This window comes from Leuresthes tenuis, unplaced genomic scaffold (genome assembly GCF_036924035.1).
Source record: "Leuresthes tenuis unplaced genomic scaffold, fLeuTen1.0.hap1 SCAF_15, whole genome shotgun sequence".
NCBI classification, from domain to species: domain Eukaryota; kingdom Metazoa; phylum Chordata; class Actinopteri; order Atheriniformes; family Atherinopsidae; genus Leuresthes; species Leuresthes tenuis.
This window is the reverse complement of record NW_027325369.1, coordinates 24,593,916-24,723,610: the sequence shown is the minus strand read 5'-3', so window position 1 is coordinate 24,723,610 and position 129,695 is coordinate 24,593,916. Positions and strand designations below refer to the sequence as shown.

The 129,695-nt window shown below is 40.2% G+C and overlaps 1 protein-coding gene across 1 annotated transcript; it reads left to right on the top strand.

Moving 5' to 3' along the window:
• The first annotated feature begins 8,229 nt into the window (after window positions 1-8,229).
• LOC140270717 (ryanodine receptor 3-like) lies at window positions 8,230-113,157 on the top strand. Its single transcript, XM_072365913.1, has 104 exons — window positions 8,230-8,390; window positions 29,040-29,159; window positions 33,361-33,465; window positions 37,894-37,968; window positions 38,129-38,207; window positions 39,169-39,281; window positions 40,418-40,517; window positions 41,287-41,380; window positions 42,221-42,295; window positions 43,244-43,400; window positions 44,026-44,190; window positions 44,616-44,737; window positions 45,596-45,776; window positions 47,586-47,721; window positions 49,848-49,943; window positions 50,186-50,304; window positions 52,017-52,150; window positions 53,001-53,242; window positions 53,505-53,697; window positions 56,736-56,952; window positions 57,025-57,129; window positions 59,341-59,444; window positions 60,655-60,738; window positions 61,114-61,273; window positions 62,367-62,514; window positions 62,793-62,995; window positions 63,082-63,256; window positions 63,625-63,833; window positions 63,922-64,121; window positions 64,340-64,406; window positions 64,493-64,653; window positions 64,751-64,916; window positions 66,205-66,291; window positions 66,744-66,970; window positions 67,683-68,487; window positions 68,880-69,080; window positions 71,543-71,645; window positions 73,039-73,170; window positions 77,146-77,419; window positions 77,576-77,690; window positions 78,088-78,220; window positions 78,807-78,910; window positions 79,060-79,195; window positions 79,445-79,631; window positions 79,767-79,875; window positions 79,961-80,081; window positions 80,622-80,791; window positions 81,928-82,148; window positions 82,404-82,494; window positions 83,256-83,396; window positions 83,976-84,139; window positions 84,288-84,366; window positions 84,650-84,739; window positions 84,843-84,989; window positions 85,229-85,291; window positions 85,454-85,529; window positions 85,805-85,928; window positions 86,081-86,196; window positions 86,276-86,343; window positions 86,430-86,551; window positions 86,723-86,772; window positions 87,341-87,401; window positions 88,250-88,488; window positions 89,172-89,253; window positions 89,332-89,462; window positions 89,606-89,929; window positions 90,112-90,352; window positions 90,476-90,563; window positions 90,648-90,740; window positions 91,384-91,398; window positions 92,220-92,390; window positions 93,883-93,942; window positions 94,053-94,187; window positions 94,655-94,767; window positions 95,475-95,574; window positions 97,908-98,017; window positions 98,304-98,355; window positions 98,432-98,488; window positions 98,587-98,686; window positions 98,769-98,848; window positions 98,926-99,002; window positions 99,378-99,451; window positions 100,440-100,457; window positions 101,047-101,127; window positions 101,278-101,366; window positions 101,450-101,578; window positions 101,713-101,817; window positions 102,995-103,076; window positions 103,212-104,527; window positions 104,611-104,669; window positions 104,822-104,996; window positions 105,672-105,758; window positions 105,857-106,060; window positions 106,311-106,441; window positions 106,555-106,597; window positions 106,716-106,843; window positions 106,952-107,012; window positions 107,146-107,292; window positions 108,755-108,889; window positions 108,980-109,136; window positions 109,342-109,406; window positions 109,927-110,027; window positions 110,703-110,754; window positions 112,149-113,157. The coding sequence occupies exons 1-104, from the start codon at window positions 8,343-8,345 to the stop codon at window positions 112,242-112,244; spliced, it is 14,673 nt and encodes a 4,890-aa protein (XP_072222014.1). The 5' UTR covers window positions 8,230-8,342; the 3' UTR covers window positions 112,245-113,157.
• The last annotated feature ends 16,538 nt before the right edge of the window (window positions 113,158-129,695 follow it).

Here is a 129,695-nt window from a genome sequence, read left to right as displayed (position 1 = left end):
GTTGCATATGACCTTGTTGGAACATATTAGGTAATCTGATTATGGTATTGGCTGCCACTTGTCAGGCAATAATAAGCAGGGAGTTGAGTAAGGGGTTAATGGAGAATGCAAGATGGAGTTATGCTGCATTCAGTGAACATCAGCAACCTGGAATTTCTGATCTCCAACTAAAATTCAGAAAGAAAATAAATAAATAAATAATAAATCAGATTATCAGCTCAGTCACTTGGTAAGGTTTCTCAACCCTAATTTCTATTAAATAAATAGAAAATCTTTTTGTTATTCCTGATGAAATTAAACATTACACAATGTATCCTTTGCTCTACTGTAGCTCTCCTCACATTAAAAGCAAGCTGCATGTTATTTTTATTACTATTATTTTTGCTTGTAGAACAAGGCAAATGCTGAATAATCCTAAAGTTTGAACACCAGTTAGTGAGCAATAATAGCGGATTTAAGAGTGTTTACAGTCTGTTATTGGTATTTAGGCTTATTGTTGTCACCATAATGCTTAGGTTTTCCATTATGCAAAGTGTAGCTTGAGAGTATTTGTGCATGAAGTAAACAAGAGAATTTGTCATTTTAAAAACACCATTAGCACCTGCATGATCGCACTCATTAATAAACACTGAGCTTCAATTAGAGAGCCCAGATAAAAGAGCCCGGACCATAATTAATTCAACCTTTGCAAACCATGACGTGCCGGGCTTCAAACTGACCCACTTAGCCCTTTTGGCTGGGCCCTGTGATGTTCATTTATCTTAGTTAACATTTGAAGTGTATTCAATTATCAAGCAACACAAGGGCAATCTACTAAACAGCTAAGCAAAACTGAGATGGAATTTGTTTAAGATTAAACAGCTTAAGCCTTCACTCTGGGGATTTTGCAGCATGTAGTATGAAGACAGCATCATACTGGAGACGACACTGGGTATCTGCAGGCTCATAATCAAGAAACAAAGAACAGCAGCGGAGTTTAATTTCACAGAATGCGGATGATTTGTGTGGCATCTGTGTGCATGCCTGGAAAAGGACATGCAGAGACAAGAGTCCTTTCAGAGGGCACTGATCCAAATCTTCTCCTCATGAGTAAATCTGAACCATATTTTCCCAAACCCATCAATTAGCTTAGGTCCATACAGCTCAGCACTCCTCTATCAAATGAGTTGAGGATTGCTGGATGTGTCGGCTGGGCGGGTACATGTTGGGCTATGGTGTAACAACTGAAATACCAAACCAAACCAAATGCATTATTGCTTTTTAAAATAAGGGTACCATTGTTTAAACGGACATGACAAATGTCCTGTTATTATTTGCCATAAATTAGTAAGTATTATGAATATTATAAACAAGTGTCATTCAACAGAATGCTGTGCGTTTGCAGTTCCAAACTGAAGGAGTTATTAAGGAGGAGTTATGAGATGAAGATCTACTTTATATAGGGTGCTGTCCTGGTCAGAGTTATGGGAAACACTGAATGGTATGGTCAGAATTTAGGATATCATGAGAAATGTATGCTAAATTAGCAGCTCAAACAAAATTAAAAACAATTAAGGCTCACATAATTTCATTTTCACTCCTGACATGATCTGAATTAACTGACGAAGGAGAAGGGGTCTGACTGTTTCCAGTTTCACTTTCACAGTGATGAATACGAGAGGGCTGTTGCAAATCATAAAATGCCATCATCAAAAAACATCACTTCAAAGACAACAACTTAATTGTCAAATGCCTTTAAATGCCTGCTTCAACACTTCATGTCATCGAGAGATTTCACAGTCATCAAACTGATAAGATGCTTCAATGACGTGGCAGAAAGGAGAAACCCAGTGTGAAATTTGTGGAAACATGCCACAAAAGGGACTCAAGAGCTTCACGCTGAATCAAACTGGATTTCACAGACCAGGATTTCACAGTCCTTATAAGGACATCACTGTTGAAAAACACAAACTGCACAAAGAATGGCGTTTCTACAGTTAAATATTTTGTTTTATCATTCAGTTTTATCATGATCTGAAGCAGCAGTAAAACTCCTCCAGCTAGTTTAAAAGAGCGAGAACACATAATAACGAAACAATAGCAGAAACAGATGGGTACAAGAAGCCTCTAGATGAATTAAAGAAATATTAAGAGGGTTATCTAGACTGTAGCTAATGCTCAATTGAAGCCATATCAGCTTGGATTGTATAGCTGGTAATGAATCAAGCAAAGGTGCAGTAACTCCAGACTGACACAGAAATCTACTGATCAAAAAGGCAAGAGGTCACAGAAAGGCATGACCAAGTGAGCTAAATACAAGCTGGGAAAGAAAATACGAGTCTGGTGGCTGATTAGTGATGAAAAATCTTACTGACATCTCTAAACCAGGCTTATACCATGACGGGAGTTTTACAAAGTTATGTAGAGTACAATTGCGAGAGCTTAAGTCACAGATTTACATGCACCAGGTGAGATTACAATAAACAAATATAATGATTGATGAGGAAATTACAATCCTTTTTTCTCTAGTTTTGGTGTCTTTTTTACTGTGAAACAGGTGGTGGTGGTGGTGGTGGTGGTGGTGGTGGTGGGGGGGGGGGGTGTACTGCAGATCTCAGAGAGTTTAAACTGGCAATGCTTCAGTTCACGACTTTGCTCATGAGAACTCTTGTCAGGTTGAACTCTGTGTCAACTTTATTCCTTTGATCTGGGACATCCCACTAATCTGTGCTTTCCCTGGAGTGCTGAGTGAGTTAAAATGGGTCACCAGCAACATCCTTCTCAGGCTCTGCTTGCCCCTTGCTCAACTCTGTTGGGGAGTTTTTAATTTGTGGTCACATGTGTTATCAAAAACCACAGAAGTGACAAACTAACACAGACTTTGGAGACCCGCCCTCATTTGTTGGACAAAGCAGTTTATTAGAAATCAGCTGGAGTGAAAAACTAATACTTCACTTGTGGAAAATGTTTGTCAATTAGTGCTGCAGAGTAGTTGTTGGAGCATTTCAACAAAAACTCAAGCGCTGAGTCTGACGCAAACAAGCACACGCACAACTGAATCTCTTTCAAGCATTTCTTTTCTTGTTCTGTTCTTTGAAATCCTGCATCAGAGATCAGATAAAGGGCATATTCTAACAAACGTTTCGTGCTGCTGACACAATAAAAGGACTGATGTCTTCTCTCACATCGAGGTAGGGAGTTTGATCATGACTTTGTGTGTTTAAAGTGTGATTTTTAACGGCTCACCTGTCGTTGTGGAGTTACTAGAGGAGTTCCACTTGGGGTTGCTCGGCCGTCTGCTGAGGTCCAGATCCAGATGAGTGACAGTTCGCTTGTTGCCATTCTTGTCGATGACCTCAGTGAAGATTTTGGGTTCATCTGTGTTACTGGAGCTGTCTAGATCGGGCTCTACGTCCTTATCTGAAAGCAGTACGATGCGGTGGTTGAGTTGTGGGCTCACTTGCTTCGAAGATAGAGGGGACAGCACTGGGGACATGCTCTGGAGGCTGTTTGAAGTTGGGAAAGAGGTGTTGAAGACCCCTGCGAGAGAGGGTGAAGAGGGGCTCTTTGAGTGGGATCTGGCTGGGGCTGAGGGCTCTGTAGTGTGGGACAGGGGCAGCCGTAGTCCCTCAGAGAGTTTGTTAAAAGTGTTTTCTTTACTGACTCCCAGCAGGTGGTCTCTGTTTGACTCAATATTCTCTCCGTTTTCTTGCTGGCAACTACTATTCCCTGGATGTGGCTGAGCTCTGTCTGGACTTGTGTGGCTGACGTGGTGCACTTTACCTTCCACATCCTGCACTTTGGCAACTACCCTGACCCCCGTGTTCCTTTGGTTGATTTCACTGTACAGTTGTTGAGCTGACTTACTTGTCGATGCATTTCCAGCAAACGTCTCACCCACAGGATTAAACCTTTTAACTGGGCGAAGGTTGCTTCCACTTTCTCGTCTGTTTAGACCATCAATCAGACTGCAAGAGGATGACCCATAGCCCAGCTCTTCGTCACACTCTGAGAAGTCATTACAGAAATCCATGTCAGGGTCAAATGTGCGATTGTTCTCCACGAAGTCCCAGTTCTCACGGGCAATCTGGAAGGGTTCGTCCATCGGCAGGATGGAATCACTGACAGCGCTGACATAAGAGCCGGTCACCGGGCTGTCAGATACATGGTCAGTTTCTGTTATCCTTGGGATCGGATTTGCTTTTGAAGCTTCAGATGTGGACACCTTGCTCTCATGTGGAAGCTCCACATGCGAATGTCCTTTGGTAAATTTCTTTTTCATCTTACTGTGCAGAAAATCCTCAGCACTGTCAAGTTTCTTTCCTCCCAGCTTCTTCAGCTTTTTGCTCTTGGATGCACCCCTCTTATGCTCAGCGTGGGAGGATTTACAGGTGCTGCTGAGAACTTGACCCCCTGAATGAACTTCCTGACCCTCCACATAATCCTGGAGTTTCCCATCCTGGTTACCCATCCTGACTTTGGTAGCGCAGTCCCGACACAGCGACAACAGATCCACCAGAAGCTGGTGGTGCTCAGCCGTCAGCCAACACAGCTCTGCAACTGCTTCTTTTGTTGCTTGCTGGGAGTTAAAGAGTTTCACCAAGGAGTCAGAAGACTGGATTCTTTGTGTGGACGTTGCAAGATCCTCCTTCCCCCAGTCATGTTCATTACCAGCGCTTTCTGAATGAGAGGCGCGGGTCTTGTATTTGAAGCTTGGGGCCCGCCTCTTGGGGAAGTAGAGGCTGATGCTGCTTAGCTCACGAATGGGTGTATACAGAAGCAAGACGGTGTGTGTGCCCTGCATGATGGGTACCATGTTAATCCCTCACCGAGTAAGTGGTCAGGCTGCAGACAGAGTGAGCGGGCCTGGGCTATTCATTGCCTGACCCAATCCTGTCAAAGAGAAAGTAGTACAGATAGATATCATATCAGATAGATATCAGAGAAATCTGATTCAAATCAAGCTAAATTAATGCATCTATTAAACGAAAACAACAACAACACTTTTTTGTGGTGTTATGAAAGTTAAAGCTTTAATCTAAAGATCATGTTTTAATTCTCTCACTGCATATTGTTTCTGTCCTGCCACAACACAGGGCCCTCCGGATCCTACTGTCTAATATGTTGTTGAATCCTAGAGAAAACGTATTAAACCGGCCTGCACTTCTATACACTCATACCTTCTAAAACCTATTTCATCATCCTCCTCCTCTACGACATCTCTCTATAAAGGCACATGAAACATTTCTAAACCGCATTTCATAAACATTTCACAAGCTGCCGCAGCCACAGTCCCACAAGGTGACGACACAAGCAGAGCCCCACGCAGGGCTGCCATCAAACATGTTCACAAGCATAAGAGCCATATATTTCATACGTGCTTCAAATGTTAACCCTAATGTCCCTCAGCTGATTGTATCATAACATAATCCCGCGGGTTACTGTCACCTTGCAACAACCACGAGTGTATTTGTCAGTGTTAAGATGGCAGCTGAGTTACATTATCTTTCAAGCTTTCGGGGCTCTGACTCCCAAACTTAAATCGACGAAAACCTTGCTGAATTTATGATAATCAAAAATCTCATATATTTAAAACTACAAAACATCCACTTGTGAGCGCCAAGTTAATGCACTGCGTTCTTTATCAGAGGCTGACAGTGAGTCGCAGCCAGCTGCTCCTGCAGCAGGTAAAAACACTTAATAAAAGATAAACAGTTACTTACCCGTTTTGGTGGCAAAGCGAAATATTTCCTCTCATCTCTGTACTGCAGCCATCCAAGGCTCACCGCTGTTCCACTGAGCTCCTCCGTCGTGATCAACGGGAGTTTGGTCCAATGGGGAACCTCGCCGTTCACTCCCAGCTCTCTGATTGGTTGTTTAGAATTCAAGCACAGCCCACAGTTTGAGTCAGTGCAGCTGCAGCTTGCAGGTGGGATATGTGATGGGTTTCAGTCGGTCCCAAGTACACCGGGGAAAGAAATGTGGGGTACTTGAAAGCTGATGTAATGATCGAATCAACTGCTGTCAATTTCCCAGGTGAACCTTTGCAAAAAGTAAAGACTTGTTAAAGGCTGACGTGTTTTCGTATTTTGGGAAAGAGAAACACCTAGTGGCTAACGTGTGTTACAGCCGATGACTGGAAACCAATAAGATAATTGCATATAGTTGTTGTATAATATTATTAATGTATTTATTTGTGTCTGTCAGAGGGACTTTAACTCAAACCCAGTTGTCCTTGACCAAATGACCGAAAACCAAAACCGTCAAAATAATTAAATAATATTTTCATTTAACGACCTGTTAAAGTAAAATTGCAAATCTGATCAAAATAAAGCAACATTTGAGAAACAGCATAGCAATATTTGATTGGGGGGGAGAGAGAGAGAGAAGCACGAAACCAGTAAACAATACAAATTTTCAGAATACACTTAAAAGACAATAGAATTGTAAATTTATCGTTGGAGTTCTTACATGTATTGAATACAACCCACCATGAAGCATTAAGGTTAATCAAAACTGGCATTTTTCTTGGAAAATGCCTGGGGAATAGTTTAGTCAGTGATCAGTCCTTTGGAAAAGAGTTTTTCTAAATAAAAGACTTTCTGTTTTTTGGTTAAGTAATGCTGAATAGAAAAATATACCACATTATTTTAAAAAACTACGTATTCTACTTTTAACAAAACAGAACAAACAACAACTACAAACATACTATAAATGTTTTGTTTTATAAAATATGTTTTGTGTTTTGTTGTGATTTCTAGAAATGCTGTTTTTTTTCAAAATACATTTTTGAATGTTTTTTTTACTCTTTTTTCTTGTTTTGTATTTGGTTGTGTAGTGTTTTATACCTCAGGACCACCTGTAGTACAGGGAACATGGGAGGGAAGCATAAATTGATATAAACATACGCATCAACACAGGCTCATACTTCATAGGAATCTCAGGTAAATTTTACAGAAAGGAGGGTTTAGAGAATAACAGACGTCAAAATCTGAGTATGCAGTTTCACTATATGTGCACACTCTGGAGGAGATCTTATTGAACTGAACTGGAATATGAGAATGTGCCACTTGCAGCCATCTCCAGATGCCATCTCGTATATAATGTTTTAAGTTAGAAATTATCTTTTGTCAATGATATAACCAAAAGAGCAGTGAGTGAGGCACAACTAGGTAGGCACAGTAAAAGATTAAAAAATTTTAATTTTCAGCCATTTTCAGCAAATTTGACATAAAGAACACATTGTATACTTGAATTTCAGAGAAATGAGGATACATGACATGAGTGGAGAAGAGCTGGGAAGGGTTAAGATAAGACTGAGAAAGGGATCAAGGAAGAATACTTTCACGGATCTGATCTCAGCAGTTCACAGCACGAACATTAGAGGGTAGCATTGGATCAAGATAAGGGAGCATTCAGTGAATGTATATTTACTGTAGCTGTGGAAATGGGTGAGCTTTCTGGTGCTTGGGCAATGTGAGCAACCTTTGTAAACAGTGGTTAGAGCAGGGTGATCTGCACTGTCACAGAGGAAGAAAGCCTTACTTTGCTTTCATTAATGTTTAACTGAGGTTAATCGCATTTGATTAATAATTCAGTGGTGTCTCATCCAATCCAAATCTTTCAAATAGAACAATAATGTGTCAGTTTTGCGGGATGGCTTTTTAATGGGCTCTTTTTTAGGATGACACGCAGCTCAAATTAGTCTGTGGGACTTTCACTAGCATTTTTTCGCTGCATATCTACATCTTGTCAACGTTGTGTTTCATAGGAACATGGGTCATTGAAAATGTTACAATTTGTGTTCGTTCCAGCAGGAGAAATGATGCATCAAGCTGCCCGGAGATGTGCGGACAGTCATGCAATCAATAGTCAGTCCTGTTGCTGGTCTTCATAAAACGTAAAGAAACAACCACACAAACAAGCCGTGGATGCACTTTCCACAGTGGGAGCGTTTGTGCGCTGACCATGGTGCTGAAGTGAACCCACATTGGAAACAGCTCAGTAAAAACACCTTAGCGTGCTGTCTGACAGACATGGCGAGAAAAACAGCCTCACGTGGCAGTGCTTGTCTCTATTCAGCGCAATAATTGTTTGAATATTCGCGCTTTCATGTCTGTATTAATAAGCTCTGTCGGTTACGTCGAAGATAGAGACCCCGCTGCTGTGTCTGTGCTTCAGCACTTCACACCATTCCCAGTTGCTCCAGCCCACACTCCTCCTCCGGCGAGCGGGGCGTGAGCACAGGGGCTTGACTGACACATGCTGCGGAATTCTCCCCGCTGTACGACCGTGGATTAGCTATATGCTAATATCGATAGGAGAGAGGAGCCAGTGGAGTCTGAACGGGCTCCTTTGCAGCCATGGCTGAAGGTGGAGAAGGAGAGGATGAGATTCAGTTCCTCAGGACTGTAAGTACATTTCCGGCCGCTTGCACTTGAAGAGCTGCTCCGGTGGTTGAGAAAATGTGTGTAGCTCCCTATTTCATGTATGTGAGATTCATTCTGTCGATTGCCGGCCACTTTCCTAAATTGGTTCGCTGCTTTAACAGGTAGCCTTTGATAACCCCCAGCCTTCTTGCTGATTTTACAGGCAGTGATTGTGCTCTATTGTTTTGCGCATCGCTCACTGACAGCTATTGTCTTTTCTGCAGCCTCCGTCTCAAGAAGTTAACAGCAGCAATATCCGTGCCGTGGAAAACTAACCTTTGCACTATGCTGCTTCCTTGTTATCATCATGTGTCCACAATTGGACCGAGTCTGAGAGTACACACGCTGTGATTTAACTTAAAGTAACTCACAGAATCAAACGGCTTAATTGTTGCTCTGGCATCACTTTTGTCTCTTTGAGGAAAATGGGTTCTGAACCAGCTGTGTCATATATTAAAACGTGGTAACCTTGCAGTGTAAGCAGCCTGTCCAGACAGTCACCCCAGGGCTCCTGTACACCAGCAAAAGGTCTATGCAAATGATCCAATGACAGCATTTTCTAATCGATGCAGTATGGTTGCAGACAAGCCAGACTACTCATGTTGTTTCACTTGTTGGCTGCGAAGCCTATATAGACACACTGTAATGCATGCTTATATAAAGGGGCAATAATTTAAGATTACACAGAGGCTGTACATCATTTGCTCTTCTTGGCCACAGCTGCGCTACAGTGGAAATATTTGCTGCTTCGTTGAGATGTATTTCTTTAGCTGAGGTTGAGTGTTTAAGCTTGAAAATATGTGACACTTCCCACTGTTGACAAAGATAGATGATGACATGATTGGCTCATCCATGGACAAATGCATTTAGAACCACATCACGTCTGAAAATACACACTTGTCCAGGATAGATGAAGGAGCAGAGCGCTGGAGGTCTTCTGGCAAGCCCCTGAGGACAGTAGGAGGTGTTTGGTTGCACATATCACTGGCACTACTGCTTGTGGTCTCCCTGTATTAAGCTGCTCACAGATGTGCAACCTGCTGTACACTGAGGCAACCACAGTGCTGATATTCACATTTTATAGCAGTCCTATGATACTTTTGCAGCAATTTTTTCTTAATTTTTTCTTAATAATTAGATTTAACCAAACAAAGTGAGCACAAAATTTCCTCCAGGGAATCTTGAACAACAGATTTAATAGAACCTCGACTAAGACAGTAAAAACCATGCTTGCAACCCTGGTGATGATCTTAAAATGTATCTTCTTTTTTTAACTTAGAAAAAAAGCTGAAGCCTTCTACTACTTATTTGTCCTGCAGCCCTCCCAACCTTTTAACCGCAATACAAAGAGGTCACCACATCAGCATGCCTGCCACTTCAAAATAGAGTTGACATTTCAGCACCATTTCTTCTCATTTTGGGCATTGAACTTAAATGCCACTATAGTCCTCAGTCAAGATTGTTACACACAACCCTCTCTGACAGTTGTAGTTTAGTAGATTTATATTGCCAATTTGTCAGGTGTGCGGTGGTCATTTTCCTGCACGTGTTACATAAATAGGAAATGGCTGTTATTTTAAAGGAAACTAAACAGCTTGTTGCATCACTCCATGCTGAAGCAGCTGATGATGATGATATTGGAATTGGGGTGCTTTGAGCAAGCTTGGTGTTCATAAGTGTAAAAGTGTGTGTCTGTGCACGCGCACGTGTGTGCTGAATGCAAATGCTGAGCTGGAGCTGTGTGGTGCAGTCAGGCTGCACCAGACGTGCCACAGCAGAGCACAGTGCAGAAATTATTCATCAGCCAAGCAAGACACACAGCTGAACCACTCCAGCCTAGAAGAGAAGAGCAGCTACAAGTATGAATGTATGAGAACATGTGCATATGTACAAAGACGTACATTTTTCCATGGCGCGTAGCTAGAATCAGTCCTGCAGAAACAGATGCTCAGCTACACAGTCACACAGTCCCCATCCTTGCCTTTACATTAGTATCACTTAGTGTGTGTGGGAATGTAAAGACTTATTTCTTGCTTGCATTCAAATGTTGACTGTTATTGGAGTCAAGGAGCTTGATAAAGCAGTTTGCAAACTGTCTTTTCTACAACAACACAAAGTAATTTCCCTGGAGTGGTAGCAGAAATTACCCCTGCCGGACCGCTGCCTATAAACCCAACTCAGTGGGAGGAGAGCAGAGGAGGAGAGGGAAAGAGCGAGGCTATCTCTCAGCCATGGGTAATTTGATGTCGCAGGAAGAGGAACGGTGCTGATTGTGAGTCAGGAGATGCAGAGAAAAGCTTCTCCCACAAACTGCTGTTTAATGTCATACAGCTGCACAGAGAGTTCAGTGAGCCTGCATATTCTATTTGTCCTGTTTGTAAAAGTCCTCAGATGCACCATCCCTATAATAAGAAACATAGTGAATAAGATATCAACTGATGGTTATGTTGCTCTGGGTGCTTGTTATGTAAACTTAGTTATCTAAATGACTTGCTTTTGTTATATGTGTTGTGTTGAGGAGAAGAAGAAGAAGGAATCATGACAAACTTTTGTTCTTGGCACACTCTGCTTTTCCTTTTGTTTAATTTAAAATCATCCTGACAAAAGAACACGTATTAGTAAATGCATGGTGCAGCATCCTACACACACACACACACAGCTTCTCTGTTGTGAGGATCCCTGCTAGGCGAATATCAAATTCTGGGGATCTATTAGCAGTTTGAGTGGGTGTAGCGACTTTGAAAAGGCCAGACTAAGGCTGTGACTAATGCACTGTGGCAGCACATGGCTTGTTTATGTGAAGGCACAAACCTCACTTTGCATCCAGGCGATGACTGTCGATGCAGCAACGCAGAGGAATAATGCAATGAGCCTAAACAAGCTGCTTCAGAAGAAAGACCAAGAGTGGAAGAGCAGAAAAGAGCTCATTTTGGCTGGACCTGTGCCTTCGGAGCTGGAGCTATGTACACCCTGCTGGGTGTCTCTTTTGTGCTCCTCTGTTAATGTTGTGCTTTTCTGTTCTTTTTATGCTCTCTTCTTATTTCCCTTTTGTTATAATTTGCACTCACTTGGTTCACTTGTCCTGATTTCCCGATTTATCTCATGAATGACTGTAGCTTTGTGTGCTGTGGACATTTATGAGTAATGTGTTCATCTGAACACAATGCAAGAGGTAACCTGCTATTTTAGATAGTGGTCTGAGAGCACCCGTGAAGGTGATCCAGAGGCAAGCACAGTCATCTTTAGTGAGTCAAAATTATTTTAGGACTAATTTTATTTACACAAATAAACAAAGCCATAAAAACAAACAAAATGTGCAGGTGAGATGAAGAAAACCCAGTGGGGGGTTGAAGATAAATCTCACCTCATTATATATAAAAAACAAACAAACACAAAGGTAATGTTGTCAGACAAAATAAACAAAAATACCACAGGTAGCGTAAAATGTAAATGAAACAACTCAGGAGTGGGTCACTGTTACACATACACATAAGACATAAAACCGAAACTGTCTGAAAGCACTTTATATAAATGAGTGATCATAAATGTGTTTACAAATATAGAACATCATTTGAGTACAAACATCTCCATAAAGCAAACATAAATACATACAAGACCTGAATAGTAATTAAGTTTGGCTCAACAAACATGTACCAGGCCTATATTTGAAAGTGCAGTCGGATGTGTAGTGAGTTTACTTGACTCATATAGTAATTGTGTTCACAACTGTTGATAAAATGTGCTTCACAAGACATACGAGATAAAGCAGGCAAATGTGGAATTTTGAAAATGCAAGTTTGACATTTATGAATGTTAAAAAGTTAAATAAATTCAAGCTAAATGAAGTGAGGGACTGAGTGAGCAACCCTGCAGATAATTGTAGCAATGCTGCAAAACCTCTTCTGCAAAAAATTGAGCCTACGAATGTGAGTGTGATGATAAGGTCCCCAAAACAATGTTTCAGTATGTGAGGTGCAGATGAGTTATGCCATAGTAAAAAGTTTATGAAAACCTCTGATAAACTAGACTTCAAACGTTATAACGTTGCATCATGAGGGATTGTTATTTTGTTGCAAAACCCAAATTCGGATGAAAAAATGTGTCCTGACATTTGGCTGTAGAATACTTTGGTAGACGGAGAAGTTCACGGTCAACTCAGTGACTGTAAGGCGCCCAGGTTCCACGGCTGCAAACAAGCACAAACCATCATCCCTCCACCTCCGAGCTTGACAGTTGGTATGATGCATTTGTGCTGATAGGAAGAGTTAGATTTTTATGGTGCTGTGCCTTTTGATCAAACATCTCTGCTTTGATCATTGCACTTGTAAATAATCTGATGAATGAATGAATTATGAACTTCAGATACTTTGGAAGGTGAATTATAATCCTACCCAGATGGATGGGCAGCAAGAGTTTCCTCTGTAAGTTTATTGCTGATGTTTTTCCTCCTTGACATTGTGTTATCTCATACCTGAATGCTCAGCTTTTATAGAGGTGCTCACCCTGGCTGATGATCAATTAACCAAGTGCATTTAATTGGAAACATCAGTTTGCTACTTGTCCTCTTCATTCCCACTGGAAGCAGTGACAATGTACTTATTTTTTCACACACTGGTCTTGCAATTTTGCTTAGTTTTTGTTAGATAAAGGATGACACAGTGTAATATGTTGTGTTGTTGTTAATCTGAGGTCATATTTATCAAATAAGAACCAGACGCATTTTATATCGTGCGTTAATACATAAAATCCTAGAACTTTAGGCAGTGTACTGTCTTTTTCACATGACTGTAAGTTTAAACTTGTTTGCACAGGGATTCATAGTCACTCCTCCTGTAGCTCTGTCACATGGCCTGTCTCTAATTATTTGAGATTACCATGAAATTATTCTCCCAGATGGGGATTCAGTTCAGCACATCCCTGCATTCTACTTGACACTAAGGAAGGGAACTTTAATGTCATTATGATGAGGTCTGCTGTCATTTCATGGTTGAGTTATAAAAAGTAATAGCTCAGCTTCACTAGCAACCAAAGATATTTTGAGTCTAGTGGTGCGGATTCGAAACTAAGAAATCTTCTTCTGTTAATGCAAAGCGTCGCAGGTTATATTTCCTTGCCTGGTGTTGTTTGAATATGTTTCTGCCAGCTGTTATGTTCACAAGTAATGTGTATGAAAATTAGAATTTTTAAATTTCTTTTCCTGTACAGGTTGCAATTAAACTGCAAAGATAGATCATGCATAAGACATCTCATCGATCAAATACTGTATATATTATATGTCTGTGCTGCACATGAACATGAAGTATACCACTGCCACTACACTGCAATATTGATTTTTCTCATTTTGCTTATTAGCTTGGCCTAAAACTAATTCACAGTTCTCAAAATCGCACTTTCAAAAACTCAGCTTGCAGAAAAGTGAGAGTGTGTTTGTGTGTGTGTGTGAGGTTTTAGATTGGATGTGTTGTTCAGAAGGAGGCTGTTGTGTGATGAAGATGGACAGATCAGATAGGCCTGTGATGTAGAGGGAATTAAGCCAGCACGTCTGCCCAGAGACAACCCAGTGTAAAGCTGCTGTAATGAGCTATTGATCGTGGCACTAAATGAAGAAATTTCCTCAGCAATGTCAGTGGCATGCAGTAAGCGGGCCTGATTGATGGAGTGTTTTAGAGAATGAATATTTGATAAGGCAGTGTAGGAAGCTTCCTCCTATGGAAGACCTTTCCCCTGTGGTTGAGGACCTCCAACATGCATGCCATTTTTGTTTTCAGCTACTGAATCACATGGTCTTGATGTGACAGTGCTGACTAATGCGCCTCAGATGTGTTCAGTTATGTCACTCTGCTGCGCACTTACTGTTGGATGTTATGTGGGAGAAACTTTTTCAGCATCTTAGTAGATTCAGCTTGCAATTATATGGAACAGCAGCTGCCAATCCTCTTAATATTTTAGCTCTTTTGACAGTTTAGTGGTAATCTGAACAGTCACTAAGTGGAAACATATTATTAGTTCACATTAAAAACATTGACGATAACTAGGTTGGGTGACATGTGTCAAAAATACTCCTCAAATTCCTTCCTTTTTGTGTTAGGGGGCACTTCATCATGTTTCTTCATACACAATATTCTGAGTCATCAGTGGGGGATAATGCGTAAATTGTGTCTACTCTTCCTTTCTGCCCGCCCTGTCATTTGGAAATTATGTTTCTTATTTAAAAAATTAAAAAAAAAAAAAAAAACATACTTTAAACCCCAATCAGTGTTGCTAGTGTGACCAGAAACAAAATAATTTGTCTCCATTATCTTAAAAAATACCACTTACCCTGATGCCATGGTGATGCTTGGTTTTCTTGTTGTGTATTTCAGCCACTTAATGGTTAATGATAACCATGGTTTGCTGCTTTGGACTACAACATTGTACTGTAATTAAGCCAGCAAGCGTCTCAAACACCATAAGGCTGTGTGCACTTGCCACACAGGCTGCACCACCTCCAGTCACCATCGTTAGCTGCTGCCTCCTCCAGAGCTAGCAGGTCCATCTTTGCTTCTCTTTGCTGTAGGTTCTTGGCAGTTTATGTTGGCTCTTTTCTCTGAATTTACTTTAAAAAAAAAATCTTTATCTATTTGTTCCAAAACAAAATCTATGCTCCCTGCAAATTTATCCTAGTTTGTTGTTCCCTCTCCTTTCACTTGTCTCTTTTTGAATTGCTCTGTCATAGATCAGCTGAATGCAGGTCCATTAGTGAAGGTTCATTTCACAGGTAAAAATTGTCTGGCTTTCGCCACATGACAATAACTACAGAAGCTGCTGTATTGACTGTAAATGGGTTGCAGTTGTATAACCCTCTCTAGTCTCAAAGCTCTCAACTATAAGTCACAGTCACCCATTCATACACAGATTCATATCTTTCTCTGACATGGATACAGTAATACTAATGCAACTAGTCTTAGGGAAAGTTAGCAATTATCAGAGCAAACATTACTGCCAGTATTATTAGAATGAAATGATGTGCACTTAAGTAAATGACTAAACATAATATGAACAAAACTTTAATGCATTACCTTGTCCATGAATCTAATTTCTTCCTGAGTCACAGCAGATCATTTTTCATTTACAAATGGACAATATTCTCGCCTGATGACCGCTGGGATAGGCTCCAGCCCCCCCACGACCCGACCTATGGATTAAGCGGGTATAGAAAATGGATGGATGGATGGAAATGGACAACATTTCTCCTAATCCCACACTACGGCATAACATCAAGAATATTCACCGCTTATTATATCTTTAAGTGACAGACCGCAGTAGTGGCAGAAATTATACATGTCTTACAGAATCTTAATCTTAGCAAGAAAAGCAACAGAAGCTATATGGGCATTAGTTACAGACCTAAAGATGTTCTCGTTTTTCTGTTGGAGGTGTGAGGTGTGATGAGGGGGGTCCACCAGCTCTCTCGTTTGCACAATGACCAAAACGCTTCTCCACTGGCAACCTTCCACACCCTCACATAGCCTTGTAGCAGAGTGGGTACGGAGGCCAAGGATTCTTTAGTTGATTATATAAGTCTAGTCTGCTGGACACATTGATCTATTTTTTTACTGATATTTTTCATGTTGCATGTCTATGGCCCTGACCGTGACCTTACTGTGCTGTTTATTGATTAATTCATGTACTGTCCTTGGTGCTAAAGCAGCAGTTGAATTTTTAATTGGACCCTTTTTCTTTCAGTCTCACACTTCTCAGTCAGTTTTGTCTTTGGTCCATTATTTTCCCTAACACATTTATATGACAAATCCTCAAGTTGACTATATTTTAGCCAAGTACAGAATGATGTCAGGGTCGTAGTCATCAGCAGTAATATTTAGCTACAGAGGAGGGTCACAGAAACACACTGAAGCTTGTAGTTTCTATATTGGTAAAATACATCTCAGACCACCAATATTTATAGCAAAAATAACGATGGACATTTCTCCAGATTAAGGTTTGAGAATGTGAATGTTTTGTGTAACTGGGCAGTCGAGCAGGTAATGTCACTGACCACAACATGCCTAGTTGCTACAGTAACACAATTTGAAGTTACAATTGAAATTTATGATGTGTTTTGAAAAAAAGACATAAGCAGTAGGGATGGCATGAAATCTTTTCAGTAAGAAAAGGTTTGGCTCATTTGAAACTTTTTAGAAAACAAAACCTTGATATGTTTGATATTTAGCCATGACTAAACAGTTTGCAGCCTTTTGTGAAGATACACAGTTAGATACTTGATGTTGTGTCAGTAAAGAGGGTGGGTCAAACATAGGACACTAGACAGAGAGAAAAGTCATACAATTCAATGTTTTACACCTAAACAACCACACACACTCACTCACTATTAAGGACAATTTAGAGACACCAATTAACCTAACATGCATGTTTTTGGACAGTGGGAAGAAACCCGAGTACCCAGAGAGAACCCATGCATACACGGAGAGAACATACAAATTCACAGAAACCTGGAGTTGAGCCCCAACTCCCCACAAAGTTTCTAAAATCTGGCTTTATATTTTTTTGCATAATCCTGCTAAGAAACACACACATAGGAATAAAGTGAAAATGGTTTGAGAGCTAGAGCTAGCAGAAAACAAAGGGAGTTATGTATGTGGAGAAGCTGATTAGATTACTGGTCTCTGGCGATGCGTAAATGGAAGAGAATTGAAAAAGGTTGGAAGCAAAAAAGACTTGGAAGCATGAAAGTGAGTGATTTTAGAATAAAACACCAACAGAAGCCCCAAACTGTGACACATCACATCTTGGTAAAAAGGTCACTCATTTCACTGAATAAAACCACCTTCCTGAAATGACAAACAGCACTTTTTAGGATTGTGATCTTTGTGCAACTGACATTGCTGTTACCACAGAAACAATGCCACTGCTTCTTATGGTTCCCTCAAATAAAAATCATTAAAATAACTTCTGTTGGTCGTGTATGTGAATCATTCCCCTCCTACATAAAGCAGCTTCAGTATCTAGTGCAATTATGTCTAATGTTCTGTCTCCCCACTGTGCCTCTAATAAGCCATTAGAGGAGTGTTTACTGCTTCAATCTGCTGCTGTTGAGACTCACTTTACAGGAGAAACTTTCTTTAAGCAAGCCTTGGCAATCTACAGAAATTTTAATGCTGGATTGTAATGTCACCGGTGCATGTTACTGATTGTTGGCAATTAATCTAATTGATTGACTGAGTGTGTGTAATAATTTGCTCAATCTTCACACACAATCGTTGCTTTGCTCAGAAATTCGAGCGATGTCTGGAAGGATTCAAGACTACAGTGCATGCAAGGAGACATTTTCACCCCCTTTATTGGACCTTACTGCTGCAGAGTCAACAATGTGTGTTTTGAAGTATGCTCTCACCAGCAAGCAGTGCAAGAGATTCATGAGGGTTGCATTTGCAGCAACGGTACTCTCAGTCACACACATGCTCGCTTAAACCTTCTCTCTATTGTGTTTTCAGTTTTCAACATCATTCCTTTCTAACATATATCGTCTTACTGCCTTCTACTTTCCTCTAGGAGTCTGCAGAGAGAACTTTTATAGTGTGGTTTATGTCTCACCCTGCAGGTGAGGGAACACATCAAGGAAGGGGAGCATTTTTATGCATCTGCTGGGCTGAGCTTCTCTTCAACATTGCTCAGTTTTTCTCAGCCCCCTCTCATCTTAGAGAGGTATTACTGCAGTAAAATAGCTGAGGAGCTGACACTTGAACAAGTCCCTCGCCAGGTTTTTGAGAGCCTCTTCTGAAGATGTATGACAAATCAGAGCGGTACTGGTTCATTTTGGTTGTGGGAGAAATTGCCCTTCAAGAAGCTGTCTTACAACTGTGGGCTCAGATGAGTTGAGCCATGCAGTATGTTTTTTGAGCACAAACATTTGCGTTTTCATGACACTTCTCTCAGAGGGGCATGTTCGTAGGTTAGTCACTAAGTCAGATAATCTCTTTGCTCCAATATTCCCACTCCTTCAAAGTGTGATCCTTTTCTCTGAGTCTCAGCTGTGATTTAGCTGTGATACCAGAACCCTTCACCTGGTTTTCATCACGAGTCTCTGAACAAATTGAGTTTGACACAGCGGTGCCTCAGCTGTAGTTCAGTCTCTGCTCTCGTACGTTCTGGGAGACCGTCACAACTTATGCTCAGAATCTAATGGATGAGTGTACTGAGGAATTTTTGTCAGGTTATGCATTAAAGGACTTTGGCTATTTTAAATCAAAATAAAGTGACGGCACAATCACTGTTATTGCATATATATGGAATAAGTGTACTGTTGCAATGTCAAGGTCTCTGCAGAACAGGGTAAAAGGAATGTCAGTAGTTCATTTAGAATATAAAACCATGTCTTTCCTGGCAAAAACCTTGTAGACACTGTTATCTGCACAGTTTTGGAACTGTGAAATATAATTGAGCCAATAATTATTCATACCTCATGCTAATTTCTTATTTTTAATGAGTCTTAATGTGATCAGTTGGTTTTATCTGACAGGCAACAGGGTGTTCCCTGTTTCTCAATTACTGCCCACTGGGATAGATTCCTGCCCCCTACAACCCTATAAAGTGAGCGTAGAAAATGGATGGATGGATGCATCATTTCCACTGGTATTGAAAAATATCAACAACTTGCTGATGATGGTTAGACAATGCGTTAAGGATTTGAATGATTTATGTTTTTAAATATATATTTATGAAAAATTACATCTCCAAAACTGTCCACGCTAACACAGTCAGACCTGATGTAACATGCATGCTTTTACATTTCAATTCTGATGAATGTCATGAGAGTTATTCTCAAATGAATTTATATTGATGTGATATTGGTGCCTGCCTTTGACTCTGACTGCCTCCCACTGTCCAAAAACATACAAGTCAGGTTGACTGGTGATTCTAAATTTACCCGGGGAGTGAGTGTGAGTGTGTGCCTCTGTGATGGCCCAGCGATGGACTAGAAACCAATACAGGGTGCACCCCATCTTTTGCCCAAGGGCAGCTGGGATAGGCTCCAGCCCCCCTGCAACCCTGAATTGGATTAAAAAGGTATAGAAAATGGATGGATGAACACAATGATCAGATACATACAGTTAGTGTTTTTTTTTTAAATTGCCAACAAAGTATCCCATCAAGAATCCATGGAGCGTTGATGGCAAAGAAATACAACCTCAAACATATGAATGAAGAGTGATACATAATCCCGTGGAGACATACAAGTTATTAGCAATTATACGAACTGTTTGATCGCTGTAATAGCATGAAAAGGCTTGGCAATTTATTATTTATAAACAGTTTGATAACATACAGATATGACTGTTTGCTTTCCTACCAAGCCTTTGATAATAGCTTTCATACATGAGTTGTAGTTATAATTCTACAGCCACCAGCATTGACCAGCACATACCTGGCATATTGATATGTAATATCTTACTTGTTTAATTTGTTTAAAAACTAAAGTGTGTAGGTCAACTGTGGGAGTCACTGCTCCAGCTTTGCGCATACAGTATATCAATGGTGAAGTTGCTGCTTTTGCTCATAAGTTTTTGTACAAATTGCTCTATTTCCAGTTTTTGTCAAGCTAAACTAGAAACATTTAAGCTTAGCATAACATAGCATAACTATGTTAACCTGGAAGCAGTTTAGCTTAACATAAACAATTATGTAACAATTAAGTTTTTGCTAAGCCAGCTAAACTAAGCAAACCAGCTTTGAATGGCACAACATATTTTCTGGATTAACTGCAGTCTTTGCTCATGTTGACATTCTAGGTCAGATATCCAGTACTTCCACTTCCTTGACCTGACAGCAAAGTGTAATTTCCGTTCCTGTACCAACTGGGACTTTCTCTAGCGTCACAGAGTTGAGAAAGGGAGTCAAAATCATGCTTGACTTCCTGGATACAGGAAAGATACTAATTCTTCATCTGCAAATATTGCTCCCCCTTTGGACCTCCAGGAAAGCTCTTCCCCTAAAAATACAGCACATTGCTCCTCAGGAGGTCAAAGCAGCCTGTTTTCAATTTGCTCCACTCTGCCCTAAAAAGTTTCAGTTCCCCCAATAAGCGAGGATGCTGCGTGGACAGTAAGCTATGGTGGAGAAAAGCAGTCTGCTCCTTTTGTTCTCTGGTGCAAGGCTAGTAGCTGCAGTATTGTCACATGTTGCCTCTAAGCATCCCCAGTGTCATCCTGTAGTCAGGGGTAAAGTGCAATAACAACTCCAAGCACATGGAAACAGTGCACACATCTTCACTTCCAGTGTTTTTATTATCATTTCATTTTTAAGTAGCTTGAATAGTTGAAGCCTGAAGCAAGAAATGAGGGGATGAAAACTCTTACTTAGCTTTTCACATTAAAGACAGCAATGAGGCAGAGCAGTGCTGCAAGGTACAATGAAACACTTCACAGCTGGCCTGCTTTGCTCCTTCAGCACTGATAAATGAAGCCAGGCTTAATACATCCAGACCTGGGAGGGATTTAATTTGCCTGCAGAGCTCACTCATATGCTGTCTAAACTTTCCTCTCAGGTTACCGGCTGCACATCACACCCCCATTCTTAATACTCTTTCACTTGTTTAGTATATCCATTGTATGCTGTGACATACTCTTACAGCACGAAGCCAAAAACAGCTCCAAACATTTTGTGCCAGGTAAGATGTAGCTTCACAGTGATTGCCATACCTGTCCAATCTTCAAGATGGATTGCCTTGGTCCATATGGTAGCTGCTGTTCACAGCTGTATAGTGTGTATGGTGATTGGGTAATTAGATTGCCTGCTGTGTTCAGACAGTCCAGGTCTGAAACCTAGTATGTGCCAGATGACTCTTAAGCACACTCACACACAGAGAGAATCAGCCTGAGAGCATCAACTATGGGTAGGACTATTGAAACATCTGAGATTAGATTATCTCCCTGTGTCTTGATGGTATTTTCTCATTTATTTATTCTTGGAATGTCAGCAGAGCTTGGTGTCGATGGTGGTGTAAAGCTGACTCGGGATGTGCTGTTATAGGCTTTTAACACCCGTTAAGAAATTGCATGTGGGCTATAGATAAACATGACTCACTTAGCCTGATATTGTACACCATCATTAGATCTAAAGCACACAGTTTAGAATATGTATTTATTAACTCTAACATTGTAGACCAGGGTGCAGCTGCATGCATTTTGTACCAGCATCTAGCCTCTGACACGGTTCAGTAACAAGCTATAAGGCTGTTATCCTCAGCACAGCCTTTACAGAAGGGTAGAATTTTGACGGATGTCATGATTAATTTGTTGTGTCACCTTGGCCATGGGATTTTAATGATGCATCTGTCTGTTTGTGAGGTCTTTGTGTTCTCTATGTCCCTGTTTGCTTTTTCTGTCTCTTCTTCTCTCACTCCGTCTGTGCACTGGGGTCAGCATGTTCAGTAGTTTGCCTCAAGATGAGCATTAGCACTCCCATTTACACAGCAACACTGAGCCATGAGAACAAAGCCTCTCTCCCCTAGTCCAAAGTTTTTTTTGGTTGTTCTCTTTCTCTTTGCCTCTTCACTGCTGTCACACCACAGTGTGTGAGAGCATTAGGCTGCAAACCTGTGAATCATTCTGACAGTAAACCAGCAGAGAGCTGTAATCTCTACCAGATTATTCTGGAACAAACATTCTTGCCTCAGAGTGCTTCCTCTGATACTAGAGCACTATTACAGGAAAACATAGACGCAATGTCAGACGCAATGTCTGAGATTTTATTGATGCAGATAGTTGCTATAGCATCACAAACTACAGCGTGACTGCCAGAAATTTAGCTGTGTATCCATTCTGAATGGTTTGTACTTTGGTTTTATTCAGATGGGTTTATATGAAGTTCTGCGTATTTCACAGTTAACTTTTCTAAGTCAATGATGCTTGAAAGTTAAGTCCAAGTAACATTTATGTAACACTTATTTGGGTTAGGATTCTGTGTCCACAGAAATATTTTCAGTGCGACTGTTGGTGTTGATGAAAATGAAAACATGTATTTAAAGATACAATGGTTCCTCAAACCGCCATTGTTTTTTTTGTTTTTTTTATAGTGCATCGTTAAAGACAGCAGTTCTCTTCTACCTACATTAGGTTTTTCTTCATGTTGTTGCTGTGGATATATCACAATGGTATATCTCTCAGTTCTGAAATCACAAACAAAACAACAACAACTGCTGAACGGGAAACGTTCAGAGCAAATGATAGATAAATAGAGAAATAAACAAATAGTGAAATTACTAATAAACGGCAGCAAGGCAAATCAGCTCACACAAGGACAGCATCTGGGGTATCATCAGAAACACTTATGATAAGAAACATAACCTGAAAAGAAATCTCTGTTCTATACAGTTAGAGAGAGAGTAGAATCTGTTTTGTCTTATTTCTTTTCATTTCCACTTCATTAAATCAGGGTTAAGTTGCTGCAAGAACATGGATGCATCATCTGAAAAATGCATGGGGACATTCTTTCATTCTAAAATACCAGTTTGTGTGTAGGAAAAGGTGTACATGTGTTCATCTTGTGTTTGTGTGTATGCATCTGGTCCCAGGTCTTTTCTGTGCCCATGTACTGTGTATGTGTGCTTGTGAGACATGAAAGTCAAAGGAGGACAGTGTGCTTGTAGGGGGTACAGTTGCTGTCCAGCTGTGTTTTGTTCTGCAGTGCCCAACCAGTAGAATCAATCTGTCCGGAACAAAGTCTCTGTGTGAGAGCTGGTCTCTAAACAGCATTCACTGGTATCAGGCCCTGGGTAATGGACATTTATTACCATTACACAGCAAAATAATGTCACATGGGGACAAAGGCAAGTGGAGGCAAGTGCTGCAGATTACTGTGTTGGACTGCATTGGGATAGAATATTTTTCCATAACTTCCTTTCCTTTCCTTTCCTTTCCTTTCCTTTCCTTTCACCTATGTCTAGCTGCTTTCCAGCCTCCCCTCTGGGGGCTGCTTGGTGCCCAGTTGGATCAGCTTACTGTTGATTTTTTTTGGCAAAGGATCAAGCTAAAAAAGACAGAACAAATCTGACCTCAAAGGCAGAGAGCTGCTGCAGCTGCAGGAGTGGAACCTGGATTTTATCACCACAAGTCTTAACTTTGATGGGATATACTTAGCAATGGCAATTTCCTCTTAATGGGAGGTATAATTGACTTTTCTTTATTAACTCTTTTTAGGTATTTACATGTCCTGTTGCACCAGAATGGTTTTACTCATTTACTCAGACAGTTTGTACAATAGTTTGAGTGGATGTAGTTCTTGCAGCTTAACTTGATGTAAAAGCTTAATTTATCACATTTTTTACATGGGAGGTGGTGGTGCTGACTGGAGTCAAAGAACCTTGGAAAACCTTTTTTTTATTTTTTTTATTTAATGATGAAACTACTTTTCTCACCTTGTCCTTTGGTTGTGAACTGCACTTCTAAGTTTTATTACTATTATACAGGGTTTATATGATTTCATATACTTGAGTTATTTTCTCTGTAAAATGCCTCGCATGGAATGAGAAGAGGGATTGTGATGGCACAAGTGTAAAGTTCTGTGTGTAACATATAGTGGTAAAACAAGCCTCATGGGAGACATTGGAACAAAACATGAAATACTGAAGCAGTTTATGCCCTGGCACCCTGTGTTCACAAACACCAGTGTGAGCGTTTTCTTCACTTGCTCTGGTTTATTTGCGACTTGGCCAGATATGTTATGACTTTGGCTTAACAGTGGTTATTTTAGTGCCTCCAGGATGTTCAAGCAAATACATTGCCAAATACTCTGCAGCCTTGTGTTGCACGTGATAAGGTTGTGAGAGTGTTCCATGTGCTGATGCCACAAACTGTGCTGCATTATACCTGCTAAAATATTGTAGAAATTTCTTCAACCTAAAGGCTGAGAGCTTTTTTGATTTAGTTTGCTTTTACGTGTTGTGGTACTTGAGAGGAGTAGTTTGTTTTCTGGAGGGCTGGAATATAAACCCATTTGCAGCAGTGATGAAAATGGTGATGGATGAGGAGACTGGAAAAGAGAAAAACCTGCTAAAACCTGCAAATGTCTCCACCATTGTCATTATTCCTATATGCACGTGGAGACCGTGATTTCTTGTAATGGGAAAAATAAGACACGTTGTCATCAGAGTATGCTCATTGATATGCTTTAGCATTACTCACAGGAGTCTCACCAGAGACCGGTGGAGCTTTATGCTGTTGCTGTCTTTCTTACAGACACATCTACACGGTGGAGGTGACAAAGGCATGTCTTCGCACAGAGCTTGGAAGAATGATGTGGTGGGAGAGAGGGAGTATTACAATTGAGTCAATTTAATTCCAAGGTGCCCTTGGAGGCTCAGCTCACTTCTCAGTATGTTTTAAGACGGCTGAATTAATTATGTTTTCTTTAACAGTGCCAATAATTAGCTTAAGTACTGATTTTGAATTATCTTATGTGAAATCAGTTTGTTTGGTTGTCAGTTCACATTTTAGATCAGACTGAAGTATCACAGCAGTTGTTTGATTGTCCGAGGATGAATTCTGTTAATATTTGTGATGTTCACCATGTTTATGCATTTAATTAGAAAATACTAATGCCGATTTGCTGAGGTTAACTCGATGCATGGTAAAGTCCTAATCAAATCTAATTTGACGGTACAGTGTTTATATATGTCTTGCTTTATATCACACTGAACTGAACTGTTATTTTTTAGATATATCATTCTGCAGTTTAGATGCAACTGTAAAATGAGCAAACGTGTGTGACACATCCCTTTTGGTTTTCTGCAGAATGGATGCAGAATAGTGGACAGTGCCTGCTCAGGCCACTGGAGCTGAACACTTTAAGTGTTCTCTCCCAAGCCTCTGTTTATCCATATATAAATGTAAATATGTAGACTATCACACTGCTAGCTGTTTCACAGGAACTTTAAACATCAGCATGTTGGCTCTGCTGTTATAAGAATGATTTTTGTCTTTACAAAATCACCAAGCTGCTAGCATTTATTGACCTTTTGTCTTCATTCATCAATTTATTTGAAAATCTTTACTTTAAATATGCAACTCAGTCACTGCAGCCAATTTTGTTTCTGGAAATCATGGCTTCCTTCTGAAATTTTTCAGAGACAAATGAGCCTGGTGTCACTGTCGCTTTCTCATATAGTGCCGTTTTGTGAGAAACATGCAGGAAAGACTTTTAAACAAAACATTTTTCTGACCCCAAAATATAGATGGGGGGGGGGGGGGGGGGGGGGGGGGGGTTAAAATTTTTAGCGGTTTGTATCATTACAAAAGTCGAATAATTTTTTTCTTGAAGTTTGATGTTTCATTATCTCTGATAGGACTAGAGTTACTCTTTGCCTTTCTCTATAGTGCTCTGGTGTGGTTTATCTTTTAAATTGCTTCTTTGGACACATAGACAGCTTTAGACAGCTTAAAGCAACAGAATGTCCTGAAATGAGATACTTTCTTCAGATTATGTACACCAACCCATCCCAAATTAAGGAGAGAATCCTCTTTACCTCCAGCCTCACTTGGTGCTTAGCTATTGGTATGATTAATGGCAGCAAGTGACCCAAACACCCTTCCTGTGTGAAATCAGGTTCTAAAGGGCCCAGTGGAGAGACTGACAGAGTTAGAGGTTACAATTCAAGAATCTGGGAGGTGGGGGTAACACAGAGGAAGACGGCCATTTGATGTCTAGACAGATTCAGAGACATGAAAGCTGCCTTCTATGAATAAAGAGATATGATTCTATATGTGTGTGAGTATCTTGACACTCAGATAGACAGGAATACGATCTATGGATCGATACTATCCTGATGTGGCCCAAATCAACCGTCTGCTTTCTCCCCCTGCAGGGAGACTGATGGCATGTTCTAACTCAGCCAAGTGTTGGGTTGCCATAAAGGGCTATTAATTTCAGTGTGCATCTGAGTTGAGTAACATTTTCGTATTGATTTCAGACCTTTATCATCATCCAGAGTCTTTCCTATAACATTCATGAATGGCACCTTTTATATGGGAAATTTCAGTTTCAATATTGATTTCCATAATTATGTTCCTTATTTGATTAAAAACTTATAATATATTTACTGAGAAGAGCATGAACTATTCCCATGTTTGCTTATTGGACATTTTCAGATCTTTCAGCAACATTTTTTGGCCATTATCAACTCACTTTGATCGGATCCAAACCACAATAGTGGTATTATCAATAATGAAACAACACAAGTTTACACAATTCAAGCTGAAAGTCCTCATAGGCTGAGGCTTCTGATGCGCTCAGAATTACAGTCTCACCTTGTACTGTGTGCATCAACACGAAAATAAATGTGTCATTCATGGTTGTGACGGCCCTGAGGCATGTCATAGTGATGTTCATGGCATGCTTCTATGTGCACCAACATAAAATAGTGCACCGTGTGCAACTGTAATGGAGTGCTTTACTGTTACTACTACTATTGCTGCAGTCTGCTCACAGCACAATCCCCCTTGCCTTGAATAATGGAGCTGGCAATTGTGCATAAGCTCCCGCCCCTCGCTGTCCCACAGCAGCCAATATCAGCAAATTTCTGCTTGCTCTGCTGTCGTGAAGAGTAACTACGTCCAATTCAGCGTTTACAAGGCCAACACTATAAACACAATCAACTCATTTACACAGCAGCAGCCTCAAATGTTTGTATTGAGCACTTATGCTCCCGACAGAAGGCTTATTTTGAGACGTCAGTCCCTATCAAATAAAATTTTCTTATCTGATGTACACTACCGTGCAAAAGTCTTCAGCCACCTTTGATTTCTAAATATAGTGACTGGAAATCAAAACAGGTGCAGTGATTTATCAAAACATGTAAATATAAATAGAGAAACGGTGACAAAAGAATACATCAGGAGTAGTTCTCCAGGCTTCTTGAAGGAATTCCAAAGCTCTTCTTTGGATGTTGGCTGCCTTTTGTTCAGACTATTATATATTTATATATGTTCTTTGCTAAGTTTTCTGTTACACAACAGTGGTTAATCCCTTGAGTGAGTTGCCTTTGAAATGCATGTATAATTCACATCATTCATATTTAAGAAGTTGAACAAACAAACAAAAATATGTTACTCTGAAAACGATCTGGAACAAGGACCGGACGTAAATTGAGTGACAAAGCAGCCAATGTTGACACAAGTTTAGACACATTTGTTGAGGGCCTTTTTAAAAGATTAAGAGAAAGTCTGGCCCTTTTAAGGCAACATATAAAGAACTTACTTTTGCACAGTAATGAATGTCTCTGATGCATGACATGAACACTGTGCTAAACAGTTATAAATAATGTGCAGCCAGTCATTAGCAATAATCAATGGTTACATGTCAAAGACACTCAATGTTACTGTATCAATAATTGTTTGATCATAGAGGATGCAAAATTCAAAATATAGGTTTAGATTTGGGAGAAATAGTAATACATGGGCCTAAATGCTTAGATTTATGCAGACACAATCTCATGCATAATTAGTGATGCTGCATAAAAGTAGTTTAATATCACACTTTCACACATATAAATGCATTAATTTACCTGAAAAATTATTTCCTCTTAACTCACAAAATGATCCAGACAATTTTTTCAACCTCTTTCGTACAGCCTAAAGGAGATTTGGTGGACTAATAGAAATCAGCCAAAGATGTGGTCTCTGCTGGATGATCACATTTAGTGGTGTAAACCTCCCCCAGCAGCTCCTCCCCACTCCTCCACCTCTGTAAATGCAAGGGGAAAGAAGAAAAAGGGATAAGTTATATGGAAGACATATGTTGAATTTTCAGTTTTATATTCCAATATGATATAAAGTTTGGATTTTTTCTTTAATATAGCTAACAGTCTAATATTCTGTCTATAAGGAAAAGTCACAGTAATCAACACATCTGTAAATGTGCCTGCTTGAGACATCTGGTAATGTTGAGCTGAGGTTCTTTGGCAAGATCATCACAGTGAACAAAGTGTACAGAAAAACAGCAAACCATTGGTTGTCACATTGCAGAAAAGAACGTTATGTAACTGTTGGTGTTTGCTTGTTCAAATTGGCCAAATACAGGTGCTATGGAATTGTATCTGTTTGCAATTTGAAATATCAAAAAGCATTGCATAATCAAAAGAAAACTGGGAACAATATCAGTGTCTACAGCAGCATATAAACATGTCAGTTTGAGTCTGCTACACCCCCCTTCAGAAAAAAATGCATCAACTTTGGCCCCTCATTCTTCCTCTATACCTTAAAGCCAGAAAGGTAAGGAAAACATATTGGGTCATATCTAAAACCAGTGTTTCAGGCCAACCCAAGTAGATTTGCTGAAGCTTAGGTGCCAAATTGATCAACTTAACCTGTAGGTTTTTGAAAATGAAATTACAGAGACGGCTGAACAGAGAAGGAACACTTTGTAGGCCACATTGGTCCAACAGTTTCTCTTGATCAATGGACTAAAGTGGGCATGTATGTGGCTGAATTTAGTTTCTCTCAGGACTTGACACACACACACACACACACACACACACACACACACACACACACACACACACACATACACGCATAAAAAAACTCAGTGTCTACATTCCTGCTCCCACAGAAACACAGACTGAAGTCAGTTTTGTCTTGACAGGATGATGAAGTGGTGCTCCAGTGTGTGGCCTGTATCCAGAAGGAGAATCGCAAGTTCTGCCTGGCTGCTGAGGGGCTGGGCAATCGACTGTGTTACCTGGAGCCCACATCTGAGGCAAAGGTAGGCATGCTGACCCCAGTGTTGCTCCCCTCAATTTTCTCACATCTAGAAAATCATTCAGTGGAACAGTGAGATCCATGTTACTGGCTTTAGAAGTCTCCACTTTTTGATCAAAAGTCAGCATTGTACACTTTAAATGATTTGATTTGTTTTGGTTGCAGTTATATCATCACATTTATTCTCTTCTGCATAGTCAGACACTAATGTAATGAACAAATGTCACATGAGACATTTTGAAAGAGAAAAGTGGACTGCATGAAAGGATGTACACAGCCAGATGGTAGACATCCGCTTGGTTTATTCTTGTTTAGGTCCAGCAAACAATCAGAGAAGCCAAGCTTAGATGCTCAAAGAGGAACCTCAATGCCTCATCAAAGTGAGAAGAACAGCTCACATCTATCGCAGTCTCCTTCATGAGCATCTCTTAAAAGGGTTCAGCGACGTCACATCTCTATAGGCCTGCTGTCAGATGATAATAAGCTGAAATCACGTCCCTGGATATGTTTGATGGATTGTTTCATAAGCAGCCAGGTTGTTAGCTGTTATTGCCTATTGCGTGTGTGTTTCCCAGTTTTAGCTTCTGTGTGCAAAGTTTTAGGAAATATGACTTATTTATTTTTGATCAGCTGGTTGCCACCATAGTGAATTTTTGTGTATAGAATGCAGATAACAGAGCTAATGCTCAGTCTAGTATTAAACTATTTAGTAAAAAAAATGTCAAAATAATGATTGTGTTTTGGAGACACTGACGTTTTACAGACCACTATTGCTCTGCTGGCATTCCTTTAGTAAAGCTGCAAATTAAACTACAGTTTATCGGCCTCTTCCACATTGATTGTCTTTTAATCTTAGTCAATTAATATTGTCTGAGATTAAGCTCTCTCAAACAGGCTTATACAGTGTGTGTTAACATTCAAGAGACATAGATGCTACCCAGGGAGAGAGGGACAAAATGAGAAGGCTCAGGAAATGGGAAGAGCAAACAGTGTTAATTAGAATTTACATGTGAGCAAAGATCCATGCACCAATAACATTTTATGTTCTCCCAAACAGTGCGTCTATGTTGGATGGGGATGTTAGGCTTTCGCCCGTATTGGATGGTAATTACACCTGACAGATGTGACGGATATTCTCTCAATCAGGCACTTAATCTTCATTATCAGTTGTTTTTATGAAAAGGCATTACCCCACCTTTGGGAGCAATGGCAGAGCTGTGAAAAAAACAGAGTAGGATCATTTAGAAGTGGACAACTCAATAGGAGGCCTCCTTTTCTTTGACGAACTAGTCTAGTAATCGGGCAGAGAACCAAGTGGCAGGATGAGGTTGATTTAAAGTGTGCACAGTTTAAATGGCAACATCAATCAGCCTGTGAAAAGCTGCTTGATTTTGATATACAACCAGCAGCTCCCGCCTGTCAGAGACTCAATATTATGACCACTGGAGGGATGCCCACCTGCCATTATGGTAGTGATGCTGTGTCTTTGTTGTGTGTAATATGGGAGTCCAGACCAAGCCATGTCCAACAGATCTTTGTAAATTAAACTTCTTCCTTTACCAGTTTCAGCACCCCTTACATTAGGCTGAAAACCAATTGAACCACCTCCGCAGGGTAAACGGCTTTAACATTTTTGAACCCCTCTCTGGAGACAGACAAAGATGGGATCTATTCTTGCCCACCATTCAGCTAAACTCTTTCCCTCATCACACGATTGGTCATAAACCAAATGTCTGGCATTGCCAGCCTGCTGTAAAGCTGTCTCCATTCTCTGCTATCGGAGAGAGCATCATGCCAAGGTCGGATACTTGTCATCCCCTTCTGCTCTCTTAGTCATTCATTTCACTGCCCTGGTTTCTGAAGGCAGGTCCCTCCGCACCAAATGTTACCGTATCACGACTGAGGAGAGCAGAGGTCAGCTGTTAATCACTCAGAGAGATGTGGGTAAGACCTGATTGCAGGCCCTTTATTTGATTTCTCTAGAGTGGCTGTCAGAGAGAAGGCCCGGCTAGAGGGAAAACAAACAAAAATGACACAAACAGCTGTAACACGGTTATACTGTTCACAGAGAACAGTGAATGTCAAACGTATGTCTTCATCTTTCCAGTAAATGTGAACAGTGTGACGTTTTGGAAATTGAATTTATTCTTGCCAAAATTTTGGTGAGCAAGTTCATGCTTTTCACATCTTTACTTTCGTTATATTATCTGAAATGTTATTTATTGTGTCTTTGGTTTGCTGTTGTGTTTTGTGTGACTTTGTGCATGTTATGGTTTTGCGTTTTATTATTACCACAGCTTCAGGGACAGTTAGCTATGTACAAAGGCCAGAGACAGGTGGACACAGGAAGCCTGTCCAGCCATAAGAAAAAAGAAATCTGCCTAGAAACACCTTAAAGGTAAAGCCAGACATAAAATACATCCATCTAGCATGGAATCTGTTAAAAAACAAACGCGTATTATGATTTTACAAGGGATTTGACTGTTTCTTATTTGCACTGGGAAGCTATCTGGGAGAATGCAACAAATTTAGTCAAGCTATTTCAATGCTAAGATATATGAAAAAATACCTTTTGTGTTAGTGAAATTAAGGTGTGCAATGCTTTTCTTTTTTTCTCGAGGCAGCCAGGCTGCTAGGTGTCCCCTGCTTTCAGTTTATGTTAACCTAAACTAGCGGTCTCCTGAAAAATGGACTACAAGAGCATAAGTGAGATGTTTAGGATTAAAATAGATTCCCACCATCTCTCAAAATAAAACTGCTTCTGTGAGACTATCTGGAAACATGATTGTTGAATTCCGTCTCACTGGAGTAGGCTACTTTAAAACCTTTAAATCTATCTTTTTATCCAGCTTGGTGCATTTAGATTCCACACAGTATCATACTTTTGAACCGTAGTGATTGTTATTAAACATAAATCCAATATCTTGAGCCTGAAACTGGACTGTAGGAAGTTTTCGAATGAGGTTAGAGACACCTGTGTGAATGATCCACTTTTGGAGGAGTTGGGATACTCAGGGAGGTGGCAGACAGGATGTTGAAGTTTGTATAATTTATCTTGTGGCCACAATATCCCCATCGCTACTTTCCCCATTCTGTCATTGAATTGCCTGTCCTGTCTGGTACTGCCCTGGTTTGGCAACGTCTTTGTTTTTTCTCTTTTTGTTTCCAAGACCTGGCTCATCTGAGCACAGTCTGACCTGAGAGCACTTAATGTTTATAAAGTACCTTTAAATGGATTTTGCCCACACGATTAAGACAAACTTGGTTTGAGTTTCTGCAAAAATACCACAGTCAGCACCAATTTTACTAGTGGGCATCTAATCATTAATATCTTTGTAGGTCAGGGAGCACTTTTCTTCTCCTGGCTTATGAGGATGTTTTGCCTCAGTAGCAAAAGATCTTAAGAGCGTTAAGTCAGAATAATTGTTGGCAGGATAATTTAATATTGTGAATATTTGTGTCATTTGGGGAGAACATTTTTTTTTTTTTTTTAATGACTTAGAATACTAGATTTGATCTTACTCCCATAGATACGCAGCTACCACCAACAGCTAGTTTGTAAGCTTATTACTAAAACTTTAACCTTTTTTATACAGCCTATGAGTGTAGCTAGCTGATATCTGAGTTATGTGAAGTGAACCTCTTGGCATGGGCTTCCTGTTCTGTACAATTCTGTTCAATTCCATTGAATGAAAAAAATGATCATCACGTGACAGTTGGTGGTTTTAAGTTTATTTCGGCCTCTTCTGCTCTACATGACTGTTCACTGTTGCTTTCTTGCTCAGATTTTTCCATTTTTTGGACTCCAAATGGAAACTTGGAATGGAAATGGAAACGTATCCAGTACCAAAGCTTTTGTCCTTTGCCAGTAGATTCTTCATTTTGAAATGAATGTGTCTGTTTACAGAGATAAGGCTAAGCAGAACGGAAATTTCACATCACCTATAGCCATTGACAAAAATCTTCACCAGTTGCCTGACAACATATCAACCAGTCACAGTAGAGCATCCCTCTGACTGAGCCAATCTAGCATCTCCTAGCTTTGAATTGTGCTTTTTTTCATTTATTTTTTTTTCCCTCAGGAAGCCAAACATTACAAAATAGAGACCTCAAGGAAATACCAGAAATTATACAGTAGCCTACAGAAACTCCTTAAGATCATTAGGCTGTTTTCACTTTTAACTCGAGACCCTCTTTTGTTGCAGTATGTGCCTCCAGACCTGTGCATCTGTACCTTCGTACTGGAGCAGTCACTGTCAGTGCGTGCCCTGCAGGAGATGCTGGCTAAGAGTGGACAGAACAGTGAAGGGGTGAGTGATGGAACACACAAATCCTAACACACACACTCAGACAATCTATACTTCAGCTGAATGTAAGCCATCCCTCAGTCAAGCAATGTATGTCCCACTTTGTTGGGGCTTTCCAAAGAGCCAGTTGAAGATTTTTAAATTGTTCAGTCACTGCAAAGAGGTTAATAGGGAAAATAGGTCCATTACACTGGCCAGGGCACCGTTACTACAAAGAGGTCCGAGCCACTATGAATATTGATGAGGATGAAGGGGATACCCTGGCATTACTGCAGCTTTTCCTTAATTGCAGCATGTACTTTTCGCACTTTGAATAACATCAAGGCTTGAAGAAAAACAGCACTATTGGGTCACTGTAGTTTCAAAACAAGAATCAAGTAATTCAGACATCTAGCTTAAAGTGGTTTTGGATCTCTGGATTTCTCCAGAGGAGAGGTAAAGAGGCAAAAGAAGTAAAGAGGAGAGTTGGAAATCTGCAGATGTAATCAATACCTTGTGGTTTCACTTGTTGCTAATTAGCATTTATTTACTACTGTATTCTGTGCTCCTGACATTTCGTTAGTTGTCTTCTTCAAAGTATGTTTCCTTTTCGTTCGCATTGTTTTAACAGATGTGTAATTCTTCCATCTTTATCTTCTATTCTCTGTGTATAATCTCCATCCTTCACATGATAGATACGAGGCCCGGATCGATGGGTATGTTCACCCTTCATGCCATTCCTCTCTCATCCCTTATGCACGCATAACTCAGCAGATACATTCCAACACACAATTTACTCATCTGTTCTTTTCTTATTGATCTCTTGGGGTTTCTCCCACTCAGTGTGTCACCGCTGAGTATTTGTCTTTACATCAGGAATCATGGGAAATTGTAGTTTATCACACTTCCAATGCTTTGAATGCTTTGAAATAACTGATGATCATATACGTTTTTTTGCCTACAATGTGTGAGTAGATTGTGTCTAATAGAGTTTTGTGTGGACTTCCCAATAAGGGTCTCCTCATATATCACTTCTCACTTCCACTGCTGGATAGTTTGAGTGTCTCCATTGCTGGATTAGCATCAGATTAACATTTGTCTTGTCCTCAGGGGATTGAGATGGATGTTCATTACAGTATCATTTAATTTTCTGCAGCCCACCATATTGGATAAGCCCTTATTTGTTAGTCTTTTCCTGCAATCATAGAGGCTGTATGAGACGCTATGAGAGGATGCAAATAGCTTAGCTGACACAAACATTTCTGTAACCAAACATCAAATGATCATGAGGGATGCACTTTTAAAAGCTCCAAGACTGACTCTTTAAAGCTTTTCTCTGTTTACAACTTAATGCTAGATGCCTAATTACTATGAAAATGTCTTTAAATCCTCAGCTTTTAATGCTCAAAACATGTCATGAGTGGATTTCATTTGCAGCAGAATAATGAGCTTCAAGACCATAAGTTCCACTCTTTTGTGGGGGGTGTTAGCCTTTGATGACAGAAAATGAACAGGAAGCTCTAAACAACCACTTCAGTTGCCTGTGTAAAGCTCAAAGATCTCTTTTTAGATCTCGTATATTTTTAAGACTTTGAAATAAATAAATCTGATTGAAATCAGAAACATATCTTAATTCAAAAAAGGAAAATAAATAAAAAATTCTGATTTTATCCCCATCTTTGCATAAATCTATGTAGAGAATTCTCCATCCGTCCATGTAGATGGAAACTTTAGAGCATCCTCATATTTGATCTAATCCAATCACCACCATTGAGATGGACTTTGAGCTAAAGTAATTTGGTAGCATCTGCTTGTAACGGCTACTTATTTGGTAAAATGCAGCACAGGCAAGACGATGCAAGATTTTGGGCTCTCTGTCAGACTAAAGAAAGAACTAGCTCAAAATATATCTTTAAATGTTTATTTTACAATGACTTGTCTAAAGGACGTTCATGCAAACCAGTGAATGTTTGATTAGATTCTCATTTGCACATCCAAATATAACATTTCATAACATTTACATGATGAGAAAATAATTGTCTTGAACTACTCTGGAAAGTTTTATGGGGATTTCTTAGTGGAATTATTAACCTGTAAATTGATATAAAATGTATTCTTACCCTGAAAGCTAGACTTTAGCGGCACTTACATGCACCAAATGTTTCTTTTTCATCTCAATTTGAACCATATTTTATTCCTGAAAATAGATTGTATTTTCTGGCTGTTGACAGTGTTTTCTGATATACTAAATGATAAAAGGACTCAAAATCTTTTCTGTATTTTGACCTGAATATAAAACAAGAATTTTGAACTTGGCTTAATCCAGTCTTCAGATTTCTACTCTGACAATGTTGGCAAATTAAGGAAGGAAAACTAATCAACTGTAAATGTTGTTGTGATATACTGTAGAACAACTTCATCTGTGGCGTCTCCACTTAAACAGCATAAAATGTTGCTTGCCATCACCTCTTAGACCAGTTTAAAGTTAATTTGCTCATCTCTGGTCATTTTTCTCAGCCTCTTATACTGACTTTGTAGCAAATACCTAGATATTTTGGACTTGAGATGGCATGGATTGGCCATTTTCACTGTGATACTTCTGTGCATCCTTTCCGCTCACGTTGATCTGTTTTCGATATTGTCTACCGTGTCATCATTCTTCTCCTGTGCTGAAATGTCACTGGAGGAAGCACCATTAAAGGTTGAATATGTCTCGGCTGAGGCTCTAAAATCAATACGTCTTTGAACAGATGGGCTTATCAATAGGCAGTGGCTGGAGCAAATGGTTAGTTCATGCTGTTTTTGTCGGAAGTCAGTGAGACGTGTTGAAGACCTGCAAAAACAACTTGCAAAAACTAGTGTAGATGCCAGCTTCAATTTAAATCAGTGTCCACCAGCACTGAACAGTTTTTGGAAGGGCTGACAGATCTCCTCTGATGGCTTCTGACATGCTTGAGTTTCTTTTGCTTTCTGTTCCTCTGCTCTTCCCATCCTTTGTTTACTGAGAGAAGCCACAGCACTGCGACCACGCATAAACTGCTGCAGGCCTCACACTCCAGGTGGCTGCATCCTGCTAAATGTCAAATATCTAAATTGATATGATGGTGTCTCTTGTAGTCAAAAACTCTACAAACTTGCAGTATGAGAACTGTTTTGTTCTCTTATCCCTCTGTAATTCAGAAATATTTTCCTTTTTAGTTTATTGATCCAACATTGCCACAGTTTTGCTCATTTCACAAGGAGTTTTCAGTTTTGCAGCATTGTGTTTCTGCCTTTAGAAAATTTGTTTTCCTCCCAATAACACACTGCACAGCGTTGGAAGTGAGCATGAGACTTAAAGGTATTAGTTGGGGTGATTGCGGCTCGATGTGCCTAGCTGCATTAAGCTCAGTACCTCAGCCAGCATATAACCGTAGCCAGCAGCACAGAAGAAGCCTTGAAGCCAGTACTGCAGTGCACAACACAACTGCATCAAATCACAGGTGGGCTATTGTCCCAGTAACCAATCGCAGCAAATAAAGAGGGGAAGAGAAGAAGAGACACAAGTAGATTAAACAAAGGAGAGACTGTACATGGCACAGCAATACTCACATATCTGTCAGATATTAGATGATTATAATTATGTCAAAATTCAAAAGAATTGGCATACACTTTATTTGGCAGATATAATAGTGTCCTGCAGTTTGTAGTTTCAGTTTAATTTCACATTTCTATTTTTGTTAAATGTGGCTGTTTGGCAATGATTCAGAAATAATTTCTAGACATCACAACAAGAACATTGCTTTCTAAAAAGCCAAAGCAAGTTAATCTGTTTCCCTTCACTGCTTGACTGATGTGTCAAGGAGTGACTTATTGCCAATGTGTCCAAAGTGTCCTAAAGACTCTCTTCCAAAGATCAAAATACAACAAGGGCACAGGAGAACAGTAGTTCTAATGATACTCTTTCTTACCTTAATGCATCCTAGAGGCTCATAAGGAAGGTGAGTAACATAGGAGATGCTTGCCGAAGAAAATCAACAAAAGCCCCTTTTTATCCCCTTTGCATCTCTCCCAGTAGAGATACCATTTGTCCCCCTCCCGCATCTTAACCCAACCCCAGAAGCTATGAAGTCATTCCTTGCTCGAGACTGACAGTAGTTGTGCATCCTTCCCACATTTCCGTAGTCGGGAAAGATGACCCCGTATCCGGTTTGCTCACGGATACAGGAGCCCGTAACTCCATCTTCTTGTGACGAGTCAGATTGCATGTCTTCATTGGAAATCCCTCCTGAGGAAATATGTGCCCCCTGCTTGAGGTCATCGGCGGCAGTGAGGAGGTATTCGCTGAGGTCAACATTCAGTGTCAGAGGTCGGGTGGAGGTTGGAGCAGCCGAAGGTGGACCATGGGGCTGTTTTGTGAATAGCTCACACTGACATGTGTTGTGTGTGTGTTTTTGTGAATTATCTCTATAGGCAGCGCAGAGCGGCGGACACAAGACTCTACTCTATGGACACGCCATCCTCCTGCGGCATTCCTTCAGCTCTATGGTGAGAGATCACATGTAACCACCACAGAAAAGAAAAAGTCGATGCACCAGGATTTATGAATTATTATCAATTTCTAATACATCATGAGAAAGTCACCAGCAGAGGAAAGTGTATCTGACAGCTCCTGTCTCTTATGGTTTGATGTGTGTGCCGACCACAGTACCTGGCCTGTTTGAAGACATCAAGGTCACAAACAGATAAGCTTTCCTTTGATGTTGGACTGCAGGAGGATTCAACAGGTAAAAGAGAAGCTCTGACACAGTTTCCTTTTATCCCCTTCTTTCCCATTGTTTTTTGTTTCTGTTCTTGCTGTCTCTATCTGCCTTTGTTCCATCTATATTTTGTTCTTTTACTTTCTCCAAGCTCCCCTTCCTTTATCTTTTCACTTCATTTACTCATAACTGAGTAAATTCTTTTCAGCATCTCAGCTGGAGCACTGCAGACTCGCAGTGTGCCTCTGTTACAATATGTAGCTCAGATGTAATCACTGCATCTGGGCTACATATCTGAGACAGAGACACATATTTGATAGTCTTTTTTTTTTCCTTGTTACTATGATTTAATCTACACCATGAAGTTCAGTAGATAAGCTGTCCCCTCAGTATGACTTCAAAAGAAAAGCATAACTGCCAACTCTAAACCCAAATAACCAAACAGTAAGGGTTAAGTCGACTATTACAGGGCAGCCCTTGTAGTAACAGATATCCAAGCAGAATGCGTATGGTAATTATCAAATTTTTTAAAGTTAATTTTGGGTCTCATCTACTATAAATCCTATATATCTTTGCTGTTCATGGCAATACACAGTATTGTCTAATTGCTTTGCTGCAGCATATGTTTTGTCTAAAATGTTCCGTTTGAGCTACTGTCTCTTCAAGATCAGACTCTGCTGTCGCTGGACTGCTGAATTGTAAAAAATCGTGGCCGCTCACTCTTTGTGTGCCAAACAAGTCACTTGGCAGGCGTTAAGCAATTGTCTTTCACAGTGATGTAGATAAGTAACAGAGGAAAAGTACAGACTAAAATTTGACATTTTCAGGTAGTTCAGAAGCAAGTCAAGACGTTTCACATGCACAGAAAGAACAGTTTAGTGCATTGAAAGTCAGTGAGAACCCCAAAAGGATTTGGGTTGTTTGGTCCCTTTCGATTGAAATTCATAGGCATCATGTGTAAGTGCGTGCTATGTGTTTATTTTTGTAGGTGAGGCCTGTTGGTGGACGATCCACCCTGCCTCCAAACAGAGATCAGAGGGAGAGAAAGTCCGCATTGGTGATGACCTCATTCTTGTCAGTGTGTCCTCAGAGAGATACCTTGTAAGTTTACCTTTTGCCATTTGGTCCTTGAAGTTTTGCATGAATGAATGAATTTGTGTATTGTATGTGCGTACGCATTATGGGAAGTGCTTGTAGGAGAAAATCAACTTTGCCTCCAAATGTAACAAAATTTCTGATAAGGCGGAGTTTCACTTCACGCTGTACTCACCTCGACACATCTCTCCAGGATCTCTCCTTTTTTCTCGGCATGACTGCAAGACTGCTTACAGCTACATTAAAGAAAATTTGATCTGCACTGGAAATATCTGGTTAAGAGGATTATGATTTCTTTAGACTGCTGCCAGTGCCATTTCAAATCAGCCTCTTCTGTTATCATCCTTGTCACATCCCACATCTCTCTACCATTGATGCTGATTATGTCGTATTACATTTATGAACTGCCCTTTTCAGCAAAAAGCTTATTTAAACATTATACCAACCTTGTCATGAGCTTAGCATCAAAGCACAATGCTATGATAACCCTGGAAACATGTTCACTGTGATTCATGAAGCAGATGACACCAGCCAGGCGGCATTAACCCCCCCACTGTGGCCAGGGCTCTGGCAGATGACCTCTGTCACCCATTTCAGTCTGGTAGTTTGTCCCAGCTGTAAGCCACATAGTGGTATATGGGGACATTCAGCACCTAAGGGCTACAGAGAGACTCTGGGTAGCAGGGATGATCAAGACACAGCTGCCACAAAACTTGTCATCTGAATGCGCAAATGCTGTGTTAAACATATTTATGGCATCACACCCTCCGCAGGCCAAAAACCATCAAACGCTTGAGACATCTGCCAGTCATTCTCACGATTCCCTCATCATTCAACAATAAACTGGAATTTTCTTCCACATCAGGGATTAGTGAGGGTTTAAAACTCCAGCTGAACTCATGTCATCTTCAATTTTCATGATGAATTAATTGTGTTTGACTTAAGATATTGATTTACTGTGAAATAATCATTCTGCTAATTCCTTTTATATTCAAACACTGCTAATTTATCATAAGATCTGTTTCAATTTATCCACCTTTACCCACAAACAGTCTTTGACAACTCAGTCCATGTCTTTTGTTTTGCTGTCTCTTGTGTCGCTTGCAGAAATAAGTAAGTGTTACATGTAATCTTTCCCACAGCACTTATCCATTTCCAATGGCAACATCCAGGTGGATGCTTCCTTCATGCAGACGCTGTGGAACGTCCATCCAATCTGCTCTGGGAGCAACATAGAGGAAGGTAAGATCCAATCAATTCATTTTATTTTAGAAGGGTTTCAATGCAGCTGCTACAGATTACCTCTCTGTTTGGCAGACAGAAGCACACCGAGTGGCAGACTAGAAATAAAGCCTTAAACAAACAATATAATACAAACTATAAGTTTTATTGAAAAATTTAAATGATATTGCTACTGTAAAGTAGGCCTGACATATACGGCTCAAATGATGGCTGGGTTTTCTCACTTCTTTAGGCAAAACCCCATTGTTGAGTTGAGTTCTGTCCTGGTGACTGAGTCCCACATTGCATTCGATGCGTTAATCTGTGTATGTGTGTGTGGGTGTATGATAGAGAAAAAAGTGTTCCGCAGCCTTTAATACTGTGTAGAATAAGAAGTACTATATGGATGTGTGTGTGAATGGTTGAATGTGGCTTGTATTCTCAAAGAACCTTGAGTGGTTTAAAAAAAAAAAAGCCCTTAAGCTGTCAGATGAATGTGGTTTAGAAAATGCAGTGCATCACACTAATTAGTTTCCATAAAGCCCCAGGGATTCAAAACCCCTTTCTTATATTTATTTAATTGTCGGTTATAAATGCATCTGATGATGCAAACATGCATGCTTATTGTATCTGGATGAACCAACTAATTGTGAAAGTGCTCTTTGAATTTATACCACATGGTTGTGAGCTAGATAGTCCATTTATCCAGAGTGCATCACTGAGCTGACTGACAGTGTCAACAAAACTGAAGTCCCTACATTTAAATCTTGTACTTTTCCTCCTCTAATAGGTTACCTGCTGGGTGGTCATGTGATGCGCTTGTTCCATGGTCATGATGAGGTGGTGACCATCCCAGGATCAGATCAGAGTGAAGAGCAGCAGAGGTGCGAAATGCAAAGCAGCTATAAGCTAGGAAACCCAGCAGCACGGTGGGGGCACTTCAATAGCACATATGAGAGCTGTGGGTTCGATGTTGCCTTTGCATCCCTCCCCCTTCATGAAAACCAAAGAGCAGTGTACCACTTGGCTTTTTATGGAGTCAAAATGGATGCTGATGTTAGTTTTACAATGTCTACAATGTAGCTGCAGGGTGTCACCATAGATAAGGTAGGCGGAATAAAAATGACACACAGGGCTTGAAGTGGGTCAAAAGAGTGGGCACAGCCCATACGCGTCAGCAAGACGCCAGTAGATGTGCTGCTTCCTGTTGGACACACACACACACACTCACACACTGTCTATTTTTAGAACAGAGCATGGCAAACACGGGGGCGGAACTAGATGCTAATTTTAGCTATAGCTTTTGTCCTTATGTTGCCCTTGGAATTCAGCAGAAAGCGCTTTCTTTTTAGAGGTCTTAAATTTTTCTGGGGCAGATCAAACACACTCCAAGCTGTCACCATGGGGTGATGAGTGTTTTCTTTTATCTTCGGACCCAGTCACCCATATCACTGATAGACAGTGTAGCGGTAGGTTATCAGGGCACACACGTCTCTGCTTGAGTGATGTGATGCTGTTGTCTGCAGAGTGTATACAGCCCATAGTGTGCTTCTGTGTTAAAGTCAAACATCCTGTGAGTGAATATCAGTGTGACAAATGAGAGCTGCAGTAAGAATAGGTATTCTTCTAAGACAGGAGGAATGACCTTGACAGTGTAAGTGGTGGCTAGACAGTTACAACATTCACAGATGGACCAACAACTCATGTTTTTCTGGCCTCCCCAGGATAGTCAACTATGAGACGGGTAAAGCAGGTGCCAAGGCAAGGTCCTTGTGGAGGCTGGAGCCACTTCGAATTAGGTGGGCTTTGCTATATGACTTCTCACCATTCCTATCTTTCATGCTCTCTTTAATTTAGCATGCTTACATGACACTAAAAATCTTTTACATCTTTTACGTCTTTTTGTAAAAGCAGTGTAAGTGTATGTTGATATAGCCAAATTCCCAATTAAGCTGCTTTCATTCACATAGTTTTATGTTTCCTTTGTCCCAGTATATGCATTTGTGACAAAAAGTCGGCACAACAAGATTACGTGTCAACTCGCTTCAAACACTTTCTGACTGCTGCTCTGCTCTAATAAGTATCCTGATTTTATAACCACAGCGTCATGGGACAAAATCTCCATTTAAGTAGCCTAAACTGTGCAGGAAATTCAGCTGTACTTGTGTGTATGATGAGCTCCCACAGAGAAAGTTGGAAGCAGCAGAAGGTTTTCTCACACAGTCTGAAGCGTGCAGTGTCAGAAAAACTTCAGTCATAACTTGATTCCACTCTGGGGCAAGGGCAATGGTCTAATTATTTGGCCAGGTCGAACTGTAAGACTAGCTTGACTCAACTGTGCGGGTAACTTGTTGATTTTTGAAAACATTTAAATTTCCATTCTATTTATCAGTCTATCGTCTTTTTTTTTTAAACCTATGACTTAACATGGCTTATCTTCTTCAGTCTTTCTCATTTCCCTTCATCCGTCTTCCTTTCACGTCTTTGACCCTGCTTGTTTTACACTGTCACATATGATATTTGTCACATCACTTTGTTTTGAACTTCCTAAACAGAAAAAAACATGCATAATTAGAGAAAAGTTTGAAGCTATTTGCTCTGCTTGTTTCAGTCACATCAACATTAGATAATAAACAGCTGGCAGCAATTTTAGATCAACCAATTAGCAGAAGGCATGTAAAATGCATTTTTCTCTCTTTGATTGCTTGTGTGCTCACTTTTAATGTTCTGGCGCTTTAACTCGACAGCTGGAGTGGGAGCCACATCCGCTGGGGCCAAGCCTTTCGACTACGACACCTGACCACTGGTCACTACCTGGCCCTGACTGAGGACAGGGGGCTGGTCCTCCAGGACCGTGAGAGGTCTGACACGGTCGCCACAGCCTTCTGCTTCAGAGCATCAAAGGCATGGACACCACACACAGATACAAAGGCACAAACACACACAAGGATGTGTGCACATGAGTATCCACTCTTCCTCAAGGTGACCTGTGTTACATGAGATCAGCCAGAGGCTTTCTCATTAAACTGAAAGGATCACCTTTAAACCTTTACAAAAGAACCACCCACAATCATTAGGCTGGAAAATCACCATTTCTATCAAGGACAATGAAAATTACAAGACCTATTGGTGCATTGAAAACTACACCATAGAGGTTAATAGAGTTGAATTTGCCAACTGCAACTGAACCGACCATTTAGCTGTACTTGGTGTAATGGCGTTTCTAGATATGACCACTGATTGTCAACCAATTAGTGACCCTTAAAAAGTGGATTTGAAAGCGTTCATTATACAGTATAATTGAAGTAATTTATCACTGGATTCTTCATGACCACTTTGGTATCCTAATAGCTGGACAAATACAATCCTCAGTGTGATGAGTGGAGCCATAAACAGCAGATGCAGTGGACATTTGTTTGGTGGTTTGATTTAGAACAAATTTGCATGCTGTTTGCATTTCTTTACATTGTGCTAGCATACTCTTGCACTTCATAGGACAGCTTTCTTCATTCTGTACTCCCCTGTGCAGGAGAAGCTGGAGCAGAGCCCCAAGCGGGACATTGAGGGCATGGGGATGGCGGAGATTAAATATGGGGATTCACTCTGCTTCATCATGCACGTGGCCACAGGTCTGTGGCTCTCCTACCAGGCACCTGATGTTAAATCTGCTCGTCTGGGTCCCCTAAAGAGAAGAGTGAGTGGCAACACACACAAGCACGAAACATCTTTATATGTAAAATCGAACAAACGTGAAAAACAAATTCCGTTAATAGATAAGTGAGATTCCTCAGAGCAGATAATTATATCAAGGGTAATGAGTTGATTGGGTTAGGAAGATTGTTGGTTTCTACCTCCGCCTCAAATTAATATAAACCTTGTCCCTTGTCTGCTGTTGCAGAATTGATAGAAACGTGTGTGCAGTTATGTGTTTGACAACGTGTCCTCCATGTAAACACTGCCAGATAGCCTGTAGTGTCAGCACCTGTGTTCCAGACATTGTGTCTCACTGCTAGGGATGCTGGAAACATTGTTTTCATTAAATATTTCCTCTATCTGTCTTTTACTCCCTTTTCCTATATCAACTTATCAAGTGTCTCACCTCATTCTCTCCCTCTCAAGGCGTGTCTACATTCTGAGGGTCACATGGACGATGGGTTGACCCTTCAGCGCTGTCAACATGAAGAGTCCCGCGCTGCACGAATCATCCGCAACACGACACTCCTCTTTAACCGATTCATCAGGTAAGTGACACTACGGTGTGACTCACCTCTGCGCACCGTGATATGATTGCACAAATTACCCAATTAAATCAAGTTACCATTCACATTTGTCTTTAGACACTTTACCAGGGTAATTTGCAAAATATGGGGCCATAAGTACAAGTTACATAAGATAGATATGATGAAAGCAAGTCTGTGATGCCACCACATTACCAAATTATATAGCTCAAGACTTAAAGTTGACCTTCCAAAGTGCCCCAGGCCGTCACACTGTCCAAACTGTTGTAGACTGAGTGCGACCAGTGGAGAGTCCCGCTATGGGCTTGTGAGTTTGAATGAGTGGGGTGCCAAAATACTAGACAGCTCACTCAGTGGAGCAGTCATCTGTCTCCAAATGGCAACCACTGCAGCAGCATCATGACTACGTACAGCCTGCTATGAAAAAGAGATCCGTGGCCCATGAATGGATGCTACCATTATTTGTTACCAAAGTCCCCTGGGTCAGGCTGTGGGGCACGAGTGGTGGAAACATGTGAGAGGCTGTCAGCCTCCCCTGCGGCTGTGACACATACATCTCTGCCCTCACCCTTCCCATGCATACGACAGGAGCTATTTTTAGCAGGCCAGTGGAAATCAGTATTTCAGCATGAATGAATTTGTGGGCTAAACATTGTGTTAGTCATTGCTGCCTATCCTGAAGTCAGCACAGCCTCCCAATTAGAGGGTCTTTATTAGTGGTTCATTGCATTTGTGATGAATGGGAGAATGTTAAAGCTATACCAGATGACAAATCTTTATGGAAAGTGTTTAAATAATTCTGTATATGTATATATATATACTGTTTATATATATGTTTATTTGTCTGTGTCCCCATCACAGAGACCTTGATTGCCTGAGCGTTAAGAACAGAGCACTGGTCGCCCTGCCTGTCGAGGAGGTGCTCCAGACCCTCAATGACCTCATCACCTATTTCCAGCTCCCTGATGCTGAGCTGGAACATGAAGAGAGGCAGATCAAGCTGCGCTCCCTCAAGAACAGGCAGAACCTCTTCAAACAAGAAGTGAGTGTCACCCTCACAAAGGACTGAGTAAACTAGCAGCTCATGAAATATCAATTAATAATATCACTGTCTACTCCGCAGTGCAGCAAAAGTATTACAAACCCTGAGCAAAGAGGTGTGTTTGAGGCAGTTTAGTAAGGGACTGCATGTGGGATTGAGCCCATAGCGGAGGCAAACCTGCAAAAGCAATTGATCCTTTGTGGCATGTTTCATTGCCATCCAGAATTTGGAGGCGCTGCGTATGAATGTGTCAGCAATTTTGTGTTATAAGTTTTCCCCCAAGGCGGGCACGAGTGCACTGAAGCTTCCTGCTAAGCCGCTCGGGCCTAAATTGCTTTCATCAATAATGATATGTCTGCTGCCTTACTGAGGGGCCCTGTGATGTCAACTACCTAAACCGCCCTTTATTCACTCTGGCTAAAACATCATGAATTTGTCAACAAATCTTTGAGACCTCAGATAAGTATGAATTAATAAAATGCTGTATTTGTAATTATTTTTTAACAGATATCCTAAAATATCCATTTGCAAAATTTTAACACAGTATTTAATCTATTTCTCTGTCTTAATATAACAGGCGAAAGTAGACGGCCGCTATCCCACACCTAAGATATTACATCCAGGAGGTCAATTTGTCACTGTAACCAGCTGACTCATGATTTTCCGCGGCATTACAAATCACCTGCAATTTCCATTTTGTCTTTTAACGCCATCCATTTTGCACATCTGATCACTGTAGATATTTCTCTGCAGCATAAATCACTATGACACATCCACCAAATGGTCCAGCAGAGAGCTTCGTTCAGGATGGTCAGCCGATTCAAAGTGGGAGACAGATTCCACCAATTAGGCTTTTATACGAACAAGAGTTTGTTATTAATGTGAGATGCCTCGATATATAAGATTATTACACAGCTAAACTGCAAAGTAAATTAAAAAAAATCTTTCCCCTCTCATTTGTGTGTTCTCATTTTTTGGAATAAGTGTAATAAATACAGTATTACACCAAATGACATTCAATGATATTTTTGGTCTTGCTGTAATTCCATTGACTAGTATGGCAATAACGTCCTTCTATCTATGAAGTTTTTATTTCAGTTTCTTGTTCTGTTGCAGCAACCACAGCTTCCCGCCTGCTGGTCATAGAGGTGTACTGTCTCCTCTCGCGTTAAATCTCATGTTTGAGAAGGACTGGCAAATTCCCAGTGGGTCTTAAATCCAGTGAGGAAAGTTTCCACGTATTTGTTGGTCCACACTTGCACATATTCAGCAATGGTGGTCATGTTCTCGTCTACTAAACATTTGCCATGTCGCTTAGCATTTGTAATTCTGAACACTTCAGGAAGGTTGCATGTGTGGACTAGATGCCACTGGTTGATAATTGCTGCCTTACTCGCCTCATATTTAGTTTTTCTCAAGTCCTGTGGTTGCTAATTTGCACCTCTTCTTCCCCTTCATTTTTTGTCTGGCCCTGTTGGCAGCAAAAGCATCAATAGTTTAGCTAATTCACAAGAGTTGTCTGCCAGGATAGCAGCTAAAATGTTCTGACCTTTCAGTGTCAGTTAGATAGTTTACTTTCCCTCTCAGCAATGTAATACGCTTATTTGTTAGATGTTGTTGGTTACGCTTATTCCTTGCTTCACTAATATGTATGACGTGAAAAGAATTCACATTTTACAGTTTGAAGCCAGAGAATGTGTATAGAAATAACAAGAAGTGACTTAATTTGCACAGGGTGTGTATGTGACTGTCTTTCCTTGAGCAACAGAATTCTGTTCACGTGTTGGGTGACTGTGTGGTTTTTTTCAGGGGATGCTGACTCTTGTGTCGAACTGCATTGATCGTCTGAACGTCTACAACAGCGCGGCCCACTTTGGGGAGTGTGCTGGGTCAGAGGCTGGAGCAGCCTGGAAGGACATTCTCAACCTGCTCTATGAGCTGCTGGGTAATAAGCCAGTAAAGCACGTACCACACACGTGTGTAAATGTACAAGCACACACATATAGACTAACTACTGTAATGAATCTCAGAGGTGAGTCTTTTGCAGATAACGTAGTTGGCGGTGGGGTGATTCAGCTCTGTCCTGACCTGATAGTTAACCAGTCATTTATGTATATTGATTATATTAATGTATACAAAACTCTGTCCAGTTTATGTGATGTTCTTCTTGGGCATCAGCCCACACCTTCAGACAAACACAAAAACATTGGCACAGTTTACATTTTTTTCACTGTGTTGTTATCTGTTTTGTCTGCTTTTTCCTGCCGCACTCTTTGTGCTCATCTAGTCCAGTGTCATCTCTTTAAACCTTTACACTGCAGCCATATGCCCCATCAGACATAAACATATCTCACTAAAATTACTTGGCAAAGAGAACAATGTTTTGCGCTCTTTTTTTTTTGTTTCTCTGTTTGCGTATCCTGCCGTCAGCAGTGAATGTCGTTTGGACTAGATACATTTAGTGGAATGGCTTCAAAGAGACACAAGATGACCACCACCAAGGGGATTGAACTACCAGAAGGCAACATAGCAGATGTACAAGACAGCTACAAGTACCTTGAGGTCCCACAGACAAATAGCAAACAGGATGAGTCTGCAAGGAAGTCAGTCACAACTAAGAACCTACAAAGAGAGGAGTCAGGTGAATGGGAAGGACAAAGTCTGAGCAATCAAGTCATGTGCGCTGCCAGTTATTAGTTACATCCCTGGTGTAATAACCTTGACGAGGAGATAGAAACCTTAAATATCACGGACTAGTTCTTTACAATACATGCTGGGTTTCACCAAAAGTCTGATCCCCTGAGACTGTACAGGAAGGAGCCCGGGGGCTAGTGAGCATCAGAGCAACTATCCAGGAAGAAACAACAAAGTTTCTGGAGTTCATCAGGAAGATGGCCCCAGTGATGAACAGCTCGGTGAATGCCTCAGGCAGCTGAAACCCAGCCAGGGAGAGGAAGAAGAGGAGGAAACCATCATGGAAGAATAAGCCCCTGTAAGGCATGTGACACCAGCCACTTTGTTAAAGTTGCTGGTCTCTAGAAGTCTTATCAGTTGCTACAAAAGACTGTTCTGAAAGGCACAGAGCAATAGAGGCTGGGGTTAACCACACCAAACAGGACTCCTGGTGCACACTGTGCAAAGAGAGCTCTGAAACAATCCAACACATGGTTGCAGGGCGTAAGATGCAGGCAGGTACGGCATACATGGAATGCCATAACTAAGTGGCTGGGCCGAATGAGGACGTAGAAAAAAATGCTGAGAGGGTAACAGTGGGACCAGTTGTAGTTGGAGCACCCGGGGCCGTGACCCACAGACTGACACCAACAGATTCCAGGATTTTGGCTTAGTTTCTAACATGTGATCTCTCGTTCTAGTGAACTTATTTTAAGTTCACTAGAACTTTTAATATTTTAGGAAAATATAAAAATTTTTACTGTCCTGATATGTAAAATCTTAGAATCAAAAGAGAATGTACTTTCTTTTTGTGTTATATATGTATTTGCCTCATTTGTGAGGAGAGAATTTGTGAGGACCAGAAGCAAAGTTTATCTTTAATTTTGCCTCGCAAAACTCCCTCCACCCTTCAAGAGTGTCCTTCACACTCTTGTTTACAGTGATTTTACTTCTTGGCTCAAATTAGTGTTCCAACCACGTCTCTGTCCCCCTGTTCCCTCCTCCACACACCTGGTGCAGCGCTAAGTGGATTTGGGATGCCTTCCTCCTTTCTTCTCCTTCTGTCTCCATTAGATGACCCTGTCTTTCTGTTTTTTTTTTTTTCTGCCAATACATACATTGTCTGGGTGTGTTTATCTGCTTGTGTCTGTGTCTTCTCCTTGTCACACTCTCTCCAAGCATCTTAGACACCCTCTAAAATTAATATGTATAAGAGTGTCAAAGCTGCACCGCTCCCCTAACTGGCTTTGGCACAAATTTGTGGTCCCCACCTTTGGGTGACATTGTGTTGCTGCTTCGTAAGACATCAAGTTAGACTATACATTGAAACTGATCAATCAAGCTTTTCTTTCCTTTTTACAGTTTGACTTATGCAGATTCTGTTCTTGTGACTTGCAGCAGCGTTAATCCGAGGCAACCGGAACAATTGCACCCAGTTCTCTAACAACTTGGACTGGCTGGTGAGCAAGTTGGAAAGACTGGAGTCTTCTTCAGGTACACGCTTCGTTCTTAAACAAACTGTGCCTCCAGTAAAAGAACTAAGTTCCTTTGATAGCAATCCATAGGTGCCTGTACTGTTGGAGCTTCTATATGCTATATTTATAGTTCAGATTGTACCAGCAGCACTCATTGTTCTCTGTTGATTCGTGTGGACTGGATGTCTCTAACAAGTGTCCTCTGCTGCGTCTCTCTCTTGTGCGGGTGTCAACTAATTGATGAATACTGTGGTTGTGCAGGCATCCTGGAAGTTCTGCACTGCATTCTAATTGAGAGCCCTGAGGCGCTCAATATCATCCAGAGAGGACACATTAAGTCCATCATATCACTGCTATACAAGCATGGGCGCAACCACAAGGTGAGCACTAAGTAGCAGCGCTGCGGTCAAATGTTGAAGCAGGAGACTGTTGCGATATGAAACACGCCTCTGGGCTTTGGTTTTGTTTATAATGATGTTGATGTGCACAGAGAATGTGTTACAGTGGATGCAGCCTTATATATGAAGGTACACATGTTTAAGGTGTTGATGAAAACAACGATGAAAATACAATGCCATGGTAGATTAGACTGAGATAACAGAAAAACAACAAAAACAAAACAATGAAGTATATTCTCAATGGAATGGTTTGAGATTTTTGAGTTCCTTTTTATTTACTTTTTACCTTTATGATTGTGTTTTACAAACATAGAACTAATGAGATCTGGGCTATAACGGCACAATCAGAAGGTACAGTTCATGAAACATACGAGGATCTCGAGACAGAAAAGTCTAGACGATCACAGCGATATCACAGCAAACAGTTTTTGCCAGTATTTCCTCTCATTTCCTCTTTTCAAGTTAAATAATTAAAGTCTTTTTCTCCATTGAGTGAATGGAGCTGACTACTAAAGTCAATGGCAATAGTTGGAGGGTTGCTCTGGAGCCACAATTTTAATATGTGATCATAAAAAGCTTTAAAAGGTGTGTGCAGCTTTCATTTAAACCTTGAAGAATATTTCCGAGGTGCAATGAGGTGAAAAGGAGTCAAAATCACGATCCAGATTTCTGCTACTGAAAAAATTGAAAACACAGCGATTTCCCTAGTCTAATTTCTGCCACACGTGCTGCCTCCTGCACGCTTTAGACAGCCCTTCCCCTGCACCTCCACCCCTGCATTTCCAACCAGGAGAGCACATCTTCAGCAGAAAGGCTCTTGAGATGTGCTTGTGTGAACAGCAACTCCGGATAAAGTCCATACCAAAATTATCTACGTTTTCTCCTGAAAACCTCTTATGTTCATGTGTGAAAACGGCAAAGTTACAGAGCTGCTGGGTCTGATTCTCCCATCTAACTCTTGGCAAGAAATCTGCATACTGAAATACACATTTATTTAGTCAAACAAGGAAGTGCACCAGAGCCAGTGAAACTGTATTCCATGTATTTTTTTTGCATGTACGGTACTCATCTCCAGTTCTGTCCTCATTAGGCTCACTGAGAGCATTCATCGGATGCATATTGATTTCCATGCCAGTTTCCTCAGGGGTTCTTTTGTCAACTCTTCTTCTCCTCAGCTATTAATTGATTGCTTTTACCTTTAACCAGCGTAAACCTCAATTCGTGACAGGGGGGTTTGGGTTGTGGCTCGTCCTGTCGTGAATCAATCTATTTACCAGTGAAACGAGATAAGGAGCAGGTCGCTGGCCTGGGTCATAAATCAGCCTGAGTGTATCATTTCGCTGTGAAAGCAGGAGGAAAAGGTCAATGATGAAGCAGCCTGTCACCCTTGGCTGAGCTTCCCGGCCCGTTTAATTCTACAGCTTTGTTAAGCGAACGTCAAAGGGATATTATTGGACATGTTTTTACCTCCAATAAGTATCACAGAGTAATTATGCAGTGGTTGCATAAAAAGAAGCTGTCCCCTGAGTAGCAACCTGGACAGTTATTAGGGACACAGATAATTAGTCATTTCTAGGAGAGTATGGATTCATATCCAGCTTTTAACAAGGAAAATGAGGTAAATGCGTATTCTGTGGTCTTTTGCTCAGTGTTTTTTCTTATTTTTCCCCCTGACGCCTCTGCTCTCTTTTTAGATTTTGGATGTGCTCTGCTCGCTGTGTGTGTGCAATGGTGTAGCTGTGCGAACCAATCAGAACCTCATCTGTGACCACTTGCTGCCCAAAAGAGATCTGCTGTTACAAACCCAGCTGGTCAATGATGTCCAGAGGTGAGAAAACCATCCGCCCACCATGCCATCCCTCAAATTCACGCTTCCTCGGATATTCTAGTTCATAATTATTTAAGGACATTCCAAAATGATGCTTAAAAAAGCAGTGGTTAATTAGGAAAGTAGTCTCAGTCAAAGATGTAGATTTGCTTCTATCTACATTTAACAGTATCCAAACTTTTTGGGGAATTGGGGGTTTTACTTAATAAGGTTCCAGGTTCAACTCCCAGCTGGGGTCTTTCTGTGTGGAGTGTGCATGTTCTCCCCGTCTATGCGTATGAGTTTTCTCCGGGTACTCCGGCTTCCTCCCACCGTCCAAAAACATGCATGTTAGGTTAATTGGTGACTCTAAATTGTCCTTAGGAGTGAGTGTGAGCGTGTGTGGTTGTTTGTCTCATTTGTCTCCATGTTGCCCTGTGATGGACTGGCGACCTGTCCAGGGTGTACCCCGCCTCTCGCCCGATGACAGCTGGGATAGGCTCCAGACCCATGTGGCCAGTGTTGGTCATGTAGCCTTAAAAACATGCTCTACAAACTGGAATGTGGACTGTGCAGACTCAGCCATATGTAACATTCAGACCATGAGACACTGTATGCTTAGATCATACTGGGCTGTTATATCTTCTATTTTTCTTCATTATTGTCTTTTCTTGTTTTGTTTTTGCCTGCTCAACAGTGAAATGACTTCAACGCCAAATTTAGATTAGATACAAACGATCATGTCTTTGGGCTAAACTTTTGCATTTGTTTTTTTTTTTAGTGAGAAATTAAATATTTCAACTCGATTTCTGAAAAGCTCTTTGCTCCTCTGGGGGACATTTAATGATTTCACATTTCACTTCCTTGCCAGTATGAGACCAAACATCTTCCTCGGGGTGAGTGAGGGCTCAGCTCAATATAAGAAGTGGTACTATGAGCTGATGATCGATCAGGTGGACCACTTTGTGACCAGCGAGCCCTCCCACCTCAGAGTGGGCTGGGCCAACAGCAAAGGCTATGCACCCTACCCTGGAGGAGGTGAAGGCTGGGGGGGCAATGGAGTAGGGGATGATCTCTACTCATATGGTTTTGATGGCCTCCACCTCTGGTCAGGTGAGTTATAGGGGAGGGTATTTTAGTTATTATGTGTGTGTGACTGAGATCATTACACTCAAACATATCACAGTTGAGCAGTAACCCTGGGCTATGGCCAGGTCACATCTAGACAGAATCAGAACCCTGCAGGGGTGCAAGGCTCTGCTTGCCCAGAGTATGTGAAGCTGTAAAAAAATGTGTTTCAACTTGTGTGTTTGACAGGTCTTTGCCAGCATCACTCTCCAGGTGGCATTAACATAAGCGTGTGTGTGCTAAACAGGTCGTATCCCACGGGCGGTTGCGTCTCTGAACCAGCATATCCTGACCTCAGAGGACGTGGTGAGCTGCTGTCTGGACCTGGGAGCGCCCAGCATTTCCTTCAGGATTAACGGACAGCCCGTCCAGGGCATGTTTGAAAATTTCAACACAGACGGACTCTTCTTTCCTGTCGTCAGCTTCTCTGCAGGGGTGAAGTGAGTGTTTTTTACATTCTCCTTTGTGGGGATCTGTGGTCTGTCTTTAGTTTTGTTCTCTACAAGTGACATGGAGTTTTATCTAGTTGATATTAGGTGCTTTTGCAGAAGGTAAACATTTATATACCATAAAAAACTCAAGGGTGTCTTTCGCAGTGTGTTTAGGTTTATTGTCCATCTGTAGTATAAAGTGCCATCTAATCAACTGTGCTGCATCTGTTTGACTCTGATCAGACAGAATATCCCTGTACATGTCAGTATTCATTTTATCCGCTGACACATAATCTCTGGTGACCCAGTGCAATAAGAAGCTCACGTGTCTGTGCCACCACACTACTTCCATATGTTTTACAGATTATGTTTTATGCTTCAGAATGCAAGCTATTCAAAGCTCTTTCCATACTTTTTTCTTCCTGTCATTCTGTTTTAGCTTGATCTTAGTTTCATCTGTCCAAGTTATCCAATAATTTGCCACATTCTGTTCTTAAGGCTCATGAATGGGTTTACATGTAGTGGTGAAACGTCTGCATTTGCCTTTTTATGGTAGACTAGGATAATGATTGCTTTCCTCCTGGAGTGGATGATGAATACTACACAGCAGCGAACCATTTGTCGTTTGGATCCTACTTTTTGTTCATTTTTATGAAAGTTGTCATCATCAGATGTTTCCTCTGTGTCTGCAAGTTCACCTTATATTACTGCAGCAAACATTTGAAGGAAAATCTGTTTCACTTTCATTTGGAGCCCTACTCGCAGCTTGCTGGTTGTCAACTCCCAAAATGCATATGCCACACTTGGACTCAACTCCAGACCTTTTTAACTGCTAAACTGGTGAAGAAAGAATTGAATGTTCTCACCTGTCAACTGTGAATTGTTCAGTTACAGCAGAGCCTCTGAAATTGCTGTTTTCTGCAAATGACAAAAAATTATTCTTAGTCACACTCTTCAATCTTGAAGGGAAAAGAAAAAATGAAAATTTGATTCTTAAGCCCATATTTTCCACAACGTAGTGACATTAAAAGATTTAAGATAGAAACAGCTGGAATCAGTCTATTTCCAACTATTTCAAAATCTAGAAGTACATGTGAAATTTATTTAATCAATTTTCTTTTTTTTTTCAGGTCTAGTGTATACACTTCAAAGCATTTACATTAGACACAGGTTAAAAACACGACAGTCTTCATTTTCCTCTTGGTTGTCATGGTGACCACAGATAGAGTGATTGACAAGCCTTTAAAATGGAATTTCAAGCTCCAGCAGTTTTTCCATGATCGACTTTGCTTTTGAAGAGCACAGCAGCAATATGTATCAACAGCTTTCATTTTGAGACACTTGACACCAAGAGATGAGTATGATTTTATTTTGTCATGTAAACCATCAGAAACTGAATTAATTACTTACTCCCCGACAGAAAAATCCATTCATGAATAAGTAATAGCATATCTTCTAGTGTGGGAGCTTACATGTGATTAAAGCAACGTCTTTTTTTTCCAAATATGCTTTCCCTTTTGACTTTTACTGTTAACCTGTATTAGTAATTGAAAAAAAAAAAGAATGAATGAATGATTTTCTAATGTCAAGTATCGCTTATTTATTGAAGCTTGTGTATTACTACTGTTTGACCAACTAGATCACTTTGGAAAATTCCCTAATTTACAAAACTTGCATATATGCTGTCTGCATCTTAAAAAAAATTAAATAAAAAGTTAAGAATAATAGAGGACTGCAGTACATTAAGATACTTTCTTTTTTTTATTGAATAGAAATTGAATAACAACACTAGTCCTGAAAGACACAGCATTTCTTTTGAGAAAAGCTACAAATGAATAAGCCTTCAGTACTGTAACTCACGTACTTGTAAATTTGTAGAATTTAAACAGTCACAGGTTCTCTCCCTTGTGTATTTGCAGCAGTGTAATATCGTTAGTTGCGTCCCTAAATGTTCTGTACTAGCAGTTGATCTCATTAGCATAGTGAGGTAAACTGTATCCTACTTTCATCTCAGTTAGCAAGTTCAGCGCCAAGTAGTTTTCCAAAACATTACTATGCTTCTGTACTAACGATGCTAAGATTAGACATATTTTTGCAAAGAACAAAGTGACTGTACACGCTCCACTCTGCATATACACTTTTTACAGTGGTCACATTCTAAAGCATAGTCACAAACTCTCTGTGGGTCATATCACTGACAGGGAATCATTTTGTATAAATCTTCAAAATGTAGTTTTTTTGTTTTTGACCTTTGCCTCAGTACATTATGTACATAGTTTTATATGAACATTCTGACAAGTTGTCAGCAACTCTCGCAGACAAAAACAATGGGAGAAGCAACTGTAACCTGACTAGTTTTATTTAATTCAGACTTGATGTTGAGCCACAAAAGTCACACAAGTCTGAAACTGTAGGCTGCATCACTTAAAAACCGACAAAACACGACTGAAGACCTGATTTGTGTGCTCAAAATAAAAAAAAGATAAATCTCATTAAATCAAATGTTGCCACTGATTGATAAGATTGCCCACTTCAGTTTGCCAGTTCCAATTTTCAGTGTTCTAGTTCAGTATTTCCTGTGCAAAAATGACTCCATGTGACCAGCCTTGAATGTTAGGTTAGACACCACCGTGCTTGTACTTGGAACTGACCCAGTGAAAAGGTGAACATCTCCATGGATTTAAACGTGCCAGAAAATGACATCCACACAACTTGACTGCTCAATAATTGAGAGCTGCAGACAGAAGGAGCCTGGTTGCATCACCTCTACTACTCGTAAAGTTATTTTGGGCAGCCTCTGGAGACCCTTTTTCAGAGCTCAACCTGCCCCTGACGGAGCAGAACTGAATGAAACAGATAAAGAGTTGAGGAAAAGTTGATTAAGTTGATCGGTGACTGATTTTCTTTTCACTGGCTGCTTTTTTTTCACGAGTAGCTACCTGTTTTAATATATTTGATATTTACACAGCCTTTTCCCACATTGATTTGTTCACCCTAGTTTTTTTTTCTCTTCCCTCATTTTCCGGACAAACATCTTCTCTCATTAGGGTGCGTTTCCTGTTGGGGGGCAGACATGGTGACTTTAAGTTCCTGCCTCCATCTAGTTATGCTCCATGTTACGAGGCTCTTCTGCCCAAAGAGAAAATGAAGGTGGAGCCAGTGAAAGAATACAAGAGAGATGTGGAAGGAGTCCGAGATCTGCTGGGCACCACCCAGTTCACATCGCAGGCCTCCTTCATCCCCACACCTGTGGAAACCAGCCAGGTAAGCTCACAGGAGGAGTGTGAATTGGTGATTCATACAACAAAGATCTCAATGATATGCGTTCTGCTTTAGATTGTCATGCCACCTCATTTGGAAAAGGTTCGGGACAGGCTGGCTGAGAACATTCATGAACTATGGGGCATGAATAAGATTGAGTTGGGCTGGACATATGGCAAGGTAAGAAATAGGCTCACTGTTTCTTTGCTCTTGCAACAAGATCATCACTTAGGTGGAAAGATAAAAAAGCATAACCCATACATTTTGCCATGTTTGCAAATAAATAAAGATCATGATTACACATTTTCTCAATGGAAAAAGTCAGCTTGAAATGCATTATGAGTAGTTGCAGGATGTAACCATCGCAGAAGCCTGTACATCATCTTGCTTTCTCTTTTATAATTTGCGGTTCACACCAAAAAGAGGGTAAGTGAAAAGAACACTCTCATTTTTCATGTTCAATTCTTTTCATATTGCTCATTTAGATGCTTCACTCCAGTTTGTTTGTTTGTAGCAACGTCATTGTGTTATTGAGTGTTTTAGAATAAGTCATGAGTTAGAATCGTTGCACCCATGAGCAGAACAGGATGTTTGGCAATTTCGATGCTGCAATAAACCAAGAGCAAAGTCAGAATTGTAATAGTCTATCTTGATTTATTCTTCTTTTAGAAGAAAAGCTTTGGGGTTGTTTAATTATTTCTTCAAAGGCTGTCATTCAAATGTAAATCCAAGGGATGACTCATCATCAAAATTTAAAGTGCAGGACTACAGGTGACTATGAGTCCAATTTGAGAGGCCCGTTTACACTGAGAGAGCCAATTACATGTGATGTTATATAATTAAACACATTTAGTCCCATTGTTATTTTTTAGATAAACAATTTTAGAAGAGTTACAGTGTATATGCTAAATGTGAAGCTAGAGCTGAAGATGGTAGGCTTAGCAAATATTGGAGTGAACCGCTAGCTCGAATACCCACAGGGGCTAAAATCAGCCAGCTGGTGCCTCTAAAGTGGTCTCAATAGTACCTGCATTAGGTGTTTATTTATTGGTTTAAAAATCCAAATGTAAACCAAAATTTTGTGACTATAAAGGGTTTTATGAATTATAGGCTATCAGTGGTAAGTTTATTTAGTAAGAGAGGCAGAAGGAAGCAGCTGGCCTTGCTCTTTCAGAAGTATGACCACTGTTTCTCAGAGGAAATGGAAGCTTTTCAGAGTTTAAGTTGGAGCAACAAAGGGGACGAGATGTTAAGTATTGAAGATTTCTGGTGTAAACGTGTTCTTTTTAGGAGCCAAGCCACAAGTCTTCTGGATCAAGCTAAAATAGGCCAACTGACAAGTTTTCTCATTTAACTGAAGGCAAGACAGATATTTGAGAATTTCTTAATACAAATCAAATGAAAAACAGATTTTTACTCGCAAAGTATAAAGTAAAAAATATTAATAAACATGCAAAAGATTCATGACTTAGAACTTTTTGGTTTATTGTTAATAAGCCACAAAACAATGCCAAAGTAACCTGTTTGGAGCAAAACCAACAACGGTCTGGAACTCAGCTCTTATGTCTATAATACAAACATAGATTTGAGAATCCTCCCTCCACTGACACTGACTGCTTTTATACAGACCTTTACTCTTAACAAAGCCAAAACACAACATTTATTCATTAATAGTTGGTGAAAAAGAAGTTTGTCTACAAAAGGGTCACAAAGAGTCAGATACCGTAGTGGTAAACATATTAGATAAAGGTGCACATATTAACTGCAGCTTATTATGTGATTTTCAGTTTCCAGAATTTACATTTGATTACAATGGCATTTTCATTTGAGGTACCACACCAGGAGGAATAAGCAAGACTGGTGTTGTTCATCCCAGTTAATTGCATATTTTCCCCATAGTTCTTGTACTATTCACAGAAGAGCTGGCTGATGTTCTTTCAACTCCACCTCCCCAACACACACAGCTGCATATCTGTCGCAGCCTTGCATGTTTTCTTGGTTAACATCCAACACAGCCATGTCAACTCCTCTAAGCTGCATTGTCAACGAGATTATTTGGCATAAAGCCTTCAGAGACACATTAAAGCACAGTATTCCAGTCGCACACCTTTCAATATCTCCTCCAAGAAAACATGCTCCCCTGTTCCTCTTCCATAACATGTTCACTAGAGAAGACTTTCCGTCTGACTGTCTTACCACTGCAAGCAGTCACACTTTGCACTTAAACCACATGCCAGCTCCCTTGTTAGCTCACAATGACTTACAAGGATGTGTATTTCATATACATATATTTAACAAACCTCTCCATATGGTATCCATATATATGGTGCTAATGAAAAACAAAATAAGAGAAGAAAGTTGATTTATTTTAACTGTTTTTTCCTCTCACAGATAAGGGATGATAATAAGCGGCAGCATCCTTGCCTGGTGGATTTCTCAAAGCTGCCAGAAACGGAAAAGAATTACAATCTGCAGATGTCAACGGAAACTCTGAAGTACGTTGAGCATTATGGGTTGATCTTCTCCCTGGTCTGTCGAGAAATAACTGAATAATGCAAAAGTATATAAGCTTTTATTTTATGGGACCCCATTATGCAGAAATAATTGCAACTAAATCAGTTCTGCACATCAGCAGAGCAGAACAACCTTAACACTGGTATGTGTGTGGGTTTCCTCAGACTCCTTTCTTTGGTACTTTGGTGCTGATTTTGTCTTTATAAGCATCTCATATTCTTCTGATAGTGGTCTCATGATCATTAACACTTGCCAAATTGAAATATTTGCTTAGAACGTACCCTGACTATTATACTCTTTGCTCTTGGAGTGATTTTTGTTGGTTGATCTCCAAGGAGGTTGACAAAGATAATGAATTTTCCTCCACTGCGCACATTCTGTCTATAAGATTTGTGGAGTCTTTACAATGGTTTTGTAACCTTTTCCAGGCTAATGAGCATCAATAGCTGTTTTTCCGAGGTCCTGTAAGGTATTGTCAGCTGATTTGGCTCAATGTTTTGAGGCTTGCAGTATAGCCAGCAGTTAATGGATATCTGGGCTAAGACTTGCTGTTCCATTTACCAGTGGCCATTTGAATGCATAGATAGATTTAAATGAAAATCTTCATTGTCAGCAGATGATGGCTTTGGATTTGTATGTGAGCCAGTTTGTCTTTTACTGTCCATGCAACTCTTTATGTGCATGCAACCACAAACGTAATTTTTTAAAACTACTCAGAAACCAACAAACCTTTAGGTAACACAACTGTATCACTTGTTCACAGATTATTCCTCAGTATGTGCTGATATCAGTTTATAGAGATTACACTTAAATTTAATCCAACTAGTTCACCTAAATACTATTAGAAGGATAAATTGATAGATGAAGGTGTGCTTGATGTGGATGTGCTTGATTGAAGGACTGGCTGTCACTGATTGGTTTCCAAATGACATTAAACTCATTTTATAGCCACTTTATCCTTTACCAACGAGTGGAGATTTGTCAAATAGATTTTAAACCTAGTTGATTCCTCGTAGTTTTGTTTCGCCTTTCTCTTCAAACAGATTAGGACATGCACAAGTTCACCCGTTTCTGCCTGTTTCAACACTTGAAGCCCACATGTTTGCTGCTACGGCGCTGAGATGTACTGTAACATCAGCATTGATGTTCTGTGCAGATTTTTCTCACAGTATGTTTTTTTTTCCTTCTCAGGACTCTTCTGGCATTAGGCTGCCGTGTTGTTCATGTGAATCCAAATGCTGAGGACTCCCTCAAAAAGATAAAACTACAGAAGAAGTAAGTGGGCTTGATTATAAAAACAACGCTATTTTTTGTTAAAGTGTTGTTCAGTTCATATTTCATGTTACAAACATCTAGCTGGAAAATACAGTTATACTGTTACTGCAATATCTGTCATATGAAAAAACAACATGTCTGTTAAGAATGAGATTTAGATGAACTGTAATTCAGAACACACAAAGCCCAATGCTGTCAGAATATTCCCTGCAATATGGAGCAAAAAAAAGGACAGTTAATGTTAACACAAAGTCTGTACTGCCATGAAACTTTCTCTCAGGCTGTAAATGTGGGTAGAACTAGTTCTGTTGTTGGATTTAGTCTCTATAACAGTACACCCAGAACTGATGGAGAAATGCTTCTTTTTCCCTGTAGCTATATGATGTCCAATGGTTATAAACCATCCCCTCTGGACCTATCTGATATAAAACTGACTCCAGGTCAGGAGCTGCTAGTGGACAAACTGGCAGAGAATGCACACAATGTGTGGGCCAAAGACCGCATCAAGCAGGGATGGACCTACGGCATCCAGCAGGTATGCCCCAATCCACTCATGTATAGGACGTCGGCACCAAAACTAAAAGTCATTTTAATTAGAAATACTAAGAGGGAAAAAAATACTTCTCTGATATATAAAAAGGCATGTTTCTCTCTTTCCAGCTTTCTCTCCTGCATTGATCAGCTATGAATCTACCACAAAATCTATGTAGATCTTATTAGAATACTTGTCAGACAGTGTGACATCTCTGAGCTGCAAAACATTATTGAATACACAAGATATTCTACAACAAAGGACAACAAGCCACAGAACACACTGCATACAAGCATACATCAGATAAATGGTTTGCTGTGCTGTGCAGATAGCTTTTATTGTTTTATTACTCTTACCATGAATCTGGATATGACAAACTGTCATAGGAATCATAGCTTTTTTCTTTCTTCACTGAATGTAGAACATTCCATATGCAAATAAAAGAGTGCCCTATGAAATCAATCTTTTGAGTCTATGCTTCCTTTTACTTGCACCACTTGCATTGTGGAAAATACTATGTAGATAGCAAACTCACTGGGCGATTAAAGACTCATCAATAATGAGGAAAAATTGCTGTTCACTGAACTTTTTTTAATCTGTCCTCATGCTATCTTCCAAAACTTAATTTAAGGCTTACAGATGAGCTGTACCTGACAAATAGTACCTAATACCTGACCAGTGCCTTCTATGAAATCCACAAGTTTTCCTGTCATGCCCTGTGGTGTTAACATGGAGAAAAGGTTTCACCTGGAACCTACAAAAAGATAACTACAAGACTTCAAATGAAGCACCACAGATCTGCTTAAGCAGTGCCAATATGACACAAACATAACTGTGCCATGGCCCCCGGTGGGACTAATGCTAATGGATATGACAGAAATATAGAAGAAGCAGTGAGCAGTAATAGCCCAATAGCAACATACTACATGGTCAATTAACCTCTAAATTAAAGAGACTGACAACATAGCAATAATAAACACCACAGCTATATGACTGGGCCTCGATTCAGGCTAAAAACTGATGAGACAAACAGGGATGTTTGGGAGGGAGTTCTCATCAGCATAACATTTTTCCAAATCTCCTCTTCTCTGCACAGGATCTGAAGAGCAAGCGTAACCCTCGCCTTGTTCCTTATGTGTTGCTGGATGAGCGTACCAAGAAGTCGAACAGGGACAGCCTGCGGGAGGCTATCCGCACCCTGATTGGATATGGATACAACATTGAGCCCTCAGACCAGGAAGGCGGTGAGTTTCACCCATGCAGTTACGCCTGTCAAAATGCACTGAAGTTCGAGTTGCATAGGACATAATAAAATGAGGATTGCATTATGCCCTGACTTAATCTTCCAGTCCAGATATAGGATTATGCCTCCCACCCTTATTCATTTATGTAAAATCAAAAAGAGGAATGAAAGGCTTGCATTCGAGTGCACCCACCAGTTTTTTTGTAAGCAGTATTTCCAGAAATGGATTTCTGTATTTGTTCTGTATCTTACGCTGTGTCTGTCCCTTCCACCCTGTAGGACAAGTGGTTGAGCGCCTCAGCATCGATAAGATCCGTTTCTTCAGAGTAGAGAGGACGTACGCTGTGAGGACTGGAAAATGGTACTTTGAATTTGAGGCGGTTACGGGAGGTGACATGAGAGTAGGCTGGGCCAGACCTGGATGTAAGCCAGATGTGGAGCTTGGCACTGATGAGTTCGCTTTTGTTTTTGATGGATACCGGGTAAGCTGTCAAGCAAACCTTAATTATTCTCATTTATTGTATCATTAATGTGGCAATTTATTTCTACATGCATATGTTGTACACAGGGCCACTGTCTCAACATGGGCAGCCGATTGTTTGGGCGCTGCTGGCATGCTGGGGATGTAGTGGGCTGCATGATCAACATGGAGGACAAGTCCATGATCTTCACTCTTAATGGAGAGATCCTGATTACAACCAAGGGCTCAGAACTCTGCTTCACTGACTTTGAAACTGAGGATGGTGAGAAAGTGCATGTTTAAATGTCGCTATGATGTGAGTGACTTAAAGTAGCTTAAGGTCAGGGAGTGTCAGACTGATAAAGCGATTCAAGAAGAGTTGTTAGACATCTTCTCATCTCTTAATAAGGTCCTCCCATTCAGAGCAGGGAGTTTTAACCTAGAATGGGCATGCTTGGGGTAGTAGTTGAAAATAAGTGGGTCCCTGTGATAAAATCCTTATTTGATATGACAGTTGTATACTGCCTTTCTGCAAAAGCTGGATTGATTTCCCCTGCCCTCCTGCTGTATGTGTTCTTAGAGATTTTATTCTTTCCTGCCTCTACATCTCTCCTCTGTTCCTCACTTACTATCCCTATTCCTGTCCTTCAGGCTTCATTCCAGTGTGCAGTCTTGGTCTGGCTCAGGTGGGCCGCATGAATCTGGGGAAAGATGCCAGCACCTTTAAGTTCTACACGATGTGTGGCCTGCAGGAGGGATTTGAACCATTTGCTGTCAACATGAACAGAGAGGTCACGATGTGGTTCAGCAAGCGTCTGCCCACTTTTGTCAATGTGCCAAAGAACCACAACCACATCGCAGTAAGATGAGAGCGCAGCGAAACATTTGCTCTTTACAAAAGACAAATTTGGCAGGTGACAGATTCAATCCCTTTCTTCCGATTTGCAGGTAACCAGGATTGACGGCACCGTTGACAGCCCTCCGTGTCTTAAAGTCACTCACAAGACGTTCGGCACTCAGAACAGCAATGCTGACATGGTGTTTTGTCGTCTCAGCATGCCTGTAGAGTTCCACTCCTTCTTCAAGACCAGTCCTATTGTAGACATGAATGGAGTGCACGAGGAGGATATCCTTAAAGTTAAACACAGGTGCTGACCTTTCCAAAATTAGGACTTTAAGCCCTGTTGCAAAAAACAAACTATCGTGGCATTAAGTGGATGTCAGATTGACTTTGTGTAATGAATGTTTGAAGTTAAGGTGATGCAGTTAAATCTATACGTTTGATCATGTTATAATTGTCAAGTAAATGATAAAGCCAAACTAGCTGGTTACTTAATGATCACCTGTTTAATTTGCTGTCTCATAGATATCCGTTAAGATCTGTGAGGCACAGTGAGGAAAGTAGACGAGTGGACTACAGCAGCATCACCACGGTACATTTAATAACCTTCTCTCCATAATGGCACCTTTTAGGTGTAACACCCACATTTATCACTAACTCCTCTATGTTTTGTTACAGTACCACCACTCAGTGAGAGTCTTTGCAGGTCAGGACCCTTCGTGTGTATGGGTGGGATGGGTTACCCCCGATTACCATTACCACAGCAACAACTTTAACCTTAGCAAGAACCGAACAGTGACTGTAACCCTGGGTGACGAACGAGGACGAGTCCATGAGAGGTGAGGACCCTTGTCCACCATGCTATGCATTAAAACTGTCCATTGCTCAACGTGAAAATGAAATGTGAAAATGTCTTTGTCTGCTGATGATTGACAGTGTGAAGAGGAGTAACTGCTACATGGTGTGGGGTGGTGATGTGTCCAGCTCTGCCCACGCCTCTAGTCGCACCAACGTCGACCTGGAGATTGGCTGTCTGATCGACCTGGCAACTGGTCTGGTGACGTTCTCTGTCAACGGCAAGGAGATATCCACATCCTACCAGGTGCCCAATACGAGAAAATATTGAATTACAACTTTTACTGGGGTTCACACGAAACATAACAGATAAGACATAGACTAAAAAACTACAGGACATTGAAATAAGAGATGGACAATCAGTAATCTTGCTTTTTGCAAACAAATTACAAAATATATTCCATATTTGAACAGTCAACCAAATACATCAAAGTTACATCTAATTCTACATATATATATATATATATATATATATATATATATATATATATATATATATATAAGTGTGTGTGTGTGTGTGGGTGTATGTATTAGAATGTATAAATATTCATATTCGCTGCTGTATTTTTTTTATAAACATGCTTTATTGTTTGCTTTATGAATAGAGCTGAAAGTTAACTATACTTTACAGTATAGTGTACTGTGCAAAGACTTTCAATGTTTTTGGAATGAGAAGCAATGGAGTTTGTGAAATAATGTGATTATTATTGTGGGGGGGTGTATCATATTGGATAGACGCTTTCTGAGGCTTGTAGACACAAGTTTGCCAAGAGAAAAGGAAGGATCAGAAAGGAAGATGTCAGTAATGTTAGTCTGATCACAGCTCTTTCTCAACCAAAATAAATAGTCAAAAATCATTGTTTATAGTATGCTACGAACATGGTGGGGCTTGTGTTAAAGGTGGTTAATAAAGGCTAAACAGTTTTAATCCAACAACAAAAAAGGTCAGCAAAAAAACGGGGTCTTTGTTAAGCCTTTACATGCTAGTGCCATCCATAGAATTCATTCTTTAGCACAGTGTCTTGACTTTTTTTGTGTGGTTTTTGGAATTTATTTTCATTTGTTGTTAATGTCAATGCACAGGCTCTTTCGAATGACCCGTCCTTGCAAAATTACTGCCTGTTCAGCTGCTAACTCATTCTATTAAGTCATTCTGCTGCTCAGTCTGTTGATCTTGAGAGCAACTCTTTGCAAACCGTTTCATATTTTCCTAAAAGAGCAGCTGTGTTGTTGAATTTTTTTACTTGGAATTTCTTGTTCGGATGTACTTTCAGAACCAAATCTTAAAGAACCTTTCAAGTGGTATAATCTTCTTACGCTGTTCATCACTGAAATTCTGTGAAGCATCACCCAGTGCTGACTCATCCTGCCAGCCGACACTCTGAGATCATCACACACACACACATGCATACACACAAAGGTGTGCATACACTAAGAGGAGGGTTTTCATGACGCACCATTAAGCGGCTTTCGCTCTCCTACTTCTGCTCAAGTTTTGGTGTCAACTTCCTGTTTATACCTTTTCTTTGCTGCAGGTGGAACCAAACACAAAGCTCTTTCCTGCTGTGTTTGTGCGACCTACAAGCCCAAACCTCTTTCAGTTTGAACTGGCAAAAGTAAAGGTAGAGTCCCATCATGTTTTCCATTACAAGATGTTCGCCGTACAATATGATGTCTGCAATTCCATAATCTTCTAATGCTCTAATTTAGCTCTGTTCTCACTGTTCCTTTTACTTGACACTGTATTCAGAGATATGACCTCCTCTCTGGAGGATTTACAGCTTTACACCCTCCCGCCAGAGCTTCAAGTCTAATATATCATCATGCACATGCCTGCAAAGATATTAAGAGCTATACCAGAAAAAAAGCTATTTTTCAGGGAAAAAAATGCATAACTGAGCAAGAAAGGTGACACAACCATAAAAAGAGTAGCGATAAATGATATTCATACAGTTTAAAAGAACTTTCTGTCCCAGAGAAATGTCTTTTAAAACTATATCAAAATGAAAGAATGTTGTCGAAGAGCTCAGAGACTTCATGTTTGTATTCCACCTTTTTTTTTGTACTTCTGCAGAATGCCATGCCTCTGTCGTCAGCCATTTTTAAGAGCGAACACAAGAACCCAGTGCCCCAGTGTCCCCCACGACTATATGTCCAGACCATAAATGCAGTGCTGTGGAGCCGCATGCCCAACACCTTCCTTAAAGTGGAAACAGCCCGAGTGAATGAGAGGCACGGCTGGGTGGTTCAGTGTGTGGAGCCCCTGCAAATGTTGGCTGTGCACATACCCGAGGAGAACAGGTATGTTTTCACGGATCCTAAAGGAATTATAAAAACGCAAGTCAATACATATCTTCCACATATATTATACGGTAGATGTCAAAAGTTTAATTCAGAACAGGAAGTTAAAAAACTGAGAGCATTTTTTTTTATGTCCAGTGGCTTGTAGAATGAAAGGGCAGCATGTAACTGCCTGTCAAACCATATGTCAAATTTGTCCTGTCAGTAGATTTAAAAATGATTTTGAAATATGAGTAAAGTGCTCATATCTTTTCCCCAACTGATCAGATCCAGATTAACTGTTTTGCCCCATCTAAGTTTTCGAAGATAAAGTGAGTTAATTTCTTGCTTACTGTATCTTCATTTTTAGCTGTCAGACATCAGAGTAATAGTTTTCTCCTTTAACATCCTGTAATGAGCTTCCTTTCAAAAGCTGATACATAGAAAATTTTAATTGTGAAGCATTCGTTATCTCAGTAATCAACTGTTCAAGCTTCTCAAAATGAGGATTTGCTGGTTTATTTATATTTTTGACTGATGTGCAGACCAAATCTATCTATCTATGGTTTCCTTAACAGTTCCTGTATTTTCATTGTCCGCTAATGGATTGTTTGCAGTTCTAAACACAATCAAGAGTGAATACCATAGTGAATCTCGTGAAATGCAATGTCAGACACAGAAATCTGTCCGTTCAAATTTACTTTGGAAACAACCTGCTCTCTTCTTTTCAAAGGTGCGTCGACATCATGGAGCTGTCGGAGCAGGAGGACATGAAGAAGTTCCACTACCACACCCTGAAGCTCTACTGTGCCCTCTGTGCACTGGGAAACACCCGTGTGTCCCATGCCCTCTGCAGCCACCTGGACCAGTCACAACTTTTATACACCATTGACAATCAGTACCTGTCTGGCATGTTACGCGAGGGCTTCTACAATGTCCTGATCAGCATCCACCTGGAAACAGCCAAAGAGGCCCGACTCATGATGAAAGATGAGTTCATCATTCCAGTTACAGCTGAGACACGCTCCATTCGTCTCTTTTCTGATTCTTCTAAAAAGCACCTCCCGCCAGGGGTGGGGCTTAGCACCTCTCTTAAGCCCCGTCTCAACTTTAACCCGCCCTGTTTCATCAGCACCAAACGGGATTATCTGTACAGTCCCCAAATCCCACTGGATGCACTGAAAGAGAAAGCTATTTTAATGTTGACAGAGGCTGTTCAAGGTGGTGGGCACCACATTCGAGATCCTGTTGGAGGAGGTGTGGAGTACCAGTTTGTGCCAATCTTGAAGCTCATTAGCACCTTGCTGACTATGGGGGTTTTAGGCAGTGAGGACGTTCAAAAGATTTTGCGGCTCATTGACCCAAATGTCTTCAGAGAGACACGTGAGGAGGGAGTCACAGGTGCCACAGACAAAGAAGGACTGACGGGGACGGAGGAGAAGGCAGTGGAAGCTGGAGAGGAGGAGGCAGCGAAAGAGGCGAAACAGCCAATGAAGGGCCTGCTGGAGAAAAGGCTGCCGGAGCCTGTCAAACGACAGGTAATAATGAAAACACATGCGTGCGCGAACAGAAGATTTAGCCTCATCCTAAATGTGTTAAACATTCATGTGAAGCAATGAAGGTAAATCATCAAAACATTAAAATCAATGAACACTTACATGCACAAGTACCAGTTCACCGCAAAAGACACAGCTGTGCTCTCAATCACACTGTCCATAACTGCTGTGCTGTAATAGGCCTATTCAGAGGTCAGTCAAACATGAAATGACTGTCTCACATTGAACAAATGATCTCTTGGGAATAGATGTCTTTTTAACAAGTGGGATAATGTGAAATCTCACAGGTTTGAATGTTTTTTCTACCAGTCTTGCTTGTAAGAGCTGCACGTTGACACACACCGTTGACACCCCCCCCCCCGTCTGCTCCCCAGATGTGCGAGCTGCTTCACTATTTCTGTGACTGTGAGCTGAAGCACCGTATCGAGGCCATCGTGTCCTTTTCCGACAACTTTGTCTCCAAACTGCAGTACAACCAGAAGTTCCGCTACAATGAGCTCATGCTGGCCCTCAATATGTCTGCGGCTGTTACAGCAAAGAAGACCAAAGAGTTCAGATCACCTCCTCAAGAGCAGGTGAGACGAAACCAATGCAGAAAAAGATGGCAATGTGATTTGAAAGCCACTCAAATTTAAACCTGTAAGCTTTGAGCATCTAAGTCGATTAGAGGGCTTCAAAAGTTTTTATTTATTAATTGTTCTCAAATAGCCGCATCCATACAAGAAGCAACATTTAGATTACATACGTGCATTGTCATGAATTGTTTACATATATGTAATCAGTGGATGATGTGATTTTATTGATTTTTCATTCCAGCCAGAAGAAAATGACTTCATCATTGATATGTAGCCTGTCTAATCATACGAAGGTGGATAAGCAGACAGGACTCCTTGCAATTAGAACAGTGATAGATTTATCCACTTTAAAACAGATATTGTTAACACCACCCTTGTTATGCCACTGATCTTTGCTTGTTCACACAAACAAAGCAGAAGTGACATAGAAGTGCCCCATAGTATGCATTCAAACAGCATATAGGCATAGTTGAATTAGAGGAGTGCCAGAAAACAAGAGTTTGAATGTACCGTATATAGTGACGTATTCCCACACCGACTCGTCTTCACACTCACGTCAATTCAGCCCTGTAACGACCTCACAGGACTTGCCAATTTTAAATCCCCATTTCACATTACAGTCTACTCCCCCACATGACTGAGCTCTAAGGGTTCAAAATAAGTGCTATCACCTGTGTGGGGGCGAGCGGGACCTTCAGTTTTTATTCACTGCCTCTTTTAGTTTTTTCTTTTTTAAATCTGCACGTCTAAAAATAGAGCTCGCTCTTCTTTTTCAGATAGCCTCCAAACTTTTTTTCATGTGGTGCTTTTTCTACAGTTGAAGACAGTGAGAAAAACAAGTAGTCAACACCGTGGCTGAGTACTACCACCGTGGAAAGTATTGACCCAGAACTGTCCTGGTTTTCTTATGTAACCAATCCTGTAATCTTCAGGGCTACAGATCTGGAGCCACATTTATCTAACATTGACATGTAGCAACACATTATTGGCTTTATACAGTAAAGTGGAAAACGCATATTATCTACTGTACGTGTGCTTGTTTTTTCAGCTCATTGTGAGACTCTTTACTGCTGTTTTGCTGCTCTCGTTCACTCGTGTGTGTGTGTGTGTGTTTGCACTTCTTCAGTATGCACAGTTAAGTTGTGCTATGGTAATAGCTCGAATTGGTCAGCTGATTTGACTACCTGTAGTGAACTCACTACAGATGTGTTGTCCTTATGTTGCTGGAATGGGGACTTTGTTAGCTGATGCCGCGATTATAAAATCTGCATTTTATTAGAGGAGAGCAGCAGTCTGGAAGGGCTTTAAGTGACCTAGAGTTTACACATAGTCTTAATGGGCTGATGGGGTTAGTCATCTGCCAAAAGAAACAGGAAAATATGTGTTAGAGAGCAAATTTAAAGGAAATGCTCCATTAACATACACTTACACTTTACTGTTTTCACTAAAAGACGCACAATATCCTATGTAGTTATTCTTTGTTGTTACCAGCTTCTTCTTTTGTGTACTCAATAGGAACCGTGGAGCATGCGCTTAGTGCCCAGGCCGGTATGCAGGAGTAATTAATTTCACAGCCTCTATATCTGTGTTAGTTCAACTTTGAGAATTTCAGTTTTGGGCAGACTGAAATGGCTTTCAAAAGCTTGGTTTTGGTGTAACTAACAAAATATATATATTTTTTTTCATGTGTCATGGTTGTTAACATACTAAGAGTTGGGTAGCTATGGAATTATTATAAGTTATATGTAGTTTCATAGATCCCAAATATTTAATTAGGCAAAGCTTATAAGTTTCATCTACAGTATAACATCCTGTATTAAAGGTTGGACCATTATTTAAAGAACTAGTTAAAAAACTAAATGCAATTCTACAGTGACTACAAAGATGATTTCCATGCTCTCTGCTTCAAATTATGCCTGTAACTGGATAAATGACAGGAGAACGTCCATAACATCTGGGATTTTCCACATACCCATGGTTAATTTCACTTCCAACTGTTAGACTTCATTTTGATTTTTTTATTCATTGAATCTTTCCCAGTTTGGCTCCTCAGTCTATAAAGAGATTTATATAAAATTTGCACCTTATATTCTAAGTGGTCCTGAAAGTGCTCCTCAGTAAGTATGTCACGCAAAGCTTCAAGGCAAATTAATCTAAGGCCTCACTGTGAGGGCACACTCCACCGCACATGCACGCACACAGGCACATTCGTTACATTCGTTACATTGTCTCTTTAAGGTCACAGCTGGAGACAGAGCACAGGGCTTCATAGCTACTTTAATGATGTGTCATGTTGTCCTTTAGTCTGTGATCCACTTAAGCTAGTTTCCTTTTCTCTCTGTGATTCTTACAATAAGATTATATCAGTTTCACATGTCATTTGAAACTTAAGACAAGAAGAGTCACCGGTGATAAGGCAAAAAGTTCATATGTCGGTGTGATTTTTTTTTTCCAAATTTCAGATCAACATGCTGCTTACCTTCAGCATGGGCGAGGACTGTCCGTGTCCCACAGACATCCAGGGGGAACTCTACGATTTTCACAACCAGCTGCAGCTCCATTGTGGTGAGATTCAGATCTAGCAAAATTTTTAGGAGCTGCTTTATTGGTTCTGTTTATTACAAAATGAGCATTATTGCTTTTAACAATATGCTGTGGTCTTTTATTGCTGAAGTCAATTTAGAATTTATTACAGGCATCTTACAAAAGCGGCATGAACTGGTAGCATGAATCATAATGTAAAAACACACAGCGGGCGCAATTACTATGCAAGTGAGTGTTCGGAAGTTAACAGACATTATCCAAATTCAAACCACGTACAAATGAATGCTTAAGAATTTAGCATTTTCAAGTGAAATGGGTTTGTGTAATGAGGGAGGGTGTGTGTTTAAAGAGATTAATACTTTACATTAAGATGCTTAATGATGAGGTAGCTTCCAATTGCAAAAGCCCAGCACCAAAAAGCAACTTGAGAATAATTATCAGGGCTCTGTCTCGGTGCTGGGGAGGGCACACACTGTGTCAGTAAGTATCAGATGTATGAAGGCCTAAGGGCCTTTAAAGCTTTAAAGGTGAGTAATGACTTGGCCCACTTCCTCAGCTGACTTAAATCCTATTGAGAATTTGTAGTTTCTTCCCAAACATGAGATTTATTGTCGGGGAGCACAATACAGCATTTCAGAGGCCATGTTAGTGCTGCCTCAGTGAAGGTTGATCACGAAAAGATGATGAAAAGAATTTGTAGTGGCGCTTTTCTTATGACACTAACTCTAAACACTGCAAATAAGCAAGTGCATTGAGAAAAAATCCGAATATAACTTGGTTCTCTCGTAGTTTTCCGCACATAGTTATATTCCTGAGAGAAATGAAAGCTAAATCTTTGCTTTGTTAAACATTAAGGGTTAGATTGAATTTGTTCAAAAATATAAATGAATCTTGGTGGACATGATTTGCTTAGTAACTTCGCAAAACATATGGGACAAAAAAATCCACCTTGGCAAAGAAAATTGTGGAAGGCTTATGTATTGATTGTACATTTTTGCTACTATTTTGTGTCGGCATCAGCAGAATTGTACCAATCCTTCATGAAGTGCTTCTTTTTTTCACTCTGTATTTTTTCCATCTCTCCACGGAGGATGTAGTTCAGTGCCTCTACGATTGTTCTGACATTTTGATGTTTTTATGAATAATTAATTTGCTCAACCCTCCATGCTACTTCTGAGCGAATAGGAATGCCAGCTTTGCCGTGTTATGTCAACGTGCCGTGGCACCCTCCCTACAGAGAACAATAAAAGACAACTTAGAATTGTTTTAAAAATAGAAGAGAGATGCTGTACATCCTGTTCTATGCATAATAGATGCAAGACCTCTACGAACCCACAGGGAGCCAAGCCTGACAGAGATAATGCTTGATTATACTATGTATATATTGTGTATGTCTTTTTTAAATTTTTTGTAGGAATCCCTATGGAGGAAGATGAATACGAGCAAGACACATCTATTAAAGGTCGCCTCTTAATGCTGGTGAACAAGATCAAAAGTCAATCTCACAAAGCAGAAGAGCCCACGGAGAAGGAACAAGCCGCACCATGTGAGGAACTTGCTGCTTTTATTAGAACAATTGACTCATCACTGTCTTACTGAACCATTGCATGTGAACCTTGATAAAGAATCTATATCCGATTGGGCTTATGTCGATTGAATCTGATTATTACCCCGTTCACTCTTTTCCTCGCCCTCCTAATGTCCAAAACCTAAGAAGTGCTCATCAAAAGGAAATTGAAGAGGTTTCTTTTTTTCTTTGACTGTATAACAGTTATTTTTTCTCCCTAAAAAGAACAACCACTAAATTAATTTCTGTTCTATTTACTCCCATGTACATTCTGCTTGTTCCTGCCCTTGTTCACCTCCTCTTGAACAAGCTCTCTGTCTGTGCGCCTGGCACAAAAGAAGGGTAATATTAACAGGAGGGGCACCTGTATTCCATTTCTAGCTTCCTCAGTCTTGCATGTATGTCAGCCAGTGGCTGTTATGTGGACCCAGTCGCTGTATAGCAGTAATTTCCATTCCAATTTCTTTTCAATTTTATTATGGTAATATGGAGCCTGGTGGAGGAGAGGTTCCAGAGTGACTGCTCCGTGAAGGGCGAGAAAAACTGAGAGAATAATAAAAAGAAAAAAAAACACAGGTGAAGAAGCTATACCCTTCACCTGATTAAACTCACAGACACACGTATGGATGGGAAAAACTCCAAAGGGATGAGCACATGCTCCGTAAAGAAAAACACTGCAGTTCTCATTCGCTGTGGTGCAACAATAGTTGCCACAATAGATTGTTTTTTTGTCTAAAGTACCACTTATGTCAGGGACATCGAAATGACTGATTGTACATTATTTCTTAACTGATAGAAATACACTCTACTTTTTCTTGTTTGTTCTGTCTTATTGTTCAGTGTAAACGCAGGAGAGTAATTTGCAACTGCTGCTCACAGTTGGATGTGTTTAGTTTTTTTTTCATCAGCGTTTTTCTTTATCTACTGCGACATTAAGACATCTAAAATAAAGTGGAAAAATCCACACGCACCTGCTTTTGATTATCTATGGACTACCTGATCTAAAATAGTGTGTTCTTGCTTTCAAAATGCGCTTTAAGATTCAGCTGGAAATCCCGAGGACGCACTTACGGCTTAAATCTGTGTTGCTGACTAAAGACAATCAAAGGCAATCTCTCCACAGGGATTTGGAGTGACCCTGACAGGACAGCTTATAGACCACCACACACATCTCAAGGAGAAAAGCAGGATGAAAATACAGTATATTTCCTGAAACTAATGCTTTGGCTTATGGCGTGATGGTCTCTCTACGGTGTAGTCTTATGGCTGACGGATCAGAAAACAACTTTTCAGTGGCACAAAAGTTCGGAGTCATCACATTTAACTTTAAAATCTCAGGGCATCAGAGAACAAAATCTGCTAAAAGTCATTTTATGACCGCATGTTTGTAATAGACACCATATTTGTTTTCTTCTCCGAATCAATTAATCAGTCCTCAAGAAGAAAAAGCTACAAGGCATATCTACCCATTATATATATCAAGATATTCAAATGAGGAAAGGTCAAGGTGTCATCAGACTAAGGTTCCTCCAGCAACACAAATACCTGCACAGATTTCAGAGCAATCCGTGCATTATTGTTTGAGTTGCTTTAGTATGGACTAAAGGACAAATTGATAGCCATAGGCTAAAAAATGCTAATTGGACTTGTTCCTGTTTTAATATGCATGCCAAATGGATAGTTTTATTTGGATTTAACAAGAGGGTTTATGAGGAAGAAGTAGGGTAGCGAGTGAAGACAACGTATGACATATTCTGTGCTGCGACGCCAGCTATAACTTTTCCTCCCCATCGCATCGTTTCACTCCCAGAGACCCTGAAGATAGGGGCGCCGCCGCTGTCATGGCCATTATTTCAACTGGATGAAGTAAAAGGAGCTCAGAAGTCGTTTTCCCCCTCTGATGAATGGTTCATCCAGCTGAGGCATTTAATGGTTAGACGTGATGACTTGCCTTGGAAGAAATCTGTGCTCGTGTGTGAGCATTAGAGGTGTGTGTGTGGATTCTTACACCATAAAAGATGCTAGCTCCCGTTAATGGAACTCTTTAACAACAAGATTTGTTTGTTGAGGAGAAAATGCTGGTGACACCCATTTGACACCAAAACAGATGAAGAGACAACAAGTGGATGTGTTCTATAGTCAGGTGTTGTGAAGCATGTTGGCTAAGAAGATGAAATGCCACTTCTTTTTTTGGAACAAGCTGAAGCTTCGGGACTTTTTCTGACACCTCCTGGCAGCAGGCTCTGTCATTCTGCTGTACAGACACTGCATTGCACAGACTGCATTGATCAACCCTCTGTCAAATAGTCTTAAAATGTATATCACAGTGGCCCTAAAAATGCAATCAGCTAACTTCAGTAAATCAGTAAATAACTTTTATGGTTCTGAATTGTTTCTCCCTGAGTGTATTTCTATTCTAAGAACAACCCCACACCCTAACTCAGACAATGTATTGATCTGGTTTTAATGATGCTTTACGGATAACCTTCAAACAAATCAAGTCTCCTTTTAACCACAGGAGCACAACAATTATTGTTGTATCTACTTCCCTTCCCTACTCTTTATGCAAAAGGCTTTTTGTTCTTCTACACGGAAAATGTGTCTTTCCATGAATGAGCTTGCAAGTTGTGTTTTTCTTTCCACACAACAGAAATAAAGGTCTCACATGCACCAAACACATCTGATTACCTATGCTTTAAAAGTGGAGTTCTGCAGCTTCTGTATGACACTGCTGTGCTGTTCTTTTTATTAAGCTGAAACTGCAACGGAGGCTTAGAAGGAGCCGTCTGTATTTATTTATTACTCCATGCTCGAGGTCTCATTTTCATCACTGAAACATATTTTTCTTTTTCTTACTGAAATCAAGCACTGGCTGTGTTTTTTAAAAAAAAAAGCAACCTGTCAGGTAGAAACAACTTAATGAGGGTTGCTTGCTCTTGCTGTCATGTCAGTGAATAGAAGGAAGGTTAAAGTTTATTTTCCTCTTAAGGCCAACAATATATAGATATATATGTAGAAAATCCTGGATTGGTTGAATCAACATTCCTTTCTAAAACTAGTAACTGTGTTGTTGCACACAGCTATATTTTCCATTATATCATATGTAATGAAAGTTTATGTATGTCGTGTAGTGTGATGTCAAAAAGCAGTATAGTGTAGGTGGTAATTTGCTAATGATAATGAAAATAATAATGATAATAGCTTGAAAATTCTGACCCAACATTGTCACCTTTCATTTTAGCATCTTTGAACTCAGTGTTGTTGTTTCATGGCTCAAATCTTTGGTGTTTTGATTAATTCCCGCTTCTGTTGGCAGTCATTCTAAGTGGATACAGTTATGTGTCCTGCCTGCCTAACACCAAGCATCAGTGAGTTAAAGCTGTCGATTTGTATCAGTGCAGTTCTGTTCCTCCAGAAATGATAAGCACTCACACAAAAAACAACTCTTTGGTTGTGTTAAATACGGTGATTATTCTCCATTATTCTCTTTGATGAGATTACATAGATGTACTCTAAGACATATGTCCTTTAGATTAATGCTATTGGACAATACGTAATGTCCATGCCGTTGTACATTTCATTGTATTGTAAGTGTAGCATCATTTAAGTAATTTGCTTGTTTAATTGTGCCATAACGTATACTCGGAAATCATGACTGCTGTGTCCTCTGGTCTTTAGAGGAGAATCAACATCCAGCTTGGTATTAGATCACATCCTGATACAGCGCTGATGCAACTCCAGTTTTACAGTTTAAATAGTTTGGAAATCATTGCTTTCTGTTTTTATTTGATGTGTTCTTTGGTATCACAGCTTTTTTAGAAATAGGGCTGTGATGTATCATCAAACACCCTTAAAAAACATGGCGGTGTGTTTTTACTTGTAATTCTAATTTTTGAAAACCCTGGTCCACTAATACAAAGAACATTGACTCATTTTTCTCAACCTTCTGTCCAGCCAATCTGAAGGAGCTCATCTCTCAGACCATGGTCAGCTGGGCCCAGGAGTGTCATATCCAGGACCCAGAGCTCGTTCGCAAGATGTTCAGCCTGCTGAGGAGGCAGTACGACAGCATTGGAGAGCTGCTCCGGGCCATGAGGAAGACTTACACCATAAGTGCTGCCTCAGTCCAGGACACCATAAACCTCCTTGCCTCTCTCGGTCAGATCAGATCTCTGCTGTCAGTTCGAATGGGAAAAGAGGAGGAGAAGCTCATGATAGATGGACTCGGGTAGGTTCTTAGATGAGAGACCAACTTTCTCTGAGATTAGGTGATAAACTCTTTCTGTGACATGAAAAATCTGTTTGAATAAGTTTTTATTTTGTAGTAATTTGTCACCCGTTTTCATTGAATGTCTAATATTTAGTATTTTATTTTCCTCTACAGTGACATCATGAACAACAAAGTGTTCTACCAGCACCCAAATCTAATGAGGATACTGGGCATGCATGAGACTGTCATGGAGGTCATGGTTAATGTACTCGGAGGAGACAAGTCCCAGGTTTCACAGCTTCTACTCTTAGATTTATCTCTGCTGTATCAGTTTGTTAAGAGGCACCCACACACTCCACAACTCTTCCTCACTAGAAACAAAGCATTTGTGTTTTTCGTCCAGTTTTTCACTTTAGCTTTTGCCTGTGAAGTGTGGTTAAAGGATGAGTGTGTATTAATGATGATGTGGCTGTGACAGCAAAGGGTAGAATGTCACTTTGTGACTCACAAGCAGTGTGTGCAGACGTCAGGCCTTTTAGGCTTGATTTGCTGAAATTCTGTTACATTTGAGTCCACTATTAATGAAACTGTAACAGCTGCCTGAAAATAGGACTGAAACGTAATGTCTGATCTTGTATTAAAATCCAAGGGAGGATATTACTTACTCTATTTGTGCCACCCCACAGGAAATTGCCTTCCCTAAAATGGTTGCCAGCTGTTGTCGCTTCCTCTGCTACTTCTGTCGGATCAGCCGGCAGAACCAGAAAGCGATGTTTGACCACCTCAGCTACCTGCTGGAGAACAGCAGCGTGGGACTAGGTGGGTGCAGCTCTGTTTATTACCCCTCATGTTGACTGGACATCGGTCTGATGGCTACTGAAGCTACACTAACCTGATCCATAAGACGGCACAAACTGATCAAGAATCAGACAAAACATTTGGTGTAAAATATGCTAGATGATGAACATGAAATGAAGGTACTATTTGGTGGTTGTTAAATTTCCCGAATGGATGTATAAAAGAATAATTGAATGAGTTTTTATAAAAAAAACTTTTGACATCAACCATGCAAACATTTAACCAGTCGTGAAGTTTTGTGGCAATGAATACAAAATAAACAGTTTAAGAGAAATAGTGACATTTAAAAAAATAATCTGACCATGCAAATAAGCTTTAACCAAATTTTATAAATAATGTGAGCACACCCTATGGAGCCTCACATGTCTGAAGTATCCAGAGCAAACTGGTGACACTAATCTTCAGCAAGTGTTGGTAGATTAGCTGCTGGTTACATTTTAAGAGAGGAAATACCACCCCCTGCTGTTTGTTTTCTAACTTTTTTTATGTGCATATAAGATAAAAGCACTGGCAAGTTATCTGACCCTGCGTGCGCTTTGTGTCGCAGCCTCTCCAGGTATGAGGGGATCCACTCCTCTGGATGTAGCTGCTTCCTCTGTGATGGACAACAACGGCCTGGCTCTGGCACTGGAAGAACCTGATCTGGACAAGGCAGGACCTTTTTTCTGTTGTTATAGTTTAAAATAAGTCTCCTTGATTCATAGAGAAAGTCAAATGAAGGTGGCGGATCAAGATCACAGCTGGAATGAGTATGGATATGTTGGGTCCAATGGGATGTAATCTATGTAATGTAACTGCAGGTGGTCACCTACCTGGCTGGTTGTGGTCTCCAGAGTTGTCCAATGCTTCTGGCTAAAGGTTACCCAGATATTGGATGGAACCCCATTGAAGGAGAACGCTATCTGTCTTTCCTGCGCTTTGCTGTCTTTGTAAACGGTATGACTGCAGCTACTCTCCAGTCCCTCTATAAATTCATCTATCACTCTGTTTTTGTTCAGCTTTTTTTCTGCTTCTCTTTGCGAACAGGCTAAAAAACAAACAAAAAAAAAGCTTGAAAGAGCTTCAGCTGCTCAGGCTTACCTGGAGTTTTGTCTTTATAATCTCTCCATATGTAGAGCTTTGAAGTGTAAAGTGATGTGTTATCCTGAGCATATGCAGCCAAGTGATTTTGTATTTGTGTTGCAGGTGAGAGTGTGGAAGAGAACTCCAGTGTTGTGGTCAAATTGCTCATTCGTCGTCCAGAGTGTTTTGGACCTGCCCTGAGAGGAGAAGGAGGCAACGGACTGTTGGCTGCTATGAAAGAAGCCATTAAAATCTCTGAGACGCCGGCTTTGGACCTGCCTGGCTCCGTGCAGGGATTCAGCTCTGACATGTGAGCCATGAAAATCAAGCAAAGTTTCAATAAGCAATGCTAAGGCATTACCTTTCAGCCAACTGTTTGATATCCCTTTACTTATGTCTTTGCTGTTGCTCTTCTTCCTTATCTCCTTCCTTTTTCCTGTGCTAGGTCTGCTGATGGTGATGATGAGGAGGAGGTGGTCCACATGGGCAATGCCATCATGTCATTTTACTCTGCACTCATTGACCTGTTGGGACGCTGTGCCCCTGAGATGCACGTATGTTTTAAGCTGTGACATTTTCTTGTCCTTCTTTAACTTGTTTGCTGTTTTATCCCGTTTTATTTGCTCATCTTTTCATCAGCTGATCAACAAGGGGAAAGGTGAGGCTCTCCGTATTCGTGCCATCCTGCGCTCCCTGGTGCCCACTGAGGACCTTGTGGGAATTATCAGTATTCCCCTTAAAATGCCTATTATCAACAAAGGTACTCATGCGGATGTCTGCTTTTTTTTATATACTTCCATCAGATAGTGCATTCTTGTTATTTGCATGTCACATCAGGATGTGTTGCACACTTTAAAGTACAATGGTAACAAAGCTGTGCACGTCCCATGCGAAGCGGAAAGTTATTGATTTCATTTCTCTGCTCATGCCTTTTTAATCAGCACAACGCTTTACTGTTCACTCCCATGACTCTGAGTAAGCCAGATGATTTCTATAGCTAGCTGTCTTGCTCTATTGATTGATCTGCATAAGCATGGCAAGACTCGGCTCTTAAATTCGCTGCCGTGAGCACCGCCAAGCAAGCTTTGTCAGCAGGCCAAGAATGAAGACAGCGAGCTGAGGCTCCAGCACCAGAAAACTGCTGTATGCAGCCTAATGAATACACATGGCTCTCCTAATCAGAAAAGACTTGCCATTATGTACTGTACACTTTTCCCTGGGTGTTTCACCACTTCACAACCTGCATGGTTTACGCTGTTCAAATGTTTTGCCTTTCTGTGTCTGTTTTGATTTCTCTCAGATGGATCAATGACTGAGCCAGACATGTCAGCCTGTTTTTGCCCGGACCACAAAGCTCCCATGGTGCTGTTTTTAGACAGGGTGTATGGTATTGAAGATCAGAGCTTTCTGCTCCACCTGCTGGAAGTGGGCTTCCTCCCTGACCTGAGGGCTGCTACCTCTCTGGATACGGTAGGTCGAGCTGACAACAGCGTGGGAGAGAAGCACTGAGCCAACCAATGAGCCTCATCATGGAGAATCAGGATCAGTAATGTGTGGGAGCATTTTATTCTAATGAGAAACTACCATTGAGCTCTGGTTTTGATTTGATCTTTTTTGTTTTAACTTCTTTATGGAGTTTTAAGGATGTAGAGGAAAACTGGCTCAACTACTTAACTCTGAGCTCTTAAATCCGTATAGACCGACCAGCCACATCATGAAAAACATCTGGTTATTATTGTGCAAATCCTCCTCAAGGTCACCAAAACAGCCACCATTGGCCACTGTGGATGCCCTGTGATGTCTGTCTGGCCTCAGGATGTTAATGAGTTGCTTAGGGTTTGGTTCTAGCATATCTGACAGATGCTCAGTCAAATTGGAATCTGGAAATTTTGGAATGTGGTTCAATACTGAGCAGTTTGTGCAGCACAGCAGAGAACATCGTCCTGCTGCTAAAGAATGCTGATGTCGTAGAGGGCTGTGCTCTGTCTCTAACAGAGTTTTTAGGGGGTTTAATGAAAGCCAAGATCCAGTTGAACACTTGCTTGCAAATCGGTATTCATTCACTTCACCTGTCAATATCTTTAATGTGGCATCCGATGGGATGAAGTTTTTCCAATATTTACTAAAAGCACAGAAACACGGAATATACCATAACCTCTGGTATTCTTTGAGAGCTTGTGTATATGTTTGAGAGTTTGAGTTCTGATCTTTTTCTTGACGGCAGAGAAAGCTCTTAAAAGAGACTTGGATAACTCGTATGACTCATTATAGATTTGCTCTGTCAGTCCCTGAGCTTGATATGGAAGCACTTAAGAATATCACTCAACCTGCAGCAATCATCTCTTCTATCAGGAAACACACAGTACTGATTACACTGACACATTTAGTTTAATCCTTGCATGTGTACAAATATGAGATATTTATGGTTTTCTTTTAAAGTTTAAGTTTTCTTTCAATAGCCAATACCAGCAGTTGGTCCAATAAACTAATTAAACTCGAGGGTGTTATTTCTAACATTATGAACTGGATTTTTAAATTTCACTGGAGTGATACGTCTTAAATTTAAACATCACTCTCGTATGACCTGGAATCTTTTCTCTTTACAGGAGGGTCTGTGCACCACTGAGACGGCCCTGGCTATGAATCGCTACATCGGTTCAGCCATATTGCCCCTCCTCACCCGCTGCGCACCTCTCTTTGCTGGCACAGAGCACTACGCCACCCTCATCGACTCCACCCTGCACACCATCTACCGCCTCTCCAAGGGCCGTTCACTGACCAAGGCACAAAGAGATGCCATAGAGGAGTGTTTGCTGTCAGTTTGCAAGTGAGAAGCACAATAAAACTCTTTTTTTGGGGTTAAAAGATTCTTAAGCCAGTGATAAAATGCGTTTTTCTATATCTCACCTGGCAGGATTAGCAAAGATCAACGGCATGTTTTATCAGCTTTCTAGAAACATTCTAATATACCTCTTGGCTAGGTTTCTATAGATATTACTTTAAGTCAGTGTGACAAACTAGGTTAGAGTCGGAAGATGCTCAGGGCAGCAACAGTCTTATCTCCTCTCACCCTCTTCTGCAGGCACCTCCGTCCCTCCATGCTGCAGCAGCTCCTGCATCGCCTCGTCTTTGATGTGCCCTTGCTAACTGAATACTGCAAGATGCCTCTAAGGGTTAGATAAAAATTCCTAATTAATTTTCATCTTTATATGACCTTTTTAATTCAGTTAGTCATCTTTTATCCTATATCTCATGTTGCCCTGCCTGCCTCAAATTTGATTATTTCCTGTACACCTTCTTAACTGCTTCTTGTGTCTGACTTTCTTTTTTTTTCATTTTCCTAAAAAAATCTAACCCCATATTGTTTCTGTGCTGCTTGGTCGCAATCTATTCCCTCAGTTTATTCGATTGTCGGCTTGCCAGGGAGCTACCAATAACCTATTTCCACCAGCTCTAGTGAAGGTGTACCCCTGATGTAACATAACTGTTCTTCACCTCTCTTTCTCACACTCGCACACTCTTAGGTGCAACACACTTGTGGTGTTAATAATCCGGTGTGCAAGAAGCAGGCGGCAAGAGGAGGGAAAACAATGAGATGAAGTGTTGGACTATGCGATTACAGGCCTGTTGGCTCTGCTGCTCCACTTAATCTTCAAGGTCGCAGCAGAGAAATACTCGAGAGGAAATAAATTGTGAATGGCCAGTGGAATTTTAGACACGGTTGTTTTTTCTTACTTTCATGTACCAATTTGTGTTTCATTGTACAATGGGGATAATCATTCCACATCTGCAGCTGTTTCAGTATAAGTATTTTCTAGCACAGGCGTGTACAACTGTAGGCAGTATGCAAGCTTAATGTCATTAACCACCAGCTTCACGAAATTCTTTATATATCACTATAAGTCTTGCCCTTTATCGTCTTTGTGTCCTCCAGCTGCTTACCAATCATTATGAGCAGAACTGGAAGTACTACTGCCTCCCGTCGGGCTGGGGCAGCTTTGGTACAGCATCAGAAGATGAACTACTGCTCACCAAGAGGATCTTCTGGGGAGTGTTTGACTCTCTGTCCCAGAGAGTAAGATGCCAATATATTTCCTATTTGTCTTTGTTTTGAACGCATAATTTTCTTCAACATGTGTCTGGCAAATCCCTGGGATCAACTTCTTAATGACCACTTTCTAAGAATGCGTAACCGCAGTTGTTCCATAGAAGTGATAAACAAATCAGTGGAATTGGCTGAATTCATCCTGGTCTTGGTTAACAAGTATACATGTATGGGACTCATTGACATAAACACCTTATTAGCAATGCAGATAGCTGGACTCAGCACATCTCTCTAAATGTCTGCTAATGAATGGAGGCTATGCCAAGAGCTGGTCTGCAAACATCAATAACTGGGAAGCCATCATTGATCCAAAGCCTCTAGCGTGCTGGTTGTTCAGCTTTTAGAATAATTCTACATTAACGTCTCTTCCGCTAGCCCGGCACTGACTCGTGAGACTTTACAGCCTCATTTAGATCCAGCTTAAATTGACAACCAGGCTGATTATTTGTATTTGTTAAGTAAAATTTCTGCTTGCAGAACTGTTGTCTTATGACATTTGAGGCAGTGAATGATACTTTTAAGTCTGTCGTTGTCTCTCTCTCCATGCAGAAATATGACCAGGAGCTGTTCAAGATGGCCATGCCTTGTCTTAGTGCCATAGCCGGAGCCTTGCCACCAGATTACGTTGATGCCTCTATTAGTACCACGGTGGAAAAGCCTGTTTCTGTAGATGCTCAGGGAAACTTTGACCCTAAACCCATCAATACTGCTAAGTAAGCCATTTTAGAGTCAATAATCGATGAAAAATGTTGCATCACCCTGACGAAATATATTGAATTTTTATCGAAATGAAAATGACTTCACTAACATAAACTTGCACACACTTTCAGAGTCATTTTCAAATGTTTTTTTTTTCACTAGCATTGCTCTTCCAGAGAAGCTTGAGCATTTTGCCAACAAATATGCCGAGCATTGCCATGAGAAATGGTCTGCAGAGAAGGTAAGGACAAAAATATGAGCATCCACCAGGGACGTAATGGGCATTAAATGGGGCAGTGAGTGTTGTAAGATAAGCATAAGGCAATGACACTGTCTTGAAGAAATACCACACAGGACATGAGCTGAAAAGTATTTCAGCAAAATGAAGGTGAAAAAAAATGTGTCTACAAATATGCTCTCCTACAGTGATGTAGCCCTTTGTGCTCATTTTTGTGCCAACCATTTAAACTACATCGTTGCATCTGTGATACATTATAGCGATTCGGGTTTTTTTTTCGTCTCAGGTGCTGCTGGGCTGGAAATATGGAGACTGCGTGGATGAGAAGGCGAAGACTCACCCTCAGCTCAGAACCTACAAAGCCCTGACAGAAAAGGTGCAGTACAATACAACACATGGGAGAGACAACCTGAAGATGAATGCCTTTAGGTTGCCTCTTAGTTTATTATTTGTTATTTATTTGTGACACCATGCTCCAGGAGAAGGAGATTTACAGAGGGCCAATTAGGGAGTCTCTGAAAAGTATGCTGGCAATGGGCTGGAGCATCGACAGGACAAAGGATGGAGAGAGCATGTCTCTACAGAGGGAGAATGAGAAAATGAGAAAAATCTCTCAGGCTTCGCAGGTACAGTTCAAACATGAACGTTTTTGTCTTGAATTGCTTAGTGATTACACCAGACCATTAACAATGTGTTGTAAAAGGTTCATAATGCAACCAGGCTGAGGTGCAGTATCAGTATGGAGTGAAGAAGGGTCGTGAAATCAAGTCTGCGTCTGCTGCAAGCAGAAATATTGTGATTGAGGTGATGTGTTAACACTTTGACACTGTGTGCTCACAGCATCTTTTTCTATTTCCATTTCTAGGCCAACGGCTTCAATCCTAGCCCAATAGACACAAGCAACGTGGTTCTGTCCAGAGAACTGCAGGTGAGTGACTCTACGTTTGTTGTTGAACTTCCTTCTTTTTTAGTTTCAAATGACCTCTCTGATGAATGACGAGATCAAAAGCAATATTTCCTGATTGTGAATGAGTAACGTAGGCAAGATACGCTCCTCACTGAACTTTTCTCTTTTTGTCTTTGGTCCAAGGGGATGGTGGAGGTTGTGGCTGAGAATTACCATAACATCTGGGCCAAGAAGAAAAAAAGTGACCTTGGAAGCAGAGGTGAATTGCTAATGAAGGCAATCGAGAACGCATACTTCACAAAGAAACCTGCAAAACAGACAGAGAGACTTTTTAAGTATCTGTGCGGGTGGATTAAAAAGAGCTGCGTGGATGTTGTGTTTAAATGCTTGTGAGTGTATGCATGAGTATGCCTCACTAGTGTTGACTAAATTGACTCATCTGAGAGGTGCTGCCACTCCATCTGCCCTCACACTGACACTCGGTGGAGAGACAGACTTAATCATGTCTGAACACTGGGTTATTTGTGGTTCCAGGTGGAGGAGCGCATCCTCTGTTGGTACCCTACGACACGCTGACAGCTAAGGAGAAGGCCCGTGACCGAGAGAAGGCTCAGGATCTTTTCCGCTTCCTGCAAATTAATGGCTATAGCATCATAAGGTCAATTCGCAGAGAGTATGTCACTGGTGTTATGATATGATCTTTACAGCACTTCGTTACCATGTTGGTGGAGTGCTTTATTAAATGTTATTCAATGCGAGTATTGTACTCTGAGAAAGCAAATTTAAAGATAATATGTTCTTATGTTGCAGAGGTCTGAAGGACTTAGAGCAGGATTCCTCCTCCATGGAGAAAAGGTTTGCCTATAAATTCCTCAAGAAGCTGCTCAAGTATGTTGACTCCGCCCAAGAATTCATTGCCCACTTAGGTATAACAATATAACACAGAGTTAAAAGACACTCACAGCAGTCTTGTTTCTTAATACTAACTATCTTTTCTCTGTATAGAGGCCATGGCTGCCAGTGGAAAAACAGACCGGTCACCTCATGAACAAGAGATCAAGTTTTTCGCAAAAGTTAGGAAGTAGCTCAAATACGTTTGCTGATCATGGAATACTTGCCCGTGCCCATTAACCTTGTGATCATTGTGGCTTTCCTTCAGGTTCTTCTCCCTCTCATCGACCAGTACTTCAAGAACCACTCTCTGTACTTCCTTTCCTCCCCCAACAAGAACCTAAGCAGCAGTGGTTACGCCTCCAACAAAGAGAAGGAGATGGTCACCAGGTAACAGCTGTCACATTTGTGACTATAGCCACAGCAACACTGCTTGACAGTGGTGTAACTTACCATTTTCTGCCTGAAATCTTAAACTCTTAATGTCTAATCTTAGATTGAAGAACTAACCCATTGTTCTTTTTCTGATTTCCTCCCTGTTTCTATTCTTCATGCCTTCAGCTTGTTTTGTAAACTGGCAGCTCTTGTCAGACATAGGATTTCCCTCTTTGGTAAGCTGATTAAAACTGACTGCTCAGGGATGCGTGGGCATGTGTATTTGCTTGTGTGTGTGTGTGTGTGTTGTCTTCGGGCTTTTATTAACAGCTCCCTAAATATTTCTTCTCATGGCTTTTATTGAAACACTTATCTGTGAAATTCCCTTTGGGTCTGCAGCCAGTCCTTTCACATATTGTAGATTTTTTTTACTTTTTACATTTCCTTAGAAATATATTTATTTTGCCTAGAGTTAAATGAGAAACTTTGAAACTGTCAAAAGGAGCCAAATGCAGGAGAGCAGAGGCTGATACAACCAAATTCTAAAGTTTAGTTACCCGGCAGGGATCATGCAAAATGAGGCATTTGGAGACAGAACAGGCAAAGTTTAGGCCCAAACTCCCCAACCTTTTGATTGCCTTTTCTCGAGAAAAGAGAAAGCCAGGGAGTATGTACTGGTTTATGTAATGTAATGACTGTAATGACTAAGTGAACACAGGTACAGAGGAAAACCTGGCAGTAGAAAATGGTGACTCTCTGCTTTCACATCATACTGACAGCTTCTGTGTTTGTGGTTCTTTGTAGGGAGTGACTCCACCACCATGGTCAGCTGTCTGCACATCCTCGCACACACTCTGGACACTAGGTGGGTGCAAACTAGGCCAAGCTCTGAGCACAAAAGAAACTCAGCAGCTTTCAGTTTTCTTCTTGTGATGAAAAGTTGAAAACAAAAAACCCAAGAGTCCTTAGTTTAATGATTTGCTTAAACGCCAACTATTTTGGAAGCCATTTACAGACTTTCACAGATAAGTGGATCTAACCCCATCTGGACCCCAAAGAGGACCATATTTGTTGTGAGAGTTTTCTTTCAAACTGCCATAATTCTTTTGGGAGGCACTGGCATTTACTAAGAGCCGGCTCTGGCATTTAAGTAAGCAGCACAAATTCATGCAGCACATGTTGCCCAGGGCTCATAGTGTTCTTTAGAGACGGTGTACTGTTTGCTAATGCAGCTCACATAATGAGGCTAAATCAGCAATGCATTATTGTGTCTTGTTTGTGCTGAAGAGCTACAACTAACGCCCACAGACTCTGTCTCCCATTTTTCCTTCCTTCTATGACACATCAAGGCTTAACAATGGACAGTTAATTTACCAATGTTATGAGCTGTGAAATGCTAAAAACAGAGGCACTGATCATATTAATGTATTGTGCTTTTTCATATAGTTCTTTCTAAGCTTCATCTCTGGCAGACTCACCTTAAATTGAATATTCACCTCGTTCATTAAATAAATAATTTATGTTTCAGTATGAAGGCAGTCAGGTTGATGTACATGTCTCATATTTCACGACTAAAATCTTTACACACCGCGGCACTAAAGTAATTGCATATTTGCATACCAAGAGGTTTCCACTAGTTTATTATAGCCCTGCTCTTGCATACCTGCCTCTTTGCTTTGAGTCATTTTTTCACGCTCTTCTTTACACGAACAGGACAGTTATGAAGTCGGGCTCGGAGCAGGTGAGGGTGGGGCTGAGGACATTCTTTGAGAACGCTGCGGAGGACCTGGAGAAGACTTTTGAGAACCTGAAGCTTGGGAAGTTCACTCACTCCCGCTCACAGATGAAAGGGGTGTCGCAGAATATCAACTACACCACCGTGGCTCTGCTTCCCATCCTAACCGCTCTGTTTGAACACATCACTCAACACCACTTTGGAGTAGATCTGCTTTGTGAGTCCTGACGGCAAAGAAATGATCAAACAGGCCGCTTGAAAGGCTGCAAAAAACTAGAATCAAGTGTCAAGTTCAATGTAAAACACGATTGCACAATTCCTACATGTAAGAAGTTTTCACCACTGCTTTAGAAAATAATCTCATTTCTGTCATACACTGCGATGTGTACTAAGCATTTTGCCATATTCTAAAACCTTTTCTTTGAGTAATAATGATGTTGTAACTTACAGCCATATTTACAAAGACTTTGGTGCATACTGTTCATGTGCTACTATCTTTGTACTGGATTCAAGGGAAGATCATGCATGAAATAGGACCAGAGACAGAGGTTAATCATGTATTTCACTGGATTTGCTGAGGTTGTGCAATTTTTGACAATCAGTTAAGGCAGGAAGATGTCTGCCTCTAAAAATGAAGACCAACTATAGCATTTGAAACAGCTACATGGAAGACTGTGATGAGAGGAAGGACTTTACAGAAATGTAATTGACCGTAGACGTAGCAGACTTACACCCTAAATGAATGTGGAGAGTTTGACTGAGTTGATGTGAAGATGATGAAGCTTTATCAACACACAATGCTTATATCATTATTTTGTCTGTTTTGTCATGTCAGCTTTACTAAAACCAACTTTAGATCCACCTGCATTTTTCTCATTTTTTTTTTTTTCATATTCCCAGTGGATGATGTCCAAGTGTCCTGCTATCGAATCCTGACCAGCCTCTATGCACTGGGCACTGGGAAAAACATTTATGTGGAGAGGTATCCTAAGCTTCAACGTGGCATTGATTAAGCATCACCTTGGCAAAGAAACTTGTTTAATCAATTTTTGTTCCTCAGGCAGCTGCCAGCTCTCGGTCAGTGTCTGGCGACTTTGGCCGGGGCCATGCCTGTAGCCTTCCTGGAGCCGCTGCTCAATATGTACAACCCCTGCTCCGTGTTTAATACCAAGAGTACCAGAGATCGAGCTGGTGAGTAACTTTATTTCAAAACCAAACATTCCCGGACATCATGGGTAAAGGACATTCATTCTCAAAAGATAAAAGTACAAAATACATAACGTGCTCATGTAAAAGTTGCTGTAATCACATCTCTGTCCTGTGTCATGTTTTAGTCCTTGGGATACGAGACTCAGTGGAGGAGATGTGTCCAGGAATGCCGCGGCTTGATGGCATAATGAAGGACATCAATGACATGGCTGAGTCTGGAGCACGATACACAGAGATGCCTCATGTGATTGAGGTGGTGCTACCCATGCTGTGTAACTACCTGTCGTACTGGTGGGAAAGGGGTCCTGAAAACCAGCCAGCCAGCGGGGGAAGCATCTGCTGCACCACCGTCACCTCAGAGCACCTCAGCCTCATCCTTGGCAACATCCTGAAGATCCTCAACAACAACTTGGGTATCGATGAGGCCTCATGGATGAAGAGAATTGCAGGTGGGTGGTAGACACTATGGCAGCTCATTATTATGCAGTGAAGTTATGACAAGTTATTAAAATGAAGAAGAAATATGGTACCTCTGACATTTTAAGCACGGATTTGCATTCATTGTGCACGCTTTCATGCTTGAATTAATTATGACTTGTAAAATGAATGATTTCTTTCTTTCACTACTCAGTTTATGTGCAACCCATCATCAGCAAGGCCCGGGCAGACCTGTTGAAGAGCCACTTCCTGCCCACGCTGGAAAAACTCAAGAAGAAGACGGTGAAAGTGGTGGCTGAAGAAGAGCTTCTCAAGGCAGACAGTAAAGGGGACACCCAGGAGGCCGAGCTGCTCATCCTGGATGAGTTTGCCGTGCTCTGCAGGGACCTGTACGCCTTTTACCCCATGCTCATTCGCTACGTGGACAACAACAGGTAAGCTATCAGAGTAGTCACTGAAGGAATTGTTTTCAAGGAGTATTTAGAAGAGAGCGGGGCAGATGTTGCTGTCTGCAGAGGGATTACAATCAGTGTGTTGTTCTTTTTCTACTGCTGCAGGTCCAGGTGGCTGAAAGAACCAGATTCAGACTCCAATGAGCTCTTCAAAATGGTGGCAGAAATATTCATCCTCTGGTGCAAGTCACATGTAAATGCTTAAATCTGTTGAATCTATTGGTCAGAATTTCAGTATCATGGTTGCATAACTGACAGCTATTTTTCTGTTTTCCAGAATTTCAAAAGAGAAGAGCAGAACTTTGTGGTTCAGAATGAAATCAACAACCTTTCCTTCTTGACTGGAGACAATAAAACAAAGATGTCGAAGGTAGCCTTTATACCTACCCACTTCTTTTCAACATTGTTATCTTATTCTGGACTTCACTCTGCAGCAGATTAACACCATTTCAGTCTTTCTTGGCTGTTTAACCCATCATGGCATTAAGAAAAAGAATTATGAATAAATTCATGTTTCTGAGAGACAGGCAAAAAAAAGCTAACTTAAGTTCACTTGCAGGATACATGTTAACATTTTCGCTGCCATGTTAACACATTATGTGTGTTTGCATGTGCTCATTAACATGTCGAATGTTCAAGACAGTGTCAGGAGCTATGTGTAAACACATACCTCAATACACACACCTGTGACAAAGAAAACTCTTACTGAAGCACCTTTGCTTAAAATTTGAAAGCAGTACTGTATGCAACTTATGATGATGATGTGGCTATATTAAAATGTACATATGTGTGTGTATATTGTGCAAATATTAAAACACATGCATGTTTGTTACAATCGATGAGACAAACTAACTTCCATCTCTCATCTCTTGCCAGCATCACAGGGGTTAGAGCATTTAATTTCATGTCTGCCTGCTTCAGCTGTTTTGAGGACTTTGCGCATTCATTAATTGCCCTCTCATCCTTTTTTGCCTCTATCTGTCTGTCTCTTTCTATCTCTCTATCTCAAACAGTCCTTTAAGGAAAAGGTAGAGTGATGCAGTGCATGAGCTGTTTTCCTGCCAGCTTATTGGCTTAAATGCTCAAGTTGCCAAGCAGAAAAGCCAATAGCTTGTGCCGCTGTGCTACATAGTCTATAGTGTAGTTATATATTGTTACCAGATTATTTGTGGCCTCCATTCATCGCCATGTGTGACATGGTCACTTTGGTCATTCCTCATTGCCTTATGGGTGGAACACTTTTCATATGGAGTAATGAAGCCCTGCTCTTCTCTGGCAAATCATGTGATCATGTGTGGAGTTGATTGATTGTGATACTCAGATGTGTTTGGCCAGTAGTTATAGTATATGTATTTGTTGTTGTAGTCTATGTGTCATGAAGCTGTATGTGTATGTGTGTGTGTCAGTGTATACAGTATATACAATATATAAATGTATATCAATGTTGACATGGAGATTGCTGTTTTCACTGAGCCCACTGCACTGGGTTGGTTCAGCATTGCACTCTTGCATCACTAACAATATCTCACAGTTCTTACAGAAGCAGTTCTGCTTTTCAGCTGAGGTGTGAGGCCTCATTCTTAATGTTTTGGTGGCAATGAGGATTTACTCAAGTCACAGTTTTTGCTATGGCTGAAAAATAAATGCTTCAGTTGCTTCTGGCTTTTGTTCAAATACAGTGTAAGTGCTCCCTCTGTTAGATAGAATATTCCCATGTGTTGACAGGAATTCTTTTAGTGCAACATTAATCTCAGCTACCTTTAAAAGAAGAACTTATCCAACTGCTTGAAGCACTTACCGTTTGTTCATCAGTAAGTGTTTTCTGAGGTTATTATGGTAAACTTTCCAGTCTGGAGGGCAAGACCAGGAGAGGAAACACAAGAAGAGGCGCGGTGAGTTCTACTCCATCCAGACCTCGTTGATTGTGGCCGCTCTAAAGAAGATGCTGCCGATTGGCCTCAACATGTGTACACCTGGGGATCAGGAGCTCATCTCTCTAGCTAAGACCCGCTACCTCATGGTGAGAAAGCAAGAATGCTACTGCAAGAAGAGATATACAGTATACTACATTAGTATATAGTTATATAGTACATAACTAATAAAGTTAGTTGTATATATAGCTATACAGGTATGGTATATATGGTAAGTTAAACTACCCAGTAGTTTATACATGTAGAAGTGAAATGATTATTCAAGTCTCCCTCCACTAAAAAACTTTTCACAAAACATATCACAAGCAAAATCAGCCATCAGTGCTATGGCTGACGATTTCTTCTTTGAATCTGCAGATTACCACCCTTAGCCTCAAAGAGACAAAGTCAGACAGCCCAAATGTTCTGCGCAAGTTATTTAGAAGAACCAGCACCAACCAATCAAAACGAATCCTGGCCACTTGCTGGGTGCAGCTAAAGCAGGTTATAGCCATCAGAAGCCAGATAGAGAGGCAAAGTGGACGCGTATTTCCCTGGTTGCTAAGATGCCAGACATGACGTGTTCTGTTTATGACTGTGATAACATGAAATCAGATTCTGTAAGCCTTCATGTCTCATGTAAAGATGTTTAACTAAAGCGGACGTTGATAGTTGATAGTTTATTTTGCAGTGTCTCATCAAAAGTACTAGAGAGGACACACAGATTTGGAAGATTAATTTTCTGATGGGTTTTCTCTCTGTTCCACTTTTGTTTGTAATTAATGTTGCCAGGGAAAAAGCCATGAGCAACGCCACCAGCAACTTGACCTCAAAACAACTTTACTTCCTGGCAGTTTATGTTGTTTCAATGAGAAAACACCCTGTGTCTGTGGCACATGGTTCAAAAAGCCTAAAGGGAAGCAGGTTTCCCCGGGCAGGTGGCTGCACACAATGTTAGACTTCTCACACAGCTAACTCTCCAAAGATGATACCCAGGCAGACTGTGTGTCTTCCCTGGGCCAACAGACCCACACAGCTTTACAGGTGCAAGCAGTTGCTGCATCTTATGTGAAAAGCCCTTGATTCTGGTGCCAGCAGCAGAATGATTATTTTATTGCTGTTTGTTCTTCACAATTTGAGCATAACAGAGTGAGAATTGTACAGTCAAAGGAGACTTTTAGGAAATGCAGAGGTGGGGATATGGGTGAAGCTCATTAGCACATTCATGTTCCCACTTACTGAATCAGGAAGAAATTGGAGGTCATGCTCCATGCAGTGACAAAGCACTGAGAGGTTTTGGCAAAATCATAAAATGTAACAATATTCAGGAAAACAGATAAGTTATTCGGTGAGTGGGACTTTAATCAATCAGTGGCTCAAATTACAGTAAATTATTGATCTTTACTACAACTAGCTAGAACTGTTGTTTTACATTATTGCGAAAGTAACAATAATCAAATTATACAGTATATAAAGTAGAATAACAGTTACAGATGATCTTTCTGCCCTTAATACTTTATACTTTTAATCTAAACACATTATCATGTCAATAGTTATCTCCTTCTATAGCAAGTTGTTTTGTTCCTTCTCACTGCTAAACAGAAAGATACGGATGAAGAGGTTAAAGACCACATTCGCCAGAATCTCCACCTGCGAGAAAAGGTATGCAATTTTTTTTCTTTTATTTATATATATATATATATATATATATATATACACAATAGCTTGTATATGATATGGGTCTGACGTGTTTTTGTGAATTGCACTCTTAGTCAGAGGACCCTGCTGTGAGGTGGCAGCTGTACCTGTACAAAGACATAGCAATGAGGATCGAGGGGCCTCCCAACCCTGAAAGAGTGGTGGATCGTATCCAGAGGATCTCTGCTGCTGTCTTCAACCTGGAGCAGGTCAGACATTTAAACCTTTGCTGCCTCAGTTTGAGCCATAAGTGACATTCAGAGTGGGTCTTATTATTAAACCATGGTGCATTTCAAAATGTTAAGGGGGCAGGATTACTGGACAAAGATCTGGACATACATTTAACTCAAACGAAGCTGTTAAGGATAGCAGTGATGACTGCAGAGTTGCTTTGAGAATAAGAATATCACAGCTTATCCTCCCATCTGTGGTTTTAAAAAAAAAAAGTGCTTTCTATTTGGTTAGTTATAGATGACTAAGCTTAACTGCAGTCAATCGTGAAAGTTCTTTCTGCTTTCACACAGGAAATAAGGAATAGTCAAGTTCAGGATGAGTCACCAAAATATAAAACACCAATAGTGAAGAAATGCTTGTGTCTGCATGATGAAAAGAACACTTCTTAGCAGTGAGTTATTTCTGTGGTTTTCCTTGATATTATCTCTTTTACTCTCATTAGGTGGAACAGCCACTGAGATCCAAAAAGTGCGTATGGCAGAAATTACTGTCCAAACAGAGAAAACGAGCAGTTGTCGCCTGCTTCCGCATGGCTCCACTTTATAATCTGCCAAGGTATTACTGTGCAATGTTACACCTAAAATGTTCACACTTCTCCTCTTCATATCACTGTCCCAATCTAAACAGCTTTGTGATAATCAAATGAAAACTTCTCTCCAGCAGAAAGAGGCAGAGAGCTCCTTGTGCTGCAGCCTCAGCTCTCCTACCACAATAACTTCTTTCTCTGTCTGTCTCACAATCCTCTTTCACTTTTCTTTCTTTTTTTCTGAGCCTACATTAATGAACATCCTCCCTCTGTTTGTAAAACACATGTCTAGCCTATAGCTGTTATCTACTTATAAGAGTAGAAAAGAATGGACACTGGCAATTTCATGGCCTGCTGCTCTGTAACTCAATCACAGGAAGTCGGGCAGAGTGCTGCAGTATGGAGGAAAATAATTATGAGGTCTGACCTGGGGGTGTCCGTCTTCAATATGTGCTCAGATGAGGCCACCTGCCTGCCTGACAGCATGGCTCATTTATTCAGAGTTGTTGACAGTGAAATATGATCAAGCGTAGCTTATAATTACAAGATTGTATGCACAATGCTGGAGCAACTATTTTTTTCTGTTTTTTTGAGTGATGAATCCACACAAGAGGTAAGGATGAGAGGCTATTGCATAGTGAATTTCTCACTGATATTTTTCTCTTTTGTATCTCTGTTAAATCTTTGCTCTGTCCTCAGTATCACAATCTATTGTGCCTCTACCTCATCCCCTCAGGCACAAAAACAAAAATTACTTCCTGAACGCTTACCGACACATTTGGCTGGAGATAATGCATGTGAACACAGACTATGACAGTCTGCTCTCAGTGCTGACGGTAATGTAACTCTGACCCAGTGTTGCTGCCTCTTTGACTTGCGGTCTTCTCCTTAACTACCGTTTGCTTTCCTTCAGGCCTGGTTTCTGCCACAAGATTTAACTTTAATTTTCACTGGTATTTCCACTGGGCCACACATTTACAGTAACACAACAAGCTTAGTCTAAAGTCAGCCAGACTGAGCTTGATCCATGAGCAAGCCAAAAAAGTGATGAAGCGCTTTGTGTCATCTCTTGGGAAAGGTTTGCTAATTAACTCATTATGTCATGATACAGTACGAAAAAAAACAACCTTGTGAAATAAACAAGTTGTTTTTCTACATGAGTTATAAACTAGATTGGCCAGGTGCAGTGATTTGCTTGCAAAATGTTGCTATGCCAACCTTCAGTTTTAATGCTAAGCTAATTGCTAACAAATGGGAGAATGGTTGCAGTCTATTCCTTTTACTGTTGCATATTCAAACACTTTCAAATGTAACAGTTTGTGGGTGTCAGTGTCAAGTGCAGATGACATTTAAGGAATAGAATTTTCCTCAAATGTTGATCAACTCAGCAGTCTGGCAGGAAGCCTGTAAATGTTAGGTAACCAGTTGGTAGTACCAGTAGCCTCAAACTAACCATTATGATCCCCTCCTAAAGGGACATCTCCCCTGCTTTGCACTCCTATCTAACCCTGGCTAATCTCCTCTTACCCCTCCCTAGGCATCGCTCTATTAACCTCTTCCTCCTGGCCTATCAGAGAATATGGATAGAAACAGAGGAGTACTCTTTTGAGGAGAAGCTAGTGCAGGACCTTGCAGTAAGTATTTGTGTCGTCTCCCCCTCCCCGGTGTCTTCATGACGGTACTTATGTGCTGCAGGGAGCTGTGGATCACTCGTACCACTCTCTTCTACTAAGTACTTTCAGTGCCAGAAGTGTCAAATTCACCCCACTTCCACCGTGTATCACTGAGTCATTCTCAGTCATCAATGCCATGGTCTTTATCTAGACCCAATTTTGTTGAGCATGACATCACCGCTGATGTCAGAGCCAGCTGATGTCAGTTGACCTCTGTGTCCCATCCAACCGAGGTAAGAAAGCATCCAGTCAAGATGCTTCGACTTACCGGAGAAATTTATGAAAGCTCTGTTTCTTTCCTAAATTTTCACAGCCATTAAGCTTTACAGTCATGCACTGAATTTGTTATAGTGAAAGCTCAGAGAATCACCTTTGGAACATCAAAAACGTGCTCCAGAAAGAATATGCCTTTGTCTTCAACAAAAAAATTAAATCTACAATTTGATAATGTTCTCTAGATTGAGGTTTATGCATTGTTGATCTGTGAGGACAGTCAATCATCCTGATTATGTTCAGCTTAAGAGCTTCAACTGAAATGAACTGGAATGAACCCTAACATCAGAACTGAAGAGGCTTCAGTTCTTTACAAACAAACGTTCTCTTTTTCACTCTGAAAGTGAAAGACTATATAACACTGAACATTGCAAAAGAAGAAAGCATAAAATGCAGATTTTAGAACAACAAAATAAGAGAATACAAGGTTTTTCAGCAAAATAGAAGTCAATATTTCACAGAGGAGCACAGCAACAAAAAAGTAAACACACCACATCAGAAAACACAGCATTACTGAAAGCAAAACGCAGAAACATCACAGAAAACACAGTTCCATAAAATAGAACACAAAACAAACGACTCAAGAGAATTTCATGAAATATAAAACACAAAACATACCTTTTCAGAAATTACTCATTCAAAACTTCAAACTTCAAAAATATTCAAAAGAAATAAAAACAGTAACACAAAAAAACAATGAAACTTATGGAACCTAATGGAACACTTTTTGCATTTTGCAAACCATAAAGTAAATCTGAAAATACACAAATCAAATTTCACAAAACACCACAACATAACATCTTATGTTAAATAGCCCTCATAGTTAAATAGCCCTCACAGTTTACTGCCATATTAGTCAGATTTTATAATGTTATTTGAATTTTTTTCTACTCTGGGATCAAATGATACCATGTCTACAACAGGAGAGTCATGCCTCCATTCATATCTAACACTGTTGAACATCTCCCTTTGTGTGTGTGTGTGTGTGTGTGTGTGTAGAGATGTGTATACTAGCATGTACATGGATGTGCCTGTTAATATATGCATGTGTTTGCTTGGGGTCCATTTTGTGCATGCTAGCATTTTTTCATTTGAAACCTGATTCTGTTTAGAGATGTTGAAAGTTTTTTTTTTAAGTGTTAGTGTGCAGATTTCCTGGGTTGAGTGGTTGATATGGCTGAATTTAGGAGTACTCCTCTGTTGATGTCTGTGTTTTTGTCCAGAAAACACAACCTCAAGTGGAGGAGGAGGAAGAGGAAGAGGTCAGAAAACAGCCAGACCCTCTTCACCAACTCATTCTGCATTTCAGCCACAACGCTCTGACTGAATGCAGGTAAAATACATATACAGACACACACTCATGCACACACACCTGGTCACTTGGCTCCAGGACAAGCTGCTCCATCTGTGCTACATAATTGTTTTGGCTCGCTTCTCAGCTAATAAAGAGAACATTAAACATAAATCATAGCCATATTATATTATATTAAAAAGGAAACACGAGCAGTTTTTTAGTATTTCTCTCCAGTCTTGTTGGTACAGCAGCTAAAAGTATATGAGATGTGAATGTGAGCTGTACAAAGTTTAACCACCAGAAATGTATCTTCCTTCTTTGTTAGTTCTCTGGAAGAGGATCCCTTGTATATTGCCTATGCGGATATGATGGCAAAGGTACCTTGTTCTCTATATTACTCTTGCATGCTGCCCTGCAAAAATGTGCTGGTTTGACATTTGCTTTCTCTGTCAGAGTTGTGCAGAGGGTGAAGAAGAGGAAGAGGAGGAAGGCAAAGAGAAAACATTTGAGGTACTGTTAATTTTCAGAAAAATGTTCTGCATTCCAGTTGGTTTTCCTTATCAGTTTAAATGAAATGAATGAACGCTGCACTTTCTGATGTCATGCAGGAAAAAGAAATGGAGAAACAAAAGATGTTGTATCAGCAAGCTCGACTTCACGATCGAGGGGCTGCAGAGATGGTGCTGCAGATGATCAGTGCCAGCAAAGGTAGAAAACACACCACAAACTATCTGCCACCATGCAGCAGCCGTCTGTGGTTGAACTATCATCCCTGATTTATTCCCATCAGGTCGTCTAGCTGCTACTGTGACTTTCACCCTCAAGCTAGGCATCTCCATTCTCAACGGGGGAAACATACTGGTCCAGCTGGTACGCAGCCCTTTTCAAGTCGAAGAATTAACAGATTCAGGTTGATTTGAACTTTACTTTGATTTATCCTGATACAGAAAATGCTGGACTATCTGAAAGAAAAAAGAGATGTTGGATTTTTCAAAAGTTTGTCTGGACTGATGATGTCATGCAGGTAACAGAGCCGTGATCGACTATTACACAATAAACATAATTTGCTTTTTGTTTCAACTGCATCTTAAATGGGGACTCCACCAGTTACACTTGACTGAAGCAGTAACGTCTTTGGCTGCTAAGATCTCAGAAAATACCACTGATCCTGTTTCACTTCAGTCTTTTTAGTTTCCCTTCTTGAATTTATGATTATCATTATTTTTGCATATGTTTCCCTGTTGAAATCTAGCCAAATTATAAATTCCTTGGGGTTTTGATATTTGGTATGTCTTTATGTTAAGTTATTGGAGTGCTCCTTTAAGATATCTGTTGCAGAAATACAAGTCACTGAAATTCATCATATAATAGTTCAGTGTGTGTCTTTCTTTTCGGACAGCGTCCTTGACCTGAATGCTTTTGAAAGGCAAAACAAAGCTGAAGGTCTGGGTATGGTTACTGAAGAGGGATCAAGTAAGTGAGAAGGATAAACGCGGTAAATTCCGACACAGCACTAGCTGACTCTTAACTTTGGGAGCAACTGACTTGTCCTCTACAAGGAGAGAAACATAGAGCATTTATCCATGGTAGAGTAAAATGGACTGCAAGTCAGTATATGCTTATGTCACTGTTGAAAAGTTGCAACATAGACAGAACCTCAACAGTAAAAGTTCAGCAGTTTACCTTGCAGCACTCTGTGCTATCACTAAATGCTGATCTGCCGCAGACTGGAGAGTATCTTCATAAACCGGCAATGAAACAGAGGTGATAAAATTGGTAGCTTAATTTGTGCAGCAGATGGGGTATCGAGCCACATACTGATACAGTGTGTGAACCAACTTTTTGCTTAGTCCACTTCAACTCAACTTTTAACGACGTCACCCAGCAAACAGAATGAAACGTTTGCTTGCCGAAGGGGTTAGCTTGACAGAACTTTTGCTCTTTAGTCGCTCAAGTCCATCTCCATATCATGTTCATCTCTTGTTACATGTTGTCATGTCACCCTGCAGGTATACCTGTGCTACTGTATGTCAAAGTCCTGTCTGGCCCTCGTCTGCCACTTAAAAACACTCACAGTCACAAATACATCCAATAAAGAATCACTTTTTTAATAACAGGTTTCTATTAAAACTGATGGATTGCATACAGTATATAAATATGTTTTTTATCATTCATACTCCAGCTCATTTTCACTTCATAAGCCCAGGCATAAGTGATGGTACTGTTAGCTTGTCTAACTATAAACCCCTGCCTCACAAGCAGACTCTACCTTAAGACTTTTAAGAATGGTTACTGTCTGTCAGTGTCATAAATCAATGTATGTGAAGTATATATCTACAGCCCTATCATTCTCTCCTGTTCCTACTTCTTCTGATTGAATCTCAATGTCTTCTCCTTTGCTTATGTCTGCTTTTGTTTTGTTTGTTTTCTTCTGACCATGTTTTTATGTCATCGGTCGCAGTCAACGTGAGTGAGCGGGGTAAATACATGGTTTAGATTCTACTCATTTTATGCAATGCTGATATCTTGATTGCTCTCCGTCCCACTCCTTTTTTCCTTTCATTTCCTCCCGGTCCCCCCCCCCCTTCTTCTGAATGCAATATAACTACCATCTCTGTACCCTGGACTGAAAGAACGCATGCATGCTCTTTTTACATCAGTCCATGGTCAAACTCCCAAAACTTACTCAAATCTTTCCACTTCTTCTTTTATGAGACGTCAGTGCTTGTTATTTGTGTGGAACCCTCTTTTAATTTTGCTGATACTAACCAGCATTTGTTAAGAACTAAATCTCCTAAAGCTTTGTTGATACAAAACAACAAAGCTTTGCTGGTAATAAACGACAAGGCTCAGTTTTACTCCTGTCTTTAACCTCATTTTGATTTTTGATATAATGCACTTGACCGTTTGTATGTGCTCTAAACTCTGAGTATAATGCACATCATTTGATGCTAGACAACAGCTTTATGAGTGGGTAAATGCTAAGTAAGCTCTGATGCCATTAAAATGATGGCTCTTTAAGCTTCTTATCACTGAAAAGGACAGGTAATCTAATTTCCTGTTCTCAGGTTCCAAGGTACTGCAGAACGATGAGTTCACTAAGGATCTCTTTAGGTTTCTGCAGCTTCTCTGTGAGGGTCACAATAATGGTAGGTGGACTTTTTTTTTCCATACAACAGAGTTAAAGACAACATTTTCTCAAGCTGCATGTTTTAGAGGAGCAAGGTTTAGAATGATTTTTGTTTTGCTTTGGAGGTACTTAACTGCAACAAATGATCCTTTTCTATCATTTTACTTAGATTTTCAAAATTTCCTGAGGACTCAGACAGGAAATACAACTACCGTCAACATCATCATTAGCACTGTGGACTACTTGCTCAGGCTCCAGGTATCACTTTGTGGCGGATCATGTATAGATCATATATTGTTTACAAAAAAATGACTGAAATCATTTATTTCTTATTTTCTTAGGAATCAATCAGCGATTTCTACTGGTACTATTCTGGTAAGGATATCATCGATGAGGCTGGACAGAGAAACTTTTCCAAAGCGCTAGCAGTGGCAAAACAGGTCTTTAACTCTTTAACGGAGTATATTCAGGTATGCCATCACAACACACTGGTCTACAATTTAAATTTCATTTACGGTATATGAATGACCCGCCGTGTCCTTTAACATCCAGAGAATATTTCTGATGATGTAAATGACTGTGTTCCCTCTGCTCTGTGCCCCAGGGCCCGTGCATAGGTAATCAGCAGAGTCTGGCTCACAGCAGGCTGTGGGATGCAGTGGTGGGCTTCCTGCATGTTTTTGCCAACATGCAGATGAAGTTATCGCAGGTATGTGTTTCGTGTCTGAAAAAAATGCTGCATTGTGGTTTTATATTGTCATTCTGATTCTTAGAGAAAAAAACAACCCATTTTCCTTAATGTTATTTTATTCAAATGTTTTCCAATCACTATTTGTATCATTTGCTGCATTTTTACCTTCACTGGAGATTTTTCACGGCTGATACGTTGGCTATTAAATTTAGAATGCCTACTATAACCACAAAGATGTCTCTTTGTCAAGCTTTATGTATCTGTGAATGTTGCTTACCTGTGGTGTCACTACAAAAAACAAATGCAGGAAACAGAAACTCACAGTTGCTTTTAACATTAGTACGAGGCTGCTGCTGAAAGCCTCTGGAAGCTACAGCACAAGCCAAATCTTTGCTAATGCCAGTGTACCCACACACGCCGCTATAATTAATTTTATTTATAGATATATGTGTGGGTTATCATCTCAGCTCCAACCAAACCTCAACTGAACTCAGTGACTTTCTGACATTTACCAGGAGTGTCCATAAGCTCAAACACATAGCTCTGTGTACATTTAGTTAGCTGTAATTATGTGTGTAAAAATGTCAATTTTATATATAAAACTAACAGAAGTATGTTGATATGAAACTACTCATGGTTTTGCTGAGTTACAAAACTGTACACCAATGATGTTATATATGACACCACCAGAGGTCTCTCCAGCCTCAAGGATAACTTCAAGCCACTGCAGCACGATTGAACATGTCTGTTCACTCAGCCAGCTGATGTATGACTCCATCTATGAAATAGAAATAGAAATGGGATGAAAACGTACACAAAACCTCATCTCATAGTCATCACAGAGGGCAGGATCTGACAGTGGAAATCATGGTGAGGGAGAGCACAGGTGGAGGGAGTTGAATTTAGCCCATCAGAATATGGTTTGGATTTATGGCATGTTGAGTACAGGCTCCGCAGAGACCCTAAATGAGTCAGACTGACCCAGCCATCTGCTCCGAGACAGTAAAATAACATCAGCCTTGGTGATGATGGATGGATGTTACCTAGAGGGACCTTCTGTCCCTCAAAAGAATTTCAAGAAGCCTTGATTTCCTCTACTGCAGCTCAGGGTTTTTGAATAGGGTGGCGGTGTCCTTACAGGGAGGCCATCAGTGGTCTGTGATGTACTCTCAAGGCTTCCCTTCTCTCCTATTAGGACTCCAGTCAGATTGAATTATTGAAGGAGCTGCTGGACTTGCAGAAGGACATGATTGTCATGATGCTCTCTCTTCTTGAAGGTTAGTCTCTTATCAGACTTTCATGAAAAAGGTTTGCTTGGAACTGAATTAAATGAGTGAGATTTTTTTTTCAGTGTGTGTCCTGTTCATCTGTTTACTGACAAACATTGCTTTATTCTCTTTATGGTTCCACAGGTAATGTGGTCAATGGAACTATTGGCAAACAGATGGTGGACACCTTGGTGGAATCCTCCAGTAATGTGGAGATGATTCTTAAATTTTTTGACATGTTTCTCAAGTTGAAGGACTTGACCACTTCAGATAGCTTCAAGGAGTATGACCCAGAGAGCAAAGGGGTCATCTCGAAGAAGGACTTCCAGAAGTCCATGGAGAACCAGAAACAGTACTCTCAATCTGAGATTGAGTTTCTTCTCTCCTGTGCTGAGGCTGATGAGAACGACTTGTTCAGCTACAAGCAGTTTGTGGAGAGATTTCATGAACCAGCGAAAGACATCGGCTTCAATGTAGCTGTGTTGCTAACCAACCTGTCGGAGCATATGCCCCATGATAATCGCCTGTCAACGTTCCTCGACCTGGCTGAGAGCGTTCTCAGTTACTTTGAGCCCTTCTTGGGTCGTATTGAGATCATGGGTGGAGCCAAGCGCATCGAGAGAGTCTACTTTGAGATCAGTGAGTCGAGTCGCACGCAGTGGGAAAAGCCACAGGTGAAAGAGTCAAAGCGCCAGTTCATATTCGATGTAGTCAATGAGGGTGGGGAGAGTGAGAAGATGGAACTGTTTGTCAACTTTTGCGAAGACACCATCTTTGAGATGCAGCTGGCTTCTCAGATTTCAGAGCCGGACCCAGTTGAGCTTCTGGATGAAGATGAGGATGACAGCCAGAGCGTGGTGGAGAACCAGGAAGAGGAAGAGGAGGAGGAGAGCGTGATGATGGAGTCTTCGTCAGCCTTCACCATTGCCTGCATCTCGATGAGAAAGAGCTTCTGTCACTTCCGACAGCTGCTCACTCTCAAGAGCATGAGGCGGCAGTACAGGAAATTCAGGAAGATGAGTGTGAAGGAGATGGTGCAGGGCTTCTTCTCCTTCTTTTGGATGATCATCACAGGTCTCTTCCATTTTGTGTACAGCCTAGTTTGGGGTTTCTTCCATATCTTGTGGACCACAATGTTTGGGGGCGGCTTTGTTGAGGGAGCTAAGAATATGAAGGTGACGGATATTTTGGGAAACATGCCAGACCCCACTCAGTTTGGGATCCACGGAGATGTTTTGGAAGCAGAGAAGATGGAGGCAAATGAGGCATCGGCGTTGGCGGAGATGGGTCAGATGGCTCAGGGTGATGCAACAGAGGCCGACCTGATGGCTGAACTGCTCAACATACAGCCCAAAAGAGAGGGCAAGCATGGGGCTGAGCCAGGTTTGGGGGATGTATCTGAGGTGGTGGTGGGAGACGCTCCATCAATAGCCAGTGCTGTCAAGCAGAAAAAGGCACAGGTCAGTAACCGTGTTTCGAAAAAAAGGGAACTTTTTTTTACTTAATGTAAAAAATATTCACATAAGTATCGTTTTTGTTCTAGCTGGCTGCAAAGAAGAGGGCTTCAAATGGAGACTACAAATCTGATTCAGAGAAAGGAGAGTGAGTGTAATTTGTAGAGTAGACTCCAAGAGAAGAATAGGTCCAAGAGTAGACTCTTTTTAAAGTGTTTTTATATACAGTATGTACAATATCTGTTAATGGAAATAGTTCCTCCTCAAAGTCTGTCACTAACAGAATATTAATGCTTGCAGTTCAGATGACGGTGAGAAGAAGGACCATGACAAGGCCAAAGATGAAACACCCCAAGAATCCTCAGTGGAAGAGAAGCGAGCCCCGAAGAAGAGGCTCGGTCTGAGGAAAGAACCACCAGAGGCCTTCATGGCCAGCTTCTTTGCTGGCTTGGAAATCTACCAGACTAAGATGCTGGTCAGATATTTCCTACAGAACACTCTTAAGACCAAGGCCTCATTTATAAAATGATCATTTCAGATGTGCACGATGTGCATGTATCTGACTCACAAGCTTAAAAAAACCTCGTCAGACTCCCTTGTGCAACTTATCGACCTGTGCTTTACAAATCTCTAATTAATGTAAATTGGTAGGAGCCTCTTTGTGACATCCCCACAGATAATTCCAGCTGAAATAAATGTCAGGAATAGCTAATTGTGGCTGATATTCAAAATAAATGGTGGGATCTCAAGAGAAAAGAACAGATGTGGCACTTGAAATTAATTCCTGCCGCCTGCACCTAATTGAAAATTCCTCACTAATTCTTTGTAAAGCTAATGCAAATTTTACCACAGGCTGAATAAACTGCTGTACATCTGCATAACCTGCAGGGAATTTACTCGTGGTATTTAGATTTTGCATAGGATTAAGATCTTATTGTCAGAGGGAAGTTTTATAATAACTGTACAATGACACAATGTGGTTTTCTGCTGAAATAATCACTGATGAAAATTTATTGTAATTCCATTTTATTTGAAAAAAAACCCAAAATAACCTAGAGAGGTTAGTTTAGGAACATTAAGAATGACAAAAAATACCCTTGTTGCTAAAATACACCTCATCCAGATATTTTTCTGATCATGTTTCTCACAGAACTACCTGGCCAGAAATTTCTACAACCTCCGCTTTTTGGCACTTTTTGTTGCCTTTGCTATCAACTTCATTCTTCTCTTCTACAAGGTACATTCTTAGTTAAACTCTCCTGATGTATACAGTGGGGGTTTCACATTATTGTCAGTGCTTTGTTGAATTCTTAATAGTGTCTGATTGTCTTCTAGGTGACCGGTGATTACTCAGACGATGAAGATCCCTGGAATGGTCGGGGTAGAGCCGGAGAGGAGGAGGAGGAGGAGGATGAAGGAGCTCTTGAGTACTTTGTCCTGCAGGAGAGCACGGGTTACATGGCGCCAACGCTTCGCTGCTTGGCAATACTACACACGATCATATCTTTCCTGTGTGTGGTGGGCTACTACTACCTGAAGGTACGTTAACTTCCGCAAAAAAAGGGCTTCATTGAAGGTGTAAGAGTGAAATCCAACAGATATTTAGAGCGGTTATTTTCTCACATTGATTCGGCATTCCTACAGGAATGAACAGGAACACTAAATACATCTTAAATGCACAGTTTTACAGGAATGTCGGTTTCTTCCCAACATTGTTTTTAGAAATTGCTTTTTTGCTTTTTACACTTCTGTATTGCGTTCTCATTTGACACAAATGTGGGTTCTCTAGGTGCCTCTGGTAGTGTTCAAGCGGGAGAAGGAGATAGCAAGGAAGCTGGAATTTGCTGGGCTCTACATCACTGAACAGCCGTCTGATGACGACATTAAGGGACAGTGGGACAGGCTGGTTATCAACACTCCGTGAGTGAACAACAGCACAGCACAACACAGCACAGCACAGTTGTTAAACTCTGAGTCATCTTTTACAAACAAAAGTTTAATGCTGATGATTTGTTTTTTCCTGTTTTTATCAGTTCGTTTCCTAACAACTACTGGGATAAATTTGTCAAACGCAAAGTAAGTGGCTAATGTCATTTTGGTTAAATCTGTACTGTACACAAGCTGTGCATTAATTCTGGCTGAACCTTTTAAATGTCAGTTACAGTATCCTCCTCTCTGTGGCTGCTGTTTGTAGGTGATAAAGAAATATGGAGACCTGTACGGAGCTGAGAGGATAGCAGAGCTGCTGGGGTTGGACAAGAGTGCCCTGGATTTCAACCCCACAGAGGAAACTGTTGCCAAAGAGGCCTCACTGGTGTCATGGTGAGAGATTAGACCGATAAATAGCTGCCAAGCTGGGACTGCTGGAAGCAAAAATAGAGGTCAAACTGAAAATATGAGCCTTTCATATCAACTTTTCTCTGTTGCCAGGTTGGGCTCAATCGATACAAAGTACCATGTCTGGAAATTGGGGGTGGTGTTTACAGATAATGTAAGTTTTAAAAGTTGGGATGATGAATTTGGGGTACTCTGTCTTGTCATTTTATGGATGAGTGATTAAATGGTTTAAAAGATGATATTATGACAGAACACGTGGATCCTAATCAATTTTGTGTCTTCACCAGTCATTCTTGTATCTAGTTTGGTACACCACCATGTCCATTCTGGGCCACTACAACAACTTCTTCTTTGCTGCCCATCTGTTGGACATTGCTATGGGCTTCAAGACCCTCCGCACCATCCTTTCCTCTGTCACCCATAATGGCAAACAGGTGAGGAGGAGGAGTGTGATGCAGTTTTTCTTCCAAACAGCAGGGGCCACTGCAGAGTTGGTAGCTGATGTTGATTTCACGAGAATAAGGGAGGTTTTTGGTCCTTGGGGCTATTTTAACAGCAACAATCAGGAGGACAAAAACACAGATGTGCCACATCTTAGTACCACATCTAACAGGGATTAGATACTCTACTATTAGGGTGAAAAAAGTTAACTAAGAGGCCTTCAGTGACTCAAAACTTTAGAATAAACAGCAGGGAGAGTTGCATTAAGACATACAAAGACTTAAACGGAATCTACAATCCTGTGGTTCAACATCTTCCAAAATGTAAGAAATACATACATTTAGATAGATTTTTGATAAATGTACAGAAAAAGTTTCTACGGTTTTAGACAGCATTTTTTTAAAGGTTGCATTGATAGCAGCATCTGTTAATTCCCTGACGTGAGACACAGTTTTATCACTGCTTGAATGTCACTGCTTCCGGTGACCTTGTAGATTTTTATCAATTTTACTAAAAAAGGACCAAATGACTATAGCTTGATTTGCTTTCGGCTCTATGATTAACATTTTAGTAAGCTATACAGCATGCCAGTCACCTGGCTGAGCACACTAATTTTTTTCCATGGGAGTTAGCCTCCCTCCCTCTGAGGAAAAACCTCACATAGCTGGCTGAAATCCAGCCTATGTTTGTTCCCTTCTGTAATGCTCCTCCATTATATGCATGGATCACCGGCAGAGTTCCATCTTGTAAATTTTGTATGTTCTTTATCACAGCTTGTTTCATTATTTCCAAACTTAGCATCTCTACTTCATGAGATAACATTAGTAGGATCTAGGGATAAAAAGAGGTGTGAAAGAAGGGAGGAAGGAAGCAGGAATGCAAAAATGTATAAACCAATAAATAATAGATGAATAAACCAAAGATATTTAAAAGTTTCAGATAAAATGGCTCAAATGTCCTCATTTGAATCTGTTCTCACAGTAGATCTTCTGTAAAATGGCTAGAGGCAGAAATCAAAATTTAATGTTACTTTAGTCACAGAGGGTAAAAATACTCCAAAATGACGAGGCCACAAGGAAACGTCACCACCTTCCCGATTCAGCGGCCTGTGGGCTGATCAATCATGCTGTCAATCCAAATCCGCTTTACTGTCACTTCCTCTGTTGTTTCCTTTTAAGCTGACATGTAAATCAGTGTCTAAACTACATCTGATAGTGTGCATTCATTTTTTTCTTTTAATAAACAGCTAATGTATAGGATTTCTCATCCCTTCTGATTTTGAACCAACTTGTTCCTCAGCTGTTGTGGTCCTCATGAAGGTTTTACCATTTGTTGCAGAGAGCAGTTTCAGGCCAGCAGCTTTGCTCCTTCTTTGTCTCCAGTGTTCCAAAACCAAAACATGTAAATACAGTAGGAGAGTGGTCTGTAAGGGCTGTTTTCTGTGTTCCTATGCAGCTGGTGTTGACAGTGGGCCTGCTGGCAGTTGTGGTTTATCTCTACACTGTGGTGGCCTTCAACTTCTTCAGGAAGTTCTACAACAAGAGTGAGGATGAGGATGAGCCTGACATGAAGTGTGATGATATGATGACGGTAAACAGATGCAGTTGTTCAGATTGCTTAGACTCATCCTCAGCTTGTCTTTTAGTGTCCCATTTGAACTGACCCTCCTTGTTTCCACAGTGCTACCTATTCCACATGTATGTTGGGGTGAGAGCAGGAGGCGGCATCGGGGATGAGATCGAGGACCCGGCTGGTGACCCCTATGAGCTCTACCGCATCCTTTTTGACATCACTTTTTTCTTCTTTGTGATCGTCATTCTCCTGGCCATCATCCAGGGTAAGTTTGGGCTCTGCACATGCACAGTTTTTTTTCAAATATCTTCAGATTTCAGCAATGAATATTAACATGAAGCAACGTTATAGCCTTGGCCAATTACAACAAAGAGGCTGGCTTCTTGCACTCTTTCAATACTCGCAGTACTATATCTATGTTACACCCCTTTATGTCTATTATGCTCACAGAAATTTCTTTGTGGCTGCAGGTTTGATCATTGATGCCTTTGGAGAGCTGAGAGACCAACAGGAACAAGTCAAAGAAGACATGGAAGTGAGCGGACATTCATTTGCAACTGCATTTTCTTATAGAAAGCTAAGGGAGACTCAGGGCCAGCAGGTTGAAATTAAGCATGTTAGTGTGTCATAGTGATTTTAATGGGTGCAGCGAAGTGCTTGTCTTAAATTGAAGTAATAATACACACAACGTCTGCTATTTTATTGAAAATGTACCCATTAATTCCATTCTGGAGTTTAAACATGTAGCACACTTCAAACATCCTTCTCTCTTGAGTACTTAAAAAGTCAAAATGTCAGTGCATAACATAAACATTGTGTTTACAGTTTCAGTGGTTAAAGCAAAGTTATTCAGGGCTTTGGAAATGTTCAGATTCTCAGAAGACATCACACAACAGGCTGCGCCTGCTGAACAGTACTGTCCAGACTAATGAACATCAATCTCATCAAACTGATGCAAACCTCTCTCTGGATAAGCATAGCTCATATGAATGAAGCTCAGACAGAAAAACAAAGTTTGTGTTGTAAATCATGTTTTCTCAATTTTCCATCCTCAGACCAAATGTTTCATCTGTGGCATCGGTAATGATTACTTCGACACGACACCCCATGGCTTTGAGACCCACACCTTACAAGAGCACAATTTGGCAAACTACCTGTGAGTATGAATATTCAATACAAGAACGTTAGTTATTGTTGTCATTTTTCACCATGATGTATTGCTTCTTTCCTGCAATTTAACCACACGATTGACAGCTTTAGCACATTAGCACAGCACTGGGGTCATAGTCACTAATGGCTGCAGTGATCCAGATGACCAGATCCCAAAAGATTTTCTCACCATTGGTCTGTGTGCTACGCCTGCACTCATTGCTTAGCCAGTGTTTTTTTTTAGAATACCAGTGACAATAGAAGGTCTCAGTCCATTTGCTGTCACTGTCAGCCAAGTGAGGGATATGAGATCAGCCTCATAATGTTGCTTCATTATTATTTAATGCCATGAACTATTGGGAAATAGGTTTGTGATAGCGTGCTCTCATACAGTATTCATCATGATTTGGCATGCTGTGACGCCCACTGAGATACAGCAGCCCATTGCTATTTACACTTGATTTGGGAAACAACAGGTGATTCGATGATGGAGATGGGCTGCTGTTACTTTGTTTAGACACTTGCGTCAGAATTTCTGAAGCCTCCTGGGAACAGAGCGGGCTATTATGTGACGAGTGTTGCTAAAATCAAATGTGCATCAGCACAGCTTTCTGCCGCTTTCTGTTCACTGTTTTATCCATAGCAGTAGATTCATTTGGTGTGATATTTTTTGTTTTTAAAGGTTTTTTCTGATGTACCTTATCAACAAGGATGAAACAGAGCACACTGGTCAGGTAGAGTATCCCTTCATTACTAATGACTTTTCACTGAGGAAGACTTTGAGACAGGAAGCTGATGTGTGCTTCGCAGTAACTATGGAAACTGTGACTTTTCTGACCAATACTGTGGTTAAATGACATTTCTCTTTTCAAACCTGTAGTTTGTACACAGTTTACATGCCCTCATTCCAAATGAATAGGTGTCCAGACTCCTGACTGGTGCTTTTATGGTGCTCATTGTTTTTAATAAGATAATAGGCAGATAGAAATAAAATCTGATCCAAATAATGCAGTTTTACCAGGATTCTACAAAGAAAAACTGCCAAGATAATAGTGGGAAAGCTGGCCAATGACAACTGATTATATTGATTACTAGAAAACACGCCACTACAGCAAATTTATTGAGGAAATTTGACAATGTTCTATTAATTACATTATCAATACCTGGCAAGTCTCATTAACTAACTTTAACTTGATAGACAAACAAGGTGGGCTGCTTTAAAACTGTCAAGTTTTAAATCAGTTTTACCTGGAAGTCTGAACTCAGAATAGAAAATAGTATAAATGTAATGAAGTTTGAGTTTGATAACCAGCTGTCTGTAACTTATGCCCAGCTCAGTGGGAAACTGCCACATTGATAGTCTTTAAAGAGGAGCAAAAAGAGGGTAGTTGTAAGAAGTTGTGAAGGAGGGTAAAGTTGAAAGCCAAGTCAACGATCACCGGCTCAAATTGTCACCTACAGCAGCCTAACACACTGTGAAAGATTTGAAATATGATTAATATGTGACCATGTATTTCTAATTGCATTTTGAATAGATTTGTTATATATTTTAAAAGGGCACATACTGTGCTTTTTACAAGTTCCTAACTTTATTTCTGGGAGGTTTTGCTTTATTTGCTCGAAAAACCCATAATGTACGTTACATCTCTCTCACTTTCTGTCTGAAACGCTTTGTTCTACCTCCTTTCTTGTTAACCTCCAGGGACCTGTGCCTACATATGTGCATACATACAGTTTTTTATTTTTGATCTTAATCTCAAAAACTACTTCCCACTCAAAGACATTGGCACACTCATTAAATAAGCTCACTCTGCCTTTACTCTTTGAAAATGGTGGCGCACAAGACAGCTGCACATTCATAGTCATAGCTGTACCAAGCCAGTTGAGCATTATGCTCATGGGTTGTGAAAGAAAATCCTCCATTGCCAACAAGGTGTTTTACAAAATCCAGAAGGAGTTTTCTCAGTGGGAAAGGCTAATTCACTTTGATGCACGCTTCATAACTTTGTAGACCGCTTTCATGCACAGAAAAGACATAACACACTGAGGAAAGATGTCTTGAGAGTTCCTCTTCAAGGAGAACCTGTTGAGACTTTGGGCAAAGATTTATCTCTCTATCTGTGTCCAGGAGTCATACGTGTGGAAGATGTATCAGGAGCGCTTGTGGGATTTCTTCCCAGCTGGAGACTGCTTCCGCAAGCAGTATGAAGATCAGCTTGGCTAGACTACACTATGACTAACTACAACATACTCACAGAGTCAGCCCAGCATTGCTCTGGACTCGTTTGAGGGGAACTATGAGAGAAACTTTTTTATCAAGAAAAAAAAAAAAACTAAAACGGTGGAGGGGTGGGGTGTGGAGGCGGGGTCACATGTGCCCTTCTCACCATTGGTACAGTACTAGTCTATGAGGAAATAGACCTGTAACTTGCTCAGACTTATTGGTTCTCTGTTAGATTTGGAACTTGTTTTTGACAGCGTGTTGCCTTTTACTCCACGTAACCCAAAGTCATTGCACAATTGTTTTTTCTTTTCCTCTTTTGTCTTTTTGAGAAATGGTGGGTTGTGTGGGGTTATGAGACAATGTGTCAGTCATATTATGCACAATGTATGAATGTTGTACTTGAGACTTAATGCCAAACGAAAAGCAGAGAAGTATAGTAGATACACATAGTGTGCAAACGTGTGATCTAATGAAAAAAAAAAAGATGTTGTAACATTGCATATTAAGGTGACGTTTGTAGAATGAAGTGGTAAAAGGTTAAAAGAAATGCCTAAAATTCCTCATGAAGTGCCTTACAGTACTGTATCTACATTACAATGAAGCTATGCAAAACTTTTGTTTTTTTTCTTTGTTGTATGTTAGTAGAGTTTTGGTGGAGCGGTAACTCGTCACTGACCAGATACAGTATGAAGTTTGTGGCTGAATGTTTTCATTTGAACATGGAAGAACAGCATCGTTGTGTTTTCATTTTGTTGCTGAATGCAGCATAACTGCAAATGTTCAAGATACAGAGTGTAAAAATGACAACAGAATTTACTGATCGCCCCTCAAACATGAACAAACAAAAAATGCTATTGTATGGCCATTTGTATGTAATAGCTTTGTTGATCTGTGCATTTCTTTTGATGGAAAAAAAAATAAAGAAATCATTGAAAAACTGTTCATGTTAACGCTTCTCTTCCTATCTAGAACACTCCAAGTCTAAAAGCTCTGATGCAGTGAGTTATTTCAGTCCACAAAGCCAACATCTGTCTCTGCTGCTAATTCAGAATAATGTACCTACTGTGTGCATTAGGCCTTTAGCTTTACCTCTGAATTAATTTCGCCTGCCCCAAACCTCTAAGCGTTATCACAACTGTGATGTTCCTTCCGTTTTTAATCACAATGTAGAAATAAATAAGCAGCAGCTGAGTAAGTGCTCACATTTGGTTGGCCAGAGAGGTAGGCTGGGATCCCAGCAGGCTGCATGATGGGAGTTTTAGCACTATTACCCATGGTGCCACCTGTCAACTCACATCATGTCACCACACCTCGGGCACCACACAGAGCTGCAGCCTGCTGCTGAGAGCAACTCTGCCTCCTCAATCTGTAACAGCTCTGCCGTGGCTCTGGTAGCCCCGGGGAGAGAGTGATATTCTTTTAAAGTAACTCATTGCTTTTATTCTTCCCCCAAATGACTTGCAACAACATCCCAAAGATCCCACAGTTACTGTTTTGTCATAGTTTAATGAACTTTTAGTAAATATTGTTCTGAGCAAATCATTTAAAGTTTGAAATACTTTGTTCCAAGCTCCACCAAGCAGAGAGTCCTGCTTTGTGTTGTCACGTGTCAGAGGTGGCGAGGACAGAGGATCCAAATGCAGACACTGATTGGAAGTCAGGAAGTAAATAACAAACAAACAAAAGGCCTCGATAACCAATACCAAAAGAACACTAAAAAGACAAAACCCAAGAAATGAACTGGGAAACCCAAAACCAAGCAGCAACGAGAGGACAACCTGAGTAGAACAGAGGATCTGACAAATGTTGTGAAACTTCAAGGAGACTAAATGCTGTGGGGAGAGTGATAGGTGAATGTAGTTGAGTGCAGTTGAGGCTAAGTGAACACAGGTGAGACAGAGGAGTTAATGAGCAGGCAGGAGGGAACTGAGGAAAAAAGTGAAGAAGTGACACAAGAAGACCAGATCATGACACATGTTCCATAAAGGGAACCGGGGAAAACTGTAATGTGTATCATCAGAGATGTGACAACTCTCTGTAATTTGACATAATGAAAGCTCTGGGTAATCGTTCTCAACGTAAAATAGCAACAAATAAATCAGTAAATCATCAAATCAAACAAATCAAATCATACCTCTTTAAGTTTTTGTACCCCACAGTCAAGTCGATACGATGAGGTGAGGCCTATAATCTTCGTAGTCAGCAGCTTATAGGTTATAGGTTATTTATGTGCACGCTTCTACTTAACATATTTTACTGTTTCAAGTATCATAGCAACATCTGATTATGAATGGAGAAAACAAGCCTGGAACCCATCGATTTATTTAACAGAAACCAATGTAATAATGAAGCTTAGTGGATAAGTTAGCACCACTTTGTGACTAATTATGTTTTATCGTTAAATCAACTCACTTACTGTTACATTCACAAATTTCTGTAGTCACAAATGATCTTTTCTGCCACAAGTTGGAGAAGAAAATGGTCCTCAGAGATACACTTATTATTTACCCACATTTAAGAAAGGGTGAAAACAGGCATTTAGACACACGCCTGAAAACATTAACAAGTTACTCTGAATGACCTATAAAGAACAGGGCGTAAGCTGTGCTTTACAAGAAAAGATTTCTCTGAAGACATCTCTCCAAAACGCATTTCTTGGAAGCACATCACACTATCAAATCAGTGACAGCAACAAGAAATTACATAACATACTAAATGATGAATTATATAATAATCTCTGCAAAGGTGAGACTGGAAACTGTGAGACATCAAGCAGATACACGATCGTCGTTTAAAAACAATGAACACACAAAGCTCCCAACATTTACCTGTGACTGGCAGAGCTGGTAAAAAACTGCAGTGGGGCCACTATTTCCTAAAATAGAATTCACTGAATTAATCATGCAATAGCCTTTGTAAGGCATCAGGCTACCATTTCAAATTCTCCACAAACAAAAAGCGGTTCTTTAGCTCGTTCAACTTGGTCACATGTAAGGAGAAGTAGACCCAAGTGTTTTATGTGGTTTTCCGCATCAGACGTAGGAAAACGTCTCTGTCGCAGCTTCTCAAAAGGCCTTGTACGATAACAATTTCCTCATCGGGACATGTGATCAAAATGATATTTGGTCAGTGTAATCTATATGACCTTTGTAATGTTCAACGTGTCACTGCAGGCATGGAGTCCGTCAGAAGTTGTGTCACACTTATACTGCAACTGGTGCATGTTTATCTTTTCCTTCTTTTTCATTTGTTTCTAATGTCTCATACAACAGACCTGCAGAATTGCTAGTTTATCATCAAAAAGATGTGTTGCCAAGCCAGCAGGCATGCAGTCAACTGTAGCATCACAAATCTTCTTCATCTCAAAAATATTAAATAAGTAAACAACTTTTAGATATAAGGGAGATACAGTGTATATGAGCATGTTATGTGTGCATGTCAGCATGTCTGTTTTATTTGGTGACTTTGGGTGACCTTGTTTGTGTTCAAAGCATTTTGGTGTTATGGATTTAAATCAGGATTTATTCTCTGTATTAATCTATTCTTGATGTACCTTTTTGTTTCTTTTGTAGTCTCTCTTCTATAATTTGCCTTAGTTGCTGTCTTTGCTTTTGTTTTATATTTATCTAATGTAGTCTCACTAGTCTCTTTTGCCTCAGCTCTGTTGCCCCCCCTCCTCCTGTTTGGTTTTCTCAGCACCTGGTTTCCTGTGGTCAATCATCGCAGCTGCAGTCACTTGCTTATCAGTCTCCTGTGCATATAAAGTCCTTGGTTGTTCTCAGTCAATGTCATATCCTCACTGTTGTTGTTTTAGAAGCTACAAGCTAATATCATCTGATAATATTATGCAAATCACAGATGGTACATTTACCATGGTCTCAATCTTCTTTTCTAGCATAGTATTTGCTAATGCACTGTGCACAGAGTTCAAGTGAAGTTGGTCATGAATCAAAGTTTTGGACACATGAAAAAACAACTTTTACCCATTTTGAAAATACCGTCTGCACCCAAAAAGTAGACCAACTGACATACAAAAAGATGTTGTCATACCTGGTTCCACATTTTATTTCCTATGTATTCTTACAGATTTATACTTTTATTGTCATATTTATACTATTTTTGTCACTATCATTGTTATTATTATTACTATTATTGTCTGGCCCTAATGTACCAAGACAAATTCCTAATAGTTTGGCTTTACTTGGCAATGCAAGAACTTTTATCAACAGCTCTGACAATCGTATACTTCTACCACCTAAGTTGAAAAAAGTTACATCACATCACTTCTCAGTCATTTTCAGAGTTCTGGTGATGTATGATGCCCAGAGTGTTTAGATCTTTCACCTTTTGGATATTAAAGGCCATCACTTTTTCATTTCATCCTACTAGGCTGAGTATCTATGGGGCACTTTTCCCTGCGGAGTGCAAACCTGTTTCTACTTCTACTTCTATGTGGCTAAAGACAAAGCTTTTCACACACACACAAAATCTCAGATCTTTTCAGAAATGCACTGATTTGGCAAAGACTCATAAGAAGATTGCAGACAAGCAGCTCTGACCATTTTTCATGCAGGGTGGTCCCTTAAGTGGACAGTTTTTCAAAACCCTTTTTCTTGTACATGCTTATTTTTTAATTATTTTTTATACTGCAAATAAACAATAGTAACAATAGTCATAGCCTTTGGGTCTCAAAACTGAAGCCAGGGCGGAAGCTTTTTAAAACAACATCTATCTAAAGGCAATCATGAGGTGATTTCAAATAATACTACTAATGATAATAATAATAGTAAAAATGACTCTTCATTAGATTCATTTTGAGTTTGTGTAATGGTCCCATCTATAAAATACTAAAGTTGACTTCAAACTTCAAACGATATCACCACAACGGCTGGTGTACGGATTTTTTGTTTGTTTTTCTCTTCTTTATCCCAGTTTTTTGTGTTTTTTACAAAACAATATCAAATATAGATTTACTATTGCATGATGAACATTTTCTTCATATTTTGTGATCAAGTTTGTCCAAAGAAACAAATGGCTCAAACTAACAAACAAGTGCAACATAACACCTGCAAACAGGTGTTATGTTGCTGCGGATATAGAAAAGTATATATCTTTTTTAATACAGATACAATCTAAACTGACAAACTCACTGTATTCAAGACTGCAGGAATCTGTGTGTGCATATATATATATATATATATGTATATTTATATATATATATATATAAAATGTGTGTACATGTATCAATGAAATATGTCAAAAGTAGTGCTTATGGGATATTAAAGCAATTTAATTCTCATAGCTGTGACAAAATCTACCTCATTAAGCTGTCATTACAAATGAACATTTAAAAGTGTTTTCACCAGAGCAGACATTTGAAAAACTCTTCAGAAAATTTACATAATCAAAAACTAATCTCTTTTCGAAAGCCCAAGAAAAAAAAACACACCCTGGTTGCCAGAATTCATGCATGAAAAAGTAAATATGCACTGTTGTGTTCCAGTGTGTTTTACACAGTTACTCCATTACCTTACTCGGTTTCAAAGAAGGGGGAAGTTTTAAGGAAAGAGGTCATTTAGGGGGTAGCTTGTAGCAAAGAACTCAAACTTAAGCACAGAGCCATTATAAAACATGGACCGTGGACAGAGGCTTAAGATAAAGTGACATTACATAGGTGACCTTTCACTCTTTCTTCTGCTACTACCTTCCCAGGTAACCTCTCAGACATCAAGAAAAACTTTTTTATTTTGATTTTGTATAACTTTGTGGTTTAAAATGGTGTTTTATAAAACTAGTTTTGTTGAGTGCCAATCTGGCGAAATCAGCACCACTTCTGTCTGTAGGTTCCAAATCCTGTCCTACTCTCTGTATGATTCCCACTGTACTTATTGCTGATGCAATGTGGCTGAAAGTTGTATCTGGCCTGTAATTAAGGCCCCTCATGGCGCGCGGCTGCAATGGAGTGACAGATCGCTCGAGACGGGAAGAAAAAGAGAGCAGCTTGAGCCACAGTCTGTGCTGTCATAGAGCAGGCCACCTGCAGACAAGCCTCCAGCTGGTGAGAAGAAACTACATACAGTATGGTCCCTTGTGCTTCCTGTCAGAAACCTTTCACACAACATCACAAAACAAACAACACCCTGGAAGCTACACCATCTTATGCTGAGACAAGTGGGAGAAGAGCAATTTAGATAATTGTGCTCTTCAACTCTGATGGTCTATAACTGTTCACTTTGGCACAGGATTCTTAGGACAGCAAAATAATTCACCTTCAGCTTAAAGCCTTATTATTAAAGCATTGTTACCATTGAAAACTGCTCAAATTGTAGGAATACAAACCTTTATATTAACCCAACCTGCAACAGCACAGCAACGCACAAGTTATGCGTTGTTTTACATGAAGTTCTTGCCAATGAATAAATGCCAATGTTTAGCTGTTTGAACTGACATATCTAGGTTATTTAAACTGGCAAAGACAGAGGGTCTATAGCACAACTGCTGAAGTGTCTTGTGTTGTTTCGATAAAACATGCATGCTGGGCGGAGATTTCATTAAAAAAGCATGGATGGGACACTCTTCACTCATTACAGTATCAGTGTGAAAATAGCTTCTTCTGTCAGATAAAGTCAGACAATTTTAAAACCTTCTACCTGAACTGATTCCTGACAAAAATGTATATCCACAGCAGCTAAAAAGATTTGGGTTTTTGCAGAGAACTTGTTTTTGTTGTTGTTTTTTTGTGCACAGTCCATTTCATGTTCAAGGTTAGACAGGGCACATGAGCTGTTGAGAAACTGTATGCTGCAAGACCAGCAGTGCAGACATGCAGAGATGCAAGGTGAGCAGTGCTGAGTGAGGGATTGAGGGGAGCTGAACAGGCTGCTGCGCACTCCATGGGTATTCTATTGTGCTGACACGGCAGGGGACAATTCAAGTGCAGATCCAACTCTGACGCCATGGGCCAAACCTCTCTGGACAGAATGATTGTTAAGAGGATTGTGCAAGAAGCTAGCCTTTCTTTGCTTGTATTTACTGTGTATGGATCAATTTTAGATTATGGAACAGATTCATGAAGCCAAATATCCGTATGGCCAAATAGCAAACAAAAAATCCAATTTTGTTATCAGTATTGTTAGTATTGGTATGAATTTAGCTATTGGCACATTTTGATCTGTGCAAACACACATAAACACTAGATCTTTCTCGAAATGTTTCGCTGTTTTCTTAGGAACAGGACAATATTTTTGAGATATGCATTTGTTTGCTTCCAAGCAAAGCTATGTGGAAGTCAAGACCACATAAACTAAGATCAAGGCAAGAGTGTAAGATGTTGATCTTGGATACCGTAGGCACTCCTCAAACTCCTCTGAAAGAGTCACATTCTCATAAAATACCCACAAAAAACAGAAAAGATTCTACTTCACGACGGTAACATCATATCACAGGTTAGACCTATCCTACCTGCTTTCTCACATGATTCCATGGCTCTGGTTGTCACATTTTAGAGTTTGTAGATCCCTACGTCAATAAAATATCTTCAAGATGTGTCGCGCCTCCAAAGTGCGTAACATAACACAAAAAGACCAGGTTTTAATACTGACTACAGACACAGATCCCTGGCAATAAAAGATGCAATAGAGTTTGTAATTTGCTTCATAGTTTCTGAGATGATAGTAATGGATCTTAGTCCTCTAGTGAGCAGCAGCCATAACCAAGTGTTTTTCGTCCTTCTCCAGCTGGAATATCTTATGAAATATTCTATGAAATATTTCAGTTCATAGAAGCCAAAGTGCTTCTATAGGCTGACTCAAAATTGCATTATCAATAAGATTTTTTTTTTGTGAATCTGCCACACTGACATCTTAATTAATCTTAGATGTGAGTATTTCCCTCAAACCTAATCTGCATTTGTGTAGCCTACTAAAACTCAAATTAGCAAACAAAAAAAAAAACATTCAAACCAATCTGTTAGTAACTTAATAAAATGGTGTGTTTAGTAGAGTCTGAGTAGTTCTCTTTCTTTCACACACCCTGTGGGCTGAGTCACTCCTGGCTGCTCTCAATAATCCTCATTTCTAAATTATAAAGTAGCCTACTGAAAACAGTTGGTCTATGAAGAGACAGTTGTTCCAGGTCGACAAAGAAGATAATTGGATAAAACTAAGCTGTAGAGTTAGCAGTTATGATTAATGGAACTTCCAATAAGTGTTGAACATTGGTCAGGTGGAGCAGATTATGCTCTTATGACAACTTGAGCTGTTAACTCCCTCCAAATTAGCTTGCATCAAGATATTTCTGAGAGGTTTTGATACAGAAACGGAATAACAGTGTTATGTAATTCTTTGCTAGCTGCACTTACATTTAACTTTCTATATGTTTCCTATTCAAGGGCCCAGAAAAGTTGGACATGGTTCCAGTCATCCCAGAAAGCATTGGGCTGCAGAACTTGCCCTGGGCTGTGTGTTTTCTTTTTGGTCTTCTTTTTCAGATACATTCTTTGTGGTTTAAGCAGACACATTTCATGATGGAGGAATTGGGCCATATGTTCTTTCTGCTAGCCTCCACTCCTTGCCATTCTCTAGCATTTACTCTCTGAAAGAGCACATGATGGTTGTGACGGGTTACAGACGTTACAAAACATTTAAAATTAGAAACGAGTCAAGTTATTGGTTGCATTTAATGCAGGGAGTTTTCATATCATAGCCAGACAGTGCACAGTGTCTGAAACTGAGACAAGAGCAAGATCACCAAGTGGTTGTGAGACCAGTCCTGAGGCCAAAACTGATCTAGACTACTATCATTTCAGCTCATTTCAGTGGTGAAAAAAATCAGGGCCACAAACAAGCAGACCTGCTGGACATCAGTACTGAGTGATATATCAACTGCAAGGCTATCTGCTCCAATTTTCCAATTTTATAAAGAAGAGTCATAACAATATGAGCTTAATGGCATTTCAGGATAGCACATGACAGTGGGGTGGATTTTAAGTAACCAAAGCTTAACATTTGTTTCTAAAGTGATATACAAGAGTTTATATCTAACTTATTTTTTAAACTGATAATAATCAATAATCCTAATAAGAAAATCTGTTACTTAAAATCTACTTAGTATTTACTTGTTTTTTCTACCATACCTACACATGTGCTTTCTATTCTTTTCTATGTATAGTTTGCATTTATTTGTCTGTATGAAAAAAATAAACAATAATTTAAAGAATTTGGAAAACAGCTTAAGCTTAACTAATTGCCTATTAGAATAAGGATAGAGTTTGACGAAATAAGAAGGAGAAAGCATCCAGTGATAAAAGAAATTGGAATTTATATTGGAATTTGGACACAAATTAGACAGTTAGATGCAAGAAAGCAGCAAAGAGGCGGTTGAGTCACAAAAGAAGGCTCATGTGCTGCTCATTTAGCAAAGAATGAAACAAGCCATCTGAAACTTTTTAGGCTTATTTATGACAATACAAAGATTAACCATTTCCCAACAAAATAATGGTTAATACAATAAGAACAAACAGACATTTAGGAGAAAAAGATAACCTACTGTAAAACTATCGCCATAAGTAGAACAGACAGACATACAGTGCCAGCAGTTTAAAGACTATATTATACAGCGCATAATCCAGTTACATAATATCATATTGCACATCTTTTTCTGTTTTACCCAAACCGTAATTAATCACACACAGACCCTGTGTGCCTTGTCTTGTCATCAGCTTTGCAATTGAGAAAGGTTTAATTTGTAAAAATGCCATTAAACTTCCCCAGCATTTATTGAAATGAATGCTTTTTCCCCATTGAGATTAATCAAAATCTTTTCTGAAGATAATACGACGACAGCTCTTAAAGTCACAAAGATGCTTTATGAGGGTCTTCACTCATCCAGCAAATGGCTTCATTATTAAATGCTGCGATCATTAGTCTACAGAGCAATTTTGCCCCTCGTGTTTAGTAATAAAACTGAGACTCCCCCCACCAGTAATTATTTTATTTTTCTTGCATAATGATTTATATGTGGAGATCAAACAATTGTAAAAATGAAAAACGACAGCACTTCCACTGTATGCTGCAGTTTCCATAACAGAGATTCTTGCAGATCTTTTACCCCATGTCAAAGTGCATGTTGAACTTGATTTTAGAGTGCTTGCAGAAACATCTCATTCCGATTTTTTAAAAAGCTCGCTTTTGCGGCTGGTGTCCGAAGGAGCTTGAAAATACAGAAAGACATTTTTTGTATTGGTATTCATATTTAGAGCTACGGGTATTTTCCCACCTATCCAGATTTGCACCACCCTTTTTTTTTTAAAAGAAGGAGGTTGGAGCTGATAGACGGTAGCTTTTGACATTCCCACAAAAGGAGAAAGTTTTGACATTTCTCGAGCAGCTGAGTACAATAGCTTTTTTTTGTGTATTCATTTTAGAACCAATTATAGAGCTGTGTTCAAGTGCAACATAATATCAGTCAGTGTAAGTTTTTTGTGACTTAAAAGGTTACTTACTGAATATAGAAAATCAACATGAGAAAATACGAAAACTTAGATTATATTGTTGATTTCAAAGTGATTATTTATTGATTACATTTTCTAGGGTTGGAACTGCAACAACAGCAACATAAACTCTGTAGCCTTCTTCTTAAGATGATCCTATTAAAATTCATGTCAAACCAAATATCTCCATTCAACCCAATCGCACCAGAACACACATCAGTTCATGGTTGTAAATTGTGAGCTTCTTACTTTCAGGTTACTTTCATAAGGAATAAGGGTTATTTTAAAACTTGGGGTTCCTTATGGTTACTATCATGTGACATTAACCTATACAAGACAAGAGCACTCATCAGAACTGTTACTGTTGTCTTGCCCAGAGGAAAGGGTCTTGCTCTACTTTTCTGTACAATGGTTGGGGCTCAGTCGCTCCACACATTTGTGTCCAGCCACACAAATCATAGCCTGAGAGAGTCACACAGCTGAGCTCCATAAGATCAGAAAGTCCAGCTGCTGATTTGGGGTAATACTGTTTTCTGACAATTTGCACCACAATAGTTAAAAAGAGAACCACACGGGTTGTCCGCTCAGTAACTGTTGTCTTTAATGAGTGATGGTAAAAAGCTTTACTGTCTTAAGGGTGAAAGAAAAAATACTTTTTCAAAAACCATCACAGAGGCCTTTTGGATTGTCAGGCTCTGTGGAGATGCTCTCCGTGTAATTGTATTTAAATAGATCTTTGGCATCTTTCTAAGTCAAAGTCTTGCAGTGAGAGCAATTACTCATTGGTGTTTTCAACTTGTTTCAAAATAAATGACTCCCTACAGTGAAGTTTCCATTACCCTCCCTCTTGCCAGATAAAACTTTATCTTGAAGCTTTGGCTCGGTGCTGACTGCTGACTTCTTTCTCTTCACTGCAAATATTTTTAACCACAGATTTAAATACTTTAGCACATCATGCCCTGGTTGCCATTTATTATATGTCAGTCTTACTAATTGTTGCAGATTTGAGTTTCTACTAGCCTTGTGTCTCTGTCTCTGTTTCTCTGTCATCCAGGTCATGGTAATCCTGAGAGGTTGAATAAGAACAGCTGGACATTTCTTGATTCTTAAAGAGAAAAAATAAGTCTAGTTGTCCTTATCAAAGCTCTTAGTTCCATATTTAATATGATAAAGAAGTATTAGAACAATTATTCTAAGAGTTTGGAGTCAAGTCAAGATATAGAAACTACTTGGTTAAGATTGAACATAATGAATTGGACTAAAATACATTCTTTGTGCTATTTAGGAGTGAATTGATTATATTTTGTTGATCCCAGTGTCTTAATGTTTTTTATCAATCCCCTTAAGAAATCTGAACCCAATTTTCTAGAAGGAAACCACTACACTACACAGGTTTTAAGCATCAACCCAACTGCTTACTATCTGAAACTTATTAAACTTTGGGTTTAATGGTTTTGTCAACACCATACAGAAAATGGGAATAAATCATTGAACTTATTAGAAAAGAAAATCAGCAAGAGGCAGACAGATGTGTTTCTCATGTGGGGTAGAGATCTCACTCTGTGGGGTATAGAAATTGCCAAGTTTGGGAGACTGGAGATGCTTGTCTCCTCTTTTTACACCACAACATTATAAATTTTGAATTAGTTTTTCACTGCATGAGAATAAGGAATTTGTACAGTGACGAACAAATGACAACCTTTATGATTAGAGGGATTGGTGAGTTCAGAAGTGTAAGAATCCAATGATTTGGAGAATCTGTAACAGATTTTCAAGAGGGCTCGGTTTTCAATCCCCATCTATAATGCAATGGTCTCCATTTTGCCATCACTGATGCCAGTTTGACACTCTCAGGGCCATTTGAGGTCACATATTCCTTGAACATTATCAGAAGTTGCCATTGCCTGTGTGAATAAATGACCCATGAGGTTGTTTTTTGGGAGGACGGTATAATAATTTCAGGAAATGATGAAAAGTGTCTTCTTAACTTCTAATGGCATGTTATACAGAATGAATAGTGACTGAGTGACACAAATGGCAGAAATGTCCTTTAATTAGACAGATGATAGACAGTAAACATGTCAAGCAAGAGCAGAAAGTCACATTGGGACATTTATGTGACCATTACTAGTGTTTTTATTTTATTTTTAAAAACATTGGAGACAAGCGCATTTGTCCCACAAATTTGGTTGTGAAGTCCTCAATCTTTGCAGCATACATTTGATATGATCTATTCTATCTCTTGGAAAAAAGAGGAAAAGAACATTTTCCCAAAATGTCAGACATTCCTTCAATGTGACATATATCTATATAGATATACATACCTTTTATATTCCATAATCTTGATCCTGATCACACTCCTGGACCATAAACTCTCAAATCTCTGAAAAAAGGTAAGCTCACTACTGTAGATGGATCTGAGCGTAGACGAGAGGAAGGTGAGAGGATTATACAGAGGATCAGACAGAGAAAGAACAAGTATGTGTGAGGCAGAAAAAAGTGATAGAGAAAATGTCAAGGATAACACCATCTTATTTAATCTTGCTTCATCTCAGCTCCTCCAACAAAAGCATACAGTTAGTGCACAAAGCCAAAAGAAACATTGGAGATGGAGGAGATGTCTTCTGGCTGGCACAGAGAAGAAGGAATGACTGTAATCAAGATAATCGGTTGTAGTCTGTGGGTATAAAAATGATTGGTAATGATCCATGTAACCCTAATCAGAAGGCTGTCATTCAAAATGCTGCCGGCTTTTTGAATACTGCTTTTCAAGGTAGGAAGCAATCAAGCTCTTCACGAAGATGATTACGGTTCGATCACATCATTCCATTCACAGCTGGTGAAGAGCAATGAAAATCTGGAAGTAAATTAATCTGCAAGTCCTCCAGTTGAAACGGTCATATGAATGGCTTGTTCATACCCCTTAACGCATCTCATAATGGCATTCTGTAAAGTATTGCCCCTACAAGCAGCAGAAGGGAAATTTGACTCACATGAGTGTTTCCACACCAGAGCTGGCATCATTGTCAAGTCTTCTGTTTGAAGAAATCACACAAGTCCTAATAATACAGAGGAAGGAATGGTAGTTAGATGGAGCAACTAAGAGCAGAACAGCCACTTCTTGGTTTGGTTTGAACAAGAGTTTCTAACAAGAGTTAGAAAATTATCATGATTAGGACTTAAATACATTCTTTTTACAACACAGCCATCATCCTTGTGGGCATCATTTTACTAGTAGCTTTGCTATATTAAACATGTTACGTTAAGATGAAATATTGTCACATTATAGTTGGCTCCATCAAAATAACATCCCTTGGTTCAGGGCAAAAATACATGTTTACAACGCAAGCTTACGGTCACAGACACCATTTATATTCTTAACATGCTGTTGCTCTCGTAGTCACTACAAGTTGCATATTCTTTGAATGCAGTAACTTTCTTCATTCATGAACAAATGCCACATGGGGACATTTTGGGCAGAAGAGCAGTCTCAAATTAGCAGGATCACTCAGCAAAAGCAGAACTATTACTGAAGATGCTGATGAAGACCGTGAATGCATAATTAAATCTTGTGATGCTCATCCTATCTATGAATAATACATGTTATTCTCATTGCAGAGTATGAATGTGGTTGACACTGCTGCTGACAAATGCAAATGTTGAAGGGATGCATAGGGGATTCTCTAAAAGCTTTTCATGATGTCTCTCCATTCTTCTGAGCAGTTTTGAATATCCGCTTCATGGTCCATTTACTCCTCCTTGGATGTTTGCCTGAATCAACATGTGCAATTTGGAGTGTCAGAGTTGAGTGTAATGAATGGCCACCCTCACAAACTGCAACCTTCACACTCGGGATGTAAAAGCTACACCCTTTGACTGCTTGATCTAAAGTTGGTTCTCCAGGACAGGTAATAGAGCAACATTGGATTTAAATGATAAGACTGAAGCTATTATATCAGCTGTCTGAGGCTTTTGGGTGCTCAAAAACCAAACCAGCTTATTTGCAAAGCCAGCATTAATATGCACTTAGTTTATCATTGCTGCGATTATAGAGTCATGACTTCTTGCAATGACTTGGCCAAAATACATAACACATTAGTCATTGACCAATCATAGCTTACCATTTTTGACAACCTGCGTCATTGAGGGGGCAGTGCAACCAGAAACAGGAATAGAGGAGAATAGTGACATGAATCATACTGACCGTCTTCAGATCAGGAAAGGAAAAAAAAAAGAGACAGAAAGACAAGCTGTGGACAAGGACAGTGTAGGTTGCCTGTCCTTGAGTCTCTAGTTTCTGGAGGCATGTTTTTGTTTCCTTTTGGTCAACGTTAAGCTCATGTTGTTGAAGTTGTCACATATTAGAAGAAGACAGCAAGCCTTTGTCAGCCAGAATATATTCATTGCATTTATCTGTAAGTCACCGCTTCGTAGTCAAAACCAATGTTGCAGAAATCCACACCGACATCCTTCTGAGAACAAAGGGTTTCACTTTTTCAGTTTCAGATATGCACCATTAAATTTCTGTAATATTTTTTGTTTAAGCACTAGCCTATATTACTAGCCTACATTAGCTGAACAGAGAGGGTTTGAATGACATGATATAACGAGCCACAGGCTGGGACTCAAACCTAGAGGTTTCAGCAAAGACCTATAGCCAAAATTCCAAAAAGGTTGGGATGCCATGTAAAATGTAAATGAAAACAGATTGCGATGATCTGTAAATCTCATACACCAGACACTAGGAAACACATTGAATATTGAAAGTATGAGCTCATCTTGAAAAGTGGGGATAGGGCCATATTTTCAACTGTGTAGCATCCCCCCTTCTCTTAAACATCTGTAAAAATCTGTAAACATCTGGAAACTGAGGAGACCAATTGCTGGACCTTTGGCAGAGGAATGCTGTCTGATGAGAGATTGTAGCTGCTCAACAGTCTTTTGTCTTCTTTGTCGCGTTTTGTGTTTCATGATGTCCTGAATGTTTTCAGTAGATGAAAGGTCTGGACTGCCTGATCCATGATTTCCCAAAAGAATTTCAGTTTTTGTTTTGTCTAACCACAGCACAGTTTTCCACTTTGTCTCAGCCCATCTAGAATGAGCTTTGGCTACAGAAGACGGCTGTGATTCTGGGTCATGTTCACATATGGCCTCTTCTTTTTGCATGTTAGAGCTGTAACCTGCATGTGTGGATGGCAAAGTGAACTGTGTTCACAGACAATGTTTGCTGTCAAAAGATCACGGGCATCAAATATTGATTTTCTGTTGTGTCTCCTGTGCACAGAGATGTCTCCAGATTCTCTGAATCTTTTTATGATCTTATATAAGTTTTGACAATTTTATGTTAAGAGAATTTATTCTGAAATTGCTCCTCTATTTGTAGTGGCGATTTTTTGCAGATTGCTGAACTTCAGTCCATCTTTAATTCAGAGAAACACTGCCTCTGTAAGGTGCTAAATGATGTTACTGACCTGTTACCAATCAACCTAATTAGTTCCTCCAGGTGCCTCATGGTGGTCGGTTAGTTAGGTTCGTGGTTCAAATCCTAGCTGGGATCTTTTTCTCTGGAGTTTGCATGCATGGGTTCTTTCTGGGCACTCTGGCTTCCTCACAGAGTCCAAAAAACATGTATGTTGACCTAATTGGTGTATAGATATATATTTATATTGATATAGCAGGTATGGAAAATAAATCAAAGAAGGATTATTCCTCAGGTGTTTCTCTTTAGTACCACTTACTTGTTATGCCTTTTGTCCCCATTGTTTAAGATCTGTTGCTACCATCAAATGTAAGTAGAGAAAGTGGATTCTTGAATTTCCATGTTCCACAAAGAATATTGGTTTATGATATTTGTAAATAATTGGAGTCTGTTTTTATTTTCATTTATGAGATTTTGTAATTTTCTGGGATGTTTTAGATGCATTAAATTCACTTTTGACTAATCCAGTCAAAGGAGTACAATTTTGAAAGATAAAGCTGTGATTGTGGATCTATTTGATTACATCCTGACAAAGAGAAATCCTGTTTTGGCTATCAAAGATGAAAGGAGTGTGGGTTCACTTATATTGTGAAATACCTTTCCATAACGGAATAGCTACAAAATGTGGACATACTTCTGTTTCATTGCAACATCATTCAGCAATTACTTTTGTAGCTTTGATCTTAACAGGTTAATGCATTTAATTTATGTGTGCTCCATTGCTTTGAATGGACCTTGCATCTGTTCAACCACCTGGGGCACACTGGTGAGTGGTGTGTGAAGGGAGGTTGTTGCAACATGGTTGGGGAGTAAAGCAACTCCAGCACATTCAACAAGCATCCCTCTATAACTCTTGTCTATCCTGGGGTTAAAAAGGTGCACAAAACACCCAATTTTACTCTAAACAGCTCTGAAAGGAGAAAGCAGATACTTGATCCACTGTGGAAGCCTCAAGTGCCTTCCACAGGTATTTTCACCCGGCCACAAGCTTATAAATGCAATTTACTGCTGTTTTTCACACAGCTTCATTAATTTTTCTGTCCTAGCACTTGGCTTAGATAGCTTTAGGTTATTGTGTTCATAAAACAATGCAGGCAGTTATCACCAGTGCCCAAAGCCAGCATTAAAGTTGCTATTTGGATTTTATGTTGCCATTCTTATCTTGCAGAGAGATAGATGGAACTGCATGTTATTGATAAGATATCATTACTGCTGTATAATCTTACTTGTGAATCTTTAAATTTGTTTACTTTTATACACCAGTTGAAAATAGGACTATCCTGAATTCCCTTAACTGTGGGAGACTGTATCCCTAATGGTCACTGCAGTTAATGCAACATAGTATCTGTTATGCTCAAGCAGCATATGCAATGTAGGAGAAATAAAATATTCTACATGCAGTATCTGTGAATTCTCCAGCAATTACCAGCTTTACACAATTACACATGGACTCAAAATTCATTCTAGTGTGCTGGAAAGGGTT

Bases quoted from the DNA above. Each gene is read 5' to 3' on its own strand.
- LOC140270717 (XM_072365913.1), top strand. From the start codon at position 8,343: ATGGCTGAAGGTGGAGAAGGAGAGGATGAGATTCAGTTCCTCAGGACT. The intron at 68,488-68,879 runs GTAATAATGAAA...TCTGCTCCCCAG, and splicing joins CGGAGCCTGTCAAACGACAG to ATGTGCGAGCTGCTTCACTA. The intron at 86,344-86,429 runs GTTAGGAAGTAG...GCTTTCCTTCAG, and splicing joins AGATCAAGTTTTTCGCAAAA to GTTCTTCTCCCTCTCATCGA.